At 53.0% G+C, this 142,491-nt stretch overlaps 10 non-coding genes and 2 pseudogenes across 10 annotated transcripts; 7 read left to right on the plus strand and 5 right to left on the minus strand.

Moving 5' to 3' along the window:
* Positions 1 to 7,604: 7,604 nt before the first annotated feature.
* On the plus strand, positions 7,605 to 7,676 carry TRNAK-UUU. Its single transcript has one exon. It is a non-coding gene; the product is annotated as a tRNA-Lys (tRNA).
* Positions 7,677 to 10,854: 3,178 nt separating this feature from the next.
* TRNAK-UUU lies at positions 10,855 to 10,927 on the minus strand. Its single transcript has one exon. It is a non-coding gene; the product is annotated as a tRNA-Lys (tRNA).
* A 2,958-nt stretch (positions 10,928 to 13,885) lies between these two features.
* TRNAC-ACA lies at positions 13,886 to 13,958 on the minus strand. The gene has a single exon. It is a non-coding gene; the product is annotated as a tRNA-Cys (tRNA).
* Positions 13,959 to 31,840: 17,882 nt separating this feature from the next.
* LOC120375733 lies at positions 31,841 to 32,585 on the minus strand (annotated as a pseudogene).
* Positions 32,586 to 56,937: 24,352 nt separating this feature from the next.
* Positions 56,938 to 57,126, minus strand: LOC120376373. Its single transcript, XR_005587257.1, has one exon. It is a non-coding gene; the product is annotated as a U2 spliceosomal RNA (small nuclear RNA).
* Positions 57,127 to 82,218: 25,092 nt separating this feature from the next.
* On the plus strand, positions 82,219 to 82,290 carry TRNAQ-UUG. Its single transcript has one exon. It is a non-coding gene; the product is annotated as a tRNA-Gln (tRNA).
* Positions 82,291 to 88,969: 6,679 nt separating this feature from the next.
* On the minus strand, positions 88,970 to 89,042 carry TRNAR-CCU. Its single transcript has one exon. It is a non-coding gene; the product is annotated as a tRNA-Arg (tRNA).
* Positions 89,043 to 89,990: 948 nt separating this feature from the next.
* Positions 89,991 to 90,063, plus strand: TRNAF-GAA. The gene has a single exon. It is a non-coding gene; the product is annotated as a tRNA-Phe (tRNA).
* Positions 90,064 to 91,706: 1,643 nt separating this feature from the next.
* Positions 91,707 to 91,778, plus strand: TRNAQ-CUG. Its single transcript has one exon. It is a non-coding gene; the product is annotated as a tRNA-Gln (tRNA).
* Positions 91,779 to 92,579: 801 nt separating this feature from the next.
* Positions 92,580 to 92,673, plus strand: TRNAI-UAU. The gene is made up of 2 exons: positions 92,580 to 92,617; positions 92,638 to 92,673. It is a non-coding gene; the product is annotated as a tRNA-Ile (tRNA).
* A 3,881-nt stretch (positions 92,674 to 96,554) lies between these two features.
* On the plus strand, positions 96,555 to 96,626 carry TRNAC-GCA. Its single transcript has one exon. It is a non-coding gene; the product is annotated as a tRNA-Cys (tRNA).
* Positions 96,627 to 104,866: 8,240 nt separating this feature from the next.
* On the plus strand, positions 104,867 to 119,985 carry LOC120375731 (annotated as a pseudogene).
* Positions 119,986 to 142,491: the final 22,506 nt, after the last annotated feature.

Consider the following 142,491-nt stretch of genomic DNA (forward strand, 5'->3'; position numbering starts at 1 on the left):
CGAGTCATACAAATAGGATGAACACACAGAATAGATAATAAGCTTTGTAATGATACTGTACAAGAGACTTTTGCATGAAGCATGTTCCAGTTACATTATATTCACAGGTTTCAGAGTAGCAGCCATGTTAGTCTGTTTCCGCAAAAAGAACAGGAGTACTTGTGGCACCTTAGGGTACATCTACACTACAAGACTATTTCGAATCAACTTAATTCGAATTTGTGGAATCGACCTTATGAAGTCGAAGTTGTGTATCCACACTAAATACACTAGTTCGACTGTGTGAGTCCACAGTAACGGGGCCAGTGTCGACTTTGGAAGCGGTGCACTGTGGGAAGCTATCCCACAGTTCCCGCACTCCCTGCTGCCCATTGGAATTCTGGGATTTCCCCCCAATGCATGCTGGGGGGAAAAATGTGTCGAGGGTGGCTTTGGGTAACTGTCATCATTGAACCGTCAATCACGCCCTCCCTCCCTCCCTGAAAGCGCCTGCGGGCAATCTGTTCATGCACTTTTCTGCTCAGTGACAGTGCGGGCACCACAGCACTTTGAGCACGGATCCCGCTGCAGTTATGGCCGTTGTCAACTCCTCGCACCTTATTGTCCACCTCTTCCACAGTCAGCTGCTGAGAAATAGGGCTACTTTTCAATGGTGCTGCGAGCACTGGTGGACCATGGGGGATGTTTTACCAACATCAACGTCGGGTGGCCAGGCAAAGTTCATGACGTGCGTGTTTTCAGGAACTCTGGTCTGTTTAGACGCCTGCAGGAAGGTAGTTTCTTCCCGGACCACAAAATAAGTCTTGGGGATGTGCAGATGCCTATAGTGATTGTCGGGGACCCAGCCTACCCGCTAATGCCCTGGCTTGTGAAGCTCTGTGCAGGCGCCTTGCACAGCGACAAGGAACTCTTCAAGTACCAGCGAGCAGTGAGCAGCGTGACCTGTGACTGTTCAGTTTCTTTACAGAGAAGTTGAACCTGCCCCTGTTTCTTTACCAAGTGACTGTTGACTAGCATCTGCAGTTACATACCCCGCCCACCCCGCTTCCCCAACTTCCAACACACGTTTAAAAATAAAATACATGTTCCACTGTAACTTTACAAAGGTTTATTTATTGATTACTTTGCGTTACAGGGTTGAAACTGGGACACGGACTGTGCTGGGTAGGGTGTGCAGTGATGTAAAGACCGCCTGTAAACTCGAGGAATAACAGGCTCCTGCTCCCAGAGCGGTCTGCAGTGCCGGACTGGATGTTTCAACGGAGCCTGCCATCCCTCCTTTTTGGGACTCTGTGTGCGGGAGCTATGTGGCCTTTTGGCGGGGGAGGACGGATACAGATTCCTCTGCTGCGTGGCTCTGTGGTCCAGGACAGGGACCGTTGCATGAGATCTGTAACCCCCTTCCCCCGCTACAAAGTCACGTACCCCCCCCCCCACCCACACAGAACCTGCAAACCACCTCCCATACTGACCAGGGTGCGTACTGACTGCAGTGTGTGTGTGACGTGCTGCTGATCCTGCCCCCATGTCTGTACCCTGGTAAAGGTGATTGTCCTGTCAAATTACCAACCCACTTCCCCCCCTTCAAACACAGTCTCCTCTAAAATAACATGACGGAAACAGTCATTAACTGAAAAGTGTTGTTTATTATAAACTAGACAGTTAGGGGATGAAAGTGGGATGGGGGCTTGGGTGAGGCGGAAGGAAAGGACTTCTCAAAATTTAGGGTATGAGAGCTTTTGGGTACTTGAGCACTCTGCTGGGGTGCAGTGACAGTTTACACAGCCTCTGGCGCCCCTCCTTCTGGTTATTTTGGGTGAGGGGGGTATGGGACTTTGTGGCGGGGGAGGGTGGTTGCAGATACACTGCAGGGGAGCTCTGTCCTCCTGCCTGAGGTCCTGCAGAACATGCACAAGGCGCAGGAGCATGTCCATTTGCTCCCTCATTAGTCCAAGCAGCGTTTGAGTCGCCTGCTTGTCTTCCTCATGCCACCTCTCCTCCCGTTCGCTGTGTGAGCGCTGGTACAGAGAGAGGGTCTCCCTCCACTGGCTCTGCTGGTCTGCCTCGTCTCAGGAGCACCCCATAAGTTCAGCAAACATCTCGTCCCGTGTCTTTTTCTTTCGCCGCCTAATCTTTGCCAGCCTCTGTGAGGGGGATGCTGTGGCAGGTCTGGAGACAGTCGAAGCTGTGTGATGGGAAAAAGGGAGTGAATTCCTTGCAAAGATAAATTTTTGCGAACAATGAACACAGTCTAGTCTGTCTCTGTGAATTCTGGGTTGAGATCCCAGTGCCTGATGGGGCAAAAACCATTTTCGCGGGTGGTTCTGGGTAAATGTCGTCAGTCATCCCTTCCTCCGGGAAAGCTACAGCAGACAATCATTTCAAGCCCATTTTCCCTGGATTGCCCTGGCAGATGCCACAGCGTGGAAACCATGGATCCTGTTTTGCCTTTTGTGCCTGTCACCGTATGTGTACTAGATGCCACTGACAGAGGCGGTCCAGCAGCGCTACATAGCAGCATGCTCTTGCTTTTGCATGACAGCAGAGATGGTTACCAGCCATACTGTACCATCTACCATACCATAAATTGGTAATAAGATGGGCATGGTTACCAGTCCTTTTGCACTGCACCATTTGCTGCTGTCATAAGTGCCCCTGGCTGCTCTTAGCCAGGGGCACAAAAGCCAAAATTGGGAATGACTCACTGAGTCAATCCCTTCTTTTTGGTATCTAAAAATAGAATCAGTCCTGCCTAGAATATGGGCAAGTGTACTAGAGAACCACATCCAAAGAAGTGGGTATTCACCCATGAAAGCTCATGCTGCAAAACATCTGTTAGTCTATAAGGTGCCACAGGATTCTTTGTTGCTTTTAGAGAACCACTGTATCAGAGAACCAGAGAGCACAGCTGCTCTGTGTCAGATCCTGCATAGATTATGAGCTGTATGCTATTCACAGGGTGTGCTCCTGCAACAACCCCACCTGTTGATTCCGTTCTTCCCCAGCCTTCCTGGGCTACCATAGCATTGTCCCCCCACTTGTGTGATGAAGTAATAAAGAATGTAGGAATAAGACATAGTGACTTGTTAGTGAGAAATGAGTGGAAGGCAGCCTCCAGCTGCTATGATAGTCCAGATAGGACATTAAGGAGTGTGGAGAAGAGGAGCCCAGCATCCTGCTGCTAGTCCAGGGGCAATTGAATCTTTTCTTTACACATGAAGGCTTGGGGGCTGATGAAGCTCAGCCCCCTGTTGCTATGATGACGATGGTTATCAGCCATACTGCACCATCTACCACGAAAAATTAGGACCAGGCGCCCTTGATTGACCTTACCGATGCTAGTCGGCATGGTTACCAGTCCTTTTGCACTGCCCCATGTGCCAATAGGCTGATGATGAGGACGGATACCAGTCATTTTGTACCATCAGCCATCCATAGCTTGGGGGAGCAAGGATGTTGGTGTTGAGTGCTGCACCATCGCGTCTATCTGCAGCATTCAGTAAAGATAGGGTGACATGTAAAAGAGTCAAGAGAGGATTGTTTTCCCTTTCACTTCTGGGGGTGGTTGGGGGGCTGCGTAAATTGCCGAGCTATGCCCTGACCCACCGCGGACACTGTTTTTGACCCTAGAAGCATTTGGAGCTCAGCCAAGAATGCAAATGCTTTTCGGAGACTGCAGGAACTGTGGGATACCTTGCGTCCTCAGTCCCCCCTCCCTCCATGAGCGTCCATTTGATTCTTTGGCTTTCCGTTACGCTCGTCACGCAGCAGCGTGCTGAGTCTCTGCTATGCCGTCTGGCCGGAGATTTTTTTAAAATACTTTGGACCAGGCGTAACATTACAGTAATTCCCCTAATTACATGCAGGAGTCTCCGAGTGAGATCACCCTGAGGACGGTCACTGAAGGAGATAGAGAGCGCATGCTGCTTGAAAGCCAGCACAAACCAGGGCCCTACGCAGCCGTGCTCGGGGAGGCAATGCTCCCTGAGTACCTCATGAAAGCCTGGCACGGAAAAGTGTGCTACCACGGAGCACCCAATAAGGCAGCGCTCCCCAGGAACCTCCTGCGGAGGCTTTTCGATTACCTCCAGGAGAGGTTCGTGGAGATCTCCCAGGAGGATTTCTGTTCTATCCCCATATATAGAGAGACCTCCTTTTCACATACTTCAGATTCCTGTTATAGTAAGAATAAAAGTTTACATGGTTAAAGCACTTACCGACTGCTCCTTCCCCTGATTCAGGATCCGGGTTAATGGCCGGGGAGGGTTGGTAGGGGATCTCCGTGACGGTGATGAAGAGATCCTGGCTGTCGGGGAAACCAGCGTTGTAAGCGCTGTCGCCTGCCTCGTCCTCCACAAACCCTTCCTCATCTTCCCCGTCCGCGAACATCGCCAAGGAACTGGCCGTTGACACTGTCCCATCGTCAGAGTCCATGGTCGCTGGTGGGGCAGTGGTGGCAGGCTCCGTAGCGTCCGTTTGCCGCTTTGATTTTTTGGTAGCCTTGTCTGGGGTCCTTGATTTTCACGCGGCGCTGCATGGCATCCCGGCTGTATCCTCTGTCTCTCATGGCTTTGGAGACCTTCTCGTAAGTCTTTGCATTCCGTTTTTTGGAGTGCAGCTCCGAAAGCACAGACTCCTCGCCCCACACACTGATCAGATCCAAGAGTTCCCGGTCAGTCTATGCTGGGTCCCTCTTTCTATTCAGAGATTACATGAACTCCTCTGCTGGAGAGTTCTGCATCGCTGCCGGTGCTGCTGAGCTCGCCCCGATGTCCAACCACGAAATGAGATTCTAACTGTCCAGACAGGAAAAGGAATTCAAATTTTCCCGGGACTTTTCCTGTGTGGCTGGTCAGAGCATCCAAGCTCAGACTGCTGTCCAGAGCGTCAACAGAGTGGTGCAGTGTGGGATAGCTCCCGGAGCTAGTAAGTTCGATTTGCATCCACACCTAGCCTAATTCGAGATACCCATGTCGAATTTAGCGCTACTCCCCTCGTCGGGGTGGCGTACCGAATTCAAACTAAAGAGCCCTCTAGGTCGAATTAAACGGCTTCCTAGTGTGGACGGTTGAGCGGTTAATTTGAATTAACGCTGCTAAATTCGATTTAAAGTCCTAGTGTAGACCAGGCCTTAGATAGGAAAGGTAACTATTAAAAAGTGTAGGTTGCATTTTCTGATTTTGTTTAGTTGGTAACAGTTGGTTTCCAGCACTCACATTTGTTTGTTTAAATCTCTATCGGTTGTTAAATAAATTTCTGCTTGTTTGATAACTATACTCAAGTGCGGTGTGAGATACAGTAGCAGTGGTCCACAGTGAAACTAGTAACCTGGAATATACCATTGCTTTGGGAAGAGAGAATCTGGGATTTCTCTGAGTATCTGGTGATCCGGGCTGGACCCCGGGGGGGGGACACATTGAAGGAAGTCAGGGGTTAGGGTGGCTGCTGTAGTTCAGAGGAGGGGCCTTGAGTGCCTGATGGGCTGGGTGAGTTTGGTCACTAACATCCAGCTGCCAAATGCTAAACTCCCTCTTCCTAGTGGAAGGTGGCATCAAGGAAACTCACAGCCCTCAGCTCCCTGAGAAGGGTCACAATATGTCTCTATGTTGATTCACCTGTCAAATTCACACAGGGAAAGCTCCCTATAGCATAAAACTCTGCCGTATGAAATCATGGAACATGTGCTCTTCACTCTGTGAAAGCATGTAAAGAATCCAAGCGCTGGAGGACAGGGTTTGGGTCCAGAGTGACCTAGACAAATTGGAGGATTGGGCCAAAAGAAATCTGAGGAGGTTCAACAAGGAGAAGTGCAGAGTCCTGCACTTAGGAAGGAAGAATCCCCTGCACTGTTACAGCCTGGGGACCGACTGGCTAAGCAGCAGTTCTTCAGAAAAGGACCTGGGGATTACAGTGGATGAGAAGCTGGATATGAGTCAACAGCACCCTTGTTGCCAAGAAGGCTAACAGCAGATTGGGCTGCGTTAGTAGAAGCATTGCCAGCAGCTTGAGGGAAGTGTGTTCATTTCAAACCTGCAGCTTATTCATTTCATGTGGTGACCCCTCCTACTTCTTGTATTATGAGAAGGAGTAAATAATACTCCCTTCCTTGGTCCTTTAGAAGATATTATGTGACCTCCTCCCCCTTGTTGTATCCATGTTGGTCCCAGGACATGAGAGACAACACCGCAAACAACAAGGTTCAAAGTCAATGCACATGGGAGAAGCATCTTGTGTTTCATTCCTTATGTCCTAGTCCCATCGTGTGGCCATTTCCTTTTCTTCCTTTCTGTCAAAAGCTTTGGTGTTTTGCACAGAAACATTATTTCCCCAGGAGAGACTCAGCAGTGAGGGCTGCATTCCTGTACCAAACAGTCACTAGAAGGGGGCAGACAAAGGCCTTTAGGACGAGGCGTCCGTCACTGTCAAAAAATCATCTCCCTCCTGTGGTTCCGCGGGCAGCAGGAGCAGCCGCAGCTCGGTGGCCCCTGGCAGCAGCACTCCTGGGGTGGCCGGAGCAGCAGCAGGCCCCCTGGGGCTCCCCCCTCTGGGGCAGCAGCTGGAGTGGCAGCAGGGTGGCAGGGCTTCTCCCCTGGTAGCTGGTGCTCATTATCCATCAAATAAATCAAAATATTTCCACCTGCAAGTGGATTTAGCCCAGGACCCTCAGAGTCACCAGCTCTTACACCCCCCACTGAGCTCTCTGGTCAGGTGTCCTAGCGCCGGAAGCCTCCTGTTTAGATCCTAAAATAGCATTTTTGTACCGGGGGGCTGAAATTTTGGACTGGACATTGTAGCTCCACCGTTATTTTATTGAATTGCTTCAAAACAGCAAGTCAAGAAAGTCTCCTAAGGGCCAGGCTCTCTGCCATGGAAACAGCTGCCCCTGCTCTCCAGGAGTCTGTGCGTTCCACCCAACAAAGTACAAACCTCTGAACTGAAGGGGGGTCAGACAGTGACGGTAACACAAATCTTCCGACTATTAACCCAAGTCCCTTCCTTTCTTTAACTTAGGACGTGCCAGTCAACTGTGAGCCATGGTGTTATCTTCATCTTAAAATACCTCTCAGGACATTGAACAGTGGAAGTGAAACCTCCTCCCCCAAATGGCTCCCTGTTGAGGCGTTGTACCGTACCTGCCCCTGGAGACTGTCTGGTTTTATATCCTTAGAGCTTTTTCTCTTCAAACCCCTTATCCCAATCTATGGGCCACCTCCGCATTTCAGAGTTTAGAATTTACTCTCATCACCCTCGTATGGCACTTTCCATGTGAATTAGACAAAGTGAGTGGGGGAAACTCCATAGCTAATGAAAACCGATGCTTTGGGTGAGGCCTGAACTCTTAACCCCAGCAGTTCGCCTCCCTCCCTAGCCAGGTGTGCCCCTGTAGGTGCTTCATAGACAAGCTTGGGAAGTAGGGTAGTTACCTGTGTCTGTGATTAACCACTTTGGTGACCTAATTGAGAGGGTGATGGTTCAAACCCAGGTGAAGATAGAGGTAATTTTTTTTTTTAGTGATGAGACTCCAGTACGTTTTAACAGGCAGTAAAATGCCTCAATTCTGGTCTAGCATCATTGGGCAAGCATAAGCGGTGGTTGTGCCAGAGGCATTGGTGGTATAGTGGTGAGCATGGCTGCCTTTTAAGCAGTTGATCTGGGTTCGATTCCCAGCCAATGCAGAGATGTGATGTTTTCTCTGCTGGGAATCGGTTTAATTTCAGTCACATTGTATCAGTTTAGCAATGGAAGGAGAGAATCAATGTGCTGCAGGTCATTAAACACCCAGTGGAGGAAGAAAGGGGTGAGACTATACAATGAGCAGGTGGAGTCATCCTGGTATTACAATGTTTGGTTTATTTTTTATTTTTTTTACTTTACTTCCCTCTCCCGTTTAGACTCAGAGCCCTTAAGGTCAGAAGGGACCAATGTGATCATCTAGTCCGACCTGCTGCACCTTGCAGGCCAAAAGACCCACCCACCCACTCCTGTAATAGACCCGGGAGGGGAGGCAGCTCTGTGCACTGCCCCTACCCCAAGCAGAACATGGAGGCCCTCTGCTTCCCTCCCCCAATGGGTTTGCAGAGATGTGCCAGCAGCACTGAGGTGGCTCCCTGCCCACTCTGCCTCCGTCCCTCCGTGCCACTCCCAGAAATGGCCGGCATGTCCCAGCATCCCCTGGGGCGGGGGGAGTGTCTCCAATCACTGCCCCTACCCCAAGTACCAACTCCGCAGCTCCCATTGGCCAGGAACTACAGGGGGCAGCGTCTGCAAACAGTGGCACACGGAGACCCCCCTGGCACGGCCCACCTAGGAGCTGCTGCTGGAGGGTTGTGTGTACCAGTCACTTTGGGAGCTGCAGTGCCCGGGGTAAGTGCCACCCTGCCTGTACCCCAACCCCCTCCCCCAGCGCAGAGCCAGCACCGCGCACCCAAATTTCCTCCCAGAGCTTTGCTTGTCTTCCTTTCACCCAGAACTGTCCTTCTCCTGGGCTGCAAGTAGCCATCCCTGGGAAGCCAAGAGGCAGGCACAGGATTCTACCTCCCAGCAGCCAACCGCACCTCCCAAGGCTTTGCAGAACGACTGGTGGCGCTCTACTAACCCCACTTAGCCGCACTGAGGCGCTTAGCTTCTGCCCTGCCTTCCTCAGCTCGACTTTCCTCTTTTTCCCCATTCCTGCCTCACTTCCTCCTTTGGCAAGTCACGCAGAAGAGCCGGCCGCCATAGGCCAATCTCCAAGGGCAGAGGAGACCAAGCCACAAGGCTTCAAAAGGTGACTGGCCAAGATCCTCTAGCTTTCCCCTGCTGATGCCAAGGCTTTTTCTCAGCTCATTTCACTACCCTCTGCCATGCAGGGGTTGCGGTTGTCACAGGTGTTACCCGAAATTTGGCCAGCTAGTCAGTGTAGGGAGCACTAATGACCCACCAGAGTTTGGCAGAAAGCAGCACGTTTATTATATTGATAGCTAAGCTCAAAAGAAGGGTGGGGCGGGGTGCCACACTCACACTCCCAGGACTGGCACGGCACTGGAGATGTCAGGATTCTGCAAGGTAAGTGTCCCACAGCGCAGCTATGGATGGTGCGATGAAGGTAATTTTTCCTGAGGCACAATGAAATACAAAACAGAGAACCACTGGCCAGGCGGTCGGGGCAAAGGGCATTCACTGGAGGTACAAGCTTGTGAGTGCTCTCCTGAGCACAGGGCCTCTTCCCCTTTTAAGGGCCTGCACCTCATGGCCTGCGACTAGAGATGACTTGGCTGCATCTGGTTGGTCACACTCCACCTTGGGCAGTGTCCATGCTCTGGATGTGTGAGTGCTGCCTAATTAGCATCCCAGACACCTTGTCTACCTGGAAGCTCTTCTGCTCTTCAACCAGCCCCTTCATCCCAGGAGCATTCCAGGAGGGAGCGGGAGGGGAAAAGCCACTTCACAGGCATTCAGAGAGGGAGAGGAGACAAAAGTGGGAGCAGGGGAAGTATAACAGACCTTCTGAGCGTTGAAATCACTGCTGCTCCTACAACAGCAGGGACAGGCCAGTAGGAGCTGGGACAATTAAGCCAGCATGTTTGTGCCTGGTTTTGAACCAGGAACCTTTTGCATGTTAGGCAAACGTGATAACCACTACACTACAGAAACTCTGTCACAGGGCTCTGCTCTTCCCTTCATAAGACCATAAGAATGGCCATATTGGGTCAGACCAAAAGTCCATCCAACCTCACATCCTATCTGCCAACAGTGGCCAATGCCAGGTGCTCCAGAGAGAACCTAACCTAACAGGTAATGAGCAAGTGATCTCTCTCCTGCCATCCATCTCCACCCTCTGACAAACAGGCTAGGGGCACCATTCCTTACCCATCCTGGCTAATAGCCATTCATGGACTTAACCTCCATTCATTTATCTGCAAAAAGAACAAGAAGTACTTGTGGCACCTTAGAAACTAACAAATTTATTTGAGCATAAGCTTTCCTGGGCTAAAACCAACTTCATTGGATGCATGCAGTGGAAAATACAGCAGGAAGATAGATAGATAGATAGATAGATATACACTCAGAGAGAACATGAAAAAATGGGTGTTGCTATACACACTATAACGAGAGTGATCAGTTAAGGTGAGCTGTTATAAGCAGGAGAAAAAAACCTTTTTGTAGTGGCTTTCATGTCCTCTGAGAAAGCAAGACAGAGCCTTGGAAGACCCAGCAGGTTTTGTGGCACAGGAATTGTTCTCAGATTCCACTGAGACTTCAACTCAAATTGCAGGATTCAAAGTCCTGAGTGCTGGCCCTTACACCATGGTACCAGCAGAGCACCTGTTGATTACTGTAGACTTCCAGCAGGGAGGACTCTGTGGGCAGGGGCGGCTCTAGGCATTTTGCCGCCCCAAGCACAGCAGGCAGGTTGTCTTCGGCAGCTTGCCTGTGGGAGGTCCGCCGAAGTCGCAGGACCAGCGGACCCTTCACATGCATGCTGCCGAAGGCAGCCTGCCTGCCACCCTCGCGGCGACCGGCAGAGCACCCCCGCGGCTTACTGTCCCAAGCATGCGCTTGGCGTGCTGGGGCCTGGAGCCGCCCCTGTCTGTGAGGACAATTTTACTGGCAGGGAGGACTCAGTGGGAACATGCCTCTCTGGCCAGCCCTGCATTTGCTCAAGAAGTCAGCACACAGCACTTTGCTGCAGGCCAGAGGCCTTTCTTCCTCCAGACTGTGAGGCCAGTGGACAGATGAGGCAGTAGCACCTTCAGTCCCAGGCAGTAAAGGGCCCTTCCTAGGAAAGGCCATGTCCTGAAAAGGAAAAATGAAAGTCAAGGAGAGTCCTTCTAAAACTCTTTGGGGATGTCACAGGGGAAAGTGTTTTTTTTTTGCCTGACAAGGGACTTGAACCCTGGACCCTCAGATTAAAAGTCTGATGCTCTGCCAACTGAGCTAGCCAGGCCCACATTTATAAGAAGCAAATTTCATGCAGAAGAGAAACTAGTCATGAAAATGAGGGCAGGAAACAATACAGAAAACCTGCTACTCTCACTCTCTTAGCAGTTCTAGCCCCCAACCTGCTCCTCCATCTGGGGCCTTGAGGCCGTATTCTTCTTTTTTAATAAATATCAAATCCTGGAGAAAACACAGTTATACAAAGCAAAACGAAATCACAAACAGAAATGTCATTGGAAATACAAATATAAAAAAGGGAAATGCAATTCCCATCACTTTATCATGTCGGGGCCATTCCTGTATCGAGAGCACCCGCGAAGGTCCCTGTCTGCTTATGAGAAACCTGGAGGAACTCATACCACAGCCTGAACATGAAACTCAACTGCTCCCAGGTGCCGCAGGAAAACCCTTTCCCTGCTGTGACATTGCACTCCATTGTGGGAGCCATTGAAATAATCACAGCAAAGTAGTTCAGGGAAACTGTTATTAATGAAGTGTGAGTGAAAGGTGAGAATCTGATGGTGTCAGGGTCACACTAGAGGGCGCTGAGATGGTTTTAAATTTGTCATCCAAACCCAGCCACCACCTAGCACATGTTTTAACCTCTTCTTCTCTTACCGTAGCTCCTTATCAGGGAAGGGGAGAGAGCAAACGAGCAATAGAAACAGAGACCTAGTGACCGAAGCAAACATTTCTTTGCTCCTTGCTTGGCTCTGTCAGTTATTCGGGTACAAACTCACCCCCACCCACTGTCTGGGCTGGGCTCAGTGGGCAGGAAGAGCTCAGCTGTCAGTGGGACTTGGGGAGCTCGGGACATTACTGGGAGCTGCTTGAACGTTTAGGTGAAAACCACCTAAACACGGACACAAGGTCTAGGCTGCAGTAACTCATCTTGCATCTGCGGCTGTTGAAGCTACAAGGCAGAGGACTAAGTACAACATTTAAACTGATGTTTGACCTCAGAGAATAAAACAAATGTGTCTGTGAAAAGAGGGGAGTCGAGTTCAATCTCTTGTCACCATCGATGTGCAAACCAGGAACCTGTTGCTTTGTATTCCTGATGTGTCGCCATCATATGGCTATTCTCATAGACTTTAAGGTCAGAAGAGACAATTATGATCATCTAGTCCGACCTCCTGCACAACACAGGCCACAGAATCTCACCCACTCACTTCTATAACAACCCCCTAACCTATGTCTGAGTAACCTATTCTGTTCAGTCCCTTTAATTAAAAAAATGTGTTTTTTTCATAGAAACTATATTTTCCTTGTAGATACATAGGGGCAGATTAATCTACAAAGGGAAGGTGATTCCAAGGCAGTTCTGGAGGAGAAGCGAATGTTTTCAGCATCACTAAATTATTTTGTTGTGCCTCACAGAGAGAGAAAGAGAGAGAGAAAATAAACCTATTAATTTGAGCTACCGACACAGTTCACAGCATGAAATACACAATTTTGTGTTCAATGAGTTGTGTTAATTTACATAATATGAAAAATATGTATTAGGCAATGCATGAAAACCTCCCTGCATTGAACAACCCACTTGATCTAGTCAATGTACTACAGAATATTTAAAGATATTAAGAAAGATGTGCTTACAAATCAACGTGTTGTGCCATTTACACACGTACAAGACACAGAAGAAACTGAATTATTTGAGCTACTAAAATTTCCACTTTCTCACAGCATTTTAGTTCTCAAGAGTGTTTTAATTTGCTTATTTTTTTGGAACTAGAAATGGGGAAAGAGCACATTGAAGTCAGTGGAATTACCGCAGTGAGGAATTAGTCTCATTATTTGCCACTAACAAAACCTTTGTTAACAGAGAGTTAACTTTGACTGTGACTATCTCTTACCTTCCAGAACATGGAGTTCAGTAAAACTCAAACTCTGGAGAAACAGGGAATATAGAGTGAGGGTACATGCCCAGATAACCTTAACTCTGCCCTCTAGAAGAGAATCCCTGATAGCATATGAGAACAAGGAAAGGTTTGGGGACAAATTACATCTACTTCCCAAGAGTTTGTTTCTCCTGCAATTAATTGATCCTGGCCCCATCAGTTGATCCTGGCCTGGTGTCTGGCTGTGGAATTTACTATTTACTATTTTTATCCCAGTATATTTAAAGATGAAACTGCTTTACAAAAGCTCCTTTATTTTAGGTTATACAAACAGGTCACTTCCCCAGCTATTTCAAAGAGATGGAATTTTCCTGACCCACAGGGAACTTAAACTAACATGCTCAAGATCACACATTCCTTAGGAGAAAACGAAGGGGAAAAACCAAAACCCACCAAACCATTGCTGTTTCTACCCAAATGATCAATGAGACCAGAAAGTGAGACTGTGCAATTAACTGTCTGGTACTACACTGACTCTGCAGTTACTTGGATGCAGACACACCCAGCTCTACGGTTGGGAAACGTACAGAGACTCTGCTGCTGCTCATGAACTAGCAGCACATGACCTCTGAACAGCTGCCATTGGAATGTATCTGAAAGTTACAAGGAACAACGATCTGTGTTAAAGGAAGGCTGCCATTTATTAGAGCCCCAGTTGATGCCGTGTGCACAGAGGATTGAATGTGTAACGGAGTTTGTAAATCTTGGTTATTTTAGTTTTGTAACAGGCTCCTGTCCACCCCCAGTAGAGATTTTAGTCCCAATGGCAACTTACTTACCAAATGTAATACAGACTAGTCCATGCCTCCCAAGTGGATGTGGTTCTTGTTCTTCTGCACATTGTAGCCCATGGAGGCCAAGGACCTGCAAATGTGTCTTCATGGGCCTTTGTTTAGTTGATGAAAACAAACCTAGACACTTAGCGGATTGGAACTGATTTCAGCTGGGGACATGTTTGCTAGGTTTTTGTGCATTTGCACAGGCAAACATTGAGTGTGTCCATTCATTTCAGGGATCCCTATTTAGTGGGGCTCCTGAAAACAGAATTATTTTTATTTAAGAAATTGGGACACTTGGATTTGAACTAAGGACCACTTGATTTGTAATCCAACACTCTACCACTGAGCTATACCCCCATGACATTTGCATTAGCAAGTCAGTGATCTTAAGGATTTTGAAGGACGGGCTCTGCCTCAGAGAGCTCCTTTTCTATTGCCAGGCCACAGGGGTTTTAAAAATGGGGTTTGATTAAACTTTATATACACATGTAGATACCACAGCTTGCACACCCACCAAGATAGCTTCCCCCACTGACATAGCTACCACCTCTCAGGGAGATGGGTTAACTGCACGGACGGGACAGTTCTCTCCCCTCCGCTTAGAGCATCTTCATTATTTATGAATAGGTGGGAAATAACCTCCTGAATGGACAGGAACCAATGTATCAAATATTGCTGTGTCTGCATTCAATATGGGTAACTGGTCATATTGGGCTGGATTAGTAGGAGCATTGCAAGCAGATCGAGGGAAGTGATTATTCCCCTCTATTCAGCACTGGTGAGGCTACATCTGGGGCATTGCATTCAGTTCCCCCCCGCACCCTCTCTGCCTCTCCCCTGAGACCCACCCTGTCCATCCAAACAGCATCTGATGTTTTCCTGTCTAGCCGGCTTGCTGCCTAGAACGAACGCTCCTTGAGTGGGGTGATCCACAGGGAGTAGCTCAAACCTCCAAAGTGCCTGGCCAGGGGCAGGACATTAGCCCAGCAAGGGAGGGGTGTGGCAGTGACATCATAAAGGCCTTTTGCAGGACCTCAGACTATTGGTCAAAGGCGGTGGGAAGGTGGTGACCTCACAGAGAGATGCTGACATCAGCCAGGCAGGACAGGGGCGAGGGGCCAGGGGAACCTCACAGACCCCTGTGGCTTTGCTTCAGCAAGTCTCCTTCTCCAGGTCTCTCTTTGAGGACAGAGAGAGTATTCGGGTTCATGTATGTGAGCACCAGGGGGAACCTCTTTCGAGTTTTCTCCTTCCCTTTTCCTGATTTTACTAGAAAACAGATGTCCCTGTGTAGAAGGTAAGAGCCTCCTCAAGGGAAGGGATGTCCTGGGCGTGTCACAGTTCGGATTCCAGTGGCCCCCCTACACTGTAAGGAAACTCCCACCACCTGCTCTGTGTTTGCAGGGCGGGAGAGAGCAGCATCCACGGCAGTGATTTGCTCCTGGCTGCCGGAGCAGAGCAGCAGGCTCAGCTGTCAGAACTTCCCAGAGCGATGAAAGGGGAGGTGCCCATGGCTCTGTAGCAGGAATGCAGGGCAGGCAAGTTCACAGCGGGCATTGTGGGATACTGGCAGAGGCCAGTTATGGTGATATAATGAACAGCAGCATCTACTCTGTCACTTTAAGTTTGCTGCAAAAAGCTCTAGACCTCTCATCGAAGTCGTTTTATTTTGTCAGCAAAACAGGGCAGTTTTGTCGCCAGACATGTCATTGCAGTGTGTGCACCAGCCACAAGCTGCCGACCGAGGTAGCATTGTGTGTTTTTCACACACCAGAGCAATATCATTCTGCTGAAACAACTTTGTAGTGCAGACCTGGCCAAAGATTCACTCGCACACAACTTGCAAGGAAAACATCACCTGCTCCTCTGCTTTGCGGAATCCAAACACAAGCAAAGCTTGTCAGGCCCTGGTGGCGATGGCAGGGAGTCAGGTGTGGGCAGACAGAGTGTTTTAGTCACCCACAGGCACCATGGCTTTGCTGGTTAAAACATCTATTTTGTAAACAGGGGATTCTGGGTTCAACTCCCAGTGGTGCCTTGTTGGCTGGATGTTGGGGTACCTGTTATTGGCTACTGTCAGAAGAGAAGTTTCTGAGCTAGATGGGCCTTTGGTCTAGCCCAGTGTGGTTTTTCTTATGGTTTAAATTACACTCACAGGCACTGATAATAGAGTTATTGAACATTTGGGAGTTAGGAGCGGGTAGGTCAGTGGTCCAGTCCCCACACAGATGACCCCTGTCTCCCTCTGGGACAGGGGCAGGTCTGAGCTCTCACCGAAATGCTCATTGTGGCTGCTCGAATCTGTGAGCAGCTTGTTTAGTTGACGGCAAAGGTTGAGTCCTGCTTTGTGCACCGTGTGTGAGAATGAAAATCCTAAACTGCCCTTTGAAATAACGAATGCAGCAGGACGTGTTATTGTCCCTGTCCCAAAGCAGACAGACCAATGGAGAAAAGCCGTCGAGTCCAAGGTGATACTCCCCTGCCATTTTACCTTTTTTGCTTGCTAAACTCCTTCTTATCTGCCTGGCCCAGGCTGTCCTCTGCCTCAGCTGCTGCTCCCGGCCGGCTCTAGAGTCAAAGACGCAGGGCCCCCAGGGGAACAGAGGCTGGGACAGGGCCGCAGCCTGGGTTGGGCTGGGAAGATGCTGGGAGTTCTCGTTCCCTGAGAACTGGCCTGGCTCCCTTCTCAACAGCAAACAAATCAATTCCACGTCCTCTCCCCAGAAAAACCAGCCTGGAGCCAAGGGCAGCAGGGGACGATTCCCTGCAGTTCCCACCGAGGCAGGAGAGAAGCCAGGGTGTTTCTAGCAGAGCTTATGGAACTGACGTGGGGAAACCAGCCTTTAACAACAGGCAGTTCCAGTTTAAGCTAAGAGTTTTTAACAATTTTTACAACATTAAATAACCCTTCAATCATAGTGTCACCATCCATAAAATTGCTTCAGCCTTACAGGTTCCCAAGTGCAAAACTAAACATCTCTTCAAACACAAGGGAGTGGAGATCAGTCAGTGTTCAGTCATCCCATATAAAAGAACCATGTTGTGGTACATACTGGCCCCATCATGTGGCCATCGCCTTTCCCTTCTCGCTGTTAAAAGTTTTAGTATTTTGCACAGAAAGCTTCTTCCCTCAGGAGAGACTTGGGAACCAGGGCTGCCAGCCAGACAAAAACTTTTAAGAGGAGGTGTAACCTGTCAAAAAATGATCTCCCTTCTTCAGTTCAGTGACAGCCTGAAATGTTACTTGTCCTGGCAGAGATGGAGGATTGAAAGCCGCTACATCAAACCCCTGTGTAGCTAGCAGGAATGAACACAAACACTCCCTGGTATCTGAAGAGATGTTTAGTTTTACCCTTGGTAAACTACAAGACTAAAGGGAAAGGCAGTGGTGCCAAATATATAGAGTGAAACACGAAACAATCGTCATAGTTATGCCCATAGTGACTGCAAAAATTTTCTATATACTTCTTATTATTCTCTCTGGTGTCTAGACATTGACTAGACCTTGACCAAGAAATTTGGCTCTTGATAAAATAATCAACTACCCCTGGTTAATGCAATGGACGAGAAATCCATTGGGGTCTCTCCACGCAGGTTCAAATCCTGCCAGCTACAGCTGCAGTATATTGTCATTACTGTTGTCTTAGTGCCTGAGCATCCACAGAGCCAAACTGGAGCCAGATCTGGTCTCACTCTGAGGCTGGCTACACTTAAAATGCTGCTATAGCACTGTGGAGAAGACAGTTGCTACAGTGAGGGGAGGGGTTTTCCATCCCTGTAATAGCTACATTGACAGAACAATCTTTCCTTTCATTTAGCACTATCTAACCTTGGCTTAGGTCAGCTTAATTATACTGGTTCTGGGGTTTTTCACACCCTGAAAGACGTACTTGTTAGAGGGTTTATCCCAACACCCTCCCATTCCCTGGTCCTTCTCGCGTGACCAGAGAGCAGCAATACAGGAAGTTCAAAGGTGCAAACAATTCAATGTTTATTGGGGAAAACTTCCAGCAAGCAATGATTCCAATTTCCTTCCTCAGTGTCCCCCTTCCCAGCTCTGACACCACAGAGCCTTGCCTGTGTCCCTGTTCCCCTTCCCTGTTCCTATTCCCCCCTTAGCAAAACATAATTCCAGTTCCCCATCCGCATCCCCATCCCCCCCCTTACTTCCTGACTGACTGCAGACTATATAGTAAAACTGGAGTTCTGCTAAGCTATACCCTAACCACTCATTTTACTGAAATGTAACTAACCAATCCTAACATACTGTAACATGATTATCTAACCAATTATACCCCACCGCCTTAATTGGTTTACACTCAACAAATTAATTATACAGCAGACAGAAAGAATCACAGCACCAGACAGAGATTATACAGACAAGCAATAGGAAAGTGGGGACTACAGTGATAGAACAACACAGAAATGAGGATTTCACACCCCAGCTATTGATCAGTGAGTTGTTCCTAGACAGGATACTATCATGGTAGAGGTTGTGGGTGCTGGTTGCTTAACTGTCTGGCCCACAGGGCAGGATTTTGAGGTTCACCATTACTGTCTCAGAATGCCAGCACCCATCTTTTGTTCACTTAAAATGTGAGCAGGGAGATTACACCACCACAGAACTCATGGAGCTCCAGGAAATGTGTAACTTTAGGTGCGGGTGAGTGTGTCTAAAATTCAGCTGTGCTGTAGAAGGTCTCTAGGAGTTGAAAGAGATGTGCCATCTCAACCTCCCTAAAGAGTTCATCAATTATTAATGAAAACTAGGGTTGATAAGTCATGTTTTTTGTAGCAGGAGGATGGTGGACTGGTCTAAAGTGCCAGTTTTAAGACTCTTTTTTCCCCCTATCTCTTGGGTGTTCTGGTTTCTGCACAGAGGTGTGGTTTCAAATCCCACTCCTGACATGACCATTTAATTCTATTATGGGGAAAATATCCTCACTTCAATCTCCTTTGGAACAATAGAACCCCATTTGCTTAGCTTTTCTATTCCAGTAGTTGTGAGAGAAGCTCCAAACCAGGGGGAAACAGGGCCTGTTCTCTCAACCCATCAATTTTTGTCTTCCTTCATTCCAAGCCATTTTCTCAGATACATCCGTATTTCCCACACTATTTTGTTTAATGTTCTTTGCTTTTATGAAACTTTAGAGTCATCATTTAATTGCCACACAACTGTACTTATGAAGTGAAACACAATATTTTTTGGATATTCTTGCAGAAGAGTTTTGCTTTCTGACCTGGAATTGAACAGGGGCTACCCGAGGGGGACAATGCTGCTCCCTTTTCTTGGCTCATCCAGAAAACATAAGTTCTTGGTGCCCTTTGTTTCCCTGTTCTCCAAAGGCAAATCAGCTGGTGTAGCGGCTACTGAGAAAGCCTTAGAAAAGGGCCCCAAAATTGACAGCAGCTGGTTTCTGTAGTGTAGTGGTTATCACATTTGCCTAACTTGCAAAAGATCCCTGGTTCAAAACCAGGCAGAAACATTGATACTTTCCTTCCTTTGGTCTTTTATCACTCCAGGTCCTTTCTTAACTACATCCATAGCTTCTATGCTTTCTTCCTCATTATTTTTTTCCTTTCATGGAGCTTTAAATTGAAAAGAAGAGGGTTAGCCGGCATTTTGAGGGAAGGAACAGACCATCATTTGGGAGACTGCCAGCTCCATAACAAATCTGAGCGGAGAAGAATCCCAACCCATTGTCCTGCATATTTAGCTCCCAGCCAGCAGTTTTTCCCTTGCCTGTTTTTTTTTTTTGAGCTTACCTTGAGTCCAGGGCACACACACTCTCTCCACCCCACACATCAAGTCTGGCCCTGCTGCAAAGTGACCCCTAAGAACCAGCAACCTGCACGAGAGCATGACTGGGGGGAAAGGGTTTCCCATGAAGCTTATAACCCACTGGATGCGTTGGAAAGAGGCCGGCTCTGAGCGTAACAGTCAGCAAAGAAGGCCTGTTTGGGGATGTGGCTCAGTGGTACAGTGCCTGCTTCGCATGTATAAGGCCCTGGGTTCACTCCCCACATTTGCCTTTCACCCCTGTTGCTTTGCTCAGGCCCAGCTGGCATGTGGCCCAGTCAGTGTCCCTGCACAAGTTACAGTCCTGAGCAGTGAGGGCAAAGTGCCAATTGCGTGGAAGCTCGGGGGGGTTTCTGCTCCTAAAGCACAATGGGGACTCTAAGATTCCCACCCACTGAGCTGCTTGATGAGGAAGGACTGGAGAGAAGGGTCCCATCAGCACAGAGGGAGGGACAAGGCCATGGAGGGGCAGTCAGTGCTGAGAGAGGTCAGTGATTTACACAAGACACGGGACACTGGTTCTGGAGGGGACAGGAGGTGAGGGCAGCTTGTTTACAATGATGCTGAATAGAAAAAAAGGCTGGAGTCAATGAAACATGAGAGATAGAAGGAAAAGGGCAGCTCCACAGAGGGCCCTGGTGCTCATACACCCCCGTTCATAAGTACCCAACATAAGAATGGCCATACTGGGTCAGATCAAAGGTCCATCTAGCCTAGTATCCTGTCTTCTTACAGTGGCCGATCCTAGGTGCCCCAGGGTTCCACAGGTTGACTGCGTGTTATGTGAAGAAATATTTCCTTTTGTTTGGTTTAAACCTGCTGCCTCTTCATTTCATTTGGTGACCCCTAGTTCTTGTGTCTAGAGGAGTAAATAACACTTCTTTATTTACTTTCTCCAACCCAGTCATTGCTTTATAGACCTCTATCATCTCTTTTCCAAGCTGAAAAGTCTCAGTCTTATTAATCACTCGTCATATGAAAACTGCTCCATACTCCTAATCATTTTTGTTGCCCTTTTCTGAACCTTTTCCAATTACAATATTTCTTTTATCGGGGGGGGGGGGGTGACCACATCTGCACGCAGTGTTCAAGATGTGGGTGTGCCATGGATTCCTGTAGAGGCGCCCTGGCTTGTCCTAGATAGAGAGACTAGACAACCAGGGACCCAGCCCCCTACAGTGATCCATGGACAAGAACCTGGTTGTGAGTGGGGTGAAGGTTTCCTCTGGACAAAGGGGAGCTGAAATCCCTCAGGGTCCTGGAACTTAAGCAATGAAAGCTTCAAACTCTTTATAGCCGTGCGTTGAGGTGCATCAGCAGAAGGTTGGGCTGCAGCAGGGGTCGGCAACCTATGGCACGTGAGCCAATTTTTAATGGCACGCTGGGGCCTGCCGGGACTCCAGTGTGACATTAAAAATCCTGCCGGCGCGGCAACCCGCTGGCCCCTCCCCCGCCTTCCCCCGGAGCCCTGCCGCCGCGCACACAGCGCTCTGGGGGCCGGGGCTCTGCGGGGAGTGAAAGACGCTCCCCGCTCATCCGGTGCCCTGCCGCCTTGCGCGCAGCACTTGGAGGGGCGGGGTGGGGCTGCGCACGCAGCGGCAGGGCTCCGAATGAGCGGGAAGCCTCATGGTAAGGGGTCCGGGGCTGGGGGGGTTGGGATAAGCAGGGGGCAATCAGGGGACAGGAAGCAGGGTGGGTTGGATGGGGGGTGGGATCCCGGGGGAGTGGTTGGTGCGGGGATCTCTGGAGGGGGCTGTCAGGGAGCAGGGGGGTGGATGAGGCATGGGAGTCCCAGGCTCTGTTAGGGGGTGGGGGGTGTATAGGAGACAGGGCAGTCAGGGAACAGGGTCCTGGGGGCACAGTTAGGGGTCTCTGGGGGGGGTCAGAGAACAAGGAGCTGGGAGGGGTTGGATGAGTCGGGAGTTCTGGGGGCTGTCAGGAGGTAGGGGTGTGGAGAGGTTGGGGCAGGCAGAGAGCTGGGGGTGTATGAGTCCAGAGTTCGGGGGGTCCTGTCAGGGGGCAGGGAATGGTTAGATAGGCATGGGAGTCCGGGGGGTTCTGTCTGGGTGCGGGGGTGTGGATAAGGGTTGGGGCAGTCAGGGGACAGGTAGGGGGGTAGGGTCCTAGGGGGGCAGTGAGGGGACACGGGGCAGGGAGGCTTAGATAGGGGGTGGGGTCCCAGGAGGGGGTAGTCGGGACAAGGAGTGGGGGGGATGGAGGTTCGGGGGGGGCAGTCACCCAGCCCTCTGCCCGGAGCCCTGACCCCCCCTACACCTCCCAGGCCCCTGCCCTGAGCCCTGTACCACCCGGCCCTCTGTTGACCCCTCCACCCCCCACAACCCCAGCCCTGACTCTGGCACCCCCACACATACCCAGCCCCCCTACCCTGACACCTGCACCCCCTCACATGCCCCCAGCCCTGACTCTTGCACCCCCCCATATCCCCAGCCTCCCCACATCCCATGCACCCTGCACATCCTCACCCCCACCCTGAGCACCAAACGGGAGCTCCTGCACCCCTCTGCACACATTCCCACCTGCACCCCTCATGCCAAATGGGAGCTGCCCAGGTAAGTGCCCCCACACCCAAACCTCCTGCCCCAACCCTGAGCCCCCTCCCTCATTCTAGCTCCTGGCCAGACCCTTCACCCCCAGCCCTGTGCTCGGTCCACTCCCACCCTCAGCTCAGTGCAGAGAGAGGAAGAGAATGGGCCAGAACCAGGGAGAGGGTAGGTACCCACTGTATGTGGGCAAGGCCGGGACCCCAGACCGGCGTTGGGCTGAGCGGGTCCGGCAGCTGGGATCCCGGCTGGCAGGAGCCGGAGGATGGAACCCCTGAGCGGCAGTGGGCTGAGCCGCTGCCGGTCTGGGGTTCTGGCTGCCAGACCCTTCCCAGCTGGGGTCCTGGCCGCAGGCCCCGCTCAGCCCACTGCCGGCCTAGGTGAACAGAACCCCAGACCAGCAGCAGGCTGAGTGGGCCAGCGGCGTAAGATCAACATTTTAATTTAATTTTAAATGAAGCTTCTTAAACATTTTGAAAACCTTGTTTATTTTACAATACACTAATTTAGTTATATAATATATAGACTTGTAGAGAGAGACCTTCTAAAAAACATTAAAATGTATTACCGGCACCCGAAACCTTAAATTAGAGTGAATAAATGAAGACTTGGCACACCGCTTCTGAAAGGCTGCCAACCCCTGGGCTGGAGGAACCTGGAGAGTACATTTCTAATCTACATTTCTATTTGTTTGGTTTTTGTAGGTTAAATTAATTCAGTCTCTGGTCCACTCTCTCCCAAGGCTGTAATGTTGCTGTGCACAATGAGAAATCTTGGGGAAAGATTGAAATGAAATGGAAGCAGCATATGGTGGCAGAACCTAAGGAATTAAAAGCCCATTGATTCTTATGTGTGTGCACTGCCTCTGAACCAGAAGTGTAATTTTTCTCGCTTTGTGGCTGCAGACAGTAAAATATTTAAATATCGATCAGGGATGGTCTAGACAGTATTTGGTCCTGCCATGAGGGCAGGGGACTGGACTCGATGACCTCTCGAGGTCCCTTCCCGTCCTAGAGTCTATGAATCTATGAAACTCTGGCTTTTCCTGAATGCTGTAGACTGTGAGTTCCTGGGAAAGGGCAGGGGGACAGGGAGCAAGAAGAGAAAGGCAGAGACACTGGAGAAGAAGAATGGGGGGAGAAGAAAGAGACAGAGAACACAGAGAGACAATCAATGACTGAAGATGTCTCAACTCCATCTTGCTCCTCACAGGTGTTCAGAAAGCTGGGTAGTTGTAGGTTTCAAAATCAAGGGGATCTCCACATACCTGATCTCTCTCTCCCGGCTCCCATTTTAGTATTAATTTTTATTTTGAAATGTTTGGCTTACCCCTGATCTTCTCTTTCCCTAACTGTATTGCAAGTTGGGTGGGTTTTTTGTTGTTTTTTTGCTTCCCTTTTGTTCATATCAATATAATTGTAACAGCAAAGGAATCTGTAGGAGCAAAAACTGACTCAAAACTTTATTTCCCCATCATGCAGGAACAGGGTACAAACAGCTCACGCAGCTGGTATCATCACACAGAAGCCAGGGGATGGGAGATGGAGGTTTCCAAGTGTTCTGTCTTCTCAGATGACATATTCCAGCCCCTTGTAGTCCTCCCTCCTGTGTGACCTGCTGGGCTTTGACACACTTATTGTCTCATTCTATTGATAATGTGATTGTAACACGTGACTGAAATTAAACCACTTCCAGACAAGGAACCAACAAAAGAGAAAAGCCATTATTGCATTGACTAGGAATCAAACCCAGGTCAACTGTTTGGAAGACAGCTATGCTCCCCACTATACCACCAACACAGCTGGCAGGAGCAGCTTTCTTGCAGGCTACGTGTGCTGGCAAAGGGGGTTACACGTGGCCATGGAGCTAGTAAGCAGGGTGGATGGGCTGGAAGCCACCTGACCGCTGGGAGCAGAGTTAGGGGGCAAAGGTGAAAACAGATCTCATTGGGAGCTGGCCCCACACCCAGCCTGCCCCTAGGAGAGGGGAACTGAAGCTCAACTTCAATCATAGAAAACTCTTCCCTAAGAAGGAAGGGGACGGCTTGTTTTAAAGACAAGGTTTGTGGGTTTTGCCCACTACATACAGAGGGGCTGGATAGTGCTGAGTCCAGACAAGACTGGTAGGATAAGGAAGAAATTCAGGCTGCCAGTGAGCTGAAGGAGGGAGATGATATTTTGACAGTGATGGACACCTCATCTTAAAGGCCTTTGTCTGCCTCCTTCTAGTGACTGTTTGGCACAGGAATGCAGCCCCCACTCCTGAGTGGCTCCTGTGGAAATAATGTTTCTGTGCAAAACACAAAAGCTTTTAACAGAAAGGAGGGAAAGGAAATGGGACAGGAATGTAAGGAATGAAACAGCAGATACTTCTCCCACGTGCATTGACTTTGAACCTTGTTGTTTGCCGTGTTGTTATATCCCTGTTGTTCCCTGGACATGAGAGGTGGGGCAGGGAGGTAGGGGCTCACATATCTTTCAAAGGACCAAGGAAGGGAGTGTTATTTACTCCTTCTCATAACACAAGAACTAGGAGGGGTCACCACATGAAATGAATAGGCTACAGGTTTGAAATGAAGTATTTCTTCACAACGCACAGTTAACCTGGGAAACTCTTTAGCAGAAGATGTTGTGAAAGCCAAGACTAGAACAGAGTTCAAAAAAGAACTAGAGAAGTGCACAGAGGATAGGTTTATCAATGGCTATTAGCCAGGATGGGCAGGGATGGTGTCCCCAGCCATTGTTTTCCAGAAGCTGGGAATGAGCAACAGGAGAACCACAGAGCAATGACAAAGCCAGGCTGTCATGGGCGAGCAGCTAGGGGGATGCACTAAAAATCCAGTGGAGTCATCCCCCTCCTCTCCACCCCCAAGCAGCTTTGAATCTTGATGACTCTGATGCTGAAATTCCACTGCCTCAGCATCCTCAACCCCCACTGGAGGCCAGTGTAGAGTCTTTAGATCCCTGTTCATATTTCATACTCCAGCTGATGCACCATTCCTGCCCAGCAACTCACCGTCTGCCCCAGGAGAACCAGCTGGTGGGCTGCACCCACAGGCAGACAACTTATACCGCTCCCCTCAGAGCAGCAGCCGCAGCAGTTGGCAGCTAACCCCCACCTAAGGCTTTGGGGAAGGAGATGGGGGATCACGTGTTATTTCTTCCGTACATCGAGTCTCACTGTGTTTGAAGATATTTCTCTCTAACACTGATTTAAATTTAGATCCCCTCCCCCCATTTCTGCTTTGTAAGAGCCTCATTTCTGTACATAAAACATAAGAACAACCGTACTGAGTCAGACCAATGGTCCATCCTGCCAAGTGTCCTATCTCCCAAGAGTGGTCAAAGCCAGATGCTTTAGAGGGAATTAACAGAACACGTAATCATGAAGTGATCCATCCCGTCGCCCATTCCTAGCGTCTTTACAGATGTGAACACAAAGAGACACTTGTAGCTACTTAGAATTATAGAATATCAGGGTTGAAAGAAACCTCAGGAGGTATCTAGTCCAACCCCCTACTCAAAGCAGGACCAATCCCCAACTAAATCATCCCAGTCAGGGCTCTGTCAAGCCAGGTCTTACAAACCTCTAATGATGGAGATTCTACCACCTCCCTAGGGAACCCATTCCAGTACTTCACCACCCTCCTAGTGAAATACTGTTTCCTAATATCCAACCTAGACCTCCCCCACTGCAACTTGAGACCATTGCTCCTTGTTCTGTCATCTGCCACCACTGAGAACAGCCGAGCTCCATTCTCTTTGGAACCCCCCCTTCAGGTAGTTGAAGGCTGCCATCAAATCGCCCCCTCCCTCTTCTCTTCTGCAGACTAAATAACTCCAGTTCCCTCACCCTCTCTTCATAAATCATATGCCTAGGTCTCTTAATAATTTTTGTTGCCCTCCGCTGAACACTCTCCAATTTGTCCACATCCTTTCTGTAGCGGCGGGGGAACGGGGACGACTGGATGCAGTACTCCAGATGTGGCCACATCAGGAAGGGACTAATCACTTCCTTCAATCTGCTGGCAACATTCCCACTAATGCTGCCCAATATGCTGTTAACCTTCCTGGCAACAAGGGCACATTATTGACTTATATCCAACTTCTTGTCCACTGTAATCCCCAGCTCCTTTTCTGCAGAATTGCTGCTTAGCCAGTCTGTCCCCAGCCTGCAGCAGTGCATAGGACTCTTCCATCCTAAGTGTAGGAATCTGCACTTGTCCTTGTTGAACCTCATCAGATTTCTTTTGGCCCAATCCTCCAATTTGTCTAGGTCACTCTGGACCCAAACCCTACCCTCCAGCACTTGGATTCTTTATGTGCTTTCACAGAGCGAAGAGCACATGTTCCATGATTTCATACAGCAGAGTTTTATGCTATAGGGAGCTTTCCCTGTGTGGATCAACATAGACGCACATTGTGACCCTTCTCAGGGTGCTGTGAGCCGTGAATCTCCTGGTGGCCACCTGCCACGAGGAAGAGGAACTTTTGCATTTGGCAGCTGGCTGTTAATGACCAAACTCACCAGCCTGTCAGGCAGTCAAGCACCCTCCTCTGAGCTACAGCAACCATGACAGTTGACAATAAAGGCACCTTAACCCCTGAGTTCCTTCAATGTGTCCCCCTCTGGGGTCCAGCTCCAATCATCAGATACTCAGGGTATGTCTATACTATCTGCCGAATTGGCGGGCAGCGATCGATCCAGCGGGGGGATCGATCTATCGGTTCTAGTGTAGATGCAATAAATCGATCCTCGAGTACTCTTCTGTCGACCACTGTACTCCAGCTTGGTGAGAGGCGCAGGCACAGTCTACTGGAGAGCTGCAGCAGTCGACTCACCGCGATGAAGACACCATGGTAAGCCGACCTAAGTACATCGACTTCAGCTACGATATTCATGTAGCTGAAGTTGCGTAACTTAGATTGATTCCCTCCCCTAGAGTAGACCAGGGCTCAGAAAAATCCCATATCCTCTCTGCCCGAAGCAATGGTACATCCCAGGTTACCAGTTTTACTGTAGCCCACTGCTAGTGGATCACACACAGCACTTGAGCACAGTTATTGAACAAAGGGAAATTTCTTTAACAAGGGACAGAGATTTAAACAAACAAATGTGAATGATGGAAACCAACTGTTACCAACAAAACAAAATCACAAAATGCAACCTACACTTTTTAATAGTTACCTTTCCTACCTACGTAGATTGAAGTGTGAGGTGACAGTCTATTGCAGTGACTGCTAGTCCCTAGGAGCCAGGGCCCTGCCTTTCTTGAAGCACCACTGGTCATTAGTTATCTCCTTGGTGAATGGACCTAGAGTGTTTCTCTCCACCCTGTTATAATCAGCCTTTTGTGTATATTCACAGAAAGGACCATTTCCTCATTGTCATATTGTCGTTTACACTTCCACAGGGTTTCCATGTCTATAATTTGTCTTTGATAGTTTTCCATTGGCTTTTCTGGGCTGGTGCAAAGGTTGACCATGCAGCAACACATCACATAACTGGCTAGCAAGGGACGGGTGACAATTCCCTCCCACTTGAATGGGCCATTCCCAACAAGACCTTTGATTGGGGTGACTCACTTTCATGACAATACCATATGGGCATAATTTTCCATATACTTACATGACTCCTTCAATAGGACTCACACACACCTCTTGCAGTGATCAGGAGTAACAATAATTTACAAGCTTTCAGTAGAGATCTCACTGCTATGCTTCCTGGATAAATATCATAAAAATCAGTGCATTACGTGTGATGAGTTTGTCAGGTCTGAGGCAGGAGTTTCTTGTGAATTACTTTGACCTCTCTGCCAATTGGCACCAAAGAGCATTTATCACACATGCACTGAGTTATACAGTCACACTCTGATAGAACATAAAGGCCAACACAAAAAATAGAGAAAGGAACAATCAAATACTAAAATGGCAATGGTTGGAACTCAACATTTCTCTCAGTCTTTGGATGGGTACTAAGAGCTTTTCCCTCAGTTGAATCAGGTGATCGGACAGCTGGCTCGGCCCTCCATGCTAGCAGATTTCTCACATATAGAGAGATGGGTCAAAATTGGAATTGATGTCATGACTCGCTTCCCAGAGGGGATCAATCTGTCTAAGGCTATGTTTACCCTTCAAACACTGGAAATATTCTTCTGACAACATAACATTGTCTACACTGGGGCTCAGGTCACATTAACTACTTCTCTCAGTGGAGTGGATTTTTCACGCCCCTGAGAGATGTGGCCATGTCAACACAGCTTTTCAGTGTAGACCAGCCTCTAGATGGCTTTTAGATATGAAAGGCAATGGACTTCAGCCTTTTCCTTGGCATTGATGGTTGACAACTGCAGCTTTCCTACCTGCTGGACACATCCTGTGACAGATGTCAGGCCTTTCTTTTGCAAATTAGAGAAGTGGAGAAGTCAGTGACGCTTACAGTGTAAGTGGGTAAAAACTTATCCCACTTGTCTCCTCGAGTAGTTTTCCTTTTAATAGAAATTGACTTTGAAGCTAAGCAAAATAAGTTCTATTTGAAACACAAAAAAATAAAATCTATACAGACCCAATATTCTCTTATACACTCTTTCTAACACCTATTCTCCCACCTCAACCTTTAGAGTGAGGTTTTCTACCAGAACTCCTTACACTACAGGAGGTAAATTAAATCAAATTAACTTTTGAAGATTAACCATCATTTCCTGAATTAAAAAAAAAAAAAAAACAAGACAACTTTCAGTTGTCCAAAATAATTCAGATTATCAAACAATTAGTCTCTTACTCTTTAACCAATAACATCACCTATGATTTCATTTTCACTAATAACACTAATATATTCAAAGATCACAAATTCTGGTCACAGATGTTAGTTTTCTTTTAATCCCCATTGCCAACAACTGAACCTTGGCTCAAGTTGTGGTTTGTCCCAACACTTCTGTGAGTTCATATATCTCTGGTTCTTCTGCCAGGCGTGTTGGTGGAAGGGGTCTCCTATGTGGGAATGTTAGCATCATGAGGAAAAATACCTCTCTTTTCACACTTTAAATCTTTCAAAGTAGTAGGAAGTAGGGGAGAAGTGATACAAATGCAGAAAACACAAGAGAAAACTGTCTGGTCTACACTAAAGACATTTATCGGTATAATTATTGCTCAGGGGTGCGAAAAACCGACACAGCTGAGCAACGTAGTTACACATCTCTAATCCCCTGCGTAGACAGCGCTACATCAGCAGAAGGCCTTCGCCTGCCAACATAGCCATCTGAGACCATATTGATGTAAACAATTGAACTACACTGTGCTCATATGCACTTCCTTCAGTTAGTCGGGGGTCTGCTGCTGTTCACCATTTCCAAGTGGAGATTTTAAATCACTGCGGTGTCTTTGTTAGCATGGCCAGTAAATTGGAGAGTTCTCTCCTATTGACAGAACTGAACTTGAAATTTCTCCATATCATCATGGAAGGATGGGAAAAAAGCAAAGCTGAAGTGAGAAATGATGACTTTAGCAAATGGTCATTTGTCTTAAATTCACCAATAAATCTGAGCTGAACTAATATCTAATTGTGTGACCACACAACCATCAAGAAAAATAGAAACCCAGATCACAGAGAGATAGAATACATGACAATGAAAGTGTAAACTGAAATTCCAGAGCAGGTTACATCTAATTATTTAGAATCAGGACAAGAGATTCTCCCATCACATTCTCCTCTGATCCATTCAAACATATTTCAGTGAGCACTGTCTCAATAGTCAGTTATGTTATTTACAACATGTTTAGTATCCTAGCATCCCCATAATGGGGGGGAAAACAACCACCTTGCCAGAATTGGCTTTACCAATAGATGGAACCTGGGATTTAAACTGGAAATGATCACACTGCGATTAGGATCCATTTGAATTCCCCTTCCCGGTCTTTGATACTTTCATCTCCAGTCATAGCAACTCTGGTATAGGATTAAATAAGTCAAAGCATCATCTCCAAGCATAGACAACTGAGAACTCTTCATCACATGACACTTTGAGAAGTGGAGGGGTAGACGATAATCTCTGCCTGGCTCAGACAACAGGTAACAATTCTGCCATGATGGGGAAGGAGGGAATCTCTGAGTCACCCCATCTCCTTCCAAGTATCAGAGGGGTAGCCGTGTTAGTCTGGATCTGTAAAACGTGACAAAGAGTCCTGTGGCACCTTGTAGACTAACAGACATATGGGTGCATAAGCTTTTGTGGGTGAATCCCCACTTCGTCAGATGCATGTAGTGCAAATTTCCAGGGGCAGGTATAAATATGCAGGCAACAATCAGTCTAGAGATAACAAGGTTAGTTAAATCAGGGAGGATGGGCCCCTCTTCTAGCAGCTGAGGTGTGAACACCAAGGGAGGAGAAACTGGTTCTGTAGTTGGCTAGCCAGGGACAGTCTTTGTTTAGTCCTGAGCTGATGGTGTCAAATTTGTAAATGAACTGAAGCTCAGCAGTTTCTCTTTGAAGTCTGGCCCTGAAGTATTTTTGCTGTAGGATGGCACTTTTAAATCTGCTATTGTGTGTCCAGGGAGGTTGAAGTGTTCTCCTACAGGTTTTTGTATATTGCTTATGCTCCAGTACGTATTTTAGTCTATAAGGTGCCACAGGACTCTGTCGCTTTTTACATCTCCTTCCAGTATCACAGAGGCTGAAATGACAATTTTTTCCTGCCCCTGCTCTTCATTTAAATGTAATATGAAAAGTTCCCATGATAACTGCTCTTCAGCACAACATGAGAACAACTGGCAATGATACAATCTGTAACACTGGTGACTCTAACAATAACTTTGCAATAGGAGGAATGGTATAAATGTGACGCTCCCTGGTTCCTGATAGGAAGGGCACACTAGAATTACTTATGGGAGAATGGAGTTGATAGAAAGGATAAATGAGTCCACCTCAAAGAGGTCAAACTGCAAAATGCAAAAATAGGCCACTCACTCATCTGGACAAGCTGAGGGATATCGGTGCTTCAAACAGCTTTTAAAAGTGGGAATCAGGAAAGTATTAAAGTATTGATAGCCCTAGAGGGTTTATGGTGTTGATCCCCCTTGCAGATTCTCTGATGGCTCACATGGTCTCAGTGGCAAGACAAGGTTTTCCCACACTCACTGCTTCCATTGGGTTGCATACCTGTGTGGATTCTGAGATGGGTAAGAAGGTGTGAGCTGTGATTGAAGGTTTTCCACACTCACTGCATTTATAAGGTCTCTCACCGTGTGGATTTTGTGATGTTTAGAAAGGCCTGAGCTGCTAGAGAAGCTTTTCCCACACTCATGACATTCATAGGGCCTCTTCCTGTGTGGATTATCTGATGTTTAGAAAGGTCTGAGCTGGTAATAAAGCTTTTCCCATACTCATGACATTCATAGGGCCTCTCCCCTGTGTGGATTCTCTGATGAACAGAAAAGGCTGAGCTGCTAGTGAAGCTTTTCCCACACTCACGGCATTCATAGGGCCTCTCCTGTGTGGATTCTCTGATGAACAGAAAAGGCTGAGCTGCAAGTGAAGGTTTTTCCACACTCACTGCAATAAAAGGGCCTCTCCCCTGTGTGGATTCTCTGATGTTTAGAAAGTCCTGAACTGCTAATGAAGCTTTTCCCACACTCACGGCATTCATAGGGCCTCTCCTGTGTGGATTCTCTGATGTTGAGAAAGGACTGATCTGTAAGTGAAGGTTTTCCCACACTCACTGCAATCAAAGAGCCTCTCCTGTGTGGATTCTCTGATGAACAGAAATGGCTGAGCTGCAAGTGAAGGTTTTCCCACACTCACTGCAATCAAAGAGCCTCTCCTGTGTGGATTCTCTGATGTTTAGAAAGGCCTGAACTCCGACTGAAGGTTTTCCCATACTCACGTCATTCATAGGGCCTCTCCCCTGTGTGGATTCTCTGATGTTGACAAAGGGCTGAGCTCCTAGTGAAGCTTTTCCCACACTCATGGCATTCATAGGGCCTCTCCCCTGTGTGGATTCTCTGATGAATAGAAAGGGCTGAGCTGCAAGTGAAGGTTTTTCCACACTCACTGCAATAAAAGGGCCTCTCCCCTGTGTGGATTCTCTGATGTTTAGAAAGGCCTGAGCTGCTATTGAAGCTTTTCCCACACTCACGGCATTCATAGGGCCTCTCCCCTGTGTGGATTCTCTGATGTTGAGAAAGGGCTGAGCTGCTAGAGAAGCTTTTCCCACACTCATGACATTCATAGGGCCTCTTCCCTGTGTGGATTCTCTGATGTTTAGAAAGGTCTGAGCTGGTAATAAAGCTTTTCCCACACTCACTGCAATCAAAGGGCCTCTCCCCTGTGTGGATTCTCTGATGAACAGAAAAGGATGAGCTGCAAGGGAAGGTTTTTCCACACTCACTGCAATAAAAGGGCCTCTCCTGTGTGGATTCTCCGATGTTGAGAAAGGGCTGATCTGTAATTGAAGGTTTTCCCACACTCACAGCATTCATAGGGCCTCTCCCCTGTGTGGATTCTCTGATGTTGAGAAAGGGCTGATCTGTAAGTGAAGGTTTTCCCACACTCACTGCATTCATAGGGCCTCTCCCCTGTGTGGATTCTCTGATGAACAGAAAGGGCTGAGCTGCAAGTGAAGGTTTTTCCACACTCAGTGCATGTATTTTTCCTCTTTCCCATGAGGACTTCCTGCTGTGTTGTGGTTTCCTTGACGCTTTCTGAGTTCCCCGACAGGAAATAAATTTACCCATTTTCTCCTCTGGCTGGTTTCCTTGCTCTCTTTCTGGTCTGTGCTGAATCTCACAGGATTTTCCCTGCTCATGACTCCAGGACACATTCCTTTTCGATCTTTGCGATAATTCTCTGTGTTTAGCCACTTTCTCAACATTTTCCTGCTGAGAATTCTCCTCTTTCTCACATACCATTGCGTCACCTGCTGTGATACAGACAGAAACCTCAAACAGGGATGGAAAGGGGAAGCCCAAACCAAAACAAGTGCTGGAGAGACGTCAAATAAAAATCAGGAACTGAACTCCCCCAAACTCTTCCCTAAACAGGAGAGAGGAGGGGATCAATTCGGCCCTCACATCCCATCCAAACTCACAGGGGAAAGGGAGGAAGCTACTGCCTGGTGTCTGCTAGTGTCTACAGGAAGCCATGAGCTATATTTACCCTGAGGATACGACCCCTGCTAGGGACAATAATGAACTGAGAAACCTTCCAAGGGCTTTGTAGGGCATCCCAGATGTTTCCTTCAGGCACTTCCAGATTCTGAGTTGGTTTAATCTTTCCTCACCTGTGCAGGAAACTCTCAGGATCTCTCTTTCCTCTGAACCCTGGAGGTCTGGGGCCCATGGCTCTTCCCCTTGTTCCAGCTGGGAGATTATATGAGGTTTGGAAACTGGAAACGCTGCTCAGATAAAAGAAAACAAAGGAGTTCAGCTGATTTCATATGACTGTGTCATAAAAAACACTATTAATTTAACTTCAGTGCTTACTGTGACCCAGTGTGCCTGGGGCAGTCCACACTGAAAATGCCAAGATCAGGGCAGGCTGAAAAAGGGAGAGCAGATGCTCCCAAAACTGGTGGTTAACATGGAAGTTAAATTCACCGATCAGTCACCAACTGTGCTTCTGATCCCCCACACTGGTTATCGAGAAACTGAAAAAAGACATCACACGGCCCCCTTTACTGCATTCCAGTTCTCTGACTCCCAATCAGCACCTAGGTCCGGCACAGTGAGAAGTTATTTAAAAACTCTGATCACATAAACGAAGTGTTCTTCTGACCCCAGAGTCAGCCACATTACCAGGTCTGTATAGGTTTGGATCTTACCCAGAATACTATGATGCCAGCCAATCCTTAGCATCTAAACTAAAGGTTTATAAGCAAGAAAGCATCTCAACTAAAGGTTTATTATAAAAGAAGGAAAGAAAAAGGAAGTTGTTAAAATGGGAAAACAGTCAGATACATTCAGAAATCTATATATCTGGTTCTTAGCAGTATTGGTGAGTTTCTGGCTTGAAAGGCTCTCTGGTAATGATTTTCTGCCCCAGATCCCTAAGTGGCCCTCAAGGATTGAACTCACAATACTGGGTTTAGCAGGTCAATGCTCAAACCACTGAGCTATCCCTCCCCCCACAACATTCAGTCCTTTGTTCCAAGGTTCAGTTTGTAGAGAAGTTGCTCCAGAGGTAGGAAGAGGGACTGAAGACAAAATGGAGATGATGCAGCTGCCCTTTATATTCCTTTTGCCAAGTGGCTTCTACTTCCTGTGTCCCAAACACAAGCTTCACAGCACATGGCATGGAAAAGCCTTGGAGGTCTCAGTACACAGGCATATCCCTGAATGTCTTGCTGACTCAAGAGGTGTCTCCCCTTGATCATTTCAATGGGTTCATCGTACAGCTGATGACCCTGGATGGGCCATCGAACAGGCTGGGCAGCGCTGATGCCAATATGTCTGGGGGTGTCACTCAGAAACACTACACAAGTCTGGAATACAGATATACCCTACATATCTATAACTCACAATATAAAGATAGAAACAAGATTATCAAACTTGGAAAATCATAACATTTTCATTGATACCTTACATGGCATATCTAGCACGATTCATTGCAATTTCATCATACTGGTATTTATAATAAAATAATAATAATATAAAGCATCTCTCAATTCCATAGAGTGTCACTTAATAAACCAGTGAATTCCCAGGACCGGTTCCCCAGGTGTTTGAAGATGCCAAACACCTTGCTTGTGAGGGACTGAAATACCCACATATATGTTGGGAACACACAGACAGACACTGTGCAAGTCTGTGCCCCTATGTTCACTCTTCTAGAAAATTATGATCAATTTTGTTCATAGTATGTGTCAGGGCTGAATCTCCACTCTGTCACTCCGAGTGCAGAAAGTGGGGGCCCGCCAGGATTCTAAAAATTAATTTGTGCAACTCTAGGCTTATATTAAACTCCCAAAGTTACAGCTTTTCTCTGACCTTGGCTTGGTAAATGCTGCCACCACCCAAATGCAAAAAAAACCCCAAACCCTTGGACCCAGGAAGGAGCACTTGAGAATTCTTCCCTCTGGGGTACCCCTCAAGCCCTTTCACCTCCCCTCCGGGAAAGAGCTGAGAAAGAAAACAAAGGACACCAAAAATCTAACCCTGTTCTTAAGAGAGAGAAATTTTATTAAAATTGAAAAGAAAAACAATAAATCTGGAACTTAGGCTTTTGCTAGATCTTAAAAGAAACAATTGTTGTAAGCACCCAAAATAGCTTTCCTGGGGGTTCAGCTTAAAGCTTAGAAGCAAACAAAAGCATCTGGGACAGCACAGAGGAGCTCCAAAAGCCAAAATAAAAAATATAAACCTGATTGTGTCTGTCTAAACATTCCCTGTCCAAATCATTTCTTCTAGGGATGGAAGATGAATTTTCAAACCTGCTTCAAGCCATACACAGCATCGCTACTCTGTGTCGCCTTCTCCGGAGAACAACAGACAAAGGGAAAGTTACTGTCCCATTTTAAAAAGTTCTAGCCTTTCCATTGGCTCTTTTGGTCAGGTGCCCACTCCTTTTCTTTTACCTATGGCCTTGTTAACCCTTTACAGGTAAAGCAAGCAGAGAAGTCACACTAACAAGGATTTTACAGCAATCTGGCTGGCTGGGTGTTTATAAAAGGGAGATCCTCCCTCCCCTTCATTTATCACTGTATGGCTTGTTCGGTACCATTTGAAAAGACAATCTACTGAAAATCCTCCTTATAATGTGTAGCAACACTGTATGTAAAGTTATGAGATTTTACGGCATGATGTTACTGAAAAAGTTGCAACCCTAACCCTAAGTTCCTCAGAGACAGCAAGGCAAACAGCTGGTCAAATAGCCATTCTCCAGGAGAGGGAAGGTGTGAAGAAGACATTTACATTCCATCACAGGGACCACTTGAAGGTCATATCTACGAGAGCCTGTCACCATGACTCAGCTGAGAACTGGATTTGTTTCTAGTACAAAGGACTGAATTATAAAGAGAGGTGAGGAAAATGCATGAGACTCTCTCTCTCTCCCCCCTTTCCCTCTGCTCATGACAACTCCTGAAGAACTGAATGTGGGCAGCAGGGGCAGGTTAGAGGGATTCCCGGCTGAAAGGAAAACCAGCCTGTCTCAGCAGATGGTGAGAGAAACATTTGTTTTAAATCATTTTAGCTGGTTAACTTAGACATTAGTTTGTGTTTTATCTTCCACTTCTTTCGTAAACAATTCTGACTTTTATGCCTTATTACTTGTAGTCACTGAAAATCTTTTTTTTCCCCTTCAGTAGTTAACAATCTTGGTTTATTGTTTTCTCTAAGCAGTGTGGATGGATTAAAGTGTGTTGGAAACTCCATTTGGAATAACAAGGCTGGTGCATGTCATTTTCCACTGATGAAATAACAGATTTCATATGAGCTCCCACTGTTCAGTAGTGTGCTGGGCAGGACAAGATGCACATTTCTGGGAGATGTCTGGGAGCAGAGAATTTTCTGGGGTTCTCCTGTGTGGTACTGTAAATCGGGAGTTGCTGACTAGCAGCACTCAAAACTGTGTAGCTGGGAGCGAGTTACATGCTGGAGACTGTGTGTTACCTGCCCAGGAGTGGCTGCTCTCACAGTAGAGCAGTGTAAAAGGCACCCCAGCCTGGGGAACTGAGGGGACACAGCTGTTCAACACTCCAGACTGTACTGTGCTTAATGTCATAGACACTCAATTTCAAAGTTTCCTAAAACAAATAGAAAGTAAATCCATGTCCCAGAAATCGAAGTCTCCAGAGAGAGGGCAAGTCTCCCTGGCTCTGCTTCTTGCTGACAGACAGGTCCAGAGACAAAGAGAGAGTCCTGGGGAAGCTGGAAACATAAGCGTGGGGCTCAGTGGAGAAAGGGGAGAGTAAGGGCAGGGATATTACTGAATGCAGCATCTCAGCACTACTAGATGTCAGGATAGCACATAGTGCAGCCCACTGGAAAACATAATCCCAAATATACATATAAAATGATGGGGTCTAAATTAGTTATTTCCATTGATTTATATAAGGGCAATAAGATATTCTCTGTATTATTGTCTATCCCTTTTTAAATAATTCCTAACATCCTGTTTGCTTTTTTGACTTCCGCTGCACACTGCTGGATGTCTTCAGAGAACTATCCACAATGACAAAAAGATCTTTTTACTGATCAACTGTAGCTAAATTTGCCCCCATCATATTGTATGTATAGTTGGGGTCGTTTTTCCAATGTGCATTACTTTACATTTATCCACGTTAAATTTCATTTGCCATTTTGTTGCCAAATCACTTGTTTTGTGAGATCTTTTTGAAGTTCTTCACAGTCTGCTTTGGTCTTAATTATCTTGAGCAGTTTAGTAACATCTGCAAACTTTGCCACCTCACTGTTTACCCCTTTCTCCAGATCATTTATGAATAAGTTGAAAAGGACTGGTCCTAGGACTGACCCTTGGGGAACACCACTAGTTACTCCTCTTCATTCTGAAAATTTACCATTTATTCCTACCCTTTGTTCCCTGTCTTTTAACTAGTTCTCAATCCATGAAAAGATCTTCCCTCTTATCCCATGATAACTTAATTTATGTAAGAGCCTTTGGTGAGAGACCTTGTCAAAGGCTTTCTGGAAATCTAAGTACACTATGTCCACTGGATCCCCCTTGTCCACATGTTTGTTGACACCTTCAAAGAACTCTAATAGACTAGTAAGACATGATTTCCCTTTACAGAAACTATGTTGACTTTTGCCCAACAATTTTTGTTCTTCTATGTGCCTGACAATTTTATTCTTTACTATTGTTTCAACTAATTTGCCTGGCAGAGACATTAGACTTACCAGTCTGTAATTGCCAGGATCGCCTCTAGAGCCCTTTTTAAATATTGGCGTTACATTAGCAATCTTCCAGTCATTGGGTACAGAAGCTGATTTAAAGGACAGGTTACAAACCATAGCTAATAGTTCCCCAATTTCACATTTGAGTTCCTTCAGAACTCTTGGGTAAATACCATCTGGTTCCGGTGACTTGTTACGTTAAATTTATCAATTAGTTCCAAAACCTCCTCTAGTGACACTTCAATCTGTGGCAATTTCTCAGATTTGTCACCCACAAAAGGTTTGGGAATCTCCCTAACATCCTCAGCCATGAAGACTGAAGCAAAGAATGCATTTAGTTTCTCTGCAATGACTTTATCATCTTTAAGGGCTCCTTTTGTACCTCAATCGTCCAGGGGCCCCACTGGTTGTTTAACAGCTTCCTGCTTTTGATGTACTTAAAAAACATTTTGTTATTACCTTCTGAGTTTTTGGCTAGCTGTTCCTCAAACTCCTTTTTGGCTTTTCTGTTCCATTTTTACACTTAATTTGGCAGTACTTATGCTCCCTTCTATATACACCTCACTAGGATTTGACTTCCACTTTTTAAAAGATGCCTTTTATCTCTCACTGCTTCTTTTACATGGTTAAGCCAAGCCACAGTGGCTCTTTTTAGTTCTTTTGCTGTTTTTTTTTTAATTTGGGGTATACATTTAAGTTGGGCCTCTAATATTGTGTCTTTGAAAAGCATCCATGCAGCTTGCAGGGATTTCACTCTAGTCACTGTACCTTTTAATTTCTGTTTAACTAGCCCCTCATTTTTGTATAGTTCTCCTTTCTGAAATTAAATGCCACAGTGTTGAGCTGTTCTTCCCACCACATGAATGTTAAATTTTGTTATATTATGATCACTATTTCCAAGCGGTCCTGTTATAGTTACCTCTTGGACAAGATCCTGCGCTCCACTCAGGACTAAATGGAGAGTTGCTTCTCCCATTGCGGGTTCTTGTACCAGCTGCTCCAAGAAACAGTCATTTAAAGTATTGAGAAATTTTGTCTCTGCATTTTGTCCTGAGGTGACGTATCCAGTAAATATGGGGATAATTGAAATCTCCCACTATTATAGAGTTCTTTATTTTGATAGCCTCTCTAATCTCCCTTCGCATTTCATCCTCACTATCATTGTCTTTCACAGGAGGTCGATAATAGATCCCTACTGTTATATTCTTATTAGAGCATGGAATTACTATCCATAGAGATTCTATGGAACATGAGGTTTCATTTAAGATTTTTACTTCATCTGAGTCTACATTTTCTTTAACATACAGTGCCACTCCCCTCCCCACCCCCCGAGTATGACTTGCTCCGTCCTTCCGATATATTTTGTACCCTGGAATGATTGTGTCCCATTGATTGTCCTCACTCCACCAGGTCTCTGTGATGCCTATTATGTCAATATCCCCTTTTAACACGAGGCACTCTAATTCACCCATCTTATTATTTACACTTCTAGCATTTGTGTACACGCACTTTAAAAACTTGTCACTGTTTATTTGTCTGCCCTTTTCTGATGTGTCAGATTCTTTTGTGTGTGAATGCTTCTCGTCTGATCTGGCTCCTACTTTATCCTCTTCCAGCCTCTCTTCCTGACTAAAACTAGAAAAATCTCTATCACTACACTCTCCTCTAAGAGAAGTCTCTGTCCGATCCACGTGCTCCTCTGCAGCAGTCGGCTTTCCCCCATCTCTTAGTTTAAAAACTGCTCTGCAACCTTTTTAATGTTAAGTGCCAGCAGTCTGGATCCACTTTGGTTTAGGTGGAGCCCATCCTTCCTGTATAGGCTCCCCCATCCCCAAAGTTTCCCCAGTTCCTAATAAATCTAAACCCCATCTCGTCTACACCATCATCTCATCCACGCATTGAGACTCTGAAGCTCTGCCTGCCTACCTGACCCTGCGCGTGGAACTGGGAGCATTTCTGAGAATGCCACCATAGAGGTCCTGGATTTCAGTCTCTTTCCTAGCAGATTAAATTTGGCCTCCAGGACGTCTCACCTACCCTTCCCTATGTCATTGGTATCTACATGTACCATGACCACTGGCTCCGCCCCAGCACTACACATAAATCTATCTAGATGCTTTGAGAAATCCGCAACCTACGCACCAGGCAGGCAAGTCACCATACGGTTCTCTCGGTCATCACAAACCCAGATATCCTTGTTTCTAATGATCGAATCTCCCATTACTAACAGCTGCCTTTTCTTAATGAGTGGAGTTCCCTCCCCCGGTGAGGAAACCTCAGTGCAAGAGGTTCTTCCAGATAGTGTTGGGGTGAGGGTCCCAACTATGAGAAGCTTTCCCTCTGCTCCCGTTGACTGCTCTCATTCCCTGGGCCTTCCATCCTCCTCAACAGTGTGGGGGCTGTCTGACCGGAGTTGGGACAATTCTATAGTGTCCCGGAAAGCCTCATCGACATACTTCTCTGCCTCCCTTAGCTCCTCCAGTTCCAACACCCTGGCCTCCAAAGCCTCCACACGGTCTCTGAGGGCCAGGAGCTCCTTGCACCAAATGCCCACATACAGACATGACATAAGAACGGCCGTACCGGGTCAGATCCAAAGGTCCATCTAGCCCAGTATCCTGTCTACCGACAGTGGCCAATGCCAGGTGCCCCAGAGGGAGTGAACCTAACAGGCAATGATCAAGTGATCTCTCTCCTGCCATCCATCTCCATCCTCTGACAGACAGAGGCTAGGGACACCATTTCTTACCCATCCTAATAGCCATTGATGGACTTAACCACCATGAATTTATCCAGTTCTCTTTTAAACGCTGTTGTAGTCCTAGCCTTCACAACCTCCTCAGGTAAGGAGTTCCACAAGTTGGCTGTGCGCTGTGTGAAGAAGAACTTCCTTTTATTTTCTTTAAACCTGCTGCCTATTAATTTCATCTGGTGACCCCTAGGAAGCTTCTGTTGATTATGCTGCACTTAACCCTCAGTTTTACTTGAGCAAACAGGAGATATTTGACATTGTGCGATACGGCTCCTGTGCTCTGTTCCCAAAGTGTTCTGCAGCAGGGGAGGGTCTCTGGTAGTGTGTGTGTCACTGGCATATTGGGGTGATGCTGAAACTGGGCAGAGTAGAGGTGGCATTGTGGGGCTGACATAAACCTTCTCTCTCCATTTCCCCTTCCAAGAACCAAGGGGACAGTAACCCTTACCCAGCGAGGTCAAATTCTCATAGTTCTCCTGCATGACATCCCAGTAGAGGGCTCTCTGAGTGGGGTCCAGCAGAGCCCACTCTTCACTGGTGAAATACACAGCCACCTCCTCGAAGGTCACCGGCCCCTGAAAGAGCAAGAGTCCAACACTCAATACCTGCTGCCCCATTCACAGCCCCACTATTTGTGGGGAGAGGAGCCCATCAAAGGGAAGCCCTGGGTGGATTGCAGTCAACAAAGTCCCACCCCCACCCTGGTCAGAGCATCCAGGAAACATCAGAGTGAGGGGACAAAGAGAGCCCCTTATCTCTCCCAGCAGATCCATCACATACCTACTAGCCACAGACTGATAGAGGAGAGGGAGCCCCTAGCAGGGACCAGGGAGAGCTCCCTGGTAGGAAGCCCAACACCCTCCTCATTGTGAGGAGCTGGATATGAAGGGAGGGGAATCTCCCCTAACCCTCACTGGTGGGTGCCCCCTTCATATCTCACAGCAGCCACTGGTTAGTCGGGTCAGGCTCCAGCACTATGAGTCCGGTCAGTTTTCCCAGCCCCATTCACGTGGGTTATTTTCTGCTTCACAAACTAGAGCATTTCCACCTCCGAACCTCATGGGTCTGTTCCTAGAATCTAGGCCACTTATTAAACAACTCCCAGCAGGTTTGTCACACCCTGTCCTCCCTTGCTCCACCCTGTGCATTTCCTGCCCCGCGCCAACCTCCAAACCAGACTGTGCAAACCTGCCCATCTCCGGTGTATTTGCTGTGCCTCTCCCTCCTGTAGGAACCCACCAACCCCCCCTCAAAAAAATAATCCCTACCTGAGCTGGCTCCACTGCAGCCATTTCTCTTCCCTGTGTCATGGGAGGATGGGATGAGCTGGAGAAAAACATGGACGTCATTCTGCAGCCCTGGCAGGGTGAGAAGGGCAGTCGTGGAGGTTTCAGAACAGGCTTTACTTAATTTCACATCACGATTCCCCCAGGCCCTTTCCCTCCAGACAGACATCCTAGACTCTGCCATGCTGGGAACATGCTTGATCTCTTTATTACAGTGTAGACCTGGCCCCTCCTGCCAGGCTAAGCCCACAGAGACATTTTTAACCTCCCTTCCGCCTCCCCTGATTCTGTAACAAAGTCTCTGAACACAAGGCTGGAAAAGAGCAGAACCCAAGGAGTCACTGTGGGGGATTCCCTCAGACACTGATCCCAGGGCAGTCACACCCCAGCAGGGGAAATATGGAGTCAAGAACCAGCTTTTCCTCTGTCTGAGCCTTTTCTTGTTCACTGGAAAGTGGTTCTGCCCAGGGATGCTGCAATACATGTGTCTGGGTGGACTAGAGAGCTGGAAATCTCCCCCCCCCCCCCCCCCAACACACACACTCATTTCTCCCACTGCCCCTTTCAGTCTCTCCTTCCCCTGTCCTCTCTCCCTGCCCCTCTGGCTAAGACAGTCCCATTCCTGGGGGCTTTGCTCTCCCACGGCTGGATTTGCTCCTGGCAATTGCTAATGGGAGGAGAGGCTGTTTGTGCAGAGTCACTTTCTTGCTAGTCCCCAGCACTTTCCCTGAGGTCTTTCAGTTACCTGGAGTCTGGTAGAATTTGTATTAACAGGGCCCAAGGCTGCCCCAAGGGGCTAGGACCAGCTGGAGAAAGTCATCCCCTGGGCCGGGCAGAGAAGAAGTTTTAATTAACGTCACTTCCCAGCACAGAGCCCCGCTGGGGGAGCAGCGGCTGCTAAGCCTGGTCTCCCAGATCACAATGGAGGCTGCAGCGTCTGACCCAGGAAGCTGAACCCCAATATCCTGAGCAGAGAGGGACAGAGCGTTTGAGCAGCTTCTCTCCTTTAGCTCTCTGGGGAGAGCAGCTAATGAGAGTCCCTCCTCACAGGGAGAATTGCTGATCTCATTTGCCCCACTGTCCATCCGGAGTCACTCCTTGTCTTTCCATGCAGTGACTCTGGATTAATAATGGTCTCAATGAAACCAGATTTCAGGAAGAAGGAGTCCAGAACGCTGTGGAAGAGACCATTGTGTGGCATTTCTAGCCCCCTTCCCACCTGCCGCTCCCCCCAGATCTAGGACAAGGACTTGGGGGGGGGGGTGAATATTCCCTGCGGGACCAGAAGTTCCTGCAGTTTTCAAGAGGGGAGAAAAGCAAAATCTGTGATTTCACCTGACAGTGTTTGGTAAGTGGATAGAAAGTTACCAGGGTGAGGGGGCCTGGCTGGGGGCTGCCTGGCCGCGCTTGGAGCCAGGATTGTGGCACAAACTGATCCGGGAGCAGGATCAGGATTAGTAGCAGCCCCCAGACACCCCCCAGTGCCCAGACCCCACAGCCGGGGCCCCAGACACCCCCACAGCCCCAGCCAGGCTCCTGCCAGATCTTCCCTGGCCCCCAGTCCCCAGAGCCCCTGGCCAGGGGCCCAGACACCCCCAGAGCCCCCCCAGCCCCAGGGAGAGCTGGACACTGGCGAAGGGGAGAGAAAATGGGGCACAATCGGGGGGGGGGCAGGGAACTTCTCAGGGGTTGGGGAGGGGGTCACCCTGGGGCTGCTCGTGGCTCTCTAGGAGAAAGGGGCGGGGCGGGGGCGGGGTCCCCACGGGGCAGCGGTAAATCCGAGGGGTCTCAGCCCCTTCTCTCCCGCTCCTCGGGGGTCACTGGCTCCCGGCCATGTCCGGGCTGCACTGACACTTCCCGCCCCTGCCCTTTCCCAGCCCCGGGCACGCCCCCGCTGCCCCGCCCGGGCTCCCGGCTCACAGTGGAGCAGCGCGCGGCGCTCACCCAGCAGCTGATCACACTCCGCCCCGCCCCCGATCTGCGCATGCCCAGAGCCGGGAGACACAAAACTCTTCTCTGGCTCCGGGAGCGGCTCCAACGGCCCCGCGCGAGTTCGCAGTCCGGCCCCGCCTCCCTCGTCGACGTCACTTCCGGTCCAGGGAGCATGAGGAACTACATCTCCCAGCCTGCCCCGGGGGCGCTTCCGCCCTCCCCTGCCCAGGGAAGGGAGGTTCCCGGGGCCAGCCGGACCCTCCCCCCACAGCTCATCCTTCCCCCCGGCCCCGCCCCCTCCCCCCGCCGGTGCCTCTCAGACCCCCCCCCCCCGCCTGTTCCCGGGGAGCGGCAGAGCCGGGGGGGCTCGTGACCCCCCGTAATAACCGGCCCCGAACAGCCCCCGGCCCCGACCCCGCCCGGCAGGAGCGTGTCCGCCCCACGCCTGGCCACGCCCCCGGGCCCCTCGCAGGGGGGTTGGGACCCGCGGGGAAGCGGGACCCGCCTCAGCCCGGAGGGGGCAGGAGAGGGGCCGGTGTACCATCACATTTCGAAACCCTCCCGTTTTGCTACTAGTAGCAGTTTCTGCCACACAACATAACCATCTGGGTTCCTGCTCAGGACTTGCTGCCGCCTGATCCATGGGGTTGCAAATCAGGAGGGACAGAGTTTTTGGTCAAAAACACTCACATTCTGCTTCCTCCTGGCTAATGTGCCAAATTGACCTATTGCAGGGTTCTGGGGGTTTCTGCATTTTAATTTTATTTTAAATGAAGCGTTTTAAGCATGTTAAAAAACGTATATACTTTATATACAACAACAGTTTAGTTATATATTATAGGCATAAAAAGAGACCTTCTAAAAATATTACAATGTATTACTGGCATGAGAAACCTTAAATCAGAGAGACTAAATGAAGACTCGGCACAGCTCTTCTGAAAGGTTGCTGAACCCTGATCTTTTGGATGCTTGAGGCATGCTTTTTCACTTTTTTGTGTGTGAATATATGAAAAGGGAGGTAAGGTTTGTGGGTACAGAGCACTCCCCTGACCCCAAGGTAATAACCAGAGTGGCCCCATTCATTTTTTTTCAATGGCTTCCTCCTTGATTATTTCCAGTGACTTGGCTGCCTACACACCTGTCACTGGTCCGGGGTTGGCTGTGCTCCTGTCACTGGTCCAGGGATGGTTGCAAATCTGGAGAGATGGGGTTTGCGGTCGAAAACGCTCACGATTTGCTTCCTCCTGGCTAATGTGACAAATTGATCTATTGGATGAGTGAGGCGCGCACTTCCACTTTTTTGAGTGTGAATACGTGAAAAGGGGAGGTAACGTTTGTGGGTACAGCACACTCCCCTGATCCCAAGGTGGTAGCCAGAGTGGCCCCATTCATTTTCTCCACTGGCTTCCTCCATGATTATTTCCATTGACTTCACTCCCTACGCACCTGTCACTGGTCCAGGGATGGTTGCAAATCTGGAGGGATGGGGTTTGCGGTCGAAAACGCTCACGATTTGCTTCCTCCTGGCTAATATGACAAATTGATCTATTGGATGAGTGAGGCGCGCACTTCCACTTTTTTGAGTGTGAATACGTGAAAAGGGAGGTAACGTTTGTGGGTACAGCGCACTCCCCTGACCCAAGGTGGTAGCCAGAGTGGCCCCATTCATTTTCTCCACTGGCTTCCTCCTTGATTATTTCCAATGACTTGGCTGCCTATGCACCTGTCACTGGTCCAGGGATGGTTGCAAATCTGGAGGGATGGGGTTTGTGGTCAAAAACACTCACATTCTGCTTCCTCCTGGCTAATGTGCCAAATGGGGTTGCAAATCAGGATGGACAGAGTTTGTGGTCAAAAACACTCACATTCTGCTTCCTCCTGGCTAATGTGCCAAATTGACCTATTGCAGGGTTCTGGGGGTTTCTGCATTTTAATTTTATTTTAAATGAAGCGTTTTAAGCATGTTAAAAACTTGTATACTTTATATACAACAATAGTTTAGTTATATATTATAGCCATAAAAGAGACCTTCTAAAAATATTAAAATGTATTACTGGCATGTGAAACCTTGAATCAGAGAGACTAAATGAAGACTCGGCACAGCTCTTCTGAAAGGTTGCTGAACCCTGATCTTTGGATGCTTGAGGCATGCTTTTTCACTTTTTATGTGTGAATACGTGAATAGGGAGGTAAGGGTTGTGGGTACAGAGCACTCGCCTGACCCCAAGGTAATAACCAGAGTGGTCCCATTCATTTTTTCCACTGGCTTCCTCCTTGATTATTTCCAATTATTTGGCTGCCTATGCACCTGTCACTGGTCCGGGGATGGTTGCAAATCTGGAGAGATGGGGTTTGTGGTTGAAAACGCTCACGATTTGCTTCCTCCTGGCTAATGTGACAAATTGACCTATTGGATGATTGAGGTGCGCTCTTTCACTGTTTTGTGTGTGAATACGTGAAAAGGGGAGGTAAGGTTTGTGGGTACAGAGCACACCCCAGACCCCAAGGTGATAACCAGAGTGGCCCCATTCATTTTTTCCACTGGCTTCCTCCTTGATTATTTCCAGTGACTTGGCTGCCTATGCACCTGTCACTGGTCCAGGGATGGTTATGCATGTGTCACTGGTCCAGGGATGGCTGTGCCCCTGTCACTGGTCCAGGGATGGTTGCAAATCTGGAGAGATGGGGTTTGCGGTCGAAAATGCTCACGATTTGCTTCCTCCTGGCTAATGTGCCAAATTGACCTATTGGATGAATGAGGCGCGCACTTTCACTTTTTTGAGTGTGAATATGTGAAAAGGGGAGGTAAGGTTTGGGGGTACAGTGCACTCCCCTGACCCCAAGGTGATAACCAGAGTGGCCCCTTTCATGTCCTCCACTGGCTTCCTCCTTGATTATTTCCAATGACTTGGCTGCCTATGCACCTGTCACCGGTCCAGGGATGGTTGCAAATCTGGAGGGATGGGGTTTGCGGTCGAAAATGCTCACGATTTGCTTCCTCCTGGCTAATGTGACAAATTGACCTATTGGATGAATGACGCACACGCTGCCACTCATTTGTCTGTGTGTGACATTATTGATATAAACTGGGACCATATAGAACATGGTTTGCAACCAAGGTCCTGTAGTGGCACCAAATCTTAGGTAAAGGTGGTCATATACGGTGGCTAAGACCAGGTTATGATTATGCTGTCTGTATGTCTGTGTATCATTTTGTAGTTGAAGTTATAAGTATTGGCTCTGTACTGTCTGTATTTTGTATTTGTGCTCTGCTTCTGGGTGACACTGCAGACAAGTTGGTGTTAGCTCTGATAAGTTCGTTTGATGGCCTATTAAGGACCATCAGCTACACAATCGACCCATGCAGAGAAGGCTGATACGCCTTGTAACTGAGCAAAGTATGCAGGGACTTGGCCATGTGACTCTAGTCTCCATTTTGCTGTAATTTTCCACAGTAAGGACAAAGGTTCTTACACCTGGAAAAGCCTATATAAGGCTAATGCCTCATCTCCATCTTGTCTTCAGTCCTGCTTCTTACCTCTGGAGGGATTTTGCTAGGAAATGAAGCTCTACGCAAGGGACTAGTGACCCATCCCAGCGGGGGATGTTCTCCAGAGACTTGATTTGAACCTGCAGTTTACTCCATCACTGTTACAAGCCTGAACTAAGAACTTTGTCATTACTCTATGTAACTGATTCCATTTAACCAATTCTAGCTCTCATCTCTACCTTTTTGCCTTTATGAATAAGCCTTTAGATTTTAGATTCTAAAGGATTGGCAACAGCGTGATTTGTGGGTAGGATCAGATGTGTATATTGATCTGGGGCTGTGGCTTGGTCCTTTGGGATCGAGAGAACCGTTTTCTTTTATTGGGGTGTTGGTTTTCATAACCATTCATCCCCAGGATGAGTGGGTCTGGTGGTGATACTGGGAGACTGGAGTGTCTAAGGAAATTGCTTGTGTGACTTGTGTTCCCCAGTGCGGTGAAACCAAAGTCCTTTTTGTCTGGCTGGTTTGGGTTGCCTTAGAGGTGGAAAACCCCCAGCCGAGGGCTGTAACTGCCCTGTTTGAGCAATTTGTCCTGAATTGGCACTCTCACTTTGGTACCGCCAGAACTGCCTCGTCACGGTGTGAATAACTGAAAAGGGAGGTAAGGTTTGGGGGTACAGAGGACGCCCCTGACCCCAAGGTGATAACCAGAGTGGCCCCATTCATTTTTTCCACTGGCTTCCTCCTTGATTATTTCCAATGACTTGGCTCCCTATGCACCTGTCACCAGTCCAGGGATGGTTGCAAATCTGGAGGGATGGCCTTTGCTGTAAAAAACGCTCACGATCTACTTCCTCCTGGCTAATGTGCCAAATTGACCTATTGGATGATTGAGGCGCGCGCTTCCACTTTTTTAAGTGTGAATACGTGAAAAGGGAGGTAAGGTTTGGGGGTATGGAGAACGCCTATGATGAGATCACTTTCTTTTTTTAAATATATTTTTATAATTTTATACTTTGCATTATATATATGGACACAAATACAGAGAATAAATTTTTCAAGTAAAAACATGTTTTATTAAATTCTGATTATACATAATGCAACCCAACGAAATATAGTTTTATGTTTTGAACAAGAGGCATTTAAACTAGGGGTTTCTCTATTGGGGTTTTTTGGGGGGTAATGAAGTGAACTATGCACATTTCTTGCAGTTGTACTCTTTCTTCTCATCTTTCAGGTTTTCTTGATTGGTTCCTTCTGCAATGCAGGGTATATGTGCCCAGCTCTTGCAAGAATCACACTGGACCTTTGATAAGTAACAATTAAGAAATGAAATCACAGAAGTTATAATGTTACACATACTTAGCATTCACTCATGCTATTCCTTCCACATGGGAGCATTACCTAATATATGATAATCAGCATGAAGAAAACGATTACTGCTGTGGAATTTTTACAGAAATCATGCTCCTTAACCAGTTTATGGCATATATTTCTCATTCAATATTATTTATCTTACCATCGTGCAATCCTCATTTTCTTTTTCACAGTTGATACAGTTGCAGTATATGCAGTAGTCCTCCACGCTTTCTAAAAAATAATTATAGCGTTATGAAATGATGAATATGGTATGACCAACACTGAAAATGCAAACCTTGATTTATTACTTGTCAATATTTTAATGCAGTCAATGGTTTTAACTTTTTTTTATTTTTTGGGAATCATAATTTCTCAAATTTTTACTTTACTGCACCTGTATCTAAAAATGCAAATTTCATTTAACTGATCAATAGCAATCATTCACCCCCTTCAAATTTTTGTGTACTTAAAGATATTATTGATTCGTAGTCACCATTAGAGAACCAAACCTGTGAGATATCCCACTTTAGGGGTTACGATAACTGTCTACTATGTGACAAAGTTCCACTCTTCATGTTATCTTCACATGTGCCTAATGAGTCCACAATACACAAGAAAGTAATTACCTGACTCCTTCATTAGAAGAATTGCTATATGTCTTCTAAATGCAGTAGTAGCCCCTTGGGTTGTTTCTACCGCACTGAAGTCTTTGTGCTGCAAATACATTTCTGCAAACTAGCAACACAGATATTTAGAATACACATAAGTAACAGAGGTGAAAGTTGGCCAGTCTAGTGTACCGTTAAGAACTGCCCACTGGTTCCTTCCGTACATGGCTGACATTACACTACCGCTGTGGCAGTGCTTTATGCTTTAACGGCGCTGCCCTTTATCCCATCTCCCGCATCAGTGGCCCAGCCATAGGGTCCGGCAATGCTGTTGAACGCTCCTGGCAGGGCTGCCTACGGTGGGTGACCAAAGGGCCTCTGGGTTACGGTGATTTACAAGCACCTGGTGCTCCTGGCCACTGCAGCAGCAGCTGTCACGAAGGGCTGGCTGGTACAATCTGGTCCCCCCAGCACCGCACCTTCCACTGGAGACCCCATTCCTTCTTGGGGCCAGAAACGCACCCCGTACACCCTGGCAAGGACACCGGTGCAGTGCCCACTGGTAATCTCTGTCATTTACTTTCAACATGGATAAGTAAACATACATAACCAATATTAATGGCAATTTGCTATTCAATACCTTTAAGATGAGTGGTCCGCAGTTGTGGCCATCACTTTGTCTTGGATGCGGAACAATTTTACTGTTCCAATCAGATGAGGATTTACTAGTTAATCGTTTTATGAAGTTTCTGAAATTTTTAGAGAGTACATTAGCAGACTGCATAAATGAGCTCTGCTTTCCCTTCCTCCCCCCCTCTGGTTTCTCGACATAGATAAAAATCCATTCTCTCTCTTTTCAATTAGTAATTGGAATGACTTACTGCTCACATACATACACACTTGTTTTCATATTATTGTCTCACACTTTACACAATGTCTCACCTGATTTGCTGTGCCCCATGTTGATAATAACACATTCTCAAACATGCAACATGCTACTATTTCGTGTCCACATTATGTTAAGTCTTTCCCCAGAATCAAATCACTACTTGCATCCGAAGAAGTGGGTATTCACCCACGAAAGCTCATGCTGCAAAACGTCTGTTAGTCTATAAGGTGACACAGGATTCTTTGCTGCTTCTACAGAACCAGACTAACACGGCTACCCCTCTGATACCAATCACACAAGTTCACTCAAAGTCCATCATTAAGCATATTCAGTAGAAGTGCATGCTGTTTCAATTTTTACTTGTCGCTAACAGGAAGATGTTAGTCTCACTGTTGTTACATTCCCTTTAAAAAAATGTCAATGGAAAAGTTAATGTCAAATGTAAAAGCAAGCATCTAAGAAATCACCTCCAATTCCTCAGGCATGTCCTTTCATATCTGATCTCATCACACAAGGGGTCAATTATTAACAATTCCTTTTTTTCCATCAAGGCTATCTGTAAGTTTCAATATATTCACAAATTTTATTGGTCATGAGATGTTTTCAAAAACTTTCTATTGAATTATCAACAAGCATTATGCTACTAACATATTGTTGTTTGTAATGTCTCAGTAAGACATAAGATATAAGCATATTGTGAAATCAATTAATTCTTTACAGAATGTATTCTTCCAGGATACATGAACAATGTAAAGTGACAGTTGCCATTTTTTATAACATTCACATTCCTCTTTCCTTAGCATGCACTGAACACACTGAAAACCCGCAACAAGGGAAATTGTAGTACAATATAAAACATCTTACCGCAATAACCCAATGACCTGGTGTGTGGTAAGGAAGCAATAATATATCATTTTGAAGTAATTCACTCTGTATTTATTTAAAAATCAAAAAATTAGTATTTCAATTATAGTTTCCAGTGAAGCAAACCATTAAATGTATGTTATACTGTATTTCCCAAAATCATTACGTCTTACTATTAGACTACTCCGCCACATCAAACATACCACTGTATTTTCTGCTTCAACCTGTGTTTTACTCACTGAATGAAACTGAGCTTTTCTCATACTATGTATTACAGTGTGTCAGCATTTACCTTCACTTTCATTTGAGTAGCTCTTCCTGAGAGAATGACAGTGGAAACTACTGCTGAGATGGCTTCTACCTGTTGACAGTCAACAAAGTTATTAATGCATTAATAATTGTGGCATGTCAAGCACAAAGTTAATTTAACATAGACAGGCATGCAAGGGATCCTTCGTTTTACAAATCAGATATGTATATGTAAGAGTGTCCTATAAAAAGTAAATGATTTGTAATCAATGTGCTCTGTCTTACTTAATTTAAAAATGTGACTAAGCTGTTTGCATACTTGTGTACAATTAATGGACCCAATGAACTGTACAGCAAAACTAATGGGGCCCTCTATTGCATGTCCAATATGCACCTCCAAATACCTGATACTAAATTTTTTTAAGCATAAAATACAAACAAATGTTGCGATAACCGGTGTCTGTTGATATTTCAAGGGGATTTGGACTTAAATATGTTGTGCCACATTACCGTGATTGTTCACTTATTGAATCAATGTATACTGTCATGTATCATCAGAGTAAGTAGCCTACCTTTCCATCTGCTTTCTCAACTACACAGCTCAAATATGCATCAATAACCTACAACACATGATGAAAGAAAAGCACAATTTCAATGACATTTGATTAGTCAATCCCATTACAAAATACTTGTTTACTGAGAGAGGTGTGTGCTCTGCAAGGCTGCTTGCCACGGGGCCAATGGGTGTGGGTGGGCTGGGTAGGATCGCGGGAGTCACATCTCAGGGATCTGCCCCGCCACCCAGCACTGCTCCAGCTATGAGCTGTCTCCACTGCCTGGGACCTGTGGGGCCCCACCTGCCTCCCCGGGGGAAGAGCCACCTGGGACTGGTGCAGAGGCTGCGCCAGTCTCAGCCACTCACAGGGAACAGTTGGGGAGGGGGGAGGCTCAGCTGGGTCATGAGAGAGCCTGGCCCCGGTAGGCTCTGCTCCTGCTCCAGCCTGGCTGCTTCCACCACTCCCAAGAGGCCAGAGTTCTCCTGCCCCAGGACCAGTTCTGGCTGCGCTGCCATCTCAGCCTCGCAGCCACAGTCACCTCCCATCAGGGCCGGCTACTGTGGCTGGGGGCTAGGGTTTGGGAGAGTAGGTCTCTAGGGGGTCTGGGTAGGTGCTGGGCACTGGGGGGGGGGAGATCTATGTGTTGGGGGCCTGTCAGTGGGGGAGATCTGTGTGTGTGTGGGTGCTGGGAAGTGTGGGGGGTCTGTGCGGGTCACTGCAGTTGTGGTGGTGGGGGGCACTGGACAGTGAGGGGATCTGTAGGGGGGCTCTGGGTGGGAAGGTGTGGGGCACTGTGCAGTTGTGGGAGGGCTGTGGGGGTCTTCAGCTGGGGCACTGGTCAGTGAGAGGATCTGTGGGGGGGTTCTGAGTGGGTGGGGGAGTGATCTGGGAGTGCACTGGGCAGGGGGGTTTGTGGGGGTCTCTAGATGGTGCAGCACTGGGTGAAGGGAGTCAGAGGGGTTCAGGGCAGGGGATTTGTGGGGGTCTCTGGGTGGTGTGGCACTGGGCATAGGGAGTCGGAGGGTGCTGAGCAGGGATTTGTGGGGTCTTTGGGTGGTGTGGCACTGCGCGTAGGAGCCAGAGGGGTGCTGAGCAGGGGGTAGCATGGTGCAGCATGGGCCCACACCCAAGGGGAAGAAGCACGATGGCAGTGCAGGGCTGGGCTGGACAGCATGGGTCTGGCAGCTCCTGGTTTGTAAACAGTGCCCTTGTACTGGGCTGGGTGGAGTGGGGCTGTCCCTGCCGTGCCATGACTCATATCCCATTGCCCCAAGTCAGCCCCTCGCTCTGAGGACTCTGCCCCCATGCCTCATGTCCCCATTTCCCCCATGGGGACCCACAAATATGTTTAGCACCGGGCCCACAACAGGTTAATCCAGCCCTGTTTGGGGTGCAGGCTCTGGGATGGAGTTGGGGGTGCAGGAGGGTTGCAGGCTATGGGGAGTTTGAGTGACGGGTGCAGGCTCTGACCTGGGGCAGGGGATTGGGGTGCAGGCGGGGGTACAGACATGTGGGCTCTGGGAGGGAGTTACCAAATCAGCACGTTGTATAAGAGAAAGGAGCTGCAGGGATTTCATATAGACATAGAAAATGATAGAAGAGACTTTTACATAGTCAAAATGTGAGAGGCAGAGTTTGAGGGAGGGAGGGAGGGAGGGAGGGGGCGTCTGTACAATATTTCCCCACATTCAGTCTCCTGGCTGGAGCAGTAACAGCCCCGCAGCACTTGTATAAGATAGAGGAGCCGCGCTGTCTACGCTTTGACAGTCTGGGAATTGGGCTGCCGGTGCCTTTAAGACCCAGCCCCAGGAACCCGCCCCCTGCTCCGGGGCTGACACGGGGCACAACTGAAAACAGCCTCTGCCCCCCCCACAACCCCGACACCCCCAGATCTGCGAGCCCAGCAGGGGGCTCATCCCGAGGGGCCACTGTTCCCCCCCCACCCCCTCCCTAAACGGGGGTTTTGTCCCCGCACAGGGTCTGGCAGCGTCTCCCCCTCTGGGCTTAACCGCGGCTCCCACCCCCCACCCCCGATTTTTCCCCTTCAGCCTCTCTCCTGCCGCTGCCTACAGCAGCTTGAACCCTTCTGTCCAGTAAATTTCTGCCCCGCTCAGACCCTGGCAGCCCCCCCGCTGCGATTTGCCCCCTTGAGCATTTTAAACGCCCCCAAAGAGCAGGCAGCAAATCGTGAGTAGAAGTGAGGGCAGAGAGAGGGCAGTGGCGACAGCGGAGGTTACTGGGCATGCTCAGTGCGGCTGCGCATGCTCAGTGCAGCCAAAGTAGCAAATCGGGATAGGTTCATGTTTCTGATGGTACACTGGTGCCTGGGCCCGTCGGACCCACCCAGACCCGCTCACACCCAGCCGGGGGGGGGGGGGGGGTTACAAGGGGCGCCGGGAACATCCCGCGGGGCGGACACGGGGCTCCAGTCCAGGGGTTGGGGCGGGGGCGTTTCGGCGGGAGCTTCGCCCCCGCGCTCCGCCCCGCTGCTTTGTGCCGGGGTGAAAGGCGGCGGCGCAGCACGTTCCTGCGCGGGGGGGGGCTGGGCCAAGATCCCGGGACACGCCGGGGCTCCCTGGGGGCGGGGCGGGATGAGGAGTTGCGCTGTGGGGGGAGGTGTCAGGTTGACCCAGGGACCCGCCCTCACCTGGGCTGGAGAGGACGGAGGCGCCCCGGGGCAGGCTGGGAGTTGTAGTTCCTGGCTCGTCTCAGAGCGGAAGTGACGGGCCGGTTGCTCAGACAACGCGCCCCCTCCCGGTGCACTCTGGGAAGCGTAGTTCTCTCTCTCTCTCTCTCTCTCTCGCTCACACGCGGCCTCTATTGGAGGAGGGGCCGTAACTCGTCACTTCGCCGCGCCCCTCCCCGCTCCCTGATTGGCGGAGAGACCGCGGGACAGAGACTCGGCGCGTGGGGGGAGGCCCCGGTTCCCTCGCCGAGAGGCTTCGCGGCCCCCCCCCCCGGCGCGCGCTGCGGCCGTTGGGATTCGAATCCCGGGCAGAGGCAGTGGAGTGAAAGGGCTTCACCCTCCCCGCCCCCGCTGTGACCCTCCCGCCAGCCCCGCCCCCAGCGTCCCCTCCCCCACCCTGTCTGCTCGGCCCGGCGTGTCCCTTCGCCCCCCCCCCCCCCGTCACCCTGCCCCCTTCCTCCTCCTCCCTCTCCCCCCCAGCGCCCCGCCCCTAATTGATTCCAGCCCATTTCTCCACAGCTGGGCCCCATTTTCCCATCCCCCCACTGCCCCAGTCCATCCCCAGGGTGGGGGGTTCCTCATCTCCCATCTCATAAATGATCTGGAGAAAGGGGTAAACAGTGAGGTGGCAAAGTTTGCAGATGATACTAAACTACTCAAGATAGTTAAGACCAAAGCAGATTGTGAAGAACTTCAAAAAGATCTCACAAAACTAAGTGATTGGGCAACAAAATGGCAAATGAAATTTAATGTGGATAAATGTAAAGTAATGCACATTGGAAAAAATAACCCCAACTATACATACAACATGATGGGGGCTAATTTAGCTACAACGAGTCAGGAAAAAGATCTTGGAGTCATCGTGGATAGTTCTCTGAAGATGTCCACGCAGTGTGCAGAGGCGTTCAAAAAAGCAAACAGGATGTTAGGAATCATTAAAAAGGGGATAGAGAATAAGACTGAGAATATATTATTGCCCTTATATAAATCCATGGTACGCCCACACCTCGAATACTGTGTACAGATGTGGTCTCCTCACCTTAAAAAAGATATTCTAGCACTAGAAAAGGTTCAGAAAAGGGCAACTAAAATGATTAGGGGTTTAGAGAGGGTCCCATATGAGGAAAGATTAAAGAGGCTAGGACTCTTCAGCTTGGAAAAGAGGAGACTAAGGGGGGACATGATAGAGGTATATAAAATCATGAGTGATGTTGAGAAAGTGGATAAGGAAAAGTTATTTACTTATTCCCATAATACAAGAACTAGGGGTCACCAAATGAAATTAATAGGCAGCAGGTTTAAAACAAATAAAAGGAAGTTCTTCTTCACGCAGCGCACAGTCAACTTGTGGAACTCCTTACCTGAGGAGGTTGTGAAGGCTAGGACTATAACAATGTTTAAAAGGGGACTGGATAAATTCATGGTGGCTAAGTCCATAAATGGCTATTAGCCAGGATGGGTAAGAATGGTGTCCCTAGCCTCTGTTCGTCAGAGGATGGAGATGGATGGCAGGAGAGAGATCACTTGATCATTGCCTGTTAGGTTCACTCCCTCAGGGGCACCTGGCATTGGCCACTGTCGGTAGACAGATACTGGGCTAGATGGACCTTTGGTCTGACCCGGTACGGCCTCTCTTATGTTCTTATGTTCTTATGTTCATGTTTTGCTCCAGCTCATTCCGTCCTCCCAGGGGCAGGGGAAGGGAAATGGCTGCAGTGGAGCCAGTTGAGGGAGGGATTAGCAGGGAGTTGCTGGCGGGTTCCCTTTGCAGGGAGAAAGGGCAGTAAATACATAGGGGGTGGGAACTTGCAGGAAGGTTGGTCTGGGTGGGAGAGGGCAGGAAATCCCCAGGGTGGGGGACAGGGTGTGACAAACCTGCTGGGATTTGTTTACTGTGAGGCTCCAGCATTTCTCAAATGTGGCCACCAGGGGCTTTTATTGTGGCCACAGCCTCCTGGGTTGTAATTGAGGGAGTGCGATGGGGCTCAGGCTTCAGGCTTCTGCTCTGGGATGGGGGGCGACAGGCTCAGTCAAGATACATGGAACGTAGGCTGGGTGGGGAGAAGTCTGTGTAACTCATCCAGTTATTGATATACATGTGACCTCGAATATTACCAATCTGTGTCGTCCCCCCCCCCACACACACACAGAAACCACCCCAACCAACCATCTCCCAAACAGACCCTCAGTCCGGAAAGCATTCATCCCTCATGTTGTTGAAAAAACTCACAGCAAACAGAAGAATCTCAGCTTTTAAAACAAATTTTCCAACAAGACAAAGAAACTCACAGCTGAAGACTCAGAAAACACTCCCAAGGAATTATAACAATATGTTGTTATGAAGAACTTAAGTGCTAAAGAGACCTGATTTTCCAACTATTTTAAAAAAAATCTTCTCAAATCAGCATCTTTAGAATGAATCTTTTTCTGCTTTTTTAACCACACAATTCTCCCCAAAAGGAGAGGCACTGGTCCTGGAGACACTGCAATACCAGGTCAATGCATGGGGTAGACAAAGCAAGCTCCATTCCATCCCCTTGTTTCAAAAATCAATTTAATATACAGTCTTCAAATAAAGGACCTATCAGATATTAAGCTGATAAGAACAGACACTACACTTATCTTAACCAAAAGGCTGAAAAGCGATGCGGTTAGTCTCGGATGTTAGGCAGCTGCTCTTCCCCCACTTCTTTCTACTTCAGCACGAGGAGCTCCCAGACACGCACCAAACACCATTCACGACACTTGATAACTAGGTAACTCGAAGTGATGATCACTTCCCCGAAATGACTCCACTGGAAGAATTCAAAGCAAGAGCCCTTAACACACAATTCTGTTCAAAGACAGAGAAGTCTTTCAGCCTCCTTCCTCTTGCTGGTTTCCCTGTACACGCCTAATTTGCATAAACCCACCCACTGACCTGTGACTAACAATCTCTCACTGTTAACTCTTACAGCAAAACAGGCCAAAGAAAGCCTATGCAAGCGCTATCTCGCAGCCCCACTGCTCTTTTCTGCTCCTTCTCAAACGTACAGTCATCAGGCACACAAGATAGTTTTGCTCCATACCAGTCCAGTTCCTTGTCTAACCACTGCACACACATGGTATAACCCTACCCTGAGCTGATTCCCGACTTTTGCGCTCAATCCAGGAAAACGAGTATTGAGAGAGAAGCTGTGCAGGGAAGTCTTCCTGAACTTGCACTCCACTCCCCAAGGGCCTTTCGGGCTCTTCTGTGGACTTCAGGTTCCATTTGATTGCCAAGGTTTATGGTCTTATTAATTAGCCATCTCCTAATGCAGGGATGCTACATGACAGACTAAAGATCGATTTTCCAAAAGAGCTGAGAAACAGAACTAAAGCTGAGCATGAAGTGTTACATTTCCATGAACATCCAGAATCTGACTGTGCCCTGGCAAGTTCAATGCTTCCGAAAGAAATCAGAAAATAAGGAGCCCGTCAGGTCCCCCTGCTAGCACCCAGATCTAGTCAATCTGCTGGGAAATAAGGAAAAGGTGATGAATAAAGAAGTCAGGAAATAACAAGGAAATGAAGAGGTTTGTCGAACGGGTTTCTGTCCGATATACCATCTTCTCAGCTACCAATCAAAGTTAAAGACCTAAAGTCGACCTATCGCCATAAGTACAGGTGGTTGAATGGAAGTTAAAAGGAGCTGCTGTGGCAAGTGTTAGGAGCCTGCAAGCAACATGCAGACCATTTAAAAATGCTGCAATTAGAGGCTGCGACAAAGTTCCTCCTCTACCTTGGTGGGTCCTGTGCTTATTGGCAGATTTGCTCACCTCAGTGATCTTCCCCTCTGCTGGAACCCACAGTCTGGGTCAACTCCTCCTGTGTCTGATCAGGAGTTGGGAGGTTTGGGGGAACCCAGGCCCGTCCTCTACTCCGGGTTCCAGCCCAGGGCCCTGTGGATCGCAGCTGTCTATAGTGCCTCCTGGTACAGCTGCACGACAGCTACACCTCCCTGGGCTACTTCCCCATGGCCTCCTCCCAACACCTTCTTTATCCTCACCACAGGACCTTCCTCCTGGTGTCTGATAATGCTTGTGCTCCTCAGTCCTCCAGCAGCATAGCACACACACTCACTCTCACTCTCTGCCTCTCAGCTCCTTGCGCCTCTTACTCCCAGCTCCTCACAAGACACCACAAACTGAAGTGACTCCTTTTTAAACCCAGGTGCCCTGAGTAGCCTGCCTTGATTGGCTGCAGGTGTCTAATCAGCCTGTCAGGGGTGCGGAAAGCCCTAGGGCGGGTGCAAGGAAGTTTTGGGCCCTAGGTGAAACTTCCACCTTGCACCCTCCCACCCAGCTAACCGCGTCTGTCTGTTCCCCCACCCGCCGCAGCTAACTCAGCCCCCCACCCGGGGAGCCCCCCTGCAGCAACTACTCCCCCCATCCCCCCGTGGCAGCTAACCCTGCCTGGGGAGACTTCCTCCCCACCCCACCCCCTGCCACGGCAGCTTACCCTGCCTGGGGAGACCTCCTGCGGACATGGGTGGCAAGTTTGTAGACATTTTGGTTGTGCCCAGAACCCGCCCCCCAACTCTGCCCCCCCAAACTCTGCTCCCACCTGCCTAATGCTCTGGGAGGGGGCTCGGGGGGGGGAGGTCTGGGGTGCAGATCCTGGGCTGGGGATTAGGGTGCAGGAGGGGTGCAGGCTTTGGGATGGAGTTTGGGTGCTGGGTGCAGGCTCTGGGCTGGGGCAGGGGTGGGTGTGCAGGAGGGGGTGAAGGGTGCAGGCTTTGGGACGGAGTTTGGGGTTGGGAAGGGGTATGTGGGAAGGGGGAGGGGGTGCACCTTGTGGGGAGGGAGTTTGGGGATAGGAGAAAATACAGGGGTGAGGGCTGTGGGGCTGAGGATGAGGGATTCATGATGCAGGAGGGGACTCAGGGCTGGGGCAGAGGATTAGGGTGCAGGGGGATGAGGGCTCTGGCTGGGGATGAGGGGTTCATCCTGCGGAGGGAGGCTCAGGGCTGGGGCAGAGGATTAGGGTGCAGGGGTGAGGGCTCTGGCTGGGGTTGAGGTTTTGGGGGCCGGGGGATGAGGGGTTCATGCTGCGCGGGGGGGGCTCAGGGCTGGGGCTGAGGATTAGGTGCAGGGGATGAGGGGTTCATGCTGCGGGGGCTCAGGGCTGGGGCAGAGGATTAGGGTGCAGGGGGATGAGGGGTTCATGCTGCGGGGCTCAGGGCTGGGGCTGAGGATTAGGGTGCAGGGGGATGAGGGGTTCATGCTGCGGGGGCTCAGGGCTGGGGCTGAGGATTAGGGTGCAGGGGGATGAGGGGTTCATGCTGTGCAGGGGCTCAGGGCTGGGGCAGAGGATTAGGGTGCGGGGGGATGAGGGGTTCATGCTGCACAGGGGGGCTCAGGGCTGGGGCAGAGGATTAGGGTGCAGGGGGATGAGGGCTCTGGCTGGGGATGAGGGTTTGGGGCATTGGGGAGGCTCAGGGCCGGGGGAGAGACCCAGCTCCAAATATTGCTGGAGCAGGGCCCCCAGCCCTGAATATTCCTGGAGCCCGGGCACCACACACAGATATAACCTGCTGCCCCTGCCTGCGGAAGCTAAGCCTGCCTGGGGAGCCCGCCCCAGCTCACCTCGGCTCCACCCCCTCCACTGAGCACCCGGCATCGCTCTAATTCTCCTCCCCGCCCAGGGTTGCGACGCCGACTGGAGGAGACTTAGAGCTGGGCTGTGTGCTCGGGGGAGGAGGCAGAGCGGAGGTGAGCTGGGGTGGGGAGCAGTTCCCCTGTGCGCCCCCAACCCCCGTTACTGGGGACAGCCCTCCCCGCGCGCCCCCCCCACCCAGCTCACCTCCGCTCCACCTCCTCGCCTGAGGGGGTTATTAGGCGCCACCAACCACTAGGCGGCCGCCTAGTTTGCCCAAATGGTTGCACGGGCCCTGGTGTTCACAAGCAGTGTGAAAACGTGCAATTCCCGCTCACACTGCACAGGGGCAGCACAGCTCCGGGGTTCTCTGGAATCGCACAATAATGCTGGCTTTGTTCCCACAGCATCTGGAGCTTTGCACAGTGAGACATGGGGGTGCTGCAGCACCCGCCGCAGCCCTCGGTCCCGCACCTCTGCTTCTCTGCAGGGAACTTGTTATGCCACGAGGGGGGTGCAGGGAGTCTGTGCAGGAGACCCAGGCCCACGCGCTGAGCACTGCAGCTCCAGCGCTGTGTGCGGGATTCATTTCTGCTCTCTGATAAACTGCTCCAGGCTTCTCTGTCCCACTAATATTCGTCCAGGCTCCCCGGCGCTGTTAGTATCTGTCCAGAGCTCTCGCCAGCCCTGCCCCAGGAGAGCTGGGCGCTCGCCCTGCTCTAGGAGAGCCAGGCAGGCGCTGAGCACTAGACGGTGACCCTAGGCCAGTGGTGCCAGAACAGTCTGTATAGTCGGGGGGGCTGAGCCACCCAACCAACTGTAACCCCTGGGTGTGATGGAAACCACGTCAAGCCAGGGGCTGCTGCAGCCCCCCCAGTTCCAGCCCCTCTGCCCAGGCAGCTCCCCCAGCCTGACACACACACCCAGCCCCTGCACCCGCCCCACCCCAGGGCTCCTCAACCCAGAGGGGAGCCCCCCGGCTGAGTGGGGAATAAGAACCCCCCGAAATTACCCTGGGACCAGCATGATCTGCCTCTGCCCTGCCCTGCTCTGCATGTATTCGGAGTGAGTCAGTTTCCCTGTCCCAACATGTGTCCCCCAATGTGTCTCTTCTCTTCCCCATTTCCTTCCAAACCAGCCCATTTCCCCTGCACCCCGGGCTGGGTCTCTGCCAACCCCCTCTCCTCTCCTCCTGACCCCAAAATCTCCCTGCCCCTACGGGTCTGTAGGGCTGGATCCCTCCCGCCCCCCCTTCTCCCATCATTTCCTGCCTCTGGGGGTCTATGGAGATGGGTGTCTCCTCTACCATCCCCTCTCCTACCCCCACATATCCCGCTGCCTCTAGGGGTTTATGGGGCTGGGTCTCTCCCCCGTCCATCCCCTCCCCTGCCCCCAATATCCCTCTGGGGCTCTGTGGGGCTGGGGCTGGGTCTCTCTCCCTGCCCCTGTGCTCTCCCCTGCACACGATGTCCCCTCCTGCCCCCAATATCCCTCTGGGGCTCTGTGGGGCTGGGGCTGGGGCTCTCTCCCTGCCCCTGTGCTCCCCCCTGCACGCGATGTCCTGGGAGTGACTCAGTTTCCCTGGACCAACATTTCACACACCCCACCCCCACCCGACATGCCTTCCTCCACCCCACCCCATTTCTCCTGCACCCCAGGCTGGGTCTCTGCCAATCCCCCTTCTCCCCTCCTGACCCCAATATCTCCCTGCCCCTGCAGGTCTATGGGGCTGGGTCTCTCCCTCCCCCCTTCTCCCCTCATCCCTTCCCCCAATATCTCCCTGCCCCAGTCTGTCTATGGGGCTGGGTCTCTCCCTGAAGCCCCGCCCCCAGCGCGGGGCTCACAGACAATCCCCGCCCAGCGGCTGTGACGTGCGCTGGGGCTGTGACGTGCAGTGACATCCCAGTCCCCGCAGGCAACTCATTCACTGGAGACCAAAACGACAGAAGGTGTCACGTGTCCATGGGCGGGGCTATGCAGATGAGCAGTGTCTGGCGGCAGGACGCAGAGCAGCGAGAGGAACCGAAGGAGCCCGGCGGAGAGAATTCTCTGCGTGTGGACAGAATCCGGTGTGGAGAGTTCGTGCTGTGGGTGCCTGCACCGGAGTCACTTCGGGGCAGTGATTGCCACTGAGCTACATAGTGACTAAAGGGGTGTGAATGGGGTGTGGTGCCTGGCGGGGAGCAGCTCCTGGTGATAAGGTGCCCCTCACTCCCGACCCGCAGCCCCTGCTATCCAGTCCTGACCTGCAGACTCACAGCTCTGCCGGTGCCCCTCACTCCCGACCCGCAGCCCCTGCTATCCAGTCCTGACCTGCAGACCCACAACTCTGCCGGTGCCCCTCACTCCCGACCCGCAGCCCCTGCTATCCCAGTCCTGACCTCCAGACCCACAGCTCTGCCGGTGCCCCTCACTCCCGACCCGCAGCCCCCGCTATCCCAGTCCTGACCTGCAGACCCACAGCTCTGCCGGTGCCCCTCACTCCCGACCCGCAGCCCCCGCTATCCCAGTCCTGACCTGCAGCCTCACAGCTCTACCGGTGCCCCTCACTCCCGACCCGCAGCCCCCGCTATCCAGTCCTGACCTGCAGCCTCACAGCTCTGCCGGTGCCCCTCACTCCCGACCCGCAGCCCCTGCTATCCAGTCCTGACCTGCAGACTCACAGCTCTGCCGGTGCCCCTCACTCCCGACCCGCAGCCCCTGCTATCCCAGTCCTGACCTGCAGACCCACAGCTCTGCCGGTGCCCCTCACTCCCGACCTGCAGCCCCTGCTATCCCAGTCCTGACCTCCAGACCCACAGCTCTGCCGTGCCCCTCACTCCCGACCCGCAGCCCCTGCTATCCCAGTCCTGACCTGCAGACCCACAGCTCTGCCGTTGCCCCTCACTCCCAACCCTCATCCCCCGCTATCCCAGTCCTGACCTGCAGCCTCACAGCTCTGCCGGTGCCCCTCACTCCCGACCCGCAGCCCCCGCTATCCAGTCCTGACCTGCAGCCTCACAGCTCTGCCGGTGCCCCTCACTCCCGACCCGCAGCCCCCGCTATCCAGTCCTGACCTGCAGACTCACAGCTCTGCCGGTGCCCCTCACTCCCGACCCGCAGCCCCTGCTATCCCAGTCCTGACCTGCAGACCCACAGCTCTGCTGGTGCCCCTCACTCCGACCCGCAGCCCCCGCTATCCCAGTCCTGACCTGCAGACTCACAGCTCTGCCGGTGCCCCTCACTCCCGACCCGCAGCCCCTGCTATCCAGTCCTGACCTGCAGACCCACAGCTCTGCCGGTGCCCCTCACTCCCGACCCGCAGCCCCTGCTATCCCAGTCCTGACCTGCAGACTCACAGCTCTGCCGGTGCCCCTCACTCCCGACCCGCAGCCCCTGCTATCCCAGTCCTGACCTGCAGACTCACAGCTCTGCCGGTGCCCCTCACTCCCGACCCGCAGCCCCTGCTATCCAGTCCTGACCTGCAGACCCACAGCTCTGCCGGTGCCCCTCACTCCCGACCCGCAGCCCCCGCTATCCCAGTCCTGACCTCCAGACCCACAGCTCTGCTGGTGCCCCTCACTCCCGACCCGCAGCCCCTGCTATCCCAGTCCTGACCTGCAGACCCACAGCTCTGCCGGTGCCCCTCACTCCCGACCCGCAGCCCCTGCTATCCCAGTCCTGACCTGCAGACCCACAGCTCTGCCGGTGCCCCTCACTCCCGACCCGCAGCCCCTGCTATCCCAGTCCTGACCTGCAGACTCACAGCTCTGCCGGTGCCCCTCACTCCCGACCCGCAGCCCCTGCTATCCAGTCCTGACCTGCAGACCCACAGCTCTGCCGGTGCCCCTCACTCCCGACCCGCAGCCCCTGCTATCCAGTCCTGACCTGCAGACTCACAGCTCTGCCGGTGCCCCTCACTCCCGACCCGCAGCCCCTGCTATCCCAGTCCTGACCTGCAGACTCACAGCTCTGCCGGTGCCCCGCCCTCCCGACCCTCATCCCCTGCTATCCCAGTCCTGACCTCCAGACCCACAGCTCTGCACGTGCCCCTCACTCCCGACCCGCAGCCCCTGCTTTCCCAGTCCTGACCTGCAGACCCACAGCTCTGCTGGTGCCCCTCACTCCCGACCCGCAGCCCCGCTATCCCAGTCCTGACCTCCAGACCCACAGCTCTGCCGGTGCCCCTCACTCCCGACCCGCAGCCCCTGCTATCCCAGTCCTGACCTGCAGACCCACAGCTCTGCCGGTGCCCCTCACTCCCGACCCGCAGCCCCTGCTATCCCAGTCCTGACCTGCAGCCTCACAGGTCTGCCGGTGTCCCTCACTCCTGACCCGCAGCCCCCGCTATCCAGTCCTGACCTGCAGCCTCACAGCTCTGCCGGTGCCCCTCACTCCCGACCCGCAGCCCCCGCTATCCCAGTCCTGACCTCCAGACCCACAGCTCTGCCGGTGCCCCTCACTCCCGACCCGCAGCCCCTGCTATCCCAGTCCTGACCTGCAGACCCACAGCTCTGCCGTTGCCCCTCACTCCCGACCCGCAGCCCGCGCTATCCCAGTCCTGACCTGCAGCCTCACAGCTCTGCCGGTGCCCCTCACTCCCGACCCGCAGCCCCTGCTATCCAGTCCTGACCTGCAGACCCACAGCTCTGCCGGTGCCCCTCACTCCCGACCCGCAGCCCCCGCTATCCCAGTCCTGACCTGCAGACCCACAGCTCTGCCGGTGCCCCTCACTCCCGACCCGCAGCCCCCGCTATCCCAGTCCTGACCTGCAGCCTCACAGCTCTGCCGGTGCCCCTCACTCCCGACCCGCAGCCCCTGCTATCCAGTCCTGACCTGCAGCCTCACAGCTCTGCCGGTGCCCCTCACTCCCGACCCGCAGCCCCGCTATTCCAGTCCTGACCTCCAGTCCCACAGCTCTGCCGTTGCCCCTCACTCCCGACCCGCAGCCCCTGCTATCCCAGTCCTGACCTGCAGACCCACAGCTCTGCCGGTGCCCCTCACTCCCGACCCGCAGCCCCGGCTATCCCAGTCCTGACCTGCAGCCTCACAGCTCTGCCGGTGCCCTCACTCCCGACCCGCCGCCCCTGCTATCCCGTCCTGACCTGCAGACCCAGAGCTCTGCCGGTGCCCCTCACTCCCGACCCGCAGCCCCTGCTATCCAGTCCTGACCTGCAGACTCACAGCTCTGCCACTGCCCCTCACTCCCGACCCGCAGCCCCTGCTATCCCAGTCCTGACCTGCAGAATCACAGATCTGCCGGTGCCCCTCACTCCCGACCCGCAGCCCCTGCTATCCAGTCCTGACCTGCAGACCCACAGCTCTGCCGGTGCCCCTCACTCCCGACCCGCAGCCCCCACTATCCCAGTCCTGACCTGCAGACCCACAGCTCTGCTGGTGCCCCTCACTCCCGACCCGCAGCCCCCGCTATCCCAGTCCTGACCTCCAGACCCACAGCTCTGCCGTTGCCCCTCACTCCCGACCCGCAGCCCCTGCTATCCCAGTCCTGACCTGCAGACCCACAGCTCTGCCGTTGCCCCTCACTCCCGACCCGCAGCCCCCGCTATCCCAGTCCTGACCTGCAGCCTCACAGCTCTGCCGGTGCCCCTCACTCCCGACCCGCAGCCCCCGCTATCCAGTCCTGACCTGCAGCCTCACAGCTCTGCCGGTGCCCCTCACTCCCGACCCACAGCCCCCGCTATTCCAGTCCTGACCTCCAGACCCACAGCTCCGCCGGTGCCCCTCACTCCCGACCCGCAGCCCCCGCTATCCCAGTCCTGACCTGCAGACCCACAGCTCTGCTGGTGCCCCTCACTCCCGACCCGCAGCCCCCGCTATCCCAGTCCTGACCTCCAGACCCACAGCTCTGCCGTTGCCCCTCACTCCCGACCCGCAGCCCCTGCTATCCAGTCCTGACCTGCAGACCCACAGCTCTGCCGTTGCCCCTCACTCCCAACCCGCAGCCCCCGCTATCCCAGTCCTGACCTGCAGCCTCACAGCTCTGCCGGTGCCCCTCACTCCCGACCCGCAGCCCCCGCTATCCAGTCCTGACCTGCAGCCTCACAGCTCTGCCGGTGCCCCTCACTCCCGACCCGCAGCCCCCGCTATCCAGTCCTGACCTGCAGACCCACAGCTCTGCCGTTGCCCCTCATTCCCGACCCGCAGCCCCTGCTATCCCAGTCCTGACCTGCAGACCCACAGCTCTGCCGGTGCCCCTCACTCCTGACCCGCAGCCCCCACTATCCCAGTCCTGACCTGCAGACTCACAGCTCTGCCGGTGCCCCTCACTCCCGACCCGCAGCCCCTGCTATCCAGTCCTGACCTGCAGACCCAGAGCTCTGCCGGTGCCCCTCACTCCCGACCCGCAGCCCCTGCTATCCAGTCCTGACCTGCAGACTCACAGCTCTGCCACTGCCCGTCACTCCCGACCCGCAGCCCCTGCTATCCCAGTCCTGACCTGCAGAATCACAGATCTGCCGGTGCCCCTCACTCCCGACCCGCAGCCCCTGCTATCCAGTCCTGACCTGCAGACCCACAGCTCTGCCGGTGCCCCTCACTCCCGACCCGCAGCCCCCACTATCCCAGTCCTGACCTCCAGACCCACAGCTCTGCCGGTGCCCCTCACTCCCGACCCGCAGCCCCCACTATCCCATTCCTGACCTGCAGACTCACAGCTCTGCCGGTGCCCCTCACTCCCGACCCCCAGCCCCTGCTATCCCAGTCCTGACCTCCAGCCTCACAGCTCTGCCGGTGCCCCTCACTCCCGACCCGCAGCCCCCGCTATCCAGTCCTGACCTCCAGACCCACAGCTCTGCGGGTGCCCCTCACTCCCGACCTGCAGCCCCCGCTATCCCAGTACTGACCTCCAGACCCACAGCTCGGCCGGTGCCCCTCACTCCCGACCCGCAGCCCCGCTATCCCAGTCCTGACCTCCAGACCCACAGCTCTACCGGTGCCCCTCACTCCCGACCCGCAGCCCCCGCTATCCCAGTCCTGACCTGCAGCCTCACAGCTCTGCCGGTGCCCCTCACTCCCGACCCGCAGCCCCCGCTATCCAGTCCTGACCTGCAGCCTCACAGCTCTGCCGGTGCCCCTCACTCCCGACCCGCAGCCCCCGCTATCCAGTCCTGACCTGCAGACCCACAGCTCTGCCGTTGCCCCTCATTCCCGACCCGCAGCCCCTGCTATCCCAGTCCTGACCTGCAGACCCACAGCTCTGCCGGTGCCCCTCACTCCTGACCCGCAGCCCCACCTATCCCAGTCCTGACCTGCAGACTCACAGCTCTGCCGGTGCCCGTCACTCCCGACCCGCAGCCCCAGCTATCCAGTGCTCACCTGCAGACCCACAGCTCACCGGTGCCCTCACTCCCGACCCGCAGCCCCCCCCATCCCAGTCCTGACCTCCAGACCCACAGCTCTTCCGGTGCCCCTCACTCCCGACCCGCAGCCCCTGCTATCCCAGTCCTGACCTGCAGACCCACAGCTCTGCCGGTGCCCCTCCCTCCCGACCCGCAGCCCCACTATCCCAGTCCTGACCTGCAGACTCACAGCTCTGCCGGTGCCCTCACTCCCGACCCGCAGCCCCCGCTATCCCAGTCCTGACCTGCAGACTCACAGGTCTCCCGGTGCCCGTCACTCCCGACCCGCAGCCCCCGCTATCCAGTGCTAACCTGCAGACCCACAGGTCTGCCAGTGCCCCTCACTCCCGACCCGCAGCCCCCGCTATCCCAGTCCTGACCTCCAGACCCACAGCTCTGCCGGTGCCCCTCACTCCCGACCCGCAGCCCCGCTATCCAGTCCTGACCTCCCGCCCCCCAGCTCTGCCGGTGCCCCACACTCCCGACCGGAAGCCCCGCGTTTCCAGTCCTGACCTGCAGACCCACAGCTCTGCTGGTGCCCCTCACTCCCGACCCACAGCCCCTGCTATCCCAGTCCTGACCTCCAGACCCACGGCTCTGCTGGTGCCCCTCACTCCCGACCCGCAGCCCCCGCTATCCCAGGCCTGACCTCCAGACCCACAGCTCTGCCGGTGCCCCTCACTCCCGACCCGCAGCCCCCAGTATCCAGTCCTGACCTGCAGACCCACAGCTCTGCCGTTGCCCCTCACTCCCGACCCGCAGCCCCTGCTATCCCAGTCCTGACCTGCAGACCCACAGCTCTGCCGGTGCCCCTCACTCCCGACCCGCAGCCCCCACTATCCCAGTCCTGACCTGCAGACTCACAGCTCTGCCGGTGCCCCTCACTCCCGACACGCAGCCCCTGCTATCCAGTCCTGACCTGCAGACCCAGAGCTCTGCCGGTGCCCCTCACTCCCGACCCACAGCCCCCGCTATCCAGTCCTGACCTCCAGACCCACAGCTCTGCGGGTGCCCCTCACTCCCGACCCTCAGACCCCGCTATCCCAGTCCTTACCTCCAGACCCACAGCTCTGCTGGTGCCCCTCACTCCCGACCCACAGCCCCTGCTATCCCAGTCCTGACCTACAGACTCACAGGTCTGCCGGTGCCCCTCACTCCCGACCCGCAGCCCCTGCTATCCAGTCCTGACCTCCAGACCCACAGCTCTGCCCGTGCCCCACACTCCTGACCTGCAGCCCCCGCTATCCCAGTCCTGACCTCCAGACCCACAGCTCTGCCGGTGCCCCTCACTCCCAACCCGCAGCCCCCGCTATCCCAGTCCTGACCTCCAGACCCACAGCTCTGCTGGTGCCCCTCACTCCCGACCCGCAGCCCCCGCTATCCCAGTCCTGACCTCCAGACCCACAGCTCTGCCGGTGCCCCTCACTCCCGACCCGCAGCCCCCGCTATCCCAGTCCTGACCTGCAGCCTCACAGCTCTGCCGGTGCCCCTCACTCCCGACCCGCAGCCCCCGCTATCCAGTCCTGACCTGCAGCCTCACAGCTCTGCCGGTGCCCCTCACTCCCGACCCGCAGCCCCAGCTATCCAGTCCTGACCTGCAGACCCACAGCTCTGCCGTTGCCCCTCATTCCTGACCCGCAGCCCCTGCTATCCCAGTCCTGACCTGCAGACCCACAGCTCTGCCGGTGCCCCTCACTCCTGACCCGCAGCCCCCACTATCCCAGTCCTGACCTGCAGACTCACAGCTCTGCCGGTGCCGCTCACTCCCGACCCGCAGCCCCTGCTATCCAGTCCTGACCTGCAGACCCAGAGCTCTGCCGGTGCCCCTCACTCCCGACCCGCAGCCCCTGCTATCCAGTCCTGACCTGCAGACTCACAGCTCTGCCAGTGCCCCTCACTCCCGACCCGCAGCCCCTGCTATCCCAGTCCTGACCTGCAGACCCACAGCTCTGCCGGTGCCCCTCACTCCCGACCCGCAGCCCCACTATCCCAGTCCTGACCTTCAGACCCACAGCTCTGCCGGTGCCCCTCACTCCCGACCCGCAGCCCCCACTATCCCATTCCTGACCTGCAGACTCACAGCTCTGCCGGTGCCTCTCACTTCCGACCTGCAGCCCCTGCTATCCAGTCCTGACCTGCAGACCCAGAGCTGTGCCGGTGCCCCTCACTCCCGACCCGCAGCCCCCGCTATCCAGTCCTGACCTCCAGACCCACAGCTCTGCGGGTGCCCCTCACTCCCGACCTGCAGCCCCCGCTATCCCAGTCCTGACCTCCAGACCCACAGCTCTGCCGGTGCCCCTCACTCCCGACCCGCAGCCCCCGCTATCCCAGTCCTGACCTCCAGACCCACAGCTCTCCCGGTGCCCCTCCCTCCCGCACCGCAGCCCCCGCTATCCCAGTCCTGACCTGCAGACCCACAGCTCTGCCGGTGCCCCTCCCTCCCGACCCGCAGCCCCCCCTATCCCAGTCCTGACCTGCAGACTCACAGCTCTGCCGGTGCCCCTCACTCCCGACCCGCAGCCCCTGCTATCCCAGTCCTGACCTGCAGACTCACAGGTCTCCCGGTGCCCTTCACTCCCGACCCGCAGCCCCTGCTATCCAGTCCTGACCTGCAGACCCACAGGTCTGACGGTGCCCCTCACTCCCGACCCGCAGCCCCCGCTATCCCAGTCCTGACCTCCAGACCCACAGCTCTGCGGGTGCCCCTCACTCCCGACCCTCAGCTCCCGCTATCCCAGTCCTGACCTCCAGACCCACAGCTCTGCTGGTGCCCCTCACTCCCGACCCACATCCCCTGCTATCCCAGTCCTGACCTCCAGACCCACAGCTCTGCTGGTGCCCCTCACTCCTGACCCGCAGCCCCCTCTATCCCAGTCCTGACCTCCAGACCCACAGCTCTGCCGGTGCCCCTCACTCCCGACCCGCAGCCCCCGCTATCCAGTCCTGACCTGCAGACCCAGAGCTCTGCCGTTGCCCCTCACTCCCGACCCGCAGCCCCTGCTATCCCAGTCCTGACCTGCAGACCCACAGCTCTGCCGGTGCCCCTCACTCCCAACCCGCAGCCCCTGCTATCCAGTCCTGACCTGCAGACCCAGAGCTCTGCCGGTGCCCTCACTCCCGACCCGCAGCCCCCACTATCCCAATCCTGTCCTGCAGACTCACAGCTCTGCCGGTGCCCCTCACTCCCGACCCGCAGCCCCCGCTATCCAGTCCTGACCTGCAGACCCAGAGCTCTGCCGGTGCCCCTCACTCCCGACCCGCAGCCCCCGCTATCCAGTGCTGACCTCCAGACCCACAGCTCTGCGGGTGCCCCTCACTCCCGACCCTCAGCCCCTGCTATCCAGTCCTGACCTGCAGACCCAGAGCTCTGCCGGTGCCCCTCAATCCCGACCCGCAGCCCCCGCTATCCAGTGCTGACCTCCAGACCCACAGCTCTGCGGGTGCCCCTCACTCCCGACCCTCAGCCCCTGCTATCCAGTCCTGACCTCCAGACCCACAGCTCTGCGGGTGCTCCTCACTCCCGACCCGCAGCCCCCGCTATTCCAGTCCTGACCTCCAGACCCACAGCTCCGCCGGTGCCCCTCACTCCCGACCCGCAGCCCCCGCTATCCAGTCCTGACCTGCAGACCCACAGCTCTGCCGTTGCCCCTCACTCCCGACCCGCAGCCCCTGCTATCCCAGTCCTGACCTGCAGACCCACAGCTCTGCCGGTGCCCCTCACTCCCGGCCCGCCCCCCCCACTATCCCCCTCCCGACCTGCCGACCCCCAGCTCTGCCGGTGCCCCTCACTCCCGCCCCCCACCCCCCGATCACCAGTCCTGTCCGGCAGACCCACAGCTCGGCCGGTGCCCCTCACTCCCGACCCACAGCCCCTGCTATCCAGTCCTGACCTGCAGACTCACAGGTATGCCGGTGCCCCTCACTCCCGACCCGCAGCCCCTGCTATCCAGTCCTGACCTGCAGACCCAGAGCTCTGCCGTGCCCCTCACTCCCGACCCGCAGCCCCTGCTATCCAGTCCTGACCTGCAGACTCACAGCTCTGCCACTGCCCCTCACTCCCGACCCGCAGCCCCTGCTATCCCAGTCCTGACCTGCAGAATCACAGATCTGCCGGTGCCCCTCACTCCCGACCCGCAGCCCCTGCTATCCAGTCCTGACCTGCAGACCCACAGCTCTGCCGGTGCCCCTCACTCCCGACCCGCAGCCCCCACTATCCCAGTCCTGACCTCCAGACCCACAGCTCTGCTGGTGCCCCTCACTCCCGACCCGCAGCCCCCGCTATCCCAGTCCTGACCTCCAGACCCACAGCTCTGCCGTTGCCCCTCACTCCCGACCCGCAGCCCCTGCTATCCCAGTCCTGACCTGCAGACCCACAGCTCTGCCGTTGCCCCTCACTCCCGACCCGCAGCCCCCGCTATCCCAGTCCTGACCTGCAGCCTCACAGCTCTGCCGGTGCCCCTCACTCCCGACCCGCAGCCCCTGCTATCCAGTCCTGACCTGCAGACCCAGAGCTCTGCCGGTGCCCCTCACTCCCGACCCGCAGCCCCGGCTATCCAGTCCTGACCTGCAGACTCACAGCTCTGCCACTGCCCCTCACTCCCGACCCGCAGCCCCCGCTATCCCAGTCCTGACCTGCAGAATCACAGATCTGCCGGTGCCCCTCACTCCCGACCCGCAGCCCCTGCTATCCAGTCCTGACCTGCAGACCCACAGCTCTGCCGGTGCCCCTCACTCCCGACCCGCAGCCCCCACTATCCCAGTCCTGACCTGCAGACCCACAGCTCTGCTGGTGCCCCTCACTCCCGACCCGCAGCCCCCGCTATCCCAGTCCTGACCTCCAGACCCACAGCTCTGCCGTTGCCCCTCACTCCCGACCCGCAGCCCCTGCTATCCCAGTCCTGACCTGCAGACCCACAGCTCTGCCGGTGCCCTCACTCCCGACCCGCAGCCCCGCTATCCCAGTCCTGAACTGCAGCCACACAGCTCTGCCGGTGCCCCTCACTCCCGACCCGCAGCCCCGCTATCCAGTCCTGACCTGCAGCCTCACAGCTCTGCCGGTGCCCCTCACTCCCGACCCACAGCCCCGCTATTCCAGTCCTGACCTCCAGACCCACAGCTCGCCGGTGCCCTCACTCCCGACCCGCAGCCCCGCTATCCCAGTCCTGACCTGCAGACCCACAGCTCTGCTGGTGCCCCTCACTCCCGACCCGCAGCCCGGCTATCCCAGTCCTGACCTCCAGACCCACAGCTCTGCCGTTGCCCCTCACTCCCGACCCGCAGCCCCTGCTATCCCAGTCCTGACCTGCAGACCCACAGCTCTGCCGTTGCCCCTCACTCCCAACCCGCAGCCCCCGCTATCCCAGTCCTGACCTGCAGCCTCACAGCTCTGCCGGTGCCCCTCACTCCCGACCCGCAGCCCCCGCTATCCAGTCCTGACCTGCAGCCTCACAGCTCTGCCGGTGCCCCTCACTCCCGACCCCCAGCCCCGCTATCCAGTCCTGACCTGCAGACCCACAGCTCTGCCGTTGCCCCGCACTCCCGACCCGCAGCCCCTGCTATCCCAGTCCTGACCTGCAGACCCACAGCTCTGCCGGTGCCCCTCACTCCTGACCCGCAGCCCCACTATCCCAGTCCTGACCTGCAGACTCACAGCTCTGCCGGTGCCCTCACTCCCGACCCTCAGCCCCTGCTATCCAGTCCTGACCTGCAGACCCAGACCTCTGCCGGTGCCCCTCACTCCCTACCCGCAGCCCCCGCAATCCAGTCCCGTCCGGCAGCCTCACATCTCTGCCCCTTGCCCTCACTCCCGTCCCGGAGGCCCTGCTATGCCAGTCCTGACCTGCAGAATCACAGATCTGCCGGTGCCCCTCACTCCCGACCCGCAGCCCCTGCTATCCAGTCCTGACCTGCAGACCCACAGCTCTGCCGGTGCCCTCACTCCCGACCCGCAGCCCCACTATCCCAGTCCTGACCTCCAGACCCACAGCTCTGCCGGTGCCCCTCACTCCCGACCCGCAGCCCCACTATCCCATTCCTGACCTGCAGACTCACAGCTCTGCCGGTGCCCTCACTCCCGACCCGCAGCCCCTGCTATCCAGTCCTGACCTGCAGACCCAGAGCTCTGCCGGTGCCCCTCACTCCCGACCCGAAGCCAACTCAATCCAGTACTGACCTACAGACCCACAGCTCTGCCGGTGCCCCTCACTCCCGACCTGCAGCCCCCGCTATCCCAGTCCTGACCTCCAGACCCACAGCTCTGCCGGTGCCCCTCACTCCCGACCCGCAGCCCCCGCTATCCCAGTCCTGACCTCCAGACCCACAGCTCTACCGGTGCCCCTCACTCCCGACCCGCAGCCCCCGCTATCCCAGTCCTGACCTGCAGCCTCACAGCTCTGCCGGTGCCCCTCACTCCCGACCCGCAGCCCCCGCTATCCAGTCCTGACCTGCAGCCTCACAGCTCTGCCGGTGCCCCTCACTCCCGACCCGCAGCCCCCGCTATCCAGTCCTGACCTGCAGACCCACAGCTCTGCCGGTGCCCCTCATTCCCGACCCGCAGCCCCTGCTATCCCAGTCCTGACCTGCAGACCCACAGCTCTGCCGGTGCCCCTCACTCCTGACCCGCAGCCCCCACTATCCCAGTCCTGACCTGCAGACTCACAGCTCTGCCGGTGCCCGTCACTCCCGACCCGCAGCCCCTGCTATCCAGTCCTGACCTACAGACCCAGAGCTCTGCGGGTGCCCCTCACTCCCGACCCGCAGCCCCCGCTATCCCAGTCCTGACCTCCAGACCCACAGCTCTACCGGTGCCCCTCACTCCCGACCCTCAGCCCCCGCTATCCCAGTCCTGACCTGCAGACCCACAGCTCTGCCGGTGCCCTCCCTCCCGACCCGCAGCCCCACTATCCCAGTCCTGACCTGCAGACCCACAGCTCTGCCGGTGCCCCTCACTCCCGACCCGCAGCCCCTGCTATCCCAGTCCTGACCTGCAGATTCACAGGTCTCCCGGTGCCCTTCACTCCCGACCCGCAGCCCCCGCTATCCAGTGCTAACCTGCAGACCCACAGGTCTGCCAGTGCCCCTCACTCCCGACCCGCAGCCCCCGCTATCCCAGGCCTGACCTCCAGACCCACGGCTCTGCGGGTGCCCCTCACTCCCGACCCGCAGCCCCCGGTAGCCAGTGCTGACCTCCCGGCCCCCGGCTCTGCGGGTGCCCCTCACTCCCGACCCTCAGCCCCCGCTATCCCAGTCCTGACCTCCAGACCCACAGCTCTGCTGGTGCCCCTCACTCCCGACCCACAGCCCCTGCTATCCCAGTCCTGACCTCCAGACCCACGGCTCTGCTGGTGCCCCTCACTCCCGACCCGCAGCCCCCGCTATCCCAGTCCTGACCTCCAGACCCACAGCTCTGCCGGTGCCCCTCACTCCCGACCCGCAGCCCCCAGTATCCAGTCCTGACCTGCAGACCCACAGCTCTGCCGTTGCCCCTCACTCCCGACCCGCAGCCCCTGCTATCCCAGTCCTGACCTGCAGACCCACAGCTCTGCCGGTGCCCCTCACTCCCGACCCGCAGCCCCCACTATCCCAGTCCTGACCTGCAGACTCACAGCTCTGCCGGTGCCCCTCACTCCCGACACGCAGCCCCTGCTATCCAGTCCTGACCTGCAGACCCAGAGCTCTGCCGGTGCCCCTCACTCCCGACCCACAGCCCCGCTATCCAGTCCTGACCTCCAGACCCACAGCCTGCGGGTGCCCCTCACTCCCGACCCTCAGACCCCGCTATCCCAGTCCTTACCTCCAGACCCACAGCTCTGCTGGTGCCCCTCACCCCGACCCACAGCCCCTGCTATCCCAGTCCTGACCTACAGACTCACAGGTCTGCCGGTGCCCTCACTCCCGACCCGCAGCCCCTGCTATCCAGTCCTGACCTCCAGACCCACAGCTCTGCCCGTGCCCCTCACTCCTGACCTGCAGCCCCCACTATCCCAGTCCTGACCTCCAGACCCACAGCTCTGCCGGTGCCCCTCACTCCCAAACCGCAGCCCCCGCTATCCCAGTCCTGACCTCCAGACCCACAGCTCTGCTGGTGCCCCTCACTCCCGACCCGCAGCCCCCGCTATCCCAGTCCTGACCTCCAGACCCACAGCTCTGCCGGTGCCCCTCACTCCCGACCCGCAGCCCCCGCTATCCCAGTCCTGACCTGCAGCCTCACAGCTCTGCCGGTGCCCCTCACTCCCGACCCGCAGCCCCCGCTATCCAGTCCTGACCTGCAGCCTCAAACCTCTGCCGGTGCCCCACCCTCCCGGCCCCCCGCCCCCGCTATCCCAGTCCTGATCTGCAGACCCACAGCTCTGCCGTTGCCCCTCAGTCCCGACCCGCAGCCCCTGCTATCCCAGTCCTGACCTGCAGACCCACAGCTCTGCCGGTGCCCCTCACTCCTGACCCGCAGCCCCACTATCCCAGTCCTGACCTGCAGACTCACAGCTCTGCCGGTGCCGCTCACTCCCGACCCGCAGCCCCTGCTATCCAGTCCTGACCTGCAGACACAGAGATCTGCCGGTGCCCCTCACTCCAGACCCGCAGCCCCAGCTATCCAGTCCTGACCTGCAGACTCACAGCTCTGCCAGTGCCCTCACTCCAGACCCTCATCCCCTGCTAACTCAGTCATGCACTGCAGACCCACAGCTCTGCCGGTGCCCCTCACTCCCGACCCGCAGCCCCCACTATCCCAGTCCTGACCTTCAGACCCACAGCTCTGCCGGTGCCCCTCACTCCCGACCCGCAGCCCCCACTATCCCATTCCTGACCTGCAGACTCACAGCTCTGCCGGTGCCTCTCACTCCCGACCCGCAGCCCCTGCTATCCAGTCCTGACCTGCAGACCCAGAGCTCTGCCGGTGCCCCTCACTCCCGACCCGCAGCCCCCACTATCCCAGTCCTGACCTGCAGACCCACAGCTCTGCGGGTGCCCTCACTCCCGACCTGCAGCCCCGCTATCCCAGTCCTGACCTCCAGACCCACAGCTCTGCCGGTGCCCCTCACTCCCGACCCGCAGCCCCGCTATCCCAGTCCTGACCTCCAGACCCCCAGCTCTACCGGTGCCCCTCACTCCCGACCCGCAGCCCCTGCTATCCCAGTCCTGACCTGCAGACCCACAGCTCTGCCGGTGCCCCTCCTCCCGACCCGCAGCCCCACTATCCCAGTCCTGACCTGCAGACTCACAGCTCTGCCGGTGCCCCTCACTCCCGACCCGCAGCCCTGCTATCCCAGTCCTGACCTGCAGACTCACAGGTCTCCCGGTGCCCTTCACTCCCGACCCGCAGCCCTGCTATCCAGTCCTGACCTGCAGACCCACAGGTCTGACGGTGCCCCTCACTCCCGACCCGCAGCCCCTGCTATCCCAGTCCTGACCTCCAGACCCACAGCTCTGCGGGTGCCCCTCACTCCCGACCCTCAGCTCCCGCTATCCCAGTCCTGACCTCCAGACCCACAGCTCTGCCGGTGCCCCTCACACCTGACCCGCAGCCCTCTATCCCAGTCCTGACCTCCAGACCCACAGCTCTGCCGGTGCCCCTCACTCCCGACCCGCAGCCCCCGCTATCCAGTCCTGACCTGCAGACCCACAGCTCTGCCGTTGCCCCTCACTCCCGACCCGCAGCCCCTGCTATCCCAGTCCTGACCTGCAGACCAACAGCTCTGCCGGTGCCCCTCACTCCCAACCCGCAGCCCCTGCTATCCAGTCCTGACCTGCAGACCCAGAGCTCTGCCGGTGCCCCTCACTCCCGACCCGCAGCCCCCGCTATCCCAATCCTGTCCTGCAGACTCACAGCTCTGCCGGTGCCCCTCACTCCCGACCCGCAGCCCCTGCTATCCAGTCCTGACCTGCAGACCCAGAGCTCTGCCGGTGCCCCTCACTCCCGACCCACAGCCCCTGCTATCCAGTCCTGACCTGCAGACTCACAGGTATGCCGGTGCCCCTCACTCCCGACCCGCAGCCCCTGCTATCCAGTCATGACCTGCAGACCCACAGCTCTGCCGGTGCCCCTCACTCCCGACCCGCAGCCCCTGCTATCCAGTCCTGACCTGCAGACTCACAGCTCTGCCAGTGCCCCTCACTCCCGACCCGCAGCCCCTGCTATCCCAGTCCTGACCTGCAGACTCACAGGTCTGCCGTTGCCCCTCACTGCCGACCCGCAGTCCCTGCTATCCAGTCCTGACCTGCAGACCCACAGCTCTGCCGGTGCCCCTCACTCCCGACCCGCAGCCCCCTCTATCCCAGTCCTGACCTCCAGACCCACAGCTCTGTCCGTGCCCCTCACTCGCTTCCCTCAGCCCCCACTATCCCAGTCCTGACCTGCAGACTCACAGCTCTGCCGGTGCCCCTCACTCCCGACCCGCAGCCCCTGCTATCCAGTCCTGACCTGCAGACCCAGAGCTCTGCCGGTGCCCCTCACTCCCGACCCGCAGCCCCCGCTATCCAGTCCTGACCTCCAGACCCACAGCTCTGCCGGTGCCCCTCACTCCCGACCCGCAGCCCCTGCTATCCAGTCATGACCTGCAGACCCACAGTTCTGCCGGTGCCCCTCACTCCCGACCCGCAGCCCCTGCTATCCAGTCCTGACCTGCAGACTCACAGCTCTGCCAGTGGCCCGCACTCCCGACCCGCAGCCCCCGCTATCCCAGTCCTGACCTCCAGACTCACAGCTCTGCCGGTGCCCCTCACTCCCGACCCGCAGTCCCTGCTATCCAGTCCTGACCTGCAGACCCACAGGTCTGCCGGTGCCCCTCACTCCCGACCCGCAGCCCCCGCTATCCCAGTCCTGACCTCCAGACCCACAGCTCTGCCGGTGCCTCTCACTCCCGACCCGCAGCCCCCGCTATCCAGTCCTGACCTCCAGACCCACAGCTCTGCGGGTGCCCCACACTCCCGACCCACAGCCCCCGCTATCCCAGTCCTGACCTCCAGACCCACAGCTCTGCTGGTGCCACTCACTCCCGACCCACAGCCCCTGCTATCCCAGTCCTGACCTCCAGACCCACAGCTCTGCTGGTGCCCCTCACTCCCGACCCGCAGCCCCCGCTATCCCAATCCTGACCTCCAGACCCACAGCTCTGCCGGTGCCCCTCACTCCCGACCCGCAGCCCCCGCTATCCAGTCCTGACCTGCAGACCCACAGCTCTGCCGTTGCCCCTCACTCCCGACCCGCAGCCCCTGCTATCCCAGTCCTGACCTGCAGACCCACAGCTCTGCCGGTGCCCCTCACTCCCGACCCGCAGCCCCACTATCCCAGTCCTGACCTGCAGACTCACAGCTCTGCCGGTGCCCCTCACTCCCGACCCGCAGCCCCTGCTATCCCAGTCCTGACCTTCAGACTCACAGCTCTGCCGGTGCCCCTCACTCCCGACCCGCAGCCCCTGCTATCCAGTCCTGACCTGCAGACCCACAGCTCTGCCGGTGCCCCTCACTCCCGACCCGCAGCCCCTGCTATCCCAGTCTTGACCTGCAGACTCACAGCTCTGCCGGTGCCCCTCACTCCCGACCCGCAGCCCCTGCTATCCAGGCCTGACCTGCAGACCCACAGCTCTGCTGGTGCCCCTCACTCCCTACCCGCAGCCCCCGCTATCCCATTCTGACCTGCAGACTCACAGCTCTGCCGGTGCCCCTCACTCCCGACCCGCAGCCCCCTCTATCCAGTGCTGACCTCCAGACCCACAGCTCTGCGGGTGCCCCTCACTCCCGACCCTCAGCCCCTGCTATCCAGTCCTGACCTGCAGACCCAGAGCTCTGCCGGTGCCCCTCACTCCCGACCCGCAGCCCCCGCTATCCAGTGCTGACCTCCAGACCCACAGCTCTGCGGGTGCCCCTCACTCCCGACCCTCAGCCCCTGTTATCCAGTCCTGACCTCCAGACCCACAGCTCTGCTGGTGCCCCTCACTCCCGACCCACAGCCCCCGCTATCCCAGTCCAGACCTCCAGACCCACAGCTCTGCCGGTGCCCCTCACTCCCGACCCGCAGCCCCCACTATCCCAGTCCTGACCTGCAGACTCACAGCTCTGCCGTTGCCCCTCACTCCCGACCCGCCGCCCCCTGGGCTTCCCCCAGCTCTACCAGTGCCCCTCACTCCCGACCCGCAACCCCTGCCATCCCATTCCTGACCTCCTGTGACGTTATGAGTGTAATATAATATTTCATTGAAAGGTGAAAGGGCCAGAAAGAGTTAATCAACTCACCTCACCCACTGACCTGACCCATGGGTGAACCTTAAGGACTGGTTAGGAAGATCTGTAAATGAATAGAGCTTTGAAATGCAAGTCTGCATTGTTAGAGGTAGAAGGGGAGATGTTTGCTCAGGTCTTGTGATGTCAGCAAACAAGTCTTGTCTATTGCTGTAGTTTTAATTCAAAGATCAAAAAAGGAATATTAACATTTATGAAACTCCACCAGAGAGGTCCTTTGGGGCCATCTGCCTGTCCCAAGTCAGGGTAAAGGAGGAGGGTTGGGCGTGGGGCTAGCAACTCCACCCTGTAAAAATCAGCTTGCTACAGAAACGCCAACAATAGAGTTAACAAAGACTTTTAGCCTGGAAAAAGAAGGGTCTTCAACTCGAAGATGCATGACGCTGGGTGGTGAAAGCCGCGAGGAAGCCACTAAGCCGATCACCCTTCTTACAACCAGGAGGATTACCATCGGCACATGGAATGTGAGGACCATGTACGAGTCAGGAAAGACGGCGCAGGTTGCAGCAGAGATGAGGAGCAACAACCTGAAAATTAGAAGGAGAAGGTGGGGCTGGATAGGACATACACTACGCAAGCAGCCAACCAACATCACCAGACAGGCACTGCGGTGGAACCCCCGAGGCAAGCGGAAAAGAGGCCGCCCAAGAAATACCTGGCGACGCGACCTTCAGGTTGATAGCAAAAAAATGGGCTATACCTGGAACCAGCTAGAGCGAATGGCCCAGGATAGAAGACTCTGGAGATCTGTGGTTATGCCCATACCCCGGTTGGGGTGACGGGCATGAATGAATGAATGAATGAACATTTATGATGATACTTGAGTGAAATAGTATTATTGTCTCTGTGTCTCTTTGAAGGTTGTGCTAACCTGGATCTGAACTGTTTAATGGGTAAATTACCCTGTGCTAATTGCCAGGATGTTTGGGAGAAGAAGTTAAGGCTATAGTTTTCTCAGGCCGAAAGGCTGCTGGAAATGTATAAGAACCGTGGGACACGATCCTGCTTCATCTCAGATCTGCTTTGGGTTTCAAGAGGGGGAAACCTTAAGCCATAAGGATTGAGATCCCCAGTCACTGACTGGAGCCACCCTGAATATGGACATTGCACTATAACCTCTGGACTATTTCTAAAAGGACTTTTGGCAACTACAAGCTCACCTCTGCTATGCATCTGAACCTCGAGAATTGAATTCAAGTCTGTCTGTATATTGATCTTTTAACCAACACTCTCTCTCTTTTCTTTTTTAATAAATTTTAGCTTAGTTAATAAGAGTTGTCTATAGCATGTATTTGGGGTAAGATCTAAGTTATAATTGAACCTGGGTAGGTGGCTGATCCTTTGGGATTGGAAGAACCTTTTCTTTTATATGATGAGATAAGATTTTCAGGAATCATCATCATATGTGACATGTGTGTCTGGATGGAGGCCTGAGGCTGGGCACTTTAAGGGAACTGCGTGGTTTGGACTTCTGAGTAACCAGTGAGGTGCTACAGAAGCTGTTTTGTGCTGGTTGGTAAATCTAAGTATTGGAATAACCACCAGCGTTTGGGGTGTGTCTGCCCGCTTTGTTTGCAGTTCACCTGATTGAGTGACCTCAGCTGGCTCCCACGGCAGCACCGTCACACTGCTTCTTTCTAGTCACACTTTCTACACATCTAACATTAGTGTATAATGTAATACAGATCTATCCCAACACCTGCCGGAGGTCCTCTGGTAAGGCGGATTCGGCGGTAGGCCTGTGGGAGGTCTGCGGTCGCGCCTTCGGCGTAACCACCACCGAATTGCTGCTGCAGCCGCGGGACTGGCAGAGCTCCGCAGGCATGCCACCTAATCCGCATTACCAGGGACCTCCTGCAGGCAGGCTGCCGAAGGCAGCCTGACTGCCACCCTCACAGCGATCAGCAGGCCGCCCTCCGCAGCTTGCTGCTCTGGTGCCTGGAGCCGCCCCTGTCCCTGACCCAGGGCAGAGGATATTGGAAGCTGAACATCCAGAGCTTGCAAGATAAAGGAGCAGGGGGGTGAAGCCTGGCGGTGTTGGCAGAACGGGAAAGCATCAGAGGGTCCTATGGCAACCAGGGGGATTGGTGGGAGTTGGTGAGGGAGGAGTTGGCGGCTTTGTTCCGGCGGTCGGGCAAACAACACAACATTAAAGAAACCAGCAGTGCCAAGTCCTGCAGTGTCGCCTGTGGGATTTCCACAAGACCATCCAGGCAGGGGAGCCAGTCAGCGTGTGACTGTACGACCGGATCAAGCGACAGCTGCCCGAGTTCCAGGAGATGAGGCTGCAGCTGGCCGATATGAGCGGGAGCACCGAGTGAAGGGAGGGGCGGCCTCCCCTGACATTTTTGCAGCCTGCAGGGAACGGAGACAAAGCAGGGGGATGCAGGGACTCAGGGCAGGACCCGCGGATCCGGTAGTGCAGGACTATAGTTGCTGGAGGAGGAGAGTGAGTCCCATGAGAGGAAGCCACTGGTGGGAAGCAATAAGTGCAGAGTGCAAACCAGCCAGCTGGGAGTCACAGGGGTCTAGAAAACAAAACAGCAGCAGGTCCCATGGTGTAATGGGCAGCACTCAGGACTTTGAATCCTGGAATCTGAGTTCAAATCTCAGTGGGACCTGTGGCGGGTATGTTGGTTTGCTGCAAAGCCCTGGAGCTCAAGGTGCTTCGTTACTCTGTCCCTACCTGAGTTAAAGTGATTTTTTTTTCTCCTCCTCCTGGGTCACTGATGCCCACTGGAGATGGGTCTCTGGTCCAGCTGGGCCGCTAGAGGGTGGGGTCCTAGAACTTAACCGTCTGGCTAGAGATTCCTGCGGGTTGACCTGATGGTTGGGTTTCTTGCTGCTTCACCTGACGCCCACAACTTTGGTCCCTGTAGCTGCAGCTGCCACACTCTTCCTCTTGCCCACATGGCATTTAAAGGAAGCAGGGCCAGGGCCAGGCTTCCCAGGCTGGAGCCCAGCCCCTCTCCTCCTCTGGACACCTGGAGCAGAGGTGCTGGTGCTGATGGCTCCAAGGGAAGGCTTAAAAGCCACAGAGCAACTGAGGTCAGGGCAAGAGGAGGGCAGGACCATGCCTATGTGTGGCCTTCAGACAGGCACAAAAACACCCAGCCAGGCTGCTCCCTGCCCATGCCGAACCCCACTGAAGGCCACCAGCATGTGGGGCGGCTGCTGATGCTCTGTGGCCATTATCGAAGACGGTAGGAAAGCAGGGCCAGCCCCCCTGGTGGGGCCTCTTACTGTTCCCACTCTCTGTGCTCACTTTTGCAAGGGGGCAGGAGATTTTACCCCAAGAGGCTTTTCCCCAGCTGGCGAGAAGCAGAGAAACACCCAGGCTCCCAAGGTGCTATTTAGCAAGTACCCTCAAGCACAGGGACAGGCGCACACTTGGAAGAGGGAAACTGCTCCACACACTAGCCCGGGCAGCCGCCCATTTTCTTTGGCAAGTCAGGAAGGGCAAAGGCGAGACTGGAAGCACCTGGGGCTCATGCCCCAGCCTGTGTGACGCCCAACCCCCAACTCCTTCCCAGGGCTCTAGCTGAAGCCAGAGCATTGGCCTGAGCCGCCAAGAAGAGTTTCCAACCCTGAAGGAAGCAGGACTTTCAGCCCAAAGGTAAAATTGCACAAGTACAACCATGAAGGGACTCGAACCCTCAATCTCTTGATCCGAAGTCAGGCGCCTTCTCCATTAGGCCACATAGGAAAAGGCCCTCCAGGCACTTCTTTGGAAAAGGCCGACACTGATGCATCCGACAAAATGGGGATTCACCCACGAAAGCTCATGCTCCAATACGTCTGTTAGTCTATAAGGTGCCACACGACTCTTTGCTGCTTTTGCAGACACTGTGTTTCTCAGGTCAGCTACTGAGGGGGGCCGAGACTCTCTGGGCACAAGAAGTTGAGTTCCCAGTGAGACGTGAGACTTAATTCTCTGGAGCCAGGTGCAGGGCTTTGGCAGGGAGGCTCAGGCATGGGGGATTGGGGTGCAGCGGACGGACCGGCTGTCTAGGTGGGGAGATTTAGTCTCACTGAGGAGGAGGAGGGGGAATCCTGCTGACAGGCAGTGGCCAGGGTCAGTGCAAGCACTAGGCGAACTAGTCGGCCGCCCAGGGTGCCAAGTGGTTGGGGCACCATAAAGCGCACTCAGGGTGGGCAGTGGAGTGGAGGTGAGCTGGGGCAGGGGGCTGGGAGGTGCGGGGGGAGGGCTGCCCACAGCAAGTAACAGGGGTGGGGGTGTGCAAGGGAACTGCTGCCTGTCCCAGCTCACCTCTGCGCCGTCTTCTCCCCTGAGCACGCTGCCCCAGCTCTGATTCTCCTCCCCTCCCAGGCTTGCTGCACTAAACAGCTGATTGGCACCGCAAGCCTGGGAGGCGGGAGAAGTGGAGTGGCGCCGGCGAGCTCAGGGGAGAAGGCGGAGTGGAGGTGAGCTGGGGTGGGGAGCTGCTGCAGTGGGGGCTGCCTGGCTCTTGGGGCGGCCGAGGGGAAGGGGCGGCACGTCGGGCTCTTTGGCAGCGGGTCCCTCGGTCCCTCTTGGAGGGAAGGACCTGCCACCAAATTGCCGCCGAAGAAGGCGGCGTGGTGGAGCTGCCGCCGATCACTATTATGGCTTTTTTTTTTCCCCTGCCGCTTGGGGTGGCAAAAACCCTGGAGCCGGCCCTGGCCTCAGCACACGTCACAGCCCCAGCACACGTCATAGCACGTCACAGCCTGGGGCAGGGAGATATTGGGGGAGGGGATGAGGGAAGAGGGGGGAAGGGACAGCCCCAGAGACCCCTAGGGGCAGAGAGATATTGGGGAGGGATGGGGAGAAAGGGGAGGGAGAGACCCAGCCCCATAGACCCATAGGGGCAGGGAGATATTGGGGGAGGGGATGAGGGAAGAAGGGAGAGACCCAGCCCCATAGACCCATAGGGGCAGGGAGATATTGGGGGAGGGGATGAGGGAAGAAGGGAGAGACCCAGCCCCATAGACCCATAGGGGCAGGGTATATTGGGGTCAGGAGGAGAGGAGAGGGTGTTGACCGAGACCCAGCCTGGGGTGCAGGGAAATGGGGTGGGGTGGAGGAGCTGGGGAGATAAGAGACATGTGGGGTGAGGGTGTGGGGTGAAATGTTGGTCCCTGGAAACTGAGTCACTCTCAGGCCATGTTGTGCAGGGGGGAGCACAGGGGCAGGGAGAGAGACCCAGCCCCATAGAGCCCAAGAGGGATATTGAGGGCAGGAGAGGGGATGGCGGAGGAGAGACCAATCTCCATAGACCCCCCCAGAGGCAGGAAATGAGGGGAGAAGGGGGGAGGGAGGGATCCAGCCCTATAGACCTGTAGGGGCAGGGAGATATTAGGGGCAAGAGGGGAGAAGGGGGGTTGGCAGAGACCCAGCCCGGGGTGCAGGGGAAATGGGCTGGTTTGGAGGGAACTGGGGAGGAGAAGAGACACAGGGCAGGACACACGTTGGGACAGGGAAACTGACTCACTCCGAATACATGCGGAGCAGGGCAGGGCGGAGGCAGATCATGCTGGTCCCAGGGTAATTTCGGGGGGTTCTGATTCCCCACTCAGCCGGGGGGCTCCCCTCTGGGCTGAGGAGCCCTGGGGTGGGGCGGGTGCAGGGGCTGGGTGTGTGTGTCAGGCTGGGGGAGCTGCCTGGGCAGAGGGGCTGGAACCAGGGGCGGCTCCAGGCACCAGCACACCAAGCACGTGGTTGGGGGGCAAGCGGCAGGGGGGGGCTCTGCTGGTCACCGCGAGGGCAGCAGGCACCCCAGCCCCTCCCCCACTCTATCCCCCTCCCCTCCCAGAGCTGGGGGAGAACCCAGGAGTCCTGGCTCCCAGCCCCGCCCCTCCCCGATATTTCCATATGGCTCCGTCCAACAGCCCCCCCCCCGAGTGGGGAGAGACGAGGCCAAGGGGGGGGCAGGGCCAGGCCAAGACCCCGGGACACGGGAGTTCGCGTCAGGAGCCGAAGGGGGGCGGGGCCGGGGCTCTCTGGGGGCGGGGCGGAAAAGTTGCTCAGACAACGCCCCCTCCCGGTGCACTCTGGGAAGAGTAGTTCTCTCTCTCTCTCTCTCTCACAGGCGCGGCCTCTATGGGAGGAGGGGCCGTAGCTCGTCACTTCGCCGCGCCCCTCCCCGCTCCCTGATTGGCGGAGAGAGCGCGGGACAGAGACTCGGCGCGTGTGGGGAGGCCCCGGTTCTCTCGCCCCGAGGCTTCGCTGCCCCCCCCACCCCCGCCCCCGGGCGCGCGCTGCGGCCGTTGGGATTCGAATCCCGCGTGAGATCCGGGCGGGGGGGGGGGGGCACAGGGCAGAGGCAGCGCGGAGTGAAAGGGCTTCACACCCCCACACCGGGGGGGCTGGCCCTGCTTTCCTACCATCTTCTGATGTTGGCCACAGAGCATCAGCAGCCGCCCTGCATGCTGGTCTGTGGGTGGCCTTCAGTGGGGGTTTGGCACGGCAGGGAGCAGCCTGGCTGGGTGTCTCTGTGGCTGTCTGCTGGCCACGCATAGGCATGGTTCTCCCCTCCTCTGGCCCTGCCCTTGGTTGCTCTGTGGCTTTTAAACCTTCCCTTGGATCTGTCAGCACCAGCTGCCTCTGCTCCAGGTGCCCAGAGAAGGAGAGGTGCTGGGCTCCAGCCTGGGACTCTGCCTCCCTCCTGCCTAGCCCTGACTATGAAGCCTGGCCCTGGCCCTCCTTCCTTCAAGTGCCAGGTGGGCAAGAGGAAAAGCACAGAGGCAAGTGCCAAACTTGTGAGCACCAGGTGAACCTGTGAGAATCCCAACCCTCAGGTGTCAGTTCTAGAGCCCTGACTCACTGCAGCTATCCCACCCAGAGGCCTGAGTCACCCAACAAGATGGGAAAGATTTGCTTTTGCACAGCTGGAGACAGGGAAGTTGAGCACTGTAAGCTCCAGGGCTTTACCATAAGGTCCCACTGAGATTTGAACTCAGATTGCAGAGTCCTGAGTGCTGCCCATTACACCATGGGACCAGTTCATGCTGCCTTCTCTGCACATCGGTGACCCTCACGGGACTGGCTTGTGTAAGGGACTGTTGGCCCCTTAAAACTTAGTGGGGTTTTTGGTTGGCTAGTTCCCAGTCCCAGTAGAAGGGGGAAGGGCCAATGGGAAATCAGGACCCTGAAACTGACAGTCCCCAGGGGCAATGGGGAGAGGCCAAAGCTCCAAGTTAGCCACACTGACAGGCCAGGCAGTGTAATGAGGGAGTCACCAGGCCAGGGGGTCCCATCCTCCGTGGGAGCTGGAACTGTCTGGGCCAAAGTGGGGCAGAGCTAAGGAGAGAGCAGGAGCCGGAGAAGAGCCAGGGAGCAGAGCTGTGCAGGTGTAGTGCCAGAAACTGCTCCCTGTAGGACTTTGCTACCTGCAGCAGTTACTGAGCCCTGAGGTTGTTCTTATTTGCTGACTTGTCCTAATTTGCTAAAACTTGACAGTGGTGGGAGATGGAAGCATAAAGGCTTCGTCCTCCAAACGACCCTGCCTGGTGTCCATCTGTATCTATAACCTCTTAATACCGGATTGTAAAAAATAGAGTGAGGTCATTTAAACATCATTTATTTTGCAGCTTCATTTACTATGCTAACAATGTAGCATCCTGACACTGATACTTCTGCCCACGTGCCCTGTGGGTTGGATTCATTTTAGTGGGACGTGAGACATGTGGAGGATAATTTAAACTCTTAATTTCCTTAGGGTTTCCCTTTAATATACTTCTCTGCTGGTGCGATTTCTGACCATTGCACGTCTATTGTATTTATTACAATAGCACAAGTAAGTCACACAAGTGACATAGTCTAAGGGCTTGGCTACACTTGGCAAGTTAGAGCGCATTAAAGCAGCCCCAGGGGTCCTAACTCCTGAGGTGTCCACACTCGCAAGGCACATGGAGCACCTGGGCTCTGCAGCTGGAGCGCTCCTGGTAATCCACCTCCATGAGAAGCATAAAGCTCACTGTGCCTTGGCTGAAACGCCCGGGCGTCAGTGTGGATGACATGTTGCATTACTGCACTGTGATTGGCCTCAGGAAACATCCCCTAATCCCCTGAAGTCAAGTGCCCACTCTGGTCATTGTTTTGAAATCGGCTGCAGGCATGCGGATATCCCCTTTCAAAGCTCCGTTTCTGACAGCCGGCTGCTTATCTGCTCCGGGACAAAGCAACCATTAGTGTGGAATGCTGCTGTTATGAATGTGTATGGGGGTGGTGGGGTCTGCTGCTGTCTGAACACACAAGACAGCATGCTGACACACTCTCAGCCCCCCAAACACACTGTCACTCCCGCCACGTACACACAACACACTCCCTGTCACACTCCACCCCCGTCCTCCATTTGAAAAGCACGTTGCAGCCACTTGCACACTGGGATAGTTACCACAGTGCACTGCTCTCTGTGGCATTGCCAGAGCTGCTAATGTGGCCACTCCAGTGCGCTTGCAGCTGTCAGTGTGAACACTCGGCAGCGGTTTCCCTGCTGTGGTTTAACTCCCAGCGCTCTACCTCTGCAAGTGTAGCCAAGCCCTAAATTTGCCAGACCAACCGAACTCAGTAACTGCCCCCCCCCACCATGTGCAGTGAGTAGGGGCACGGTGAAGCACACACCACACTGGCTGGCTCAGCCTTGTGCATGGTGGGGTGGCCACCTCCCCATTGATGAGACCTGGTCCCACCATCTCCATGGAGCTCCAGTCTGCCCTGCTGCCATCCCTATCTGTGTTGTCTTCTCTAGCAGTTGACTGGAAGGTGAGCACTGGCCGCATGCCATGTAGCCGTGTTGTCTCGAAGGGCGAAAGCAGGAGGAATGGTGCCTTCAGAGCCCACCTAATATTCCATAACAGAGTTAAGGGAAATATTTCTCAATGAATTCTCAGTAAAAGATCAGAAGCAGCCAGTGTCCGCATCAGTCTACGAGCATTGGTATTTTCTTGAAATTTGTCAGACCAACCTATCTAACACCTAACACACATTTGAAGTTCTTCTTTTCACACTGTTGCTCATTCTCAGGTTCTGCTTTGTCTCCAGACAGATCCATTCTCTTTCAGGACAGCCTTGTTCTTTCTGTCTGTTTCACTCACTGAGGTGTCGGAGTAAACACTCCCCTTCCTTCTATTCTCAGACAAACACTAGTATTAAGTGTTTGCTACTGATGGGTCTAGAAAGCATTTGTCAAGTGGAAGATGCTGTTTCTGGGGGATTGCTCCGAAGTTCCAGTACTCTGGGTTCAAATGTCTCCCAGCTTCCTTGGGGAAAATAACACCAAGGCTTTGTTGCAATATACAAGAAGGAAGGAGTTTTTCCACCCCAGATGGGACTTGAACCCACAATCTCTGGCTTAGGAAGCCAATGCTTTATCCATTAGGCCACTGGGGCCCTGCCTCCTTCAGCACCTCCATGGCTGTGGCTCTGAGTGCCTTTAGGATGATTAGGGGGCGAATCCGGGGCTTGAAGGGGGGTAAGGTCGGCCTGTAAGGAGTAACCAGGTGGGGCAGACCCAGGGGGAGGCTGTGGGCTGCTGGTCAGTTGTTGGGATCTGAGCCTCTAGACCAAAGCTGCACAGTGACCTGACACCCAGGGTTATAAGGCCGACACAGTGACCCCCTTACTGGCCTCGGTGACCCCCAAACCCTTGTTACTAAGGGCATTGAGGAGTCTCTGTCCCTTAATAACTTCTGGGAGCTCCCCAGCAGGCTGCGGGCGTCAGCCGCCTCCTGCCTCACAGGTTAGACTCTTGGCGCTGTGCCAGCCGCCCCCTCGCTTGCAGGCCCAGTGTAAGAAGCAGGAGGCCTGGTGCTGGCAGAAGAGGGTTTTGATTAATCGAGCTCTGTGTTATGGGCACAGGACGCTTCCACTCAGTAGCACAGCTGGGGGGGAGCAGGGGAAGCAGCTAAGGGTGTCGGGTTCCTCCGGTGGGGGAGTGGAGCAGCCGTTCGTTTTCCTGTTCGCGCTCCTCTGCGGTGTGAAAATCGGGGAGGGGAGGCAGAAGCCCCACGTCCCTTCCGAAATGACACCCAGTGGGGGAAGCCAGGACAACAGGGTGGGGCGGCAAGTGGTGGCCAGACTCTCACCGCCAGGGTCTAGCCTAGCTCAGGGTCCAGCTCAACTTTCTCCCCGCGCCACTGGCCCCCAGTCCCCTTCCACCGCCAGGTCAGCCCGGGCACTAGGGCAGGAACAGGGTGAGGCAGCAAGTCAAGCTGAGCAAGGCAGGCAAAAGCGAATCTTGTCTTCATGGGCCGCTCCCAATGACGTCCTTTTTGTGTGCAACTGCTGCAAAAACATCCCGGGCAGAGAAGCAACAGGCCAAAAGATTACCACACAGCTGCCAAAGTAGCTCGGTTGGGAGAGCGTTAGACTGAAGTTCTAAAGGTCCCTGGTTCAATCCCAGGCTTTGGCAGGCCCTGTCATCTCTCTTTGCACAGTGGTGGCTTGTTTTCTGGGAGCACAGTGGTCCCTGCACCCAAGATGAGTCCCTGAGCTTGGGCTCTGCAGTAGGAAAATATATTGTGGGCTTCTGCCCCTAATTGGCTGGCCTGACATTTAACAATGAGGGACAGGAGCTGTCTCTCCTACGTGAGTTATTGGTGGACCCAATATGGCAGGAAGAGAGTGCTAGAGGGGGTGCTGAGCAGTGACAGGCAGGTATAGGGGATGAAAACTCTTCTGTGCAGCTGAGGGAGGGCAGTACCAGGGAAGGGGCATGTGTGAAAGTGGCCATGTGGAAGGGAGTTGGGGGCCCAGGAGGAGGCACTTGATGTTCAGTGTCTTGGAGCAGCTGGGCTTGGCCATGGTGGGTGTTCAGGAAATGCACATTAACAACTCTAGGGTAGCTTGATGGGCAGAGGGTGACTGGAGGAAGGGCCCATCTCTCTGGTCCTCCAGGCCAGGGAAGAATGATGGGGTTGGAGTCTTGTTCTTCACATTCGCAGTGCGAGTACAGAAGGGGCTGGAGCTCCAACCAGGGAGGGCATTACTGGTGGCTTTGTGCTCCATGGCACTGGTTACGGCTATATTAGTGTGTATGGTCCCCAGCTAAGGCATGAAAGGAAATTTCTATGAAGGAACTGGCTCCCTTCTTCTAGACCGCACGGTGTTTGGTGTCGGGGGGGATTTCAATTGTTGCACCGGCCTGAGGACTGCTGGTCCTGTTTTCCCGACCGTCAGAGGAAACTCTTCTATGATGAGCACTACCTGGTGCAGGTCTGTAGCGAGGTCGGCTTAGAGAACGTGTTTCTGCACAGTGGAACCAGTGGAGGGTGGGCAGTAACCTCCTATTCCTCTGACCCGAGCTCACACCAGCCGCAGAGGGGATACACCTTTCTGCGGGGACAGGCCAGGAGTTGCACTGACAGGATTTCCGTGAAGGAGAGCACGTCGACAGCCCAGTGCAGGGTGGTGCCAATGGACAGTTCGGATCACGCAGCTCTCACCGTGTGCTCAATGTGGGCAATTCCCTGACCCAGGGCAGAGGATATTGGAAGCTGAACATCCAGAGCTTGCAAGATAAAGGAGCAGGGGGCGAAGCCTGGCGGTGTTGGCAGAATGGGAAAGCATCAGAGGGTTCTATGGCAACCAGGGGGATTGGTGGGAGTCGGTGAGGGAGGAGTTGGCGGCTTTGTTCCGGCGGTCAGGGAAACACCACAACATTAAAGAAACCAACAGTGCCAAGTCCTGCAGTGTCACCTGTGGGATTTCCACAGGAGCATCCAGGCAGTTTAGAGAGTCAGTGTGTGACTGTACGATCGGATCAAGCGACAGCTGCCCGAGTTCCAGGAGATGAGGCTGCAGTTGGCTGATATGAGTGGGAGCACTGAGTGAAGGGAGGAGCAGACTCCCCTGACATTTTTGCAGCCTGCAGGGAATGGAGACAAAGCAGGGGGATGCAGGGACTCAGGGCAGGACCCACGGATCCGGTAGTGCAGGACCACAGTCACTGGAGGAGGAGAGAGTCCCGCGAGAGGAAGCCGCTGGTGGGAAGCAATAAGTGCAGAGGGCAAACCAGCGGAGAGTCACAGGGGTCTAGAAAACAAAATAGCAGCAGGTCCCATGGTGTAATGGGCAGCACTCAGGGCTCTGAATCCTGGAATCTGAGTTCAAATCTCAGTGGGACCTCATGGCAATATGTTGCTTTGCTACAAAGCACTGGAGCTCAATGTGTTTGGCTACCTTCTCTCAGGGTCAACTAGACTGAGGTTTTTCCCTCCTGCTGGGTGACTGATGCCCACTAGAGATAAGTCTTTGGTCTGGCTGGTTCAATGGGCTGGCGGCTATAGGTTGGGGTCCTAGAACTTAACAGTCTGGCTAGAGATTCCTGTGGATTGATCATATGGTTGCTTCTTGCTGCTTCACCTGATGTCCATAACTTTGGTCCCTGCAGCTGCAACACTCTTCCTCTTGCCCACATGGCATTTAAAGGAAGGAGGGCCAGGGCCAGGCTTCACAGTCAGGGCTAGGCAGGAGGGAGGAAGAGTCCCAGGCTGGAGCCCAACACACCTCTCCTCCTCTGGGCACCTGGGGTGTTGTTCCCCCCTGTTCCGGCCCCGCTGGGGCCCTGCACTTCACACAGCTCTGCCTGATTTCAGCTGTTAGTGAGGGAGCCTCACTGCTAGCGCAGACTGGGCAGTTTCTTGCATGAGAGACACTGTCCCAAAGCAGGACTAATGCTTAGAGCTGGTTCTCAGTGATTTCAGATCTGTTGGTCTGCAGCAAGACTCTCCATTGAGTCTTAACCAGCTCTGTTATTACACAGGGAAGAACAAAAGGGTCAAATGGGGCCTGGAAGCCTTAAGAAGAATCCACCCCACCGAGTACAACACTTGTCGCTACCTGCTGTCAGCCCCACTGAGAATGTTTTGGGGTCACTCCTTGGCTTTATCAGCCTAGGGGGGTCTCAGAGAATCTTAATTAATAGGTGCTCCAGTGGCGCAATTGGTTAGCGCACAGTACTTATAGGGCAGTGCTGAGAGGAGCTATGCTGAGGTTGTGAGTTCAAACCTCACCTGGAGCACTGGTTTTCATTAGCCAAGTGGCATCACCCCCTCATTTGGCCTGTGGAATGTAGAATTCCAGCCCAGGGACCCTGAGGAGGGGAGGAGTCAGAAATGCCCCTTCACTTATTACCTCCTCTCCAGAGCACAGGTCAGAAGCTACAATCCTTTCTCCCCCACCAGCCCCTGTGCCAGGATCCCTCAAGCAGAGCCTGGAGTCCTGCCCATGGCATCTGTACTATTGACAAACACTAAGTAACGGGGACAAAACACTCAAATCCCGCCTGGTGCGGGGAGCCAGGTTTGCTCTTCAAATTCTGTCGTTGGTACATTTCCAGGCCTGGGAATGTCCCACAACAGCATTTAATGGGAAGCTGCCTGCAGAACAGTGACACTGCACAGAGCTCCTGTGGAGGAGGGGTGGGAATTAGTAACATTTTGAGGATCGTTTGGGAAATGAGCCTTTGCTGACAAGGTTTGTCTCTGTTAATATTTCACCTTCAGGTGTTATGTTGAGGGATCTTTAGTATATTTTTGTGAGGTTAATAACTATCTCCTCAACTTTATTTACTCAACTTAAAAATTGGTATCACTTGATTTTTGCATCTCCCTGTGAAAATACAACTGACACGTGTGGCTTTCTACAGGGGGTCATGATGTTATAGTTGGGGAATTCAGTCTCTGTACTTCTGGGGGGGGGGGTTGCTTTTTTACAGCTGCCTCATGGCCAGGCACACCGGGCTGTTAGCTGCACCCACTGTTCTTGCCAGGGGCCCCTGCTGAACCCTGGGCGGCTGCACTGCCGTGCTGGGGTGACTCTGCAGGTGGAGAAGCTGCTGTGGAGCAATGTAGAGCAGGTGCAGGAAGGAAATGGGGTCACTATTCACATTCTGAACTGCACAATTTTCCAAATTTGGAAAAAGATTAATAGATTCATAGACTTAAGGTCAGAAGGGACCATTATGATCATCTAGTCTGACCTCCTGCACAACGCAGGCCTCAGAATCTCACCCACCCACTCCTGTAACAAACCCCTGACCTACGTCTGAGTTATTCAAGTCCTCAAATCGTGGCTTAAAGACTTCACGGTGCAGGGAATCCTCCAGCAAGTGACCCGAGCCTCATGCTGCAGAGGACATCGAATGTCCGAGAACAATTCTAAGGGGAAGGTGAATGCAGAGCAATGGCACTGGCGATGCCCAGACCTCCAATGGGGGCAGCGTGGAAATTAATAATGGGAAGATCATTTGTGAAATTAGTCATCACTGACAAGCTTTGTCTCTGTTCCTATTTCATGCTGTGGTGTTAGTTAGAAGAATCAGGACATATTTTTACTATATTAATTAAACACTTAATTTTATTTAATCAAGCCAAAAACTTAGTGTCACTTATTTTTTCTCTGTCCTAGCAAGAATGAATTGAATTTCGTGACTTTCTGGAAAGTGCAGCGAGATTAAATGTGGGGAATTCAGTCTCTGTGTTTGTGAGCTGATGTTTTCTTCTCACAGGTCAGTGCCTGCATTGAAATACCAAGAGGGATCTAAGGGCTGGTGTACGCTGGGCACTGAACTGGCAGAGCGACGTCTCTCAGGGTGTGAAGCACCCCACCCCACACACACACAGTTAAGGTGACCTAAGCCCTGGTTAGATAGTGCTAAAGAAAAGGAGGAACTGTTCTGTCCATGTAGCTATTACATGGATGGGAAAATCCCTCCAGTCACTATCTACTCCATAGTGCTATAGCAGTGCCACAGCAGCGATTTAAGTGTAGAGAGAGTGAAAGTAGATCTGGCTCTAGTTTGTACTCTGGATGCTCAGACACTAAGTCTACAGTAATAGTAACAACAGCGCAGTACTTGTGTAGTTGGTAGGATTTGAACCTGTGCGGTGAGACCCCAAAGGATTTCTAGTCCATCACTTTAACCACTCGGTCACATCTACTTGATGTATACCTGTGTCATTGCATGATGATTCTGTTCTCACTGAATTGTCACTTCAAATTGTTTGCACAGACCAGCTTCCCCAGCACACTCAAGGCTGCTCATCAGTGTAAGTGTCTCCTTGGGTGAACAGCAACAATTCCTGCCCATTTCCCCTCCGGCTGTAGCAGGATTAGAGTGTGTTTGTGTGAACGACATTGCTGTAGATTGTTGTTCATTCCCCACTCTGACAATTCAGACAGTCCCTTTCCCATTCAACTCTCCAGCACATCGTTCCAATAGCAGGTGGCAGGATTTCTCTGGGGCACTGAGGGCTGGTGCATGAACTCAGCCTTGCATTCCACCCTTGATGTTTCATGGACTAACAACAGCAGCAGAAAGAAAGAGCCGAGCCAATATCTCACTGTCAGAGGTGAAGGTGGCCATGTCCCCTCTGTCTGACCATCGCTTTGCAGGAGAGAAGGGTTCACTGGAATCGAACGCCCTGGCTCAGACCAGAGACACAGGGAAGTTCACGGAACTGTGCAAAGGAAATTGTGTCTTTGTGTGAAATTGAGGCAGGAAATGAAACACCCAATGCCCTAAGGAATGTGGGTGAAGGACTCGGGCTGAGCAATGATTTAACAGGGGTTTGTTTCAATTTATTGGCCTGATTACAACTATGGCCAAAAGCCCCCTGTACCAGGGGCTGCGGGACAGGACAGGCAGTTCTGCGCACAGTGTTCAGAGCTGCCCCCTATCTGCCCTTTCTCTGCACCGCCCCTGCTCCCAGAATGCACCAGGCCCTGGACTGAACTCTTCCCCTGCCGGCCGAGCTGGTTTTGTTTGCTGTGATCCTGTTGGCTTGGCGGGGAAGTGACAGGCCCACCCCAGAGCCAACGCCCCCCTGTCACCCAGCCCCCTGACCCCTAGCAGTACAAGTCAGCCAGGAGCTGGGCCCTGCCAGGCACTCAGGGGCGTCTCCCCTGCAGCTGGGGGCTCTCCCCAGCGTGGTCTGTGGGAGCTCGCGCGGGCAGCGGCAGCAGCCGCGTGGTGGGTTGGGCTGGTGACCCGGGTCCATCTCCTGGGGTCGGCTGGGTTCATGCTCAGGTGACTGGCCCCAGCCACCGGCCGAGCCCCACGGCCACGCTGCTGCTGTTACCGCACTAGCCCCTCACGCCCCCATTCCCTCACTGAAGCCAGGAGAAGGTTTGCAGGGAGGAGGTGGGGGGGGTTGACCCCAATATCCTGGAGCTGATTCTCCCCACAAAGGGGTGTGTGCATGTGGTGGGTGCCGTGTGCAACGCCCTGTGCCCATGAGGAGGGGACCGGAGCTCTGCCGGCAGGAAGATTTATCCTGCAGGAGCCCTGCCCCTCCCCAGGGGTTCCCCTGGAGCAGAGAAGCTTTGAATCCTCGCTGGAGACTAGAGACGCCCGAGCAGCACAAGCTGCCTGGCAGAGGTTCTGGATCAGGGCCTCACGGGCACATTGGGTTCATTCCCTCAAGGCTGCCCTGCCCAGTGCCAGGGCTGCTCTCATTCCCCAGCACAGAGGGGGCTGCAGGCTCTTTGCCAAGCTGGATCTCAGCTCAAGGCAGATTTAACACTAGCAGGGGGCCCAGGTATGTGCTGGTGCCGCTCAGGGAGGGAATCTGGGCCAAAGACTGATTAGAAATTGGGTAACACTGAAATGGGACTAGAAAGACCCTTGATGGGACGTGGCAGGTAGGTAGCCCCCATTGTGTACCGTGCCCTCGACGAGAAGTCTCTGGGAGAGTGGGTTCTTCCTGATGGGCCACCAGCACGTCTCGTTGGTCCTGATGTCGGCTGCTCCTTTGCTGATACTGACAAGCTAGTTGTGGGCCTTTCCCACTCACCCCATAGCTCCAGGATGCACAGACAGCAACACTGGTGTGGAAGAAACGAACTCCACTCTCAGGTTTCAAGATCCTTGAGATCACTGACTTGCCAATGTAATTGTCAGGGGGTATAGCTCAGTGGTAGAGTGTTTGACTGCAGATCAAACGGGCCTTGGTTCAAATCCAAGTGCCCCCTTAAAAGCCTGGTCCTTCAACAAAAAGTAATTGCATATCCATTTCCATTATGTTCAGGAGCTCCACTGACTAGGGATGAATGGAAACACTCAACATTTTCCTGTGCAAATGCATAAAAATCTAGCAAATATGTCCCCCAGCTGAAATCAGTTCCAATCCTCTAAGAGTCTAGTTTATGTTTTCATCAATGAAACAAAGGCACATGAAGACACATTTGCAGGTCCTTGGCCTCCACGGGCTACAATGTGCAGAAGGACAAGAACCACATCCACTTGGGAAGCATGGACTAGTCTGTATTACATTTGGTAAGTAAGTTGCCATTGGGACTGAAAATTCTACTGGAGGTGGACAGGAGCCTGTTGAAAAAATAAAATAACCAAGATTTACCAAACTCCCTGTTACACATTCAATCCTCTCTTTTTTCTATTTTATTAACCTGGGAGCAAGTTACCAGTGACCCAGGGCTGGGGTGGAAGAAGGTGCAAGTGCGGGGAGGAGCCCAGGGCTGGGGCAGCAGGGGGTGTGTGGGTGGGGGAGCACTGGTAGGGGGGAAGGGGAGAGTCGAGAGCAGGGGCAGCACAGGGTGTGGGTGGGGGTGCGCCCTGGGGTGGGTGGGCCGGGTGTGAAAGGGGTGGGAGGCCCAGAGCTGGGGTGGCATGGGGTGCTGGTGTTGGGTGGGGTGAACCCAGGGCTCGGGAAGCAGGGGGATGGGAGGGCAGACAAATTTTTTTTGCTTGGGGAGGCAAAAAACCTAGAGCCAGCCCTGCCTCCACATACCGTAAGGTAGGTAGGAGCGGATCATTATTATCCCTACTTGGAAGAGTGAGAAGCTCAGGCTGAGACAGGAGAATTGACTTGTCTTAGGTCACACGGCCAGCCAGTGGCAGAGCTGGGAATAGGACCCAAGACCCCTGATTTTCAAACTAACCATCGGATCTTGAATTTCATCCATTGAATGACCTGAATAAAGTGCTCTCAGATGAGCTCCAGACCAACAGTGCACAGTAATTATTCAGCAAGTATTTGAGGAGAACTGCAATGTTAGAGAGAATCATGACCTGCTCAGAGACCATTAATGCAGAGAAGCAGCAAAATTCAAACATATGACTGGTTATGACTTATTTCCTTGGTCTTAAAAGAGAACAACAAGGACCTGAGTCTCCTCCCTGTCAATAACCCCCTGCTGAGCCAATCAGGGTAGAGACTGAGGACGGGAAGCTGACGGTTCTCAGCAGGGAGCCTAAAGGATGGTTCAGGTCACTGGTGGGGATCACTGCCCAAGCACTATTTCAGCCCCACATTTTTGGGTGGAGCTCCCACAGTGGGAGCTGCCAAACACTCCCCCGCAACACATACACACACCCCGCTCTTGGTGTTGGGAGGGAAACAGGTGAAAGGACAAAAGAAGCAAGAAAAGAGAAAGGAGGAAGGGATGGAGGAAAAGGTGAAACACAAAGGATAAACCCTAATGTCTCCAGTAATTCTAGGGGACAAAATCCCTGGTGTGGAAGAAAATTCTGCCTCCTTAAGCTCGTGTTTTCCAGGCTTAGATTTCATCACCAGATGGATCAGACTGAACAGGTTTCAAACCTCAAGGAGGCTCTTACCTTGTAAACAGGGACGGCTGGTCTCTAGTAAACTCCCTAAAAGGGAAGGAGAAAACTCGAAAGAGGTTCCTCCTGGCGCTCACGTCCGTGAACCCGAATACTCTCTCAGTCCTCAAAGAGAGATCTGGAGAAGGAGACTTGCTGAAGCAAAGCCACAGGGGTCTCTGAGGTTTCCCTGGCCCCTCGCTCCTGTCCTGCCTGGCTGATGTCAGCATCTCTCTGTGAGGTCACCACCTCCCCACCATCTTTGACCAACAGTCTGAGGTCCTGCAAAAGGCCTTTGTGATGTCACTGCCACACCCCTCCCTTGCTGGGCTAATGTCCTGCCCCTGCCCAGGCACTTTGGAGGTTTGAGCTACTCCCTGTGGATCACCCCACTCAAGGAGCGTTCGTTCTAGGAAGCAAGCCGGCTGGACAGTAAAACATCAGATGCTGCTCCCAATACTACACTCAGTTTTTCAGAAATTAGTTGACTTTATGGCCAGAAGAGACCATTAGAGCATCTAATCTGACCCCTGCATATCACAGGCCTCCTGTATAACCCAATAGCTACTTTTGGGGCAAACACATTCCAGAAAGGCATCTAGTCTCCATTAGATGACATCAGGAGATGGCAAATCCACCACTTTCCTTGGTAGCTTGTTCCTGTCGTGAATCATCTTCACTGTTGAATATTTGTGCCTTAGTTGTAATATGAATTTGTCTCTTTTCACCGTCCAGCCATTGGGGCTTGTTCTGCCTTTCTCTGCTTTAATACCCAATCTTTTCTCTCCATTAAGGCCCTTCAACACCCCCCAGAGCCCAGACCCCACAGCCAGGGCCCCAGACACCCCCACAGCCCCAGCCAGGGTCCTGCCAGATCTTCCCTGGCCCCCAGTCCCCAGAGCCCCTGGCCAGGGGCCCAGACACCCCCAGAGCCCCACCAGCCCCAGGGAGAGCTGGACACTGGCGAAGGGGAGAGAAAATGGGGCACAATCGGGGGGGGGCAGGGAACTTCTCAGGGGTTGGGGAGGGGGTCACCCTGGGGCTGCTCGTGGCTCTCTAGGGAGAAAGGGGGCAGGACGGGGGGGCGGGGGGTCCCCACGGGGGGGGCAGCGGTAAATCCGAGGGGATCTCAGCCCCCCCCCCCTTTCTCTCCCCGCTCCCCGGGGGCACCGGCTCCCCCCCCGCCCCTTTCCCACGGAGGGGCCGGGCATGGGGGGGAGTTAATGAAGGTCTCTCCCGCCGCGATGTGCGCATGCCCAGAGCCCCAACGGCACAAACCTTCTCCGGCCCCGCACGAGCCAGACAGAACCGCAGCGCGTGCGCACTCCCGTTCCGGCTCCCTCGCCGACGTCACTTCCGGTCCAGGGAGAGTCCGGAACTACATCTCCCAGCCTGCCCCGGGGGCGCTCCCGCCCTCCCCAGCCCGGGTAAGGGAGGGGTCAGCAGCTGGAACTGCGCATGCTCCGTGCGAGCCCCGCTGGGGGCGGGAGAACAAAGCTGCTGCTGCCGCCTCCGTGTGAGCCGGTGAGTGAGAGACCCCGTGGGGGGGGCGGGCACGTGACTCTGCCCCGGGGAACCTGGGAGTAGCCTCGGAGCCGCCTCGGCCCCGGGAGCTGCATCTGGGATGGGGGGGGCGGAGCCTGGGGCCCGGGGGAGAAGCCGGAGTTGCGGGGGGGGAAGGTCGGTGGGACGCGCGGGGCCGGGGAGTTAATTGGCTCCTGTCCCTGTTGGCGCCTCTCGCCCCCGGCACAGAGTCTCTCCGGTTCTGCCCCGTTTCTCTCTCGGGGTCTCGCTCGGCCTGTAACATCCGGGGAGATTCGCCCCCCCCTCCTCGGGGGCAGATTTGTGGCCCCCCCCTGGGGCAATGGAGCCTGTGCTGGGGGGTCGGTTTGCACAGAGAGGGGTCGGCTGGGGGCGAGGACGCGCAGGGCAGTGAGCGGCACCTCTCAGCCCAGCACAGGGGCACTGGATACACCCTGCCCCCGCCCTGTGCTGCCAGCCTGCCCCTCCCCACTGCCCCAGCGCCCCCTCCCCATGATCCGCTCTCTCGGCTCCCCTGTGTCCCCCGGTCTCCCCGTTTTACCTGCAGCGATTTGTCCTTGTCCGGGTGGGAAATTGTTGCCCAGGTCAGTCCCCAGCACGTGGCTGCCCCTGGCGGGGTGAGATGCCGGTTCTCTGCCGGGGGGGGGGACGGGAGGGGCACGTGTCCCCCGTGGGGGCTGCCCGGACCCCGGTTTCCCAGTCCCAGTTACTGCCCCCAACTACCAACACATCCACCAGCCACCTGCCCATCCCCCACTGCTGCCCCCTTCCCTCATCCAGGGACCTGCCAGCTCCCCCCCCTTTGCCCTCTTAAAGCAGCTCCTCACAGGGCTCCCTGCTGCCTGTCGGGGGTGGGAGGAACCATCACTTTGTGTATATGTATTGGATAGTAATATAAAATCCAGTCCAACAGCCCCCCTTTTCCCTCTAGTTATGTAGCAGTAATATAAAATCCCCTCAGATCTCGACGGTGTTCATAGACTATCAGGGTTGGAAGGGACCCTCAGGAGGTATCTAGTCCAACCCCCTGCTCAAAGCAAGAACAATCCCCAACTAAATCCTCCAACAGATTTTTACCCCAGTTCCCTAAATGGCCCCCTCAAGGATTGAACTCACAACCCCGGGTTTAGCAGGGCAGTGTTCCAACCACTGAGCTATCCCTCCCCCCTTTCATGTTATCACTTGCGTAGTTTCTGATATGTATTCTCTGCAAATCTAAAAATTATCCTAAGCCCCACTTTTTCTCTAATTGTCTATTTCTAAATGACTATGGCCTGAGATTTTTCCCTGTCTCTTTAATTATAAAATACTAAGAAAATCTCAGATTTACACCTTTTCTCAGATTCCTGAACATGGATATAAAATATTGGCAAATGTTGCCCATTTTCTCTCTATTCAGTTATCAGATATTGATGTGAAACACTCAGATTTTACCTCGTATCAACAACTGATATAAAATCCCTCTGATTTTCCACTTTCCTCTCTAAACGTATTTAATACCCATCAAACCCAGAGGCCTCCCCCTGTTTGGGGGATCAGTGGTTCCCAGCTGGTAACAGGAGAGTTGGCTGGACCCTTTTCTTTTCTCCAGCTGGCACTGGGTGAGGAGGTCACTCTGAGTGCAGCGTGGGTCCAGCAGTATCCCAAAGCCCATGACAAATGGTCTCTGGGAGGGGTTGCTTCCCGCAGTGTGAAGATGTAGCTAGTGACAGGGCATGGACCTTTCTTGCCCTTCCATTCTCCTGTTAAAGCAGCACCGCCCAGGGATCCCTCTGCCCGGGTGACTGGCCAGCAGGGGGCAGTGATAACTTTCTATCCACTTAGCGGACACAGTGAGGTAACTGTTGCTGGGGTAGGGGATGGGGTGTCTGTGTGGGGAGATTGCAGCTGGAGCTGAAGGGGCATTGTGGGAGGGGGAGGCCTCTGGGTGACTGGGCAGGGGGTTCTGGAGGTTTGGGGGGGGGGGGGTTCTGATGTGCCCAGCCCTGAGGCTGTGGGTCCTGGAGGTGGGTATCGCTGGGGACTTGTTGGTGCAGAACAGTGAGGGTGGGCGTCTCTTGGGGAGGCGGGGCAGGGGGCTGGAGGGAGCCTGGTGCTGTGCCAGGGGCTCAGTCGTGCCCAATGCACAGAACTGGGTGGGGGAGTGCCAGGCGCTAGGTCGGGATGCCAGGCAAGCAGAGGGAGGGGTCCCATTGTAAAGCATCAGGGGGTCCCAGGCAAACGGCCTGGCAGGTCCTGCTGGAGGACAGGTGGGGTCCTAGGCAGGCAGTAGGGGAATCCTGGGCAGGCAGTGAGGGACTGAATTCCCAGTGAGCGGTCCCCTGGGGTGGGGGTCCCTGGCTGTTGGGGGCTCTTGGTGGGGGGAACCTTTAGGATTCCCAGCCTGCCAGTGATGGTCTGGTGGGGGTTCTCTGGCCAGTGGGGTGCTGAGGGGTATCTGGAGTCCCTGTTCAGGGATTTTGGGGGTTGGGTCCCAGGAAATATCTGGTGGGACTCTGGCTGCGGGGTCTGGGCTCTGGGTACTGGGGGTGTCTGGGGGGCCCTGGATGGAGGCTCTGGGGGCTGCTACTAACCATGCTCCTTCTCTCTGATCAGCTTGTGCCAGAATCCTGACTCCAAGCACGTCCCAGCATTCCCCAGCCAGGCCCAGTCACCATGATAACTTTCTAGCCACTTACCAAACATCTTGAAAACTCCAGGACCTTCCAGTTCCATTGGGAAAATTTGTCCCCCGGGTCCTTATACTGGATCTTGAGGGTGCGGCAGGTGGGAAGGGGGCTAGAAATGCCACACAGTGGTCTCTTCCACAGCATTCTGGACTCATTCATTCTGAAATCTGGTTTCATTGAGACCATTGTTAATCCAGAGTCACTGTATGGAAAGACAGGGAGTGACTCCAGATGGACAGTGGGGCAAATGAGATCAGCAGTTCTCCCTGTGAGGAGGGGCTCTCAGTAGCTGCTCTCCCCAGAGAGCTAAAGGAGGGAAGCTGCTCAAACGCTCTGTCCCTCTCTGCCCAGGATATTGGAGCTCAGCTTCCTGAGTCAGACGCTGTAGCCTCCATTGTGATCTGGGAGACCAGGCTTAGCAGCTGCTGCTCCCCCAGCAGGGGCTCTGTGCTGGGATGTGACCTTAACTAAAGCTGCTTCTCTGCCTGGCCCAGGTGATGACTTTCTCCAGCTGGTCCTAGCCCCTTGGGGCAGCCCTGGGCCCTGTTAATACAAATTCTACCACAGACTCCAGGTAACTGAAAGTCCTCTGGGAAAGTGCTGGGGACTGGCAAGAAAGTGACTCTACACCAGGGGTGTCCAAAGTTTTTTTGGTGAGGGCCAAATACAGAAAAATAAGCAAAGGCCCGGGCCACACACAAGAGGTGTACCGGAGCCCGGGGCGAGCGGACCTGCCGCAGGCATGACTGCGGCGGGTCCCGTCTTCCCGCGGCTCCGGTTGAGCTCCCGCAGGCATGCCGGCGGGAGGTCGACCGAGCCCGGACGCAGTGACTGCGGCGGGTGCCGTGGTCCCGCGGCCCGCTTGACCTGCTGCAGTCATGCCTGCGGAGGTCCAGCCGAGCTGCGGGACGAGCGCCTCCGCAGTCATGCCTGCGGCAGGTCCACTCGTCCCGGGCTCCGGTGGACCTGCCGCAGGCATGCCGGCGGGAGCTCAAACGAATTTGCTGCGGGCCAATAAAAACTGACCCGCGGGCCGTAGTTTGGACACCCCTGCTCTACACAAACAGCCTCTCCTCCCATTAGCAATTGCCAGGAGCAAATCCAGCCATGGGAGAGCAAAGCCCCCAGGAATGGGACTTTCCCAGCCAGAGGGGCAGGGAGAGAGGACAGGGGAAGGAGAGACTGAAAGGGGCAGTGGGAGAAATGAGTGGGGGGGAGAGATTTCCAGTTCTCTAGTCCACCCAGACACATGTATTGCAGCATCCCTGGGCAGAACCACTTTCCAGTGAACAAGAAAAGGATCAGACAGAGGAAAAGCTGGTTCTTGACTCCATATTCCCCCTGCTGGGGTGTGACTGCGGGGGTCAGTGTCCGAGGAATCCCCACAGTGACTCCTTTGGTGTTGCTCTTTCTAGCCTTGTGTTCAGAGACTTAGTTATGAGATTGGGAGAGGGAGAAGGAAGGTTAAAAATCTCTCTGTGGGCTTAGCCTGGCAGGAGGGGCCAGGTCTACACTGTAATACAGAGATTGAGCATTTTCCCAGGATGGCAGAATCTAGGATGTCTGTCTGCAGGGAAAGGGCCTGGGGGAATCGTCCTGTGACATTAACTAAAGCCTGTTCTGTAACCCCACAACTGCCCTTCTCACCCTCCCAGGCTGCAGAATGACGTCCGTGTTTCACTCCAGCTCATCCCATCCTGCCATGGGACAGGGGAGAGAAATGGCTGCAGAGGAGCCTGTTCAGGTAGGGACTATCGGGGGGTAGCTGGTGGGTTCCTGCAGGAGGGAGAGGGACAGCAAATACACTGGAGATGGGAAGATTTGCACAGTCTGGTTTGGAGCAGGGCAGGAAATGCACAGGGTGGGGAAGGGAGGAGGACAGCTTGTGACATTCCTGCTGGGGGGAGTTTAATGATTGGCCCATATTCTAGGAACAGACCCATGAGATTAGGAGGTGGAAATAACCTAATTTGTGAAACAGAAAATAACCCTCCTACATGGGGCTAGGAAAACTGACCAGACTCCCAGTGCTGGAGCCTGACCTGACTAACCAGTGGCTGCTGTGAGATATGAAGGGGACACCCACTAGTGAGGTTTAGGGGAGATTCCCCTCCTTTCGTATCCAGCTCTGCACAATGGGGAGGGTGCTGGGCTTCCTACCGGAGATCTCTCCCTGGTCCCTGCTAGGGGCTCCATCTCCTTTATTCGTCTGTGGCTAGTAGGAGTGTGATGGATCTGCTGGGAGAGAAAAGGGACTCTCTATTCGTCCCTTAACCTGGTGTTTCCAGGATGCTCTGAGTGGGGTGGAGGTGGGACTCTGACTGTGATCCACCCAGAGCTTGCATTTGATTGACTTCTCTCCCCCACAAATAGTGGGGCTGTGAGTGAGGGAGCAGGTACTGAGTGTTGGACTCTTGCTCTTTCAGAGGCCAGTGACCTTCGAGGAGGTGGCTGTGTATTTCTCCAGGGAAGAGTGGGCTCTGCTGGACCCTGCTCAGAGAGCCCTCTACAGAGACGTCATGCAGGAGAACTATGAGAATGTGACCTCGCTGGGTAAGGATTCCTGTCCCCTCAGTTCTTGGAAGGGGAAATGAAGAGATACGGTTCATGCCAGCCCCACAATGGTACCTCTACACTGTCCTGTCTCTGCATCACCCCAATATGCCAGTGACCCACACAGTGCCACAGACCCTCCCCTGCTGCAGAACACAGGAACAATATTGCACAGTCTCAAATATCTCCTGTTTGCATAAGTAAACTTCTTTGAGATGGGGTGACCACACCTGCATGCAGTGTTATGCTCCTACAAAGCACATGGGATCTTTATAGAGGAAGGTAAACACGCACACACACACACACACCCTCTGCCAGAGCAGTTCATAGTTACCAGTCCCTTGTAGCTCGAGTCAATCTAATGGCCAATTACACTGAGCACGAGTGTGGGGCTGGGCTCTTGTCGGTCGCAATCCAATGCTCCGGGAGTGTGGCAAGATGAACCAAACTCCCATGGCCAAGCACCCTGGTTCTTATAGGGTTTTTTCCTTTGTTGAAGTCTATGGATTTTGCTGTATCAGTTTGTGATCGGTTACTTCTTAACTGGTGTAAACATTCCAGTGCACCTCCGAGAGGGTCAGCCTGTCCTTTGTTCTCATTTAATCAATTGTCCTCAGGGGTGCCAGCCTTGACCTCAGGGTCATCAATCTGCCCTTCGTTATGGATGCGCGTTGATGATTCTTTGATGTCCTTTAAGTCTCTTGACTCCTTCTTCCTTGACTCTGGCTATAACAATGGCCTTTACACCTTCTCTTTTCCTGATGCATACATCCTCATTCACACAAACCCACTGAGAATACAAACAGTAGTGTTTTATATCGAGCAAAGAGGCATTGCAAATGAAACCTTGCCTTCAATGTTTCTCTAATCTACTTAACATAGACACAATAGAGAATCCTGTCTCTTACTTACTAAACCTTAAAACAAAGAAATGTAGATTTAACTAGAGTGCCTAATTTGTAATACATAGAGGAAACCATAGTAGACAGTGTAACTTATCCTAAAACAAAAGGTGACCATAATCAGTCAGAAGGATTGTTCTGGTCTGTCATTCCTTTCTGCTATTCAAACAGGGTGGCTGACAGGACGAAATCAAATCATACATTAAATTCTCTCAGTACATTATAAAATCCAGCTCCTACAGCCGTATTCGAGATGTGGGCGTACCATAGATTTGTATACAGGCAATATGATATTTTCTGTCTTTTCTATCCCTTGCTCAATGATTCCCAATGTTCCGTTCGCTTTTTGACTGCTGCTGCACATTGAGTGGATGTTTTCAGAGAACTATCCATGATTCCAAGATCTCTCTCTTGAGTGGAAACTGCTAATTTAGACCTCATCGTTTTATATGTCTAGTTGGGATTATGTTTTCCAATGGGCTGCACTATGTGCTATCCTGACATCTAGTACTGCTGAGATCCTGCATTCAGTACTATCCCTACCCTTCCTGTTCCCTTTCTCCACTGAACCCCACCAGCCCATGCTTCCTGTTCCCAGCTTCCCCAGGACTCTCTCATTGTCTCTGGACCTCTCCGTCAGCAAGAAGCAGTGGCAGGGAGACTTACCCTCTCTCTGGAGTCTTGGATTTCTGGGACATGGATTTACTTTCTCTGTGTTTTGGGAGCCTCTTTGGAATTGAGTGTCTGTGACGTTAACCACAGTGCAATCTGGAGTGAACAGCTGTGTCCCCTCAGTTTCCCAAGCTGGGGTGACTTTTACACTGTTTTACTGTGAGAGCAGCCGCTCCTGGGCAGTTAACACACAGTCTCCAGCATGTAACTTGCTCCCAGCTACACAGTATTGAGTGCTGCTAGTCAGCGACTCATGAGTTACAGTGCAGCACAGGAAAACCCCAGAAAAGTCTCTGTTCCCAGACTTCCCTGAGAAATCTGCATCTTTCCCTGTCCAGCACACTACTGAACAAGGCAAGCTCATATGACGTCTGTCATTTTATCTGTGGAAAATGACATGCACCAGCCTTGTTATCCCATGTAGATGAGTGGACTCATCCCTGCAGCACCCCCTGCTGGTGACTTCTGGGAATTAGCTCATTCCAGCTCCGGCGCACCCTCTGCAGGCCAGTGATCCGCCTGTCCTCTGGCCCCCCGTGTCCTTCCCTGGACCTGGTGCCCCTTTTACCTGGGGTGCTGCCCTCTGGCAGTAACCCCTCAGTCTTAGGGTCTCCCCTCCCCAGGGAACTCCCACCCTCTATTCCCACCTTGGCTCAGTATAAGGCCAGTCATCGTCTAGCCCCACCCCCTGGGGCAGGCTGCAGTATCTGCCACTCATCACTGGCAAGGACGGTTTGGACCTGCTGCCTTTGCCTACCGCTGGGCTGCCCTCTGCAACCCCCCAGTACCTATTGCCTTCTGCTAGGCCGCAGCCTGGGGCTTTCCAGGCTGGAGCTCCTCAGCTCCTCTGCCTTTCCCCAGCCCTGCTCCACTCAGGTACCCTGTGTCCAGCTCCCTGCAGCCAGGCCCATCTCCCTCTACAAACAGAGAGAGACTCTATCTGCCCCTGGCTTCTCTGCCTTTATAGGCCAGCTGAGTCTGTTTGGGGCCTGGCCCCAGCTGCAGCCACTTCCCCCAAGCAGCCCAGCCTAAAAGCTGCTTTCTCCAGCCACAGCCCCCTCCCAGGGCTGTTTTTAACCCTTCAGGACAGGAGCGGGGGTCCACCCCGCTACATCCCAAATGCAGTTTCCAACACACTTTAATCCAAACACACTAGTTGGATAAAACAATAAAACAAGATTGTTAATTACCAAAAAAAAAAAGATTTTAAGTGACTACAGGTAACGAGGCATAAAAGTCAGAATTGTTTACAAAAGAAATGCAAGATAAAACACAAACTAACATGCAAGTCAGAGGTGGGCAAACTACGGCCCACAGGCCACATCCGACCCGCGGGCCCAGCCTGCCCGGCCCCTGAGCTCCTGGCCGGGGAGGATCCCCCCTCCCCTCCTCTCCCCTGCTGTCCCCTCGCCCCCGCTGTCCCCCTGCAGCCTCAACATGCCGCGCCCTCAGCGCTCTGGCCCACCGCTCCTGGGCAGTGCTGCAGCGGTGGGGCTGCAAGCTCCTACTGCTCTGAGTGGCATGGTAAGGGGGCTGGTCTGCGCGCTCCTGAGGGACCTCGTGTCTAGCTCCGGCGAGCCGCGTGGCTGTGGTAAGGGGGCCAGGGCCAGGGGGTTGGATAAGAGGCAGAGAGTCCTGGGGGGCAGTCAGGGGACAGGGAGCAGGGGGCGGGTGGTCAGGGGATGGGGAATGGGGGAGTTGGATAGGCGTGGGAGTCCCGGGGTCTGTCAGGGGCGGGGGCTGGATATGGGTTGGGGCAGTCAGGGGACAGGGAGCAGGAGGGGTTGGGTGGGGTTCTGGGGAGGGAGGCTGGGGGTTTGGGAGAAGGCGGTTAGGGGACAATGATCGGGGGCTTAGATAGGGGTGGGATCCCAAGAGGGTTCTGGGCGGGGTGTTAGTGGTGGTGGGGTCTCTGGAGGAGGTCGGGGACAAGGAGCAGGGGGGTTTGGATGAGTCAGCAGTTCTGAGGGGGGCTGTCATAAGTAGTTAGTTAAGGGTTAAGGTCTACCTGTAAAGGGTTAACACAGACCTGGTGAAACACCTGACCAAAGGACCAATCAGGGAAGAGAATTTGAAAATCCCAGAGAGCGGGAACTTGGGTCTCTGTGTTCTTTGTTCTGAGTTCTTAGCTGTCTGGACCTACACCAGTCCAGATGTTTAATCAAGTCTGCTCATCTTTCTGAACTAATTTCTTCTATTCAAGCTAGTGAGTATTAGAAGAACTGGGTAATTGCATATAAGAATCCTGTGTCTGCAATTCTGTGTGTTTGCATTGATTATTCGTAATTTTGCCTGTATTGTTTGTACTGAGGAAAAGGGAGAAATTTCTCCAGGGATTAATAAGATTAGACCCTATGAATGTCTATCTTGGATTCATAGAGATTGTGTATTTTTTCTCTTCTTTCCTTTATTCTTTAATAAACTCTTTTAAGTTCAGGACTTGGTTAAGTTCCTTACCTGTGGATTCAGGAAGGAAGCTAGGCGCCACTCTGTGGAGACAAGGGTTGTCTCCAAGCAGAGAGAGAGCAGGAGAGGGAGGGGGGCCGTGGGCTGCTTCCCTGTGTGTAGAGATTCAAGGGGTTTGAATCTGGGTTCCCCAGGGGAAGCTTGGGGGACAGGCAGTGCGTCAGACACGTTAACCTGACTGGTGGCAGAGAAGGAATCCTACCCTAAGGGTTAGGGTGGGGAGAATACCTCATGGGTCCCCATCTTTGAACCCACAAGCTCAAAGTGGGGTGAGACCCCATGACATGGTGGCAGCGGAGTTTCGAACCCATTGTTAGAAGAAATCTTCAGCCAGGTTGGCTGGAGGGAATTGAGTTTCCAGCAGGCTTTGTTGGAAGCAGTTTTTCTTTTGGGTTGCTTGGACAGGCAGCTTGAGGAAAAGCAGTTTTCTTCGGGTGGCATAGAAAAGCACCTTGGAGGAAAAGAAAGTGTGTGCATTCCTTAGGTGGGGGAAGTGCCTCACAGGTTTGCTGGGCAGATAAGGATTCTCAAGCCAGAGGTTTTTTGCTCTGGTTGCAAGGAGGTGTGTCCCTCCTTTGTGTGATCAGGATTCCTTGGGTGGGGGGAGTGCTCCTCCGAGCTCATCCCGTCCAACAGGGAAAACAGGTTTGGTGAGGAGAGAAAGCTCCTGAAGCCAGTTTTTTTTTCCTGTGACTTTTGAAATGCAGAAGCCAGGAAGCCACTGAGATTTTCACTAGTCTTTTCTCGCAGAGAGACAGAGAGTTTTTTAGATTTTCCCTGTTGCTCAGTACAGAACAATAGAGAGTTGCAACACACAATTTGCTCTACACAGGATTAATTTCCCTTTCTTTACTCAATTTTTCATAAACAGGGAGGGGTGTCCAGCACCCCAAGGCACAGATATGACGGAAACAAGTGACCAACTAGAGCTTGCTCGATTGCAAATAAAAATCCTGGAAGCCAAAGAGAGAGAACACAAGATGGCCATGGCAGCCATAGAGGCAGACCAGAAAGCCAGAGAGGCAGACCACATCAGACAAATGGAATTAAGAGAGAAAGATCTGGAAATCCAGAGGCAGGCTCTGGAAGTAGAACAGGCTAAGCAGCATAATCCACCACCCCATCCACCTACTGATCAAACTTTTCGGAAAAAATTTCCCGCCTACAAGGCAGGGGATGATGTGGAGGCCTTTTTAGAAAACTTTGAGAGGGCCTGTATTGGATACCATCTTCCTAAAGACCAATACATGATGGAGCTGAGGTCACAGCTCAGCGGACAATTATCCCTTGTGGCAGCTGAAATGCCTAGAGACCAGATGGACGACTTTCCACTGTTCCTAACCAAGGCCAGACTCAGAATGGGCATCACCCCTGATCATGCCCGTCAGCGTTTCAGAGCCCAGAAATGGAAACCAGAGATGTCATTTCCAGAGCACGCTGCTTACCTGGAAAAACACTATTTCTCATGGATATCAGGATCCAAGGTTAAGGAACTAGACGACCTACACCTCCTGATATTGATGGAGCAGTTCCTAGATGGTGTTCCTGAGAACATTAGACGCTACATCCAAGATGGTAAACCAAAAACTCTCACTGAGGCAGGAGAGATTGGAGCCAGATGGATGGCATCGGTAGACAACACGAAAACTACTGCCAAAGGGAGCGAATCACACAAGGTACCCACCGAGACTAAACCTTACCATCGAGGGCCAATCAAGCCCACACCTACAACCCAAGCACAGTCACACCCTACCTCTTCTTCTACCTCACCAGTTTCCAGTAAACCAACACAACCCCGTGACCCATCAAGTGGGCGATGTTTTGGATGCAATGAACTGGGGCATATCAAAGCCAAATGCCCAAAGAACCTGAACCGGGTCCAACTCCTTGCACCTGCACACCAAGGAAACCCGGAATTAGATATCTCTCAAATACCCATATGCTTTAGGAAACTTTGAGAGTGGACGGAAAGGAAGTTATCGCATGGAGAGACACTGCAGCACATGTGTCAGCTATCCACCGAACCTTCGTGGACCCCAAATTCATCAACCCGAAAACCAAAGTGACAGTTCGCCCCTTCATGTCAAAACCTGTAACATTACCTACAGTGCGTTTACCTGTCCAGTACAAGGGCTGGTCATGGACGTGGACTTTGCTGTCTATGACAATTATTCTGTCCCCATGATACTGGGCAACCACTTGGCCCATCACGTTGAGCCGCCAGAAACAGAGGGAGTGGTTACACGCAGCCAAGCCAGACGAGCTGCTGCACCCATCCCTGTTCCTGAGCCATCCACCAAGGACCCGTCTGTTTTACCAGAGACACAGACAGAGGTTGTGGAACCGGATCCAAGGCCAACACCTACATCAGCCATAGTTCATCCAGTCCCAGAACCGAACTGGAAGGGCACCCAGCGCCAGCACCGGCGCCAGCTATTACAACTCCACCGCCAGAGGCGACAACGGGCCTGAACTGGAAAAACCAGCAGACAACCCTACCCTAGAGGCTCAGCCGAGCCTGAAATAACACCTCGTGGACCAGCGGAGAGCGGTTCACAGTCAACAGAAACAATCTCATCACCTACATCACTTCCAGAGGAACTGGTGTCTCCCGCCTCAAGGGAACAGTTCCAGACAGAGCAGGAAGCCGATGACAGCCTCAAGAAAGCATGGGCGGCGGCACGCAGCAACCCACCGCCTCTCAGCTCCACTAACCGATCCCGGTTCGTTGTGGACCAAGGACTTTTATACAAGGAAAGTCTTTATGGTGGACACCAGGAGGGCTGGCATCCTCAAAAACGGTTGCTAGTTCCGACGAAGTACCGGGAAAAGCTCTTAAGCTTAGCCCATGATCATCCCAGTGGCCATGCTGGGGTGAACCGAAGCAACGACAGGTTGGGAAGGTCCTTCGACTGGGAGGGGATGGGCAAGGACATTGCCAAGTATGTCCGGTCTTGTGAGGTATGCCAAAAGGTAGGGAAACCTCAAGACCAGGTCAAGGCCCCTCTCCAGCCACTTCCCATAATTGAGGTCCCATTTCAGCGAGTAGCTGTGGATATTATGGGTCCTTTCCCAAAAAAGACCCCCAGAGGAAAGCAGTACATACTGACTTTTGTGGACTTTGCTACCAGATGGCCGGAAGCAGTAGCTCTAGGCAACACCAGGGCTCAAACGGTGTGCCAGGCCTTAACTGACATTTTTACCAGGGTGGGTTGGCCCTCTGAAATTCTTACAGATTCGGGAACAAATTTCCTATCAGGGACCATGAAAGACCTGTGGGAAACTCATGGGGTGCATCATTTGGTTGCCACCCCGTACCACCACCAAACTAATGGCCTAGTGGAAAGGTTTAATGGAACATTGGGGGCCATGATCCGCAAATTCGTCAATGAACACTCCAATAATTGGGATCTAGTGTTACAACAGTTGCTGTTTGCCTACAGGGCTGTTCCACATCCCAGTTTAGGATTCTCACCATTCGAGCTGGTATATGGCCATGAGGTTAAGGGGCCATTACAGCTGGTAAAGCAGCAATGGGAGGGGTTTACACCTCCTCCAGGGACTAACATTCTGGACTTTGTAAGCAACCTTCAAAACACCCTCCGAGACTCTTGGGCCCTTGCTCGAGAGAACTTAAGAGATGCTCAAGCGGAGCAAAAGGTCTGGTATGATCGACATGCCAAGGAGCGGTCCTTCAAGGTAGGAGACCAGGTCATGGTCTTGAAGGCGCAACAGGCCCATAAGATGGAAGCGTCCTGGGAAGGACCATACATGGTCCAGGAGCGCCTGGGAGCTGTTAACTACCTCATAACATTCCCTGATTCCTCTTTAAAGCCTAAAGTGTTTCATGTTAACTCTCTAAAGCCCTTTTATCCCAGAGAATTACAGGTCTGTCACTTTACAGTTCAGGAAGGAGATGACACCGAGTGGCCTGAAGGTGTCTACTACGAAGGTAAAAGAAATGGTGGTGTGGAAGAGGTGACCTCACCACAACCCTGCAACGTCTGCAGCGTCAACAGATCAAGGAGCTGTGCACTCACTTCGCGCCCTTGTTCTCAGCCAACCCAGGACGGACTGAGCAAACCTGCCACTCCATTGACACAGGTAATGCTCACCCGATTAGGACCCCACCCTACAGGGTGTCACCTCATGCCAAAGTTGCTATTAAACAGGAGATTGACAACATGTTGGAGATGGGTATCATCCGCCCTTCTACCAGTGCATGGGCATCTCCAGTGGTTCTGGTTCCCAAACCAGATGGTGAAATACGCTTTGTGTGGACTACCGTAAGCTCAATGCTGTAACTCGTCCAGACAACTATCCAATGCCACGCACTGATGAGCTATTGGAAAAGTTGGGACGTGCCCAGTTCATCTCTACCATTGATTTAACCAAGGGATACTGGCAGGTACCACTAGATGAACCCGCCAGGGAAAAATCTGCCTTCATCACCCATGCAGGGGTGTATGAGTTTACTGTACTTCCATTCGGACTGCGGAATGCACCTGCCACCTTCCAAAGGCTGGTGGATGGTCTACTAGCAGGATTGGAAGACTGTGCAGTTGCATACCTCGATGATGTGGCCATTTTCTCTGATTCATGGCCTGAACACCTAGAACATTTGAAAATGGTTTTGAGCGCATCAGGCAGGCAGGACTAACTGTTAAGGCCAAAAAGTGTCAAATAGGCCAAAACAGAGTGACTTACCTAGGACACCAGGTGGGTCAAGGAACCATCAACCCCCTACAGGCCAAGGTGGAGGCTATCCAACAGTGGCCTGTCCCAAGGTCAAAGAAACAGGTCCAATCCTTCTTAGGTTTGGCCGGATATTACAGGCGATTTGTACCACACTACAGCCAAATCGCTGCTCCACTAACTGATCTGACCAGGAAAACCCAGCCAAATGCAGTTAAGTGGACTGATGAGTGTCAGGAAGCCTTTATCCAGCTTAAGGCGATGCTCATGTCTGACCCTGTATTAAGGGCCCCGGACTTTGACAAACCCTTCCTAGTTACCACTGATGCATCTGAACGTGGGGTAGGAGCGGTACTAATGCAGGAAGGACCGGATCACAACATCCATCCTGTCGTGTTTCTCAGCAAGAAGCTGTCTGAGAGGGAAAGCCACTGGTCCGTCAGTGAAAAAGAGTGTTACGCCATTGTGTATGCCTTGGAAAAGCTACGCTCATACCTTTGGGGACGGCAGTTCCAGCTACAAACCGATCATGCTGCACTAAAGTGGCTTCATACTAACAAGGGAAACAACAAAAAACTTATCAGATGGAGTTTAGCTCTCCAAGACTTTGACTTTGACATTCAACACATTTCAGGAGCTTCCAACAAAGTTGCTGATGCACTCTCTCGTGAAAGTTTCCCAGAATCTAGTGGCTAAAAAGTGTTCTTTACATGTTATATGCTTAGTAGTATATGTAATAGTGCATGTGTTTATTACTCTGTTGGTTTTGCAGTTTAGGAGGAAATCACCGCCAGTGCTCCCACTGTTGGTGATTTGGGGGGCGTGTCATAAGTAGTTAGTTAACCCTTTACAGGTAGACCTTAACCCTTAACACAGACCTGGTGAAACACCTGACCAAAGGACCAATCAGGGAAGAGAATTTGAAAATCCCAGAGAGCGGGAACTTGGGTCTCTGTGTTCTTTGTTCTGAGTTCTTAGCTGTCTGGACCTACACCAGTCCAGATGTTTAATCAAGTCTGCTCATCTTTCTGAACTAATTTCTTCTATTCAAGCTAGTGAGTATTAGAAGAACTGGGTAATTGCATATAAGAATCCTGTGTCTGCAATTCTGTGTGTTTGCATTGATTATTCGTAATTTTGCCTGTATTGTTTGTACTGAGGAAAAGGGAGAAATTTCTCCAGGGATTAATAAGATTAGACCCTATGAATGTCTATCTTGGATTCATAGAGATTGTGTATTTTTTCTCTTCTTTCCTTTATTCTTTTAATAAACTCTTTTAAGTTCAGGACTTGGTTAAGTTCCTTACCTGTGGATTCAGGGGAAGGAAGCTAGGCGCCACTCTGTGGAGACAAGGGTTGTCTCCAAGCAGAGAGAGAGCAGGAGAGGGAGGGGGGAAGTGGGCTGCTTCCCTGTGTGTAGAGATTCAAGGGGTTTGAATCTGGGTTCCCCAGGGGAAGCTTGGGGGACAGGCAGTGCGTCAGACACGTTAACCTGACTGGTGGCAGCGAGAAGGAATCCTACCCTAAGGGTTAGGGTGGGGGGAGAATAACTGAGGGTCCCCATCTTTGAACCCACAAGCTCAAAGTGGGGGTGAGAACCCATGACAGGGGCAGTCAGGGCGGGAAGTGGGTGGGGTCGGATGGGGGGTGGGGCCAGACTGTTTGGGGAGGCACAGCCTTCCCTACCCAGCCCTCCATACAATTTTGCAACCCCGATGTGGCCCTCTGGCCAAAAAGTTTGCCCACCCCGATCTAAGTTAACAAGCTGAAATGGATTGAAAGCAAATGTTCTCTCACCATCTGCTGAGACAGGCTGGTTTTCCTTTCAGCCAGGACTCCCCTAACCCGCCCCTGCTGCCCAAGTTCAGGTCTTCAGAAGTTGTCATGAGCAGAGGGAAAGGGGAGAGAGAGAGTCTCATGCATTTTCCTCACATCTCTTTACAATTCAGTCCTTTCTACTAGAAACAAATCCAGTTCTCAGCTGAGTCATGGTGACAGGCTCGTAGATATGAGCTTCAAGTGGTCCCTGTGATGGAATGTAAATGTCTTCTTCACACCTTCCCCCTGCCGCAGAGTGGCTATTTGTCCAGCTGTTTGCCTTGCTGTCTCCGAGAAACTGATCTTCCCGAGCACTGTAACTTTTTCAGTAATATCATACAGTAAAATCTCATAACTTTAGATACAGTGTTACACATTTTAGAGTATAATATTCAGTAGATTATGTGTTTTCAAAATGCCATTCTGTGTACAAAATTGATCATAATTTTCTAGAAGAGTGAACATAGGGGTACAGACTGACACAGTGTCTGTCTGTGTGTGTTCCCAGCAGATATGTGGGTATTTCAATACATCATAAGCACAGTGTTCATCATCTTCAAGGACCGGGGGAGCTGGTCCTGGAATTCACTGTGGAATTCACTGGGAATTGAATTTTACCAAGTGTGACACTGTATGGAATTGTGAGACATTTTATGTTATTTTTTTTATTATCAATACCAATTTGATACAATTGAAATGACTTGTGCTAGATATGCCATGACAGGTGTCAGTGAAAATGTTATGCTTTTCCAAGTATGATAATTTTGTTTCTATGTTTGTATCACCTTTGTATTGTGAGTTATAGATTTGTAGAGTAGATCTGTATTTCCAGACTTGGGCAGTGTTTCTGGGTGAGACATATTGGCATCAGCGCTGCCTAGGCTGTTTGATGGCCCATCAGCTGTACAGTGAGACCATGGAAAGGATCAAGGGCAGGGGTGGGCAAACTTTTTGGCCCGACAGCCACATTGGGGTCCCCAAACACCCTGGCCCCACCCTCTATCCGCCCCCTCCCACTTACCGCCCGTCTGCCCCCTCAGAATCCCGAGCAATCCAACCCCCTGCTCCTTGTCCCGTAGCGCCCCTCCAGAGACCCCCAACTGCCCTCCCAGGACCCCACCCCTACCCAACCCCGCTGCTACCTGTCCCCTGACTGCCCTGACCTCTATCCACCCCCCTGCCCACTGACAGACCCTTGGGACTCCCACACCTATCCAGCCCCCGTCCTCCCAGAACCTCCGCCCCATCCAACTGTCCCCCGGGACTCCCTGCCCCTTATCCAACGCCCCCACCCCCTTACCATGCTACTCAGAGCAGTGTGTCTGGCAGTCACGTGGACCACGCAGAGCCAGACACACTGCCCCGCAGGAGCGCACAGCCCCGCCCAGCAGGAGCACTGCCCGCGCGGTGGCGTGGCTATGGGGGAGGGGCTAGTCTCCCCAGCCAGGAGCTCAGGGACCGGGCAGGATGGTCCTGTCGGCTGGATGTGGCCCGTGGGCCGTACTTTGCCCATCCCTGATCAAGGGCATAAACCTATTGAGTCAGCAAGACATGCAGGGGTATGTCTGTGTGCTGAGACCTCCGAGGCTTTTCCATGCCATGTGCTGTGAAGCTTGTGTTTGGGACACAGGAAGTACAAGCCACATGGCAAAGGGAATATAAAGGGCAGCTGCATCATCTCCATTTTGTCTTCAATCCCTCTTCCTAACTCTGGAGCAACTTCTCTACAAATTGAAGCCTGGAACAAAGGACTGAAAGACCCATCGAACTTGTGGATGTGTTCCAGACGGACTTTCAAGCCAGCAGCTCAACAATACTGCTAATAACCTGATATATAGATTTTGGAATGCATCTCACTGCTTTCCCATTTAACAACTTTTTTTGTGTCGTGTCCTGTCTTGTCTTTCCATGCTAAAGGATTGGCTGGCAGTGTGGTCTTTTGGGTAAGATCCAAACCTATGGTGATCTTGTAATGTGGCTGACCTTTGGGGTCAGAAAACATTTTGTATATGAGCAGAGTTTTTAAATAACCTCTCACTGTACTGGACCTAGGTGCTGATTGGGAGTCGGAGAACTGGAATGCAATAAAGGGGGCCGTGTGATTTCTTTTTTCAGCTTCTCGATAACCCGTGTGTGGGATCAGAAGCACAGTTTGTGACTGGTCGTTGAGTTTAACTTCAGTGTTAACCACCAGTTTTGGGAGCATCTGCTCTCCCTTTTTCATCCTGCTCTGACCCTGGCATTTTCAGTGTGGACTGCCCCAGGCACACCCGTCACACTAAGCACTGAAGTTAAATTAATAGAATGTTTTTTATGACAAAGTTATGAAATCAAGTGACCTCCTTTGTTTTCTTTCATCTGAGCAGGGTTTCCAATTTCCCAACCTGATGTGATCTCCCAGCTGGAACAAGGGGAAGAGCCATGGGTCCCAGACCTCCAGGGTTCAGAGGAAAGAGAGATCCTGAGAGCTCCCTGCACAGGTGAGGAAATATTAAACCAACTCAGAATCTGTAAGTGCCTGAAGGAAACATCTGGGATGCCCTACAATGCCCTTGGAAGGTCTCTCAGTTCAATATTGTCCCTAGCAGGGGTCGTATCCTTAGGGTAAATATAGCTCATGGCTTCCTGTAGACACTAGCAGACACCAGGCAGTAGCTTCCTCCCTTCCCCCTGTGAATTTGGATGGGATGTGAAGCCTGAATTGATCCCCTCCTCTCTCCTGTTTGGGGAAGAACTTGTGGGAGTTCAGTTCCTGATTTTTATTTGACTTCTCTCCAGTACTTGTATTGGCTTGGCCTTCCCCTTTCCATCCCTGTTTGAGGTTTCTGTCTGTATCACAGCAGGTGACGCAATGGTATGTGAGAAAGAGGAGCAGAATTCTCAGCAGGAAAATGTTGAGCAAGTGGATAAACACAGAGCATTATCACAAAGATCGAAAAGGAATGTGTCCTGGAGTCATAAGCAGGAAAAATCCCATGACATTCAGCACAGACCAGAAGGAGAGCAGGGAAACCAGCCAGGGGAGAAAGTGGGTAAATGTATTTCCTGTCAGGAAACTCAGAAGGACCTCAAGGAAACCACAACACAACAGGAAATCCTCAGCAGAAAGAGAAAAAATACATGCAGTGAGTTTGGGGAAAACGTATGTGATTACTCCATCCTTATAAAGCATCACAGAATCCACACAGGGAAGAGGCCCTATGAATGCAGTGAGTGTGGAAAATGCTTCCTTAGCAGCTCAGCCCTTTCTCAACATCAGAGAATCCACACAGGGGAGAGGCCCTATGAATGCAGTGAATGTGGGGAAAAATTCACTCGCAGCTCAGTCCTTATTAGACACCAGAGAATCCACACAAGGAAGAGGCCCTATGAATGCAGTAAGTGTGGGAAAACCTTCAGTCGCAGTTCACACCTGCTTACCCATCAGAGAATCCACACAGGGGAGCGGCCCTATGAATGCAGTGAGTGTGGTAAATGCTTCACTAGCAGCTCAGGCCTTTATCAACATCAGAGAATCCACACAGGGGAGAGGCCCTATGAATGCAGTGAGTGTGGAAAATGCTTCACTGACAGCTCAGCCCTTTCTCAACATCAGAGAATCCACACAGGGGAGAGGCCCTATGAATGCAGTGAATGTGGTAAATGCTTCACTAGCAGCTCAGGCCTTTCTCAACATCAGAGAATCCACACAGGGGAGAGGCCCTATGAATGCAGTGAATGTGGTAAATGCTTCACTAGCAGCTCAGGCCTTTCTCAACATCAGAAAATCCACACAGGGGAGAGGCCCTATGAATGCAGTGAGTGTGGGAAAAACTTCACTAGCAGCTCAAACCTTCTTGTCCATCAGAGAATCCACACAGGGGAGAGGCCTTATGAATGCAGTGAGTGTGGAAAATGCTTCACTGACAGCTCATCCCTTTCTCGACATCAGAGAATCCACACAGGGGAGAGGCCCTATGAATGCAGTGAGTGTGGCAAAAACTTCACTAGCAGGTCAAACCTTCTTACCCATCAGAGAATCCACACAGGGGAGAGGCCCTATGAATGCAGTGTGTGTGGAAAATGCTTCACTTGCAGCTCAGGCCTTTATCAACATCGGAGAATCCACACAGGGGAGAGGCCCTATGAATGCAGTGAGTGTGGAAAATGCTTCACTGACAGCTCATCCCTTTCTCAACATCAGAGAATCCACACGGGAGAGGCCCTATGAATGCAGTGAGTGTGGAAAATGCTTCACTAACAGTTCAGCCCTTTCTCAACATCAGAGAATCCACACAGGGGAGAGGCCCTATGAATGCAGTGAGTGTGGGAAAACCTTTATTACCAGCTCAGACCTTATTAGGCATCAGAGAATCCACACAGGGAAGAGGCCCTATGAATGCAGTGAGTGCGGGAAAAACTTCACTCGCAGCTCAAGCCTTTCTAAACATCAGAGAATCCACACCGGTGGGAGACCCTATAAATGCAGTGAGTGCGGGAAAACCTTCTGTGGGCACTTAGCCCATGTTAGTCATCAGAGAATCTGCAAGGGAGATCAACAACATAAACACCTCTAGGGCTATCAATACTTTTTTTTCTCTAATAATTTTCCTGATTCCCACATAGGATGTGAGGTTGGATGGACCTTTACTATCTGCCAACAGTGGCCAATGCTAGGTGCCCCAGAGGGACTGAATCTAACAGGTAATGAGCAAGTGATCTCTCTCCTGCCATCCATCTCCACCCTCTGACAAACAGAGGCTAGGGACACCATTCCTTACCCATCCTGGCTAATAGCCATTCATGGACTTAACCTCCATTAATTTATCTGCAAAAAGAACAAGGAGTTCTTGTGGCACCTTAGAAACTAACAAATTTATTTGAGCATAAGCTTTTCTGGGCTAAAACCAACTTCACTGGATGCATGCAGTGGAAAATACACACACACACTCAGAGAGGACATGAAAAATTGGGTGTTGCCATACACACTATAACGAGAGTGATCAGTTAAGGTGAGCTATTATCAGCAGGAGAAAAAAACCTTTTGTAGAGGCTTTCATGGCCTTTGAGAAAGCAAGACAGAGCTTTGGAAGACCCAGCAGGGTTTGTGGCCCAGGAATTTTTCTCAGATTCCACTGAGACTTCAACTCAGATTGCAGGATTCAAAGTCCTGAGTGCTGGCCCTTACACCATGGGACCAGCAGAGCACCTGTTGATTACTGTAGACTTCCAGCAGGGAGGACTCTGTGGGCAGGGGCGGCTCTAGGCATTTTGCTGCCCCAAGCACGGCAGACAGGTTGCCTTCGGCAGCTTGCCTGCGGGAGGTCCGCCGAAGTCGCAGGACCAGCGGACCCTTCGCAGGCACGCCGCCGAAGGCAGCCTTCCTGCCGCCCTCGCGGTGACCGGCAGAGCACCCCCAGAGGCTTGCTGTCCCAAGCATGTGCTTGGTGTGCCGGGGCCTGGAGCCGCCCCTGTCTCTGGGGACAATTTTTTCTGGCAGGGAGGACTCAGTGGGAACGTGCCTCTCTGGCCAGCCCTGCATTTGCTGAAAAAGTCAGCACACAGCACTTTGCTGCAGGCCCAGAGGCCTTTCTTCCTCCAGACTGTGAGGCCAGTGGACAGGTGAGGCAGTAGCACCTTCAGTCCCAGGCAGTAAAGGGCCCTTCCTGGGAAAGGCCATGTCCTGAAAAGGAAAAACTAAAGTCAAGGAGAGTCCTTCTAAAACTCTTTAGGTATGTCACAGGGGGAAAGTGTTTCTTTGCCTCACCAGGGACTTGAACCCTGGATCCTCAAATTAGAAGGCTGATGCGCTGCCAACTGAGCTAGCCAGGCTCACACTCTCCAAACAGCACATTTTGTACAGAAGAGAAACTAGTCAAGAAAAATGAGGGCAGGAAACTATACAGAAAACCTGCTACTCTCGCTCTCTTAGCAGTCCTAGCCCCGCCTGCTCCTCCATCTGGTGCCCTGAGGCCGTATTCTTTTTTTTGTTAAATATCAAATCCAGGAGAAAACACAGTTATACAAAGCAAAATGAAATCACAAACAGAAATGTCATTGGAAATACAGAAATAAAAAAGGAAAATGCAATTCCCATCACTTTATCATATCTGGGCCATTCCTGTATCGAGAGCACCCGCGAAGGTCCCTGTGTGCTTACGAGAAACGTGAAGGAACTCATACCACAGCCTGAACATGCAACTCAACTGCTCCCAGGTGCCACAGTAAAACCCTTTCCCTGCTGTGACGTTGCACTCCATAGGATTTTATTAAAGTATGCTAATGAGTGTGAATATAAAGTGACTGGACTATGCTTCATTCAAAAGGTCTCTTGTGAGGTATCATTACAAAGCTTATAATCTACGGTGTGTGTTCATCCTATTGTATGAACCGATCATTCTTGGATCTGAAACTAGAAATATGAACTATAACTCTGAGGTCCTGTTGTAATGATGCAAAGTGTGGGCCATTAATAGTGGTTTGGACTCTTGATGGCTCCCATTAACCAGGACAATTGACTGGAGATGGCTCTGTCCTGCACCATCTGTGAGTCAGGCCAGGAAGAATGAAGGCTTGGGGGGGGGGGTGTCTCACGGGACATGTGACCATGTCACCTGGTACAGGAATCCATCTTAAACCTGGGGCTCTTCCCCAGGAGAGAGACAAAAGATTCCTGCCTTGTACCAAAGCTCTATAAGAGGGTGGAACTGAACAAACATGCTGCAGTCATGAAACATCCCCTAGCTACCACCTGAGCTGGAACAAGGGCTATAGCAGGTGAAAAGATTGGGCCCAGACAAGAAATAAGTCTAGTCTTTGCAGATGGGACCTTTCCCTCCAGTGCTGGAGGATTTGCCCTTCTCATCTACCCTTGTCCCAAGCAGCACAGCAGGTAGGAATCTTAAATGTGCAGAGGAGACTTAGGAGCAGAAACCCCCCCCCAGACCTTCTATGCAGTTGGCACTTGCCCCTCACTGAGCAGGATTGAAACTCCTACAGGGCAGGAGCAAAGCAGCAGGGTGAAAAGAACCTGGAGATGCTAGGATTGAACCCAGGACCTCTGGGCATGTGCTCTACCACTGAGCTACATCCCCAGATGGGCCATTTGTGCTATAGGTTACATTCAGAGCCCTCCTGTTTCCAGAGCACCTAGTGGCCTAAAAGCAGCATGAGGGACACATTCCCTGCTCTGAGGCCAAATCTGCTGTCCTGGAAGTTGCTGGTTCTTAGGGGTCACTCTGCTGCAAGGCCAGATTCGCTGCCAACTTAAGTGCAAGAGTGTAATAAGAAAAGCCAAAGAGGAGTTTGAAGAACGGCTAGCCAAAAACTCCAAAGGTAATAACAAAATGTTTTTTAAGTACATCAGAAGCAGGAAGCCTGCTAAACAACCAGTGGGGCCCCTTGACGATGAAAATACAAAAGGAGCACTTAAAGATGATAAAGTCATTGCGGAGAAACTAAATGGATTCTTTGCCTCAGTCTTCACGGCTGAGGATGTTAGGGAGATTCCCAAACCTGAGCTGGCTTTTGTAGGTGACAAATCTGAGGAACTGTCACAGATAGAAGTATCAGTAGAGGAGGTTTTGGAATTAATTGATAAACTCAACATTAACAAGTCACCGGGACCAGATGGCATTCACCCAAGAGTTCTGAAAGAACTCAAATGTGAAGTTGCGGAACTATTAACTAAGGTTTGTAACCTGTCCTTTAAATTGGCTTCGGTACCCAATGACTGGAAGTTAGCTAATGTGACGCCAATATTTAAAAAGGGCTCTAGGGGTGATCCCGGCAATTACAGACCGGTAAGTCTAACGTCGGTACCGGGCAAATTAGTTGAAACAATAGTAAAGAATAAAATTGTCAGACACATAGAAAAACATAAACTCTTGAGCAATAGTCAACATGGTTTCTGTAAAGGGAAATCGTGTCTTACTAATCTATTAGAGTTCTTTGAAGGGTCAACAAACATGTGGACAAGGGGATCCGTGGACATAGTGTACTTAGATTTCCAGAAAGCCTTTGACAAGGTCCTCACCAAAGGCTCTTACGTAAATTAAGCTGTCATGGGATAAAAGGAAAGGTCCTTTCATGGATTGAGAACTGGTTAAAGGACAGGGAACAAAGGGTAGGAATTAATGGTAAATTTTCAGAATGGAGAGGGGTAACTAGTGGTGTTCCCAAGGGTCAGTCCTAGGACCAATCCTATTCAATTTATTCATAAATGATCTGGAGAAAGGGTAAACAGTGAGGTGGCAAAGTTTGCAGATGATACTAAACTACTCAAGATAGTTAAGACTAAAGCAGATTGTGAAGAACTTCAAAAGATCTCACAAAACTAAGTGATTGGGCAACAAAATGGCAAATGAAATTTAATGTGGATAAATGTAAAGTAATGCACATTGGAAAAAATAACCCCAACTATACATACAACATGATGGGGCTAATTTAGCTACAACGAGTCAGGAAAAGATCTTGGAGTTATCGTGGATAGTTCTCTGAAGATGTCACGCAGTGTGCAGAGGCGGTCAAAAAGCAAACAGGATGTTAGGAATCATTAAAGGGATAGAGAATAAGACTGAGAATATATTATTGCCCTTATATAAATCCATGGTACGCCCACATCTCGAATACTGTGTACAGATGTGGTCTCCTCACCTCAAAAAAGATATTCTAGCACTAGAAAAGGTTCAGAAAAGAGCAACTAAAATGATTAGGGGTTTAGAGAAGGTCCCATATGAGGAAAGATTAAAGAGGCTAGGACTCTTCAGTTTGGAAAAGAGAAGACTAAGGGGGGACATGATAGAGGTATATAAAATCATGAGTGATGTTGAGAAAGTGGATAAGGAAAAGTTATTTACTTATTCACATAATACAAGAACTAGGGGTCACCAAATGAAATTAATAGGCAGCAGGTTTAAAACAAATAAAAGGAAGTTCTTCTTCACGCAGCGCACAGTCAACTTGTGGAACTCCTTACCTGAGGAGGTTGTGAAGGCTAGGACTATAACAATGTTTAAAAGGGGACTGGATAAATTCATGGTGGCTAAGTCCATAAATGGCTATTAGCCAGGATGGGTAAGAATGGTGTCCCTAGCCTCTGTTCGTCAGAGGATGGAGATGGATGGCAGGAGAGAGATCATTTGATCATTGCCTGTTAGGTTCACTCCCTCAGGGGCACCTGGCATTGGCCACTGTCGGTAGACAGATACTGGGCTAGATGGACCTTTGGTCTGACCCGGTACGGCCTTTCTTATGTTCTTATGTTCTTATGATGTGTGGGGCAGAGAGAGTGGGTGCCCTGGGCTCAGGGTGCAGAGATACACTCAGCCCTCTCCCCTGCATTGGGTGGGGGGTGCTGCCACCCCCTCCTGGAATGTAATGGGAGGGGAGCAGCGCTGTGAGTCGCTCAACAGCTGACCCCGGTGGCAGAAGTGCTGTGGGGAGCTCCAGGTGTTTCTAGGGTCTGCTCTTTCCACCTGCCTGTAAAGTCCAGCTTTCCCCAGCACATTCACTGCGGTGCAATTGGGTCACTGTTTCCATGGCTGAACAGCAAAGAATCACTCCCAGTTTCCCTTCTATCTGCGGCAGGATTAGCCTTGTCAGTGATTAATGAGGTGGATCTTGTTGTAGATTGTTATTCATTCCCACCTTGACAATTCACACCGTCCCTTTCCCATGCAGATTCCCAGCACCTCGGTGATCCTGGTAGCAGGGGTTGGGTACTGAGATTTTCAGGGTCCTTTTTCCCCTCCACCTGGAGTGAACTCAGCTTTTCCCCCATCCCAGACAATCCATGAAATAACAACAGGGGCATAAAAAAAAGGGGAGGGAACATCTCACGGCCAGGGCTGGATGTGCCCAGGGCCCCCTGCTTGTCCATTGTTTCCCTGGAATTTGGCCTCCTGCTTTGCACAAGGGACAGCTCAGCTCAGCATCAATTAGGTGACTCTGGGAAGTTCGGGGTCCCCGGGTGTTGGGAAATATTTTGCTAGCTGGCAGCTGGTATTGTGGGAAGCTAGAATGTTTAGGTTTTTAAGATGGGTTAATTAGGCTTTGAGCTTTGTTTTGAGAAGTTGGCCTTGGCTAGTTTATGAAGTCACAGCTGCGGGTGTGTGTACCTTGTTAACCAATTAGCAACTGCTTGCTTGCCTGCTGCAAGAGTATAAAGATGTATGCTGGAGAGAAATAAATGACCTTTGCTGCCAATCAAACTGACTGAAGAACTTTGTTCATATACGCCTGCGATGCAACAAATGGTGACCCCGACGTGATTGAATGAGGACAGTGTTGGTGGCCTGAACTGAAAAGAAGAAAAGGAGGCGCACCTGAGTCTCAGTGTCGAGCGGCTAGGAGCCGCAGGGCGTCCGAAAAGAGGGGCGCACCTGAGCTCAGTGTCGAGCGGCGGCCGCAGGGCGTCCGAAAAGAAGGGCGCACCTGAGTTCAGTGTTGAGCGGCTAGGAGCCGTAGGGCGTCCGAAAAGAGGGGCGCACCTGAGCTCAGTGTCGAGTGGCAAGCCGCAGGGCGTCTGAAAAGGGAGGCACACCCCAGCCCAGAGGTGAGCAGCTAATATGGGAACCACTGCATCAGCGGAAGAAAGGACGGTGCATGAATGTTTGATGCGCATCGCGGAGCGGCAGGGAGAGAAGCTCCCCTCTAATACGTTATCCCGTCTGCTGCGGTGGGGACGGAGAAGGGGACTTTCTGTTCAACCAAGTACAATTTTTGATAAAACTGTTTGGGAGCGGCTAGGCTCCGAGCTTTGGAAGTCGGTGGCTCAGGGCGATAAGGAGGCCTTCTCCCTGAGTCCAGTATGGAATAAGGCGAAGGAGATAGTAGAAACTCTCACGGCCGAGGCAGGAGTGCAGGCGGCCCTTTCTGAGCTTTGCCGCCCAACGCCCGGAATGCCTTCTGTGTTGCCGGTTGGAGCCAGAGAGTTTTTCGGTGGTGAGGACACGGTGATACCTTTGGCTTCCAACCCCTACCCTATGGATGATGTTGCCCCTGCTACGGCTCCACTACCCTCCAATATGGCTATTGGCCCCGACATGATTGATCCTGCTACGGTCCTGTTACCCCCCGATACACCCGAGCCTATGGAGACAGCCTTGCCGTATGCGCCCCCTCCAAAGCCATGCCGTGTCCACGGGACCTGGGGGTGCCACGATTGCGGGGGAATGAAGGGGGCTCGGGTGGAACATGTGCCAAAGCCATATCCCGATTTGACTACGTTTACTCAGTCTGATGCCTTCTATAAGGAGATGGAGCGCCAGGGTCGACAGCTGCAGCATATATGTGACAAGTTGGACCAATTGGAAGGTCTTCCACCTGGATCATCGCGATCGCATCTTCACAAGTGCTTTCATTCGACTCGCCCCCCCGCCCCGCCTGGCCCCGGGGACCCTCCAACTGGGGACCCTCCGGATCCGGTACAGCGCTGGCATGGAGTTTTAAGAGAAGCCATCCTTGAAGGTCTAACACCTGAGGCCTTTCCGGTGATTGCGCCAGACCCTCAACACCCTAATCATAGACGGTGGCCCCTTTGGACTGGAAGTTGATCCGTGAGGCACAGAAATCGATCATGGCTTATGGACTAGATAATCCGTATGTACAGTCTATCATTGAACAGGTATTTGCTGGCCAAGCAATGTGTCCGTATGATGCGATTAAGCTAGCTGACATGCTTCTTACACCTACACAGAAATTGTTGTGGAAAGATGATTGGGCTAAGAGAGTTGACTTGGCTCTTGTCCGCAATTTGGATTTACCGGATGATGATCCTCGGCGCGTGGCCACTGCTGATACGTTTTTGGGAGCCGGTCGCTTTGTTGACCCGCATTTGCAAGCCCGCCTCGATCCCGGATCCTGCAGCAATCGCAGGAACTGGCTTTGGCTGCCTTTAAAGCGGTGCCCCAGATGGGAAAGCCGAGCCCTCCCTACGCTAAAATTATGCAAGGCCCATCGGAACCGTATTCCACCTTTTTGGATCGCCTTCGAGAGGCTATTGATAGAACTCATAATAAGACGCCAGAGGCCAGAACTGCAGTTGGACTTGATCTTGCAACCCAGAATGCAAATCCCACTTGCCGCCGTATATTAGCCACCTTGCCCAAGACTGCGACCCTGATGGAAATGATTGAGGCATGTGGTAGGGCCGCTATGCTTGAGGAGACGGATAAGGCAGCAATTCATGCTAAGGCACAGGCCTCTGCACTGGCCGTGGCATTACAACCCCTGCTCGGGCGACAGCGGGGGGCTAGAAAACCTACCCGGCCAGCCGGCCCCTGTTTTGGTTGCGGAAAACCCGGGCATTTCCGGCGGGACTGCCCTATGCAAAATGAGCAGCGGGCCTCTGATGTGTTACCTGAAGCTGCAACTGGCGCTTGCACACGATGTGATAAGTTTGGACATTGCGCCGCCGACTGTTGGGCGCGTTACAAGAAGGATGGAACACCGCTGCCGGGAAACGGATCACGGAGCGCCCCTCGGAGGAGCGCGACGACACAAGTGCCTCCAACCAGCAACCCGGCTGCCTGGAACACCTCACCGGAGCAACCCGTGGCAGTGCCGGAGTGGATTTGGCCACAGCGACAGATGTAGTTTTAGAGACTGATGAGGTTCAAGTTCTTCCTTCCAACACCGATGGTCCATTAGGATTTGGACTGAGTGCCCTTTTGATCGGCCGCTCGTCAACATCAAAACAAGGTATTTTTGTTTTGCCTGGCCTTATTGATGCCGACTATACGGGGAATATTGGGATAATGGTACGTGCCCTTTGTCCCCCTGTGACTATAACTGCTGGTACACGTCTTGCTCAGTTAATACCTTTCAAGGGATGTGTGCCCCGATCGACCCCGATTGACCGCGGGTCTCGAGGGTTTGGATCCACTGGCCCTCCCCAAACTGCCTTTGCTATGGACATCACTTTGCGCAAGCCCACCCGAACTGCTCGGCTTCAGGGATCCGATGGGCGGCAGATCACTCAGGAAGCTCTTATGGGGGATACAATGCAGAGTGGGGTAACTGAGGCACCTGTGACGACAGAGGTAGAAGATACTGTGTTTACCTTGGAATCAGAGCCCACTGAAGCGGTTGCAGCTGAGGCCCCCATGCAGAATGATGTAGGAGATGCGCCATCTAACCTAGTATCAGAATGCCCAGGGGCAGTTGTAAATGGGGCCCCTCTACAGAGCGCCATGTGTCCTCAAGAACTGCCTGTGTGTGGAAAGGGAGACGAAGAGGAGCAAGAGAATTTAGCTGTGCCAGGATCCCGTTTGTTTGATCCTCCCTGATTGATTTAATTGATTGAGATAATTTTTGCTTTGCCTGAATGTATAGGATGGTGTCCTGATAATTTCCCCCGTAGAACTTGAACCACGATGGTGGTGGAACAGAAGAAAAAACACTCACATCATTGATATTGCCAATGTCTAGAAATTCCTGACTAAAAGGGCATTGAGAACTGACCCTGGTAAAGAAGCAAAGAATTGCACACTGGCAGGAAAAAATTTGGGACTCCTGCTAAAAAATGTGGTATTGATTGGATTTTGGGGTTTATTTTACAGGCTGCGCCCTGTGTTGTGGAATTTTTTTTTAGCATGTATTGCCCTCCCTAATTGGATTGTCAATGGTATTACCCCCCCCCCCCTTTGCTACCCCTGTTTTTTAGAGCCTAATTGTTTTTTGTTTTTAAAGTTTGAGAAAACTCAGCCAAAAGGTTTGTTGAGTATTCTCAAAGGGGGGGGAGTTTATGGTGTTATTTAGGCATAAATTTAGGTAATTTGGGAGAATGGCTTTGAATTTATGTGACCCAAAATACCTTTATGTAAAGTGCTTTGGATCGGGCCCAGGCAGGCACGCGATAGATAGAGAACTTGAAGAGGAAAAAAGGATCGGGCCCAGGCGGCGGGCAACAGACAAGAAGCTTGGAAAACTGGTTGATAACCTTGAGGGTGTAGTTGATAGAGAAGGTAATTAACTACAAGCGAGTAATGTTAGGCAGAGTAAAAGTTAACTCTGTGATTGCTAGAGGTAACAGCAGTTGAATTTTGCAAAGTTGCTAAAGAGTAAAGTTTTGGTGTTTTTGAAATGTTTGTAAATAAATTTAGGTAAAGTTATTAGTTTGTAATTGTTTGGTTATAAATAATTTTGTTGTATTAGCTGAAGAATGTATATAGTGCTATGTAATTGAAATTGTATTAGGCTTAAGGGCATATAAGTGGTGATGTTTTTTGTTTGTGTTTAAAGGTAGAAGTTAATAGTAAGAACCCTTAAGCTGTGAATAGCTTTGAATTTAGAAGTAAGCCAAGATGCAACTGTATTACTGTAAATGATTTAATTGATGAAGTGATTCCCCTGTTTTGTCTGAAATTAATAAGGGTATTTGTGTATTTTAAGTAATGATTGATTGCCCAGTAGGGGTATATTTGTTTTTGTATTTTAGATAATCGAGGAATATGGATGTTAGCTGCTTAGTATTTGATATACCATGCATTTGTTTACAGAGTTAAATTTATGTTCTGTGTCTTATGTTTGTTTGTTTGTTTGTTTGCTTTTCTGGCCAGAATTGTCTTTTGCGTTTTATGTGGTTTATGTTGTGTTTTTTCTAGGACCCCCCCTCCCTCAGTGTCAGTTTGATCGCCTGACATCTGAGGGATGATTTGGTAATAGAAGTTTGCCACAAGTTGGTGTGCTATAGAGAAGGGGGGAATCCTGTAGAATTTACACCATTTATGTGTTTGATTTTTGTGTATTTATGTTTGTTTTGTTTGATGTTGCTGCAGTGGAAGCCCTTATTGGAAACCTGCTTTGTGGGTGTTTGCATATTGGCAGAACCCTCCTGGCCCCTTGGGCCACTTGCGTTACCTGGAGGAAGGATGTATAGGTAAAAGTAGGGCATTGCGGAAGATATTGTTACGGTTTAGTTAGGCAGCTGGTGTTTAAATTTGCTTTTAGTTTTGCTGTGTAATAGATTGTAGTAATGTGATGCTATAAGTTGAAAATGTTTTGCTAATGTTTTTATTCCTTTTTTTCTTTCCCTCCTTTTTTGATTTTGGGTAGAGGGGGGAGGTGTTGGGAAATATTTTGCTAGCTGGCAGCTGGTATTGTGGGAAGCTAGAATGTTTAGGTTTTTAAGATGGGTTAATTAGGCTTTGAGCTTTGTTTTGAGAAGTTGGCCTTGGCTAGTTTATGAAGTCACAGCTGCGGGTGTGTGTACCTTGTTAACCAATTAGCAACTGCTTGCTTGCCTGCTGCAAGAGTATAAAGATGTATGCTGGAGAGAAATAAATGACCTTTGCTGCCAATCAAACTGACTGAAGAACTTTGTTCATATACGCCTGCGATGCAACACCCGGGCTCCCAAAGGAGGGGGAAGCAAGTCACCCCTGGAGCAGGTTAAAGCTGCAGAATGACAGTGGGGTTGCTGCCCCTGTGAACAGCTGCTGTAGCACCGCCTGGGCAGGACAGAGAGAGCCAGTTATAACCCCACCCCCCACCAGCCTGTATCGGGGGATGGGAGCACTCACACCTTGGGGACCCACACACCAGAGATCTACTGGGAGGGAGAGTGGCACCCACACACCCAGGATCTTGTAGGGGTGGACAAGGGCATCCACGCTCCGGGATCCTCTGCAGAGGGACGGACACCCACACACCCAGGATTCTGTATCGGGGGCAGAGGTACCCGGACACCTGGACGCGGGATGGGGGCACCAAAACATCTGGGATCTTACCTGGGAGGACAGCGGCGCCTGCAGCTCGACATGAGATGGGGGCGGGGGAAGCAGGAGCATTTCCCAGTTCCAGGCTGTCCCCGTCTGGCCAAGGCACAGAGCTCACAAGCAGAGTTTAAAGCTCCAGCTGCCAGGCTATAACACAAGCCAGGCCCCATGGCTGGTGCCTGTGATCCCAGCACCTGGGGAGGCTGAGGCTGAGGCTGGCAGATCGCTTGAACTCAGGAGTTATGGGCTGCAGGAGGCTGTGCTGATTAGGTGTCCGCACTAAGTTCAGCATCAATATGGTGATCCCGGGGAAGCTTGGGGTCCCTGGGTTGCCTAAGGAGGGGTGAACTGGCGCAGGTCAAAACTCCCGTGCTGATCAGTAGTGGGGTTGCACCTGTGATTAGCCACTGCTGCATAGCCTGGGCAAGATAGTGAGACACGGTCTCTTTTTATACAGACACCCCCCGCAGAGCCTGGATGGGGGGATGGGAGCACCCACACGCTGGGGATTCTGAATTGGGAGGAGGGACACCCCTCTGCAACACTTGAAAAAAGGAACAGCGACACCCACACACCACAGAGCCTGGATGGGGGCAGGGGAACCACACACGGGAGCTAGTTCATGAGGTGGGGGACACACCCATATGCTCCATTGCACCATTCTTAATGAGAAGAACGGGGGCATCCGCACAACACGGATCCTTAACGAGCTGGGGGACACCCACACACTCCATTAACCAGGAGGGACAGGGGCACCAGACACCCCCCGTAGCATGGAGAACACCCACATCCACCGGATCCCTCATGGGGGGTAAGACAGAGGGGATTATAATGGGGCCCAGCGCACCCACGCACCAGGGATTGTTAAGGGTTGAATGGACAGGGACACCCACACACACTGAGATCACGTCCTTGGAGGAACGCAAACCCTCCACAGAAGGACCTGGTCTGTTCCATGATGGCAGCCCAGCCTGGGTGAGTCAAAGTCTCTTTTTATACAGGCACGCCCCAGAGATCCTGACTAGGGGGAGAGAGACACCCACCCACCAGAGATCCTTAATGGTCTAGGGTGCACCCACACACCAGGGATTCTTATGGGTGGGAGGAATGGAGACAGCCAGACACACTGAGATCACTTCCTCCCAGGAGCCTGGGCCAGACAGGGAGACACAGTCCCCCTTTACAGATCTGCCAGACAACCTGCCTCCCACTCCCTCCACACAATGTTCTTATCTGGAGGTCAAGCCAGGGAAACCACATGGAGGATTCTTATCTGGGGAACTGGGGGGACCCACTTACCACCAGAGATTCTTAAGGGCAGGAGGAACAGGGACTCCCACATCTGTGGCATGGGGGTGGGTCGCCTGCTGGGATCATCTGGGCATATTTCACCTCGTCAGTTCCCTGCCATTGCCTTGGGGGCCCCTTGTTCGCTGCCTCTGGTACCCAGTTTAGCCTCCATCCTGAGGGCTGAGACGCTTTGATCTGTCTAAGGTCTGTGGGATCAATACGTGTCATGGTGTAATTCTGTGTTATTCGGGGGTCAGACTAGCTGAGCTAATGGCCCCTTCTGCCCTGAAACGCCATGAAAACATTTCCCTGGTTTCTCCTTGCGCCTGACAGACACCACGGTGAGGGGCCCAATAGAAGATCCCGCACACAGCGCTCTGGCTCTTACGTTACTTGGGGACGTCAGCGCTTTCCTGGCAAAGCTGCTGCTAAAGCGCTGGATTTGGGGAACGGTTCGGCTCCGATTCAGAGATCTGCCTGCGGGGTGTGAACCTGCCACGAGGAGCGGGAAACGCAACCAGCAACGGGAGGCGTTGGCTGAGCTCCAGGCTGCCCCCGTGTGGCCAAAGCTTAGAACTGAGCAGCGGAGTTTGAAGCTGGCGCTGGGAGGGAGCTGAACACGCGGGGCACGAAGGCTCCTGCGTGAAACGCTTGTTGGGTGGGCAGGCAAGGGCAGCACCTCCGCACAGTAGCACAGACCCCACCTACTCCTCCTGCTTTCTCCTGACACCAGCACCACCCTTCCCAGCACCGCCTCATGGCAGCATCTGCTTCCGGACTCGCACCAGAAACGGGAAGTCTGGGCCGGGCCTGGCAGCGGCTGTCAGGAAATGGAAGCAGGAGACACGACCACTCCCATGGTGCTGTGGGGCCTGTCCTGGCTGGTGGGAGATGGAGGCAGTGGACACTACCACTCCCATGGTGCCGTAGGGTTTTCAGGTGGGGTGCCCCCCCCAGGGTTGGGCTCCAGGGGAGGTTTGGCAGTTTAAGGGACTGGGGGGGGGGGGTTGCTTGGAGGAGGTTTGAGGACCAACAGCGAAGGGGAAGTTGGACACTGGCCAGAATACCAGGAGACAAGGCAGGTGAGGTGATACCTGTTACTGGACCAGCTTTGGAGCCACACAGGGTCTTCTTCATGCAGGGGAAAGGTGCTCAGAGCATCACAGTTCAATAGAAGGTGGAACGCTCTGCCCTGAACACCAGACATTCCCCTACTTCCTGGAACCGGGGGCCTGTCCCCATTGTCCTGTAAACAGCCCCACCATGTAACCCAGAGGTAGCTGCATCTTAGCACCAACACACCAGTGGTCACTGCTCCAGAGGAGATGGTACATACAGGCCACTGCCCTCCGTGGCCCCCAGACGTCACAGACTGTGCACTGTCTTAGCTGGCCCCACACGTTACTGCCCCACGAGGTGAGGTACACACAGGCTACTACTCAAACTGGGCACCTGGGGTCACTGCAGCAATGGGGGGGAGGCATCGAAGCCTCAGGGCGAGGGACCCAGGGCCTCCCGCCACGCGCGCGAGAGAGAACTACGCTTCCCAGAGTGCACCGGGAGGGGGCGCGTTGTCTGAGCAACAACCCGTCACTTCCGCTCTGAGACGAGCCAGGAACTACAACTCCCAGCCTGCCCCGGGGCGCCTCCGTCCTCTCCAGCCCAGGTGAGGGCGGGTCCCTGGGTCAACCTGACACCCCCCCCCACAGCGCAACTCCTCAGCCCCGCCCCGCCCCGCCCCGCCCCCCAGAGAGCCCCGGCTCCGCCCCTCCAGCTCCTGAGGCGACTCGCGTGTCCCGGGTCTCGGCCCGGCCCTGCCCCCTCCCCCACCGCGCCCTCCCCCCACCTGCTTCTCCCTTGGCCTCGTCTCTCCCCACTCGGGGGCGGGGCTGTTGGATGGAGCCATATGGAAATATGGGGGAGGGGCAGGGCTGGAAGCCAGGACTCCTGGGTTCTCCCCCAGCTCTGGGAGGGGAGGGGGGCAAGGGGGGCAGAGTGGGGGAGGGGTTGAGGTGCCTGCTGCCCTCGCAGTGACCAGCCGAGCCCCCCTGCAGCTTGCCCCCCAACCAGGCGCTGGGTGTGCTGGTGCCTGGAGCCCCCCCAGGTTCCCGCCCCTCTGCCCAGGCAGCTCCCCCAGCCTGACACACACACCCAGCCCCTGCACCCGCCCCACCCCCGGGCTCCTCAGCCCAGAGGGGAGCCCCCCGGCTGAGTGGGGAATCAGAACCCCCCGAAATTACCCTGGGACCAGCATCATCTGCCTCCGCCCTGCCCTGCTCCGCATGTATTCGGAGTGAGTCAGTTTCCCTGTCCCAACGTGTGTCCTGCCCTGTGTCTCTTCTCCTCCCCAGTTCCCTCCAAACCAGCCCATTTCCCCTGCACCCCGGGCTGGGTCTCTGCCAACCCCCCTTCTCCCCTCCTGCCTCCAATATCTCCCTGCCCCTACGGGTCTGTAGGGCTGGATCCCTCCCTCCCCCCTTCTCCCCTCATTTCCTGCCTCTGGGGGTCTATGGAGATGGGCCTTTCCTCAGCCATCCCCTCTCCTACCCCCCCCCCATATCCCGCTGCCTCTAGGGGTCTATGAGGCTGGGTCTCTCCTCCCTCCATCCCCTCCCCTGCCCCCAATATCCCTCCGGGGCTCTGTGGGGCTGGGGCTCTCTCCCTGCCCCTGTGCTCTCCCCTGCACAGCATGTCCTGGGAATGACTCAGTTTCCCTGGACCAACATTTCACACACCCCACCCCCACCCGACATGTCTCCCTCCCCCCCCCCCCAATTCCCCGGCACCCCAGGCTGGGTCTCTGCCAACCCCCTCTCCTCTCCTCCTGACCCCAATATCCCCTGCCCCTGCAGGTCTATGGGGGTGGGTCTCTCCCTCCCCCCATCCCCTCATCCCTTCCCCCAATAGCTCCCTGCCCCAGTCTGTCTATGGGGCTGGGTCTCTCCCTGAAGCCCCGCCCCCAGCGCGCGGCTCACAGACAGTCCCCGCCCAGCGGCTGTGACGTGCACTGGGGCTGTGACGTCTGCTGACGTGCTTAGTCCCCGCAGGCAACTCATTCACTGGAGACCAAAACGACAGAAGGTGTCACGTGTCCATGGGCGGGGCTATGCAGATGAGCAGTGTCTGGCGGCAGGACGGGGAGCAGCGAGAGGAACCGAAGGAGCCCGGCGGAGAGAATTCTCTGCGTGTGGACAGAATCCGGTGTGGGGAGTTCGTGCTGTGGGTGCCTGCGCCGGAGTCACTTCGGGGCAGTGATTGCCACTGAGCTACATAGTGACCAAAGGCGTGTGAATGGGGTGTGGGGCCTGGCCGGGAGCAGCTCATGGTGAAAAGAAAGCAGCAGATCCTGTCCTAGCAGTGGTTTGTGGGGGTTTCTTTGCAACCATGAGTGGGATTGTTGTGGGTGCAACTAGACCCCCTCCCTTCTCTGATCGGGGCGGGGTTTCTACTGCCTGCCTGGGGGGGGGGGGGGTCCATGATGTCACAGCCCATGGTGGAGGGGAGGTTGAATCGTGTTTCTGAAGTGGGAGAGCAACTTCCCCCGCTCCCACTCACTCTCCACTAGGGGGCTGGGCTGGGATCTCTAGGGAGGGAAGCACAGGGAAAAACAGTCTCCCCTATGGAACCCAGGAGTCCTGGCTCCCAGTCCCCCTGCTCTAGACCCCCTCCACTCCCTGGGCCAGGGATAGAACCCAGGGGTCCTGGTGCCCAGCCCCCTCCTGTTCTGACCACTCGACCCCACTCCCCTCCCAGGGTGGTGCAGGGGTCACTGGGTCTGTGTCCCAGCTCTGCTAAGGGCCGTAACTGATTTTCCCAAAGTGCTTCCTTCTGAATCCAGCACATCTGCCCCCCCCCACCCGGTCACTGCCCACCCCCGTGTGGGGGCACCAGCACTGTGCCGGGTCGTGATGGGAAATTGTCCAAGCTGGCCCAGGAGAGACGTGTGTGTCCCTGCTGCCCCCTGCTGGTGGGGCTGAGCCACACTCTGTGTGTGTGTGTGTGTGTGTGTGTGTGTGTCCCCTGCTGGTGGGGCTGAGCCCCGCTCTGTGTGTGTGTGTCCCCTGCTGGTGGGGCTGAGCCCCGCTCTGTGTGTGTGTGTCCCCTGCTGGTGGGGCTGAGCCCCGCTCTGTGTGTGTGTGTGTGTGTCCCCTGCTGGTGGGGCTGAGCCCCGCTCTGTGTGTGTGTGGTGGCTTTGCAGGATTTTGTATCCTGCAGCAAGTGACACACACACACGCATTGACGCACAAAGGGACTCACACAATCCCAAGAACACTCACACGCAACACACCCAGAGGGGCATGCTAGCCCAACCCCCAAAGAGAAACAATCACACTCCCAGCCACACTCACAATCACACACACACACACCAGAATATTCGCAATTGTGCTCAGAGACACAACCGCACACAGTTCACTCCCACTGCTCCCAACACAAAGACCTCCTGCCCCACACAGCGTGTGCCGAGGCCTGTGGAACTCGCTGACACTGGACAGCTACCAATGAGAATGCACCTTTCCAGGAGACCAATAGACATGGCCATGGCGACAGAGGGGGCTGGGCTCCCAGGGTCTGACCCGGGCTGAGACTGGTTCTGACCTAGAGGGGTCTATCCAGCCGGGGGCAGCGTGACCCACACACGGACCCACCAGAAGCGCCTTTCTTAGCGGGTCTCCCAGGCCATCCCCCACCCTGCCCTGGGTTGGGTAACAAAGGGGCAGTACGGGACTCTGGGCCATGTCACAACCCGGCCCCAGCCCCTCGCTCCCACACGCTGGTGAGTTGGGTAACTGCCGAGGGATTGCACAAGAGAGAGTCAGAGCCAGGGAGAGAACCCAGGAGTCCTGGCTCCCCCCCACAACACACACCCTAACCACTGGACCCCACTCCCCTCCCAGGGCTGGAGATAGAACCCAGGAATTCTGACCACCAACCCCCCTCCCCCGTTCTGACCACCAGACCCCACACTCCCCTTTTAGATTTTAGTCTCGCTGCCTCTTCTATCCACCCATCCCACCTGTCCATCCCTTTGCTGCAGGTTTCTGGGGTGTCACCCCTGTTCTGCACTCCCCCAGTGCAGCCCAAGGCTTTTCCTCCCCCCAACCACACATCCTCACCCCCTCGTGCTGGATCATCTGCTTGGCCCCCTGTCCCCTCTCGGGGCGCGCTGTGCAGCGTGGCTGGGGATTGTGCAACGGCCCAGCACCAGGCAACACAGAACGGATACCACATGCCCTGCCGCACCTCACCTGAGCTGCTCTCCAGGTGCATCGGAGCCCAGTGCCCCACACCTGGGCCCTTCTGCCCCACAGGAGGTGAGCTGCAGCCCCCGCCACACTCCACAGAGGGGTTAAGTGTCAGGCCAGCCAGCCCTTGTAAGATGGGGAAATCACCACCGGGGTCGACGGTATGGGGGCTGTGACATATAGAGAAACGGTTGTTGCACCGGCAGAGGGCAGCTGAGCATTCGCACACACATACACACACACACACAATTGCAAACATACACGAACACATGCATGAATCCAGCCACACACACACACACACAATTGCTAATATACACAAACACCCACATAAATCCAGCCAACATCAACACAACTACTAACAGATGCAAACACATGCACAAATCCAGCCACATGAACACACACACATTTGCACAGCCACAAACACAACCCCCAGAGCTGTAATAACACCCCCCCACACACACAAAACCCTTGCAGAAAACCACACAAACACATGCAGAAATCAATTCATCCATCCATCCACCCACCCACACATACACCATCCCCATTCTGTGCACACACCTTGGGTCACTGTGACACCGAAGACTTCAGTTGGATGGGGGGCCCAGCACCATGTGTCTTTCCAAGCAAGGTTGAGCAATTCCCCATGTGTGGCTTCATGCAGGTGATGGCTGATTCCCCCAACTTACAGCCAGTGGTGAGCTCCAGCCAGTTCACACCCATTCACAAGAACCGGTTGTTAAGTTTAGAAGCCTTTTTAGAACCGGTGGTTCCAGGACAACCGGTTCTAAAAAGCTTTTAAATTTAACAAAGGCTCAGGCAGCTGTCTGCCCGGCCCCAGCTCACCTCCCCCTCTCCCCTGAATGCTCCGCCCTCCTTCTCCTCTGCTTCCCGCGAATCAAATGTTCATGGGAAGCCAGAAAAAAGTAGCAGGCAGGTAAGCTGGGCGCGGGGGCGGAGTGGCTCCCTCTGGCCCTGGCCGAGTGCCCTAGCCCGGTCCCAGCCAAGCACCCCCAGCTCGGGCCCGGCTCGGGGAGTTGGGCCCCGCGGCTCCGGCCCCGGTGCCGGCAGAGCGGCTCTGGCCCGGTGCCGGCCCGGCCCAGGAGTCGGGCCCGCAGGGCCGGTTGAGGTCCCGGGCGGAGTGGACCCGGTCCCAGCCCCAGGCAGTGTGGTAAGGGGGCAGGGAGCAGGGAGGGGTATTTGGTTGGCTGTGGAGGGGTGGATAGGGGTCAGGGCGGTCAGAGGGCAGGGAACAGGGGATTGAATGGGGCAAGGATCCCGGGGGCAATCAGGAAGGAGCAGGGGTTGGATGAGGTGGTGGGGGCACTCAGGGACAGAGAGAAGGGGTGGTTGGATGGGGCAGGGGTCCCGGGGGGCCATCAAGAATGAGAGGAGGGGTTGGATGGGGCTGCAAAGGGCAGTAAGGGGACAGGGAAAGGGGGATGGGTCAGGGTCCTGGGGGTGTCAAGAACATGGGGGGTTGGATGGGGCATGACCTCCCAGGGGGGCACGAACCCCTCGTGAGGTGAGAAGGAGGGAACCAGTTGTTAATATTTTGGCAGCTCATCACTGCTTACAGCATAGTGACAACCATACTACACAATTCTTATAACTTCATATGCATGAATGGTGTACATCTATGGGTAGATAAATAACTTTCAGCAGATCATATCCTTTCCCTTGATACCTTACAAGTCATGCTCTATATGTAAGATCACGATTATATGAAAATGAGGAATATGGGGGTTACAGCCGCTCCCCCAAAGGTCTAGAATGTCACACTTAGATTCTATTTTCATTTACGTAACCAACTTTGACCTCTCTGCCTAACACTTATAATCACTTACAATCTATCTTTCTGTAGTTAATAAACTTATTTTAATGTTTTATACTTGTGAAATTGTCCAAAGTGCTTGGGAAAGCTGCTCAGATTAAAAAGGCTGGTGCATGTTCACTTTCTTTTTGAGGAAGTGGTGAATTAATTAATGAGCTTGCACTTTTCAAGAGGTTTTGAGCAGTGTAAGATGGTACATTTCTGAGGTGCAAGGCTGAGGGCTGAGGAAGATATGCTGGTGTCTCTCTATGTATAATTGAGGAGTGGCTTATAGAGCATTCATGCAACTTAGTTGGGTGCATTGCTGCATGTTGTTGGCTGAGTGATCACAGCACATGGAGGGGGTTTTGCTGCTTGTCACTAGTGCAGCATTGTAAGACACAGCCCAGGCTGGAGAGAGAAGAGGACAGAGCAGTTCCACTGTTTGGGATTGTACCCCACGGATCCCACCACACAGAGATCCTGCTGTGACCAGCCGTGGTAATACTGTGCTTAGTGCTCTGCCTTGTAGCTTCAACAGCTGCACATGCAAGATGAGTTACAGTGACCTTGACCTTGTTTCCATGTTTATCCAAAGCCTCCTTTTGACAGTTGTCAGCAAAAAGACCCGTTTCTTTTGCAAGCATTTGTATGGCGAGCCAGAGTCGGGCTTCTCCATTAACAAAAAAGATTGACCAAAAGGGGACAAGAGGAGGCACGTTCAGCAAGGCAGCACTGGATGCTGGATCCTGAATCTGCTCTTTATCCAGCAGCTCTCTTGGCAAGCTCTGCCATGGTGCCACGCTCTGGGACTTCTCCCCGAACTGCTCCATTTTTCATCAACAATAACATGAAAAGTGAAAGGACAGTCATTCTCCATTTCCTGTAAGCCCTGCAGAGAACCCTCTAGAAGGGGCTCTGTGCACAGATATCCCCAGTGAATTGCATGGCCACACAACACAGGGTCTCCTGTCACAGCAAATTGCAGCCGGAGCAACCTCCTTGCCAATGCCAATAGCCTTTTCATCAACACCAGACTGAGGATTTGATTCTCTCCAACGCTCTGCTGGAAAGAAGCCTTTTTCTTCACAAGCAATTACTTGGATTGTCAAGGGAGGTCTCTTCTGTTTCCTAGGAAGGCACAGGAAAATGTGAGCAGAGGAGACAAAAGCTATAGAACAAGGCACCACTGGGAGCTGAACCCAGGATCTTCTGTTTACTAGACAGGTGCTTTAGCCTACTAAGCCTACTCCCCAGGTGCTTTAGCTTACTAAGCCTACTCCCCAAGAAGACATTTGCAACCATTCTACTTGATAGTCCAAGACTAAACCTTCAAATTCCAAAGTAAAAATGTTGCTCATTTCCATCAAGACTTGCCGACCTTGAGCAGGCTGGCTCAGTGCACAGAAAGCCACAGCTGAGTTGACAAAGGGCTTCTAACATGTGCTTCTCCCACCAGCTGCTGTGATCAGATACTGATTAGTGCTCTGTGTTTCAGTCACAGCAACTTCAGCTCAACTCTGAGTTATGGTAACCTTTCCATCAGCTCCAGACTTACTATTTAACACTTTCTAAGACTTAGCTGCAAGGAAGGGTCTCTGTGTCTTGAACAAGCACTTACAAGGATTGTGCAGTGAGGTCTTTTCTTTTCATTAGAAGAAATAAAAGAAAGGAGCCTGACAGACAAACTAGGTTCAGCAAGGAAGAACTGGCAGGTCAAGCCAGGATCTCCCGGTGAATAGGAAGGCTCTTCAGCCAGCTCTGCCCAAAGATCACTATCCAGAGGCAACTTCCCACAGAGTCCAGTTATGGTTACAGACCCATCCTGAAATTAGAGCAGGATATTTTAAAGCTTATTCTCACAATAAAGTAACACAATTCAGCCATGTCGGCACAGAGGAGAAAGCACTCTGTCATTTCATAGTTATTGCAACTGATCTCACTGACAAACTTCCTTTTCTCGGGGCTGCTCCCAGCACTTTAGGGAGTTTTTCCTCTTCTCCCTTCCAGCTGTGGTGATGGGACTGCAGCAGCTCCCCGGATGGCCGGCTTTGCTCTTTCACTTATATCCTTCTCTTCTTTGGCTGAAGCTGTGTTTGCCACCAGTTTAATCCATAGCTGAGACCTCAGGTACAAGCAGCTAGTTACAAAGGCTCAATTCCCATTGCCATCAGTGGGAGGTTATCCAGGGCTGCAGGATTTGGCCCATGGATAGTCAAGGTGCTACAGCAGTTACATTCTTACGTGGTGAGTCCTGCAGCCTATTACCAAACTGCTCTGCCATAGTCTGCAGGGGGCCTGACTTTTTGAGAATCTGGCAGAAGAGAGACCCTGGAGCAGAGAAGGAAAATGTCCTCAGCAGTCACAGCTGGCAGGAGCAGCAAAGACTGAGTATCAGACACACTTTTTCACCAGGACAATAAATGTGCACAACCCCCTGATATATTGTCAATTCACGCCCACACCCAAGGAAGCCCTATTCTGCTCTATTACACTCTCATGGGATGAGAGGGAAGGTCCTCTCATGGGTAAATAACTGATTACAAGGTATGAATAAATGGTCGGTTTTCAAAATGCAGAGAGGTCAATAGTGGTGCCCCCCAGGGCCTCTGGGACAAGTACTATTCAACATATTCATAAAGGATCTGGAAAAGGGGGTAAACAGCGAGGTGGCTAAATTTGCAGATGATCCAAAACTACTCAGGAAAGTTAAGTCCAAAGCAGCCTGCGAAGAGTTACAAAAAGATCTCACAAAACTGGGTGAAAGGGCAACAAAATGACAGATTTGTTGATAAATGCAAAGTGATGCACATTGGAAAACATAATCCCAACTATACATATAAAATGATGAGGCCAAAAATAGTTGTTGCCACTCAAGTGAGGGATTTTGGAGTCACTGCGGATAGTTCTCTGAAA

Source organism: Mauremys reevesii, linkage group 12, assembly GCF_016161935.1.
Source record: "Mauremys reevesii isolate NIE-2019 linkage group 12, ASM1616193v1, whole genome shotgun sequence".
Lineage (NCBI taxonomy): Eukaryota > Metazoa > Chordata > Testudines > Geoemydidae > Mauremys > Mauremys reevesii.